At 42.5% G+C, this 124,972-nt stretch overlaps 5 protein-coding genes across 5 annotated transcripts; 2 read left to right on the top strand and 3 right to left on the bottom strand.

The window, feature by feature from the left end:
• Positions 1–3,987: 3,987 nt before the first annotated feature.
• LOC142750590 (extracellular calcium-sensing receptor-like) lies at positions 3,988–12,061 on the top strand. The gene is made up of 8 exons (XM_075859588.1): positions 3,988–4,139; positions 5,702–5,923; positions 6,713–7,004; positions 8,339–8,969; positions 9,044–9,138; positions 9,903–10,130; positions 10,949–11,072; positions 11,148–12,061. The coding sequence occupies exons 1-8, from the start codon at positions 3,988–3,990 to the stop codon at positions 12,059–12,061; spliced, it is 2,658 nt and encodes an 885-aa protein (XP_075715703.1).
• An 11,665-nt stretch (positions 12,062–23,726) lies between these two features.
• On the bottom strand, positions 23,727–47,354 carry LOC142750591 (extracellular calcium-sensing receptor-like). Its single transcript, XM_075859589.1, has 8 exons — positions 47,347–47,354; positions 29,370–29,585; positions 28,992–29,283; positions 28,023–28,500; positions 27,678–27,955; positions 26,144–26,371; positions 25,942–26,065; positions 23,727–24,640 (listed from the first exon to the last, which is right to left on the bottom strand). Exons 1-8 carry the CDS (start codon positions 47,352–47,354, stop codon positions 23,727–23,729), a joined length of 2,538 nt encoding a protein of 845 aa, XP_075715704.1.
• A 41-nt stretch (positions 47,355–47,395) lies between these two features.
• Positions 47,396–65,597, top strand: LOC142750592 (extracellular calcium-sensing receptor-like). Its single transcript, XM_075859590.1, has 9 exons — positions 47,396–47,652; positions 50,186–50,272; positions 51,944–52,165; positions 53,053–53,344; positions 53,496–54,273; positions 55,332–55,507; positions 55,598–55,721; positions 55,801–56,693; positions 65,562–65,597. Exons 1-9 carry the CDS (start codon positions 47,396–47,398, stop codon positions 65,595–65,597), a joined length of 2,865 nt encoding a protein of 954 aa, XP_075715705.1.
• A 254-nt stretch (positions 65,598–65,851) lies between these two features.
• Positions 65,852–84,111, bottom strand: LOC142750594 (vomeronasal type-2 receptor 1-like). Its single transcript, XM_075859591.1, has 7 exons — positions 83,373–84,111; positions 72,439–72,601; positions 71,214–71,505; positions 69,269–70,093; positions 67,962–68,189; positions 66,842–66,965; positions 65,852–66,762 (listed from the first exon to the last, which is right to left on the bottom strand). Exons 1-7 carry the CDS (start codon positions 84,109–84,111, stop codon positions 65,852–65,854), a joined length of 3,282 nt encoding a protein of 1,093 aa, XP_075715706.1.
• A 22,464-nt stretch (positions 84,112–106,575) lies between these two features.
• LOC142750595 (vomeronasal type-2 receptor 26-like) lies at positions 106,576–107,778 on the bottom strand. The gene is made up of 2 exons (XM_075859592.1): positions 107,628–107,778; positions 106,576–107,483 (listed from the first exon to the last, which is right to left on the bottom strand). Exons 1-2 carry the CDS (start codon positions 107,776–107,778, stop codon positions 106,576–106,578), a joined length of 1,059 nt encoding a protein of 352 aa, XP_075715707.1.
• Positions 107,779–124,972: the final 17,194 nt, after the last annotated feature.

Genomic DNA, 124,972 nt, shown 5'->3' on the forward strand with positions numbered 1-124,972 from the left:
AGACACATGATGTAGCAGACGCTTTGGCACAGATGATTCTTGGCACAGATGAGGCAAGGCGTGGCTGATGAAGCTTGGCGTGGTAGGTGACACTGGACGAGGCAGATTACACTGGACATGACAGATGACACTGGATGTGGCAGATGAAAAAGACACGACTCAAACACTAGACTTCGTCTCAGGAACTAACACAGTTACAGGATACAGGATACAGGAAGCAGGATACGGGAACACTGGGAATAGGATACAACTAAGGGACCATTTTCTTAACTAACGTGGGAAGACAACAACAAAGCTCAGGCAAGAAGTTGAAAGGCAGGAATTTGCTGGTACGTGCGCTGGCCCTTCAAGGGCAGGGACGAGCGGGTGCGCACACCAGAGAGCCCAGAGTATCAGAGTGCAGCCGCGTGTGCTGGTGTCTCCTGGGAGGGAGATGCCGGCAAGCCTTCAATGTCCCGCGGTCGCGGCTGCCGGTGATCACAGCGTGCCGGCGGTCAGTGACCGCGGGCACAACAATTATCAGAGCTGAGAAATTAATGAAAAAAAATTCTTTACAGCATAATGAAAACTGACAGTGGCGGACTGTAATAGGATTTGCATCCAGGAACTGACTAGAGGTTTGGTCCTGAATCTGGACACTTGGCCCTAGAGTCAATGAAGGGAAAAAAACAAAAACAGACCTTTGAGATTTTCATTTATGAGGAATTTTAGACTGGTGGCCAAAAATAAAAACATTGATCATGTTGTATTCTAGGCCCAAAGGGCGGACCCCCAATTGTGTTCTACTATTACAAGGATTGAAACCTGAAAACTTTATTTATAAAAAAAACATGCAACTGATTTTTCCTGTTTACAAGCAAAATTATCAAGTTCTCTAAATAAGAGACAACCCCTTTCGGAATGCAGCCGCTGCACGATCAGTTGATCGGCAAAGGTCAGGCCCCCGACAGCACAGGCAAACACCTTATTTTGCCAGGGGAAGCAACAGCCAGCCATACCTCTACAAAAATGTAGTATTACATTGTGCCCATTCCGAGGAAGTCTCAACTTCCATATGCCCTAAAGAAGCATTTAGACAAGGGTTGATTTTTATGAGACAATCCCTTTCTATTATAGTCACATTGTGATGTTCAGACAAGTGATTATCTGCACTGCTCAGGGGTGTGGCTATTAAGCAGGAAGTCCCACCCTTGCATTATCACTGGTCATCAAATGACTTACCTCAAACTGATCAACTCCACAGGGATCCTAAAAACATAGGGACATTCATAGTAGATACTTAGTTATACTTTTATCAAATGTCCATCAGGTGGCATCTGTCTCAGATATTTGGTCAAGAGCAGTGGTTCTCAAACTATTGTAGTGCATGGTACCCGAAAATCCTACAAAGGTTAGTAGGAACCCTAAATATTGCTTTTAGGTGTGTGGGATTCAGGTCATGCTGGGGGGCTTAAACTTGAGATGATGTAATGGAGACTGAGCTCTCGAAAATGCTGTTATAGCTCTTACATGGGAATCTGATATGAGGACGGGGGGTTACCTAAGTATTGTAGGAATTGGCTGCCTGGGACGCTGGATCTTTTTACGTGTCAAAATGTTGCTTTTGTCCACCATTACCCACTATCATCTTGGTGAACCCTGAGACCCCTTTATGGAATTTAGTGGCTCCTTGGAACCCAACTTAAGAAACACAACTAATATAAGGCAAAATAAACCCTCTGGCCAACTGTGACCACCTTTATAATATAAAACATTCTCCCTATAAAGATGTGAAAATATGTGAAAATATCACCTTTCCTTTATACCTTACTGATACACCCGCGTCCCCGTCCCCCCCATTTGTTTTCCCAGTGCAAAGTTTAGTCACCAATCTTTATTTTGATCCTGGATCTTTTTCTACATATTTATAAGATCACCTCAAACATCTTATCACAAGACTGAGCAAACCCAATATTTTTGTCAGTTTGTCCTAAGTGGAACATCCCATCTGTTATCTGTCTAGCTGGCATCCTTTTAACTCTCACTTGTTCTACCATGTCTATCCTAGGATGTGGTGACCAAAGTCAACAGTTCCTGGGGTGACTGAGAAGACTTGTCACATCTGAAGATTGAACCTTTTTTTTCTCCAGATGGAGGGAGCGCCCCCTTGTCTATTGAGGGAATTTTACATGGAACAGGTTTTCAGCTTTTTTTTTTGTACGGGCCATTTATATATATAGACAAGTTATCATGTTCCCCCTTAGACGTCTCTTCTCAAGACCTAACAAATGTAATTATTTTAATCCTACCTAATAACTAAGATTCTCCATGCCCCTTATTAGTTTGGTTGCTCTTCCTTTTTCCGTATTGTTTTTAACTCTTCGGCATCCTTTCTAAAAACTTGAGCTCAAAACTGAACTGAATAGTTCACATGAGGGCGCAGTAATGTTTATAAAGCGGTAATAGTATGTCCCTGTCCTGCAAGTTCATGTTTTTTTTTTAATACACGACAATATCCTACTGGCCTTAGAAGCAGCTGACTGACATTGAATACTATTATTTTGTCTATGATCTACAAATATACCCAAAACTTTAATGCACAGTTAAAAAAAATAACTGTAATGTTTGAATATTTCCGGAGGTCATTTATTACCTTTTGGGCAACATATTATGTAACAAAATAAATGTAAAAAAAAATTGTACTAAAAAAGTCATATATTAGTCATACATGAATAGGACAGAAAACAAAGTGCGGAATCCATGTGAATACTTTATACTAATGTAAACTTGTAAAAGTAAAAAAAAATTATAATAGAAATTAGAATTTTTTTTCTATTTTTTGCACAATTTACCCCTAATAAAACTGAAAAAGAAAATGATGTATTACTATAAAAATACTATGAAAAAACTTCCCATTATGAAGAGGAATAAAATAAGGCAACATTTATTTGGGTAGCCCAACAATGGCCACGTGCCCAAAATTTCTAAAAAGTATCTGTTTTTAATGGGTCTTCTACTTCAAACTCCGACCATAAGTTGATCATAGAGTGTCCCACTGCTTGTACACCCCACTGATCACCTGTAGTCTGTGGGGGAACCTGATAGCAGTTGCCCGATTCTCCCGCACTGCCTCCACAGGAGAAATTAAGCATTACACAGTTCCCATTGAAAGCAATTGGCTGTCCATATAATGTATGGATGCGCAGGGTCCTCCAGAGTGAGGGACGCTCATTGTAGTCGCTCTACTATCTGGCTAAGAGATGAGGGTCCTGAATAGGTGACCTCACCTCTATTAACTCAGAATCCGCTAACAGGTCAAAATGGGTTTTCTAAACCCGACAATCCCTGGTCGTTAAGAGGTAAAGATATGTCAATTTTTGGGAAATTGGGGGTACAGTGTTATTTCTTATGCGTGACATTCATTCTACTGAATTTCAGTAATTGTCCATTATGGCCACCAACGCTGCAAACAAATAAATATTATTTTTTATATTTTTCAAATAACTATCTTGGAGATATAAAGTAAGTGGTAGTTTTGCATAATGCCTACCTGGGAATTCTCCGTAAGGGAACTAATCATTGTTATAAATATCCATGCAATATTCTACCACCAGCTGGGACACACTACTCATACGTAATACGTCAGACAGACACATAATTGTGCATATAAAGGCTGAAATTGCGGAGACAATTAAGATTTTTAGTGAAGGTCGAGATGAGGTAAGGATGACATCAATATTAGAGCAGTGGAGGTTTGCAGTATGGCACAGGGGATAGGATTGCCTTTATATGATTCCATAAAGGATGATGAGACTGTAGTCATAAAGCTGAGAGGACAACTCATTAACTAAAAGATATAAGATTCAGATAATTAGATGTGATCTTCTTAAGACAATATTTAAGGAGGACATGTCTTCAGTATTTCCCCCTGTACATAACCTGTAGAGATCCTCAAACTGTGAGCTAGGCCTCCCTGGTGAGTCACGCCAATTCTTGAGATGGTGCGGCATGCCTCCAAAACATCTTGGATTCAATAGGACAACTCCACTGTACCGGCAGAAACAATCTATCACAGATAGCTTCATCCAGGCAGATATTCTTCTGTCCAAATTCTCCAGGAGGATCTTACAGCAGAATTGCCAGGAGCTTGGGGACGGTAGGTATTATGTGAACTAGGGGCATAGTAGCTGCTTGTGAGGGCTCTGAGGCTGGTACTGAAGGTACAGAGGCTTGTACTGCGGGCACTGATGCTGGTACTGAAGGTACAGAGGCTTGTACAGGGGGCACTGTTGCTGGTACTCGGTACGCCATGACTGGCACTGGGTAGTGCACTGTGGGACCTAAGAAACAACTTGCCATAGCATGATATTTACACCAGTAGTACATGACTCTCATCTGGCACGGAAACCCACAATGGTTTAGGCCCAGATGCCACCATGGTTTTTATGGTGAGACCCCATTTATAAAGCCAAACTCTAGACAACAGAAGAAAGATAAAGAAATGGATCCAGCGCTGTGTCCTCTGAAGTCTTTTAAAAGGAAACTATTTCCAAGTTTTATTAAAGAATTGAGAAAAAATTAAAACAATAGCATAGTAGGAAAATATTCTCAAATGGAATGAGGATTTATGGCAGTGTAAGCGGTGCCTACGCGTTTCTGACGCTTGCAGCGTCCTTAGTCATGGCGTTTAAGACAACACTGCAGGTTATTACTTCTTTACTTTATAGTTGTCGTAGATTATAGATTTTTTTTCTTGTTGCCAACGCAATACCAGACAAAGAGGAGTCCCACTTACCTGGCCATGTCCTGTTTAAGAGAATCGCATGATCACTCGGTTTGCTTTTCATGTGATTGGCCACAAAACTGGACATGACCAGTGGAAGAGAACCACACTACACCTAGGACGCCTACAGCCATAATTTGCCGTAGCAGCATGATATGAAAGGAGGTAGCCACCAGCATTGTCTAAAACAGGACTTCTCAAACTGTAAGGTGGGCCTAACTGGTTAGGCATGCAAAGTTGGTGGCTTAGTCCTTTCTATGGCTGCACCAGTCTCTGAATTAGGAACGTAATAGACGCTTATTTTGCTTTTTTTTTAATGATATAAAGGTACACGAGGTGAATGGAAGACAAGTTTTGCATTTTGGCATGGACTTTGAACATCTGTGAGGCCCAGGGAGGGAAAAGACAGTGCTCAGATACCAATGAGCGGAAGGGACCCATGGTCTCAGTACCTTCATATATAATAGAGCATAAATGAAAATTTGTTGATAAAAGTGTATAGAATATAGATCATAGGGACATCTTAATGTGTCACCTCTGGTTTTCCATAGGACTGTAGGTAAACCTGTAACATTATTTTAAGGGGGTTGCCTTACGCTTCGGACCTCCCGCTATGTGCCAGAACGTAGAGCTGCATCCATACATTAAAATAACTGCATTCATTTGGCGGCTTCCCTTGGCAATAATAGCTGATCGCCGAGCGTTAGAAAAGTGATCGGGCCTCTTCGTGAGTCTACCCCTTTAAGTCAGTGAGTTATCGTGGTGCACAAAAGTGAAATAGTTCAATGACAAACTCTAACATAACTCAGCTCTGCTACATCTGTAAATACCATCTAAATGTTACCTTGGTGCTCTGGGCTGCGTTGCTTGAAATCCCCATAGTACATAAAAGAACTTGGGTCGGTATCTTTTTATCTTTTACAATATCCTTTATCCTAGACTGATATTCCATGTCTACTGGTCTTTGTGGCATCTTATCATGTCCCACATAATGCCAGCCTCTCATTCAGACCAGCTCAGGTGTAGTCTGAGCCATTTAACCCTTATTGGTTCCCAGGAGAGTGGAAATGTGCTTATTGGGGTCATCCTTCCAATCCATTTTGACAAAGAATATCCAGATATTGACTTCACAATGAGTCCTCCACAAGGAGCCTGCATAATGTGAGTTTGCTTCTTCTTTCACTTATTTTATAGTTTTATAATATCCCTCTATGACTAGTAGAGTAGACTATAGGCTGGTGTAGATGTAAAATAATAGGAACCTGTTAGAAGATAGCATTGGTGGGGGTCCCAGTTCACTGGACACTCTTCCGAGGACCCTGCTTGTTTGGCTTTTGACTCGGAGATCTTACATTCTCAGAGATTGGGTGGGTGCTACTGCCATAAACATGAATGGGGCTACAATGTAAATTTAGTAGGTGCTAATTTCTTCTAGTAATTCGTGGAGGTCCCAGATCAATGCTATCTTCTAAAATGTCTACAATATGTCAAAGATATCAAAAACTGGAAGGATACGTGTAGCCAGAGAGGGGACGATGAAGGTTAGTACCTTTTGATCTATTCTCTAGCTAGCAAGACCAATTCTGATAAAGGGGTTGCCCATTAGAATTTGTATATCCCATTTTAATATGTTGATCCAGAAAAAGTCTCTTTCTGACCCATTTGGACTGATATTGGAAAAATCCCTTCCTGACCCAATAATCACAGTAGAATCTCGACCATCACCTCTTAGCTTGGAAGTTGGGTACCTTGTTCTGTTATGGACCCCGGTATTTTCATACATTGTGTTGTATTGTCCTATAGCTGTATATTAGTCTATAACATCCAGGCTCTGACCACAGCAGTAGTAAATAATCTCAATGATTCTGAACAAATTTTTTGCCTATGTGTTTTCTTCACAATTCCCGATACTTTATGACTGAGCCAGGAACCATATTTTATCCATTTCAGGTTTAGCTTTGAGGTGTTACAGCAGTTCCAGGCCTTGCGATTTGCAGTGGAGGAAATTAATCGAAGTCTGGATCTGTTGCCAAATATTACCTTGGGCTTCCGACTCTATGACTCATGTGCTGCGCTCCATCAGGAACTGGGTGGGACCCAAATGCTGCTAACAGGGCAGGAAAGAGGGATCCCCAATTATTCCTGTAAGGAAGGACCATCAGTGACTGCCATTATTGGACATTCATTATCGAGCTATTCAATTTTGATGGCTCACATGCTTGGCCTGTACAGATATCCACAGGTAAAGCCTGACTTAGCTTGACATGTGCAAGAGTTACCTAATAATCTACTTTTTGTGATTTAGTTGCTTGTAGTTTATAATTATTATGTCCTTGATGTGCTGGAAATCAGCTCTTTATGCACTGGCCTCCTGGTGACTCGTTGGTGGTGGGCTTGTGCTTATACAAATCAGCCAATCTGAATAAGCAGAGCTGCAGTGTAAATTGTGCGATATAGATAGAAAAGCTGCCTGGTGACCCAGATATAACATTTTCTCTGCCGTGGCAGCTGCCAGATGAACAAATGGGTGCCTACATCTTTCTCCGTTGGTTACAGCTGACTGCCAGGGGTTCAGTTTCTGGGTTCGCTACAATTAGCTAATCATCAGTGGGTTGTTCAAATCATTTTATAATCAAGCCTTCTTCAACTTTCCAATATACTTTGATGATTCTTTAATGACTACTGATATGTCTTATTATGGCGCTATACAAAGCATATGTATGTACAGTCATGTAGCCGCAGGCTGTGAGAGCTTTGTATATAATAGGAGAAGTTGCAAGCGTCACTATCAATTTTGTTCCCTGAAATCATATGATCAGTTGTGGGACAGAGCTCATGAATCTCTAGGTCTTAATGTGGTAAAGGTCACTTGTTGGAGCAGTTTCCCCAACATAACTGGGCCAGCTATGCCCATTCCATTTCAAGTGAAACTAGAGCTGAAAAAAAATATGAAATAATAATATCCCCCACAATTTTTTTTCTGACATAGGACTGCCGATGCCGTTGAAATTAGGCCCCCTCTTCCTCCCTTAAATCCAACCCTCGGTGATGGCTGAGGAGGGGGGACTGACTTTGAGGAAGAGAAATTGCAAAATGGTTAATATGTGCCACAATAGAAATGTTGAAAGGGTCGGACTGGCCGACTAGACTACCAGAGGCTCCTCCAGTGGGCCCAGACTCGGACACAAAAGGTCCAGCAGAAGACAACCGAATTTAGAGCTTACTTTGGAGCCAATTATACAATTTTTTATGGCTAAATTCCCAGATTAGACCTTATTGATAATATGTTCTGTATAAATGAAAAAAATTATGATACAATTCAAAGTATATGTGTACATGTTCTCTATAGATGGAGGCTCGACCCTTAGAATAATTTCCTCTGTTGGTCCTGAGGAACCCCAGTGTTTCACTGGCTTGCACATGGAAAGTCTAAGGGTTCCGCATATGGACAGATTGTATTAAGTTTTTCTACAGTGTAGAATTTTAGATATTATTAAAATGAATCATTAATATGTTAATTGACCTTGATTATGTAATGCCAGACCTTGAAGAACACCCTCTTGTATCTCATCATAGATCAGCCACTACTCAACCAGCTCTCTTCTAAGTGACAAGTCACAATTTCCTTCCTTCTTCAGGACTGTCCCTAGTGATGTGTTTCAGTCCAATGGTCTAGCACAACTGGTGTTGCATTTTGGATGGACTTGGGTTGGATTGATAGCTCTGAGTGAAGATTATGGTCAGCAGGGAATCCAAGTCATTAAGCAAGAACTCCTTAAGGCTGGAGCATGTGTGGCCTTTATGGAATACATCTTGACCAATCGTCAGGATAAGAATGCTCCATACCTCACGAAAGTAATTCAAGAGTCATCTGCCAAGGTGGTTGTAGTCTTCTCCACAGATGTCGAAATGGTTCCTCTTGTAGATGAGATGTTGAAGAAGAATGTCACTGGGAAAATATTTGTAGCCAGCGAAGGTTGGTCTACATCGATTTTATTATCAGATAACAAATATTCTTCAGTACTCTTTGGGTTTTCCTTTCACAGCTCGGTCATTCCCAATTTTCAACAATATCTCAACAATATACATCCACTTCAGGAACCAGGAGATACTTGGGTTTTTGACTGTAATGATCTCAATCAGGAGATTCAGACAGAGTTCTTCAAGAATTTAACTAACATATGTGCAGAGAAGGAAGATCTGAAGAGTATCTACAGTAGCTACAATGATGTATCGTGCTTAAGAGGAGCACATAATCTATATGCTGCCATTATGTTATAGCTGAGGCTTTGCACGACTTCCAGACGTGTCTCAAGAAAATAAGACCACAGTATAAGGAGGTCTGTGGAAATATTGAGAACTTACAGCCCTGGCAGGTAGGACTCTTGTGGGAATGTTCCTCAAGCGAATTAAACATTGGCAGATATTACATGCATTATATGAGCTGATAAATTACTTGGCATAGCAATGTGTTCTTTCCTTATTCCCAGTTGCAACCCACAGTAGGCTAGATTTTTCCAAATATCTGGTAACAGAACCACCACGAAAAGTCCAGAAAAGTAAAAAATGAACTAACCATCAGAGCCTCTGCACTTAGTATCTAGGTTGAATACTTAAAGGGGTTGACCAGGATTAGAAAAACATGGCAGCTGTCTGCCAAAAACAGCACCACACCTGTCTATGGGTTGTGTCTGGTATTGCTCCATTGAAGTGAATGAGGCTGAGCTGCAATACCACACACAACTTGTGGACAGGTATGGCACTATTTTTAGAATACAGCAGCCATGTTTTTCTAATCCTGGACAACCCTTTTAAAGGTGTAATGGTCCATAATGGTGTGACCAGAGGCATAGTTTGAAGCTCTTGACCCACATTGCAACTTCTTTGTTAAGGCCAACCCCAACTTTTGCTTGCCACTTATGAAATAGCTATTCTGCTCTGTGGCAAGGTAGCTTCTCAACCCCCTCAGGAGCCAGATCACATGGGCAACCCCAACTTATGCACCCCATAAAGATTTTCCGTTCTATGGGCTTTTCGCATTGTGATTTTTGGAGAGATGTTTTCATCTTCAATGCAAGGATGGTCTACGATTTTGGGCATCACTCATTTAAAAAAAAAAAATTGTTTGCCTCCTTGGCAGCTTTCTCACTATGTCCATACTGTAAGAGTAAGATTGACCAGCGGAAGTGAAATATTCTTTGATGAAAATGGTGACCCGCCTGCAGCTTATGATATTGTTTACTGGCATGTCGATGAAAATGGTAATATACAACAACTCAAGGTTGGGAGGTATGATACAACACTGCCCAAAGGAAACACCTTCAATATTGACACAGATATTTCAATGTGGACCTCCAACCATGGACAAGTAAGCTTTTTCCTTATACATACAACTTTATGTTTTCTCACATAGCTTGACATATCCATGTGCCCAAGAGAAAAAAAAAATATCAGAGACATCTTGAATACCTCCTTATTGACATGAGTTTTTTGGGAGACATTAGAGTTTTTGAAAGAAAGATCTGATGACATTTGAAGTCTATGGGAACAGGAAACGTGCTCTTGGGCTGGTTTTTCGGTCTTTTCTGATGAATTCCTTCCAATATGGACAATTGGCCAACCTTAGTGTGGATATTAATGAAATAATTATAATATATAATTATGTTGCTTATAGAGCACTAACATATTCCGCAACCCTGTACAGAGATTGACACTATTCGCATCAGTGCCTGCGCCCAATGGCGACACACACTAGAGTCAATTTTTATAGGAAGCCAATTAACCCATCAGTATGTTTTTGGAGGTAATTGGAGAAAACCAATGAAAAAATGGGGAGAACATACAAACTCCATGTAGGTGTTGGTTCGATTCGAGCCTAGGAAACCACGGCTGCAAAGCAACAGTGTTAACCACTGAGCCACCATGCTGCCCATACAGATGTAGCTGTCTTTACCTGGACTTTTACCGCATTAAATAAACAGTGGCTAGATCCCTTATCTTGACTTTTGTTGTGTGATATCACGCTGCTGCAAGTTATCAGTCATGTTAAATATTGCTACATCCGTATATAATCAACAGAAATAAATAACACATTGGTACAGTAGAAGAGAAATATGAAATATACTGTGTGTATATATTTTTATATATTTTTATTTAATTATTTATTTTCCATGCATGGTTGCTTAGGTGCCCTATTCTGTATGCAGTGAGAGTTGTCTTCCAGGCTTCAGGCAGGTGGTGAGAAGAGGACAACCCAACTGTTGTTTTGAATGTGTTCCCTGCCCTCAAGGAGAAATTTCCAACCAAACAGGTGAAACACATGACTAAAGTCCAGATCTTCTCACATAGCTTATCCATCACTTACATATCTTTTATTGTATTTTAGATTCACTTGCCTGTGTGAAGTGTCCATGGGATCAGTGGCCTAATCTCCAAAAAGACAGATGCTTAGAAAAAGATATAGAATTCCTCTCCTTTGAAGAACCTCTGGGATCTGCATTGGCTGCCACCAGCATCTTCTCGTCAAGCATTCCAACTTGTATTATTGCAATTTTCATTTATTTCAAGAAAACTCCTGTAGTAAGAGCCAATAACTACTCCTTGAGTTGTCTTCTTCTAGGATCTCTTTGTCTTTGTTTCCTTTGTTCTTTAGTCTTTATCGGATACCCCGTGCCTGAGAAGTGTTTATTACGCCAGGCTACCTTTGGATTGGCTTTTGCTCTTTGTGTGTCTTGTATTTTAGCCAAAACTATAATGGTTGTTTTTGCTTTCATGGCAACTAAGCCAGGAAGTGAACTTAAAAAGTTAGCTAGTCCCTGGGTGTCCTACATAATCATCATACTTTGTACCTTCATACAGTTGACCTTATGTGTTCTTTGGATGTCTCTTTCACCCCCATTTCAAGAGCAGAATATAAAAACAAAGCCCGGAGTCATCATCATTGAGTGCAACGAGGGTTCAACCACCGCCTTTTGGTGCATGTTGGGCTACCTTGGACTCCTGGCCACTATTAGTTTCATCGTTGCTTTCTTAACCAGGAGACTTCCGGACAGCTTTAATGAGGCCAAGTACATAACCTTCAGTATGTTGGCCTTCCTCAGTGTCTGGATATCCTTTATTCCAGCCTATCTGAGTGCCAGCGGGAAGTACTCAGTGGCCATGGAGATATTCGCTATCCAGTCATCCAGCTGGGCCTTGGTGGTCTGCATGTTTTTGCCTAAATGTTTCATAGTGTTATTCAGGCCAAAGATGAACTCCAGAGAATTTCTCATGGGGAAAAACAAAAAATGTCCTACATAATACCTAAAAATTTAATGTGTATCTGCATAAATTTCTCATCATTACCAGTAATAAAGAAAAACTGTAATTTTTATATTTTCCGGTCAATACATTTCAAGTTTTTCTATGTCAGTCATTTCAAACACATGTTCGGCCGATGGTTATTCCTCCTCACACCCCTATTAACATATTCTCCTCTTACCATTAAAATAACAATGCACACCGAGCTGAGCCGACCCTGCATGGGTATCTTAACAGGGAGAAGGGAATAAGCTACTGACAGATACCACTGGCAGCGGTTTATTTTCCAAGGGAACAAAGAATCGGGCACGTTGAAAATCAATATGTCCGAACCTTCATTCTATCTGCCGTCAGGAGACTTCAATACACATTAGATAGTTGGCCGTGTATGTGTATGGACACCTTGCGCCTTAAGGGGGTTTTACACTGGGCGATTACCTTGCAGACAAGCGTTCATATAATGCTCCTTGCCGATAATTGCCCAGTGTAAACAGGGGAACGATCATCAGATAAACGAGCAAATGCTCGATCATCTGCTGGTCGTATCGTTTTAAAAAAGTTAAATATTTTCGTTGTCGGCAGCACATCTCCCGATGTAAACAGGAAGACGCACTGCAGACATGATAATAATGTAGGGGAATGAGCGATCAGAGTAACGACCACTCGTCCCCATCCATAGCTCCGTGTGACAGGATCAATTGAGCGCCGATCAACAATGTCTTGTTGATTGGCGCTCGCTGCACCGGCCGGTGTTAAAGCGCCTCTACAATCAACTTACATTTCCTGTCTTCAGAGATCACTTCTTATCAGCCATCTGATTACCATCACAGGATTTCAATGAAACGTAACATCTTATTATGAAGCCAGAGAGAGATAACCCAAAATCACACCACTGACAATAGGTAATAGGGAAAGCTTATCTCCTCCCTCTCTTTGCACAGTGACCTGTTTAGGGGTCACAGAGCATGCCCACAAAAGTTTCCCCTAGAAGTTAATGAGTCATCTCTTGACACCAGTTTCCTGTGGTCCATGTGGCTGCTGTAAAGCAGATCACTAAACTGCTGTTAACAGAGTAGAGAGCAGTAGCTCAGGAAATCATGTACAGAAAATATATATATATATACAATTAGAAAATAAAAACAGATTAGAAGAAAAAAATATATTTCAGCATCTGGTTTTAATTAGTAAAAGAAAAAAAATCTAGGTAATATATGCCTTTTAAAGGGGTTGTCCGAAAGCACAACTAAAGTTAACCAAAATTTTATCTTGGCGAGATAGTCTATCCAGACCCCAAAAATTGCTGACTTCTTTCCGGGAATGTTGGGAAAACTTGAATAAAAAAGGGGAGAACCCCCTGCCTCCCGGAAGAGAGAGCAAATCTACGAAGCTCTGCGTACTGATCTTCACCATTCCTCTCCTATGCTGTGCGTAATCCTCTTCACTCCCAAGTGCGGCCTCACACAACGTCCTGACACTGGGCCAGAGGAAGGGTTTGCCCGATCCCAGCATCAGGACGTAGTGTGCGGCGGCACCTGAGAGTGAAGTGACTACGTGCTGCGGTAGCGAGGAGAGGTAAGTAACTGCAGGGTCTGGTTTGAGGTTTGAAAACAGTTTAGGGTACAGTCTGGGGTCTGAATTTATTTTGGGATTTGGTCTTGAGTCTGTACTTATTCTGTGGTCTGATCTGAAGTCTGTATTTAACCTAATAAGAACGAGGCCAATTTTGGCCTTCAGAATTTTTTTTTCTGTTTTTGCATTTCGGTGGTCATGACTTTTTTATTTTTTGGTCAACATAGCTGGACAAGAACTTGTTTTTTGTGGGACAAATTGTTCTTGCGTTTATTTTATATTTATTTTTCTGTGGGCAATGCAGAAAGAAGCAATTATACTACAGTTATTATTATTTATTTTTTAAGTGTTATACCGATTATCATAAATTATATTTGATAAATTTAATGTATAAGTTGTTATGGTCAGAGGAATACCAAATATGTCTAAATTATTTTATGTCTTATATTTAATAAACTGTATTTATTGTGAGAGACATGTTTTTTGTTTATTTGCTTTTTGCATTACTATTTTTATTTAATTTTTTTAATTTTTTGGGATCCAAAAGGGGATTTTTTATTTGAATTTTCTTTTTTTTATTATAATGATCGGACATTTATTTACAGTCTATACCAGTACATTAGTCAGTGTACTACTAATACCCAATCGGTTGTTATACCTAAGTATCCCTCAACAACAGGGAATATGGTTTGATGGCACTGGGTTCCTTCAATGGACCCTGAACTGTCTGCCTATACAAGATATGGACTTTGATCGTGTCGCAGAAATTCCCTTTGATGCATTCAGAGGGGGTCCTCCCTCAGTCTCCCTTTATATGTCACGATCAGCCTTGAACAAAGCATACAAAGGGTTAAACAAAAGAGTTCAGAATCCCCGGGCAGAGCATAAGGTAGCACTAGGGGATTCCAGACCTGGGGAAGTTCCTGATGCCACTGTCCATATATGTCAGGGGCTTTCGACTATGGAGTCCCCATCCAGAACATCTGAAGAGCTCTGGCCGTGGACTCCAGTCCTTGAGAAGCTCCTGACATCACCGTCTATATATGGAAAGTGATGTAAGGGGGTTTCACCTACAGAGTCCTGAGCATCGGAAGTACTCTGGCCGCGGACTCCGGGTCTTTAGGAGCCGCTGATGTCACTGTCAATATATGGACAGTAACAGCAGGGGTTTTGTTAGGAGTGGAATTCTTGGCAGCTGGCGCTCTGGTCGGGGATTCCTGTATTTTAACGCTCCTGACATCACTGTCCATATATGATATAGGGACTCCGGCATTGTAACTCCTGACATCACTGTCAATATATGGACAGTCATGTCAGGGGCATCCCCTGGCACAGCGCTTCAAGTTTAGCTCTGCTCAGGAAGTTCAGGTGACTTATCCCACTGTAAACAGTGGGCTATGTCGCTACCACCAAATGCAGGAAAATAATGCAATGTGAACGAGGCCTAAGGAGCATCCACAATATAAGTGCCAGCTGATGTACATTGATGCCACCAGTAGACCCACACTCAGTACAATAATATAGTGTAACTATGTAGGCCAAAGTACCCCCAATAGACCCCCTCTTGTCCACTCCCATGCAATAAAGACACTGCTCCTCTCTTACACCTAAGGTTATTGTGTGTGTATTTTGTGTGTGTGATTTCTTTAAGTTTATAATTTCTTCATTCTAGTTCTTTATTTACATAGTATGATTGATTCTATTACCGTATACATGCAGTAAGCTGGCACCATATCTATGCACTAGGTTTGATTCTGTTACCGTATCTATAGTATGTTTGATTCTGTTACCATATTTAATGCGTAACCTCGGTTCTGTGGCCATATCTATGCACTAGGCTTGGTTCTTGTACTAAATCTATGCAGCAAGCTTGGTTCTGGTGCTGTATATGTATATGTAGTAAGCTTTGTTCTGGTGCTGTATATATATGAACTAAACATTGTTCTGGTGCTGTATATATGTACTGAGCTTTGTTCTGGTACTGTATATATGTATTGAGCTTTGCTCTGGTGCTGTATAAGTACTGAGTTTGGTTCTGGAGCTGTATTTATGTACGGAGCTTAGTTCCGATGCCGTATACATGTACTGAGCTTTGTTTTGGTGCTGTATTTATGTACTGAGCTTTGTTCTGGTGCTGAAAATATGTACTGAGCTTAGTTCTGGTGCTGTATATATGTACTGAGCTTGGCTCCTCTCCTGTATATATGTATGAGCTTGGTTCTGGTGTTGTATATATGTACTGAGCTTGGCTCTGGAGTTGTATATATGTACTGAGCTTGGTTCTGGTGCAGTATATATGTTCCCCCCTCCCAGTACATGTCTATACAGCCCCTCCCCCAGTACTGTTCTATATAGCCCCCAGTACAGTGCTATACAGCCCCCCCCCCCAGTCCAGTGCTGTAAAGCTCCCCCCGGTACAGTGCTGTAGAGCTCCCCCCCATACAGTGCTATACAGGCCCTCAGTACAGTGCTACACAGCCCCCTCAGTACAGTGCCATACAGCCCCCCCCAGTACAGTGCTATACAGCCTTGTATATAGTGCCAAAATTTACCTTGTATATAGTGCTATATATTTCCTAAACAAAAATAAATTATACTCACCTGGGCCCCGTTCCCCTGAGGAATAGAGCAGATCCTCAATGCTGACAGGATCCTTGCATGGGCCCCCCTGTAGACAGTGCTATACAGCCCCCCTGTAGACAGTGCTATACAGCCCCCCCTGTAGACAATGCTATACAGCCCCCCCCTGTAGACAGTGCTATACAGCCACCCAGTACAGTCTTAAACAGCCCACCAATACAGTGCTGTACAGCCCCAAGAGTACAGTGCTATACAGCCCCCTCAGTACAGTGCTATACAGCCCCCATACAGTTATATACAGCCCCCAGTACAGTGCTTTACAGCCCCCCATACAGTGCTATGCTGCCCCCCATACAGTGCTATACGGCTTCCACATACAGTGCTATACAGCCCCCCCAGTACAGTGCTATACCAGTGCCCTTGTAGATAGTGCCACAACTTCCCTTGTACATAGTGCTATATGGCGCCCCTAAACAAAAATAAATTATACTCACCTGGGCCCCGTTCCCCTGAGGAATGGAGCAGCTCCTCAATGCTGACAGGATCCTTGCGTGGGCTGGCGTGATCTAATATCGTCATCATGCCGGCCTGCGCAGGGATCATGACCCTGCGCCTCATTGGCTGCAAACCGAATGTGGCCTGTAGCCTATGGCAGAGAATGGAGATACCACCCTGCTCTGTCATAGTGTTCAATAGGGTCTGCATCCGAAGGCATGGGGGGACCCGTAGCAGCCACTATGGCTGCTACAGCGGTAGTTACACCACTGGAGCTTGGTTCTGGCACTGTATATATGTTGTGAGCTTAGTTCTGGTACTATCTTTATGTACTGAGATTTTTTCTGGTGTTGTATTTATATACTGAGCTTTGTTCTGGTGCAGTACATATGTACTGAGCTTGGTTCTGGAGCTGTATATATGTACTGAGCTTTGTTTTGGTGTGGTATTTATGCACTGAGCTTGGTTCTGGAGTTGTATTTATGCACTGAGCTTTGTTCTGGTGATGTATATATGTAGTAAGCTTTGTTCTGGAGTTGTATTTATGTACTGTGCTTTGTTCTGGTGCTGTATATATGTACTGAGCTTTGTTCTGGTGCTGTATTTATGTACTGAGCTAGGCTCTGCTGCTGTATATATGTATGAGCTTGGTTCTGGAGTTGTATATATGTACTGAGCTTGGCTCTGGAGTTGTATATATGTACTGAGCTTGGTTCTGGTGCAGTATATATGTTCTCCCCTCCCAGTACATGTCTATACAGCCCCACAGTACAGTTCTATACAGCCCCCAGTACAGTGTCACGATCTGGGGGTATTGTGGACCCACTGGGCTGTACCACCTTGGCGGAATGGCAGCTGGCCAATAAGATGCAAGTCAAAGTCTATAGTTCGTATAGGTGTACCTGTGGTAACTTCAGACAGTAGCAGGATAGGCTCGGATGGGACCTTGGCAGCAGGCAATAATAATGGAAGCAAGAGCCAGATAGTTGGTGGGCTAATTAACAATCAATAGAAATATTTGCCTGCCGGCAAAAGGCCCTTTTTAACAACTACAAGCAAGATAAAATAACACATTTTTATTAGGCCATTATAGCAAAGACACACTATAAAGAAATTAAAAGTTATGTTCACTGCTGATAGTAACCAGCATAGTGCATTGTGTGCCAGTAGCAAGATTCAAAGTGTCAGCGGCTGCAGCACGCCGCACTCTGACCAAGGTCAAAGTCAGTATCAGAGATCAGCAGTATCAGAGATCAGCAGTAACAAGTTAAAATTTCAAAAGAGCCCCCCCCCCCCCCGACATGTTTCACTGCAGATGCAGCGTCTTCAGGGGTATCGGGGCTAATGATAACGCGCCGCAAAATTCTGAGAGTTATATGCAGGAAGGATTGCCTTCAGCTGTTACCTAATTAACATAGTGGCCAATAGAAACTGATATTGAAGGTCGAGCCTCCACAACAGTGATGGACAAGCGACGGGACAAATAGCACGCTCAGCATGCAAGAACCAATGAGACGTAGCGAAAGTGTCACATGCGCACTAGACCATAGCGGGGAGATAGAATCCCACAGTCACCAGCAGAGTAGCGCATGCGCAATTGTTCATTTTAGCGAGATAGAATGTGGAGCCTCTGCAGTAATAGCAGACAAAAGGACCAGTAATAGACTCGACATGCAGGGACCGTTAACACATAGCGGAGTCAGCGCATGCGCAAAAGGCCATCGCATGGAGATAGAATCTCAAGTCAAAAGCACAACAGCGCACGCACAATGGTTCACTTTGCTAGATAGAATCACATAGTTTGGGATTAAGACACCACTGGAGCACTTGCGTGAGGATAAATATATAAGTGCTGACGTACATGAAGGCTATGTTGTGGGCTAGTGTAACAGTCCGTTTTAATGTTGTATTATACCAGACACGATCAATAGATCGTATATCAAAGTAGCACCACATGTCATATTTATACTAAATTGCCACATTTATGTCAGTCACACACTGCAACAGAAACGATAACACGGCGCTGCATATAACTCTCAGAATTTTGCGGTGCGTTATCATTACCCCCGATACCCCTGAAGACGCTGCATCTGCAGTGAAACATGTCGGGGGGGGGCTCTTTTGAAATTTTAACTTGTTACTGCTGATCCCTGATACTGACTATGACTGTGGTCAGAGTGCGGCGTGCTGCAGCCGCTGACACTTTACATCTTGTTACTGGCACACATCGCACTATGCTGGTTACTATCAGCAGTGAACATAACTTTTAATTTCTATGTAGTGTGTCTTTGCTATAATAGCCTAATAAAAATGTGTTCTTTTATCTTGCTTATAGTTGTTAAAAAGGGCCTTTTGCCGGCAGGCAAATATTTCTTGGCAGCAGGCAGACACCAGGCGTGGTGTAACAAGACAGGCTTAATATACAGCACAACATGACTACAACTCTACACGGCACTGGAACAAGATAGCACAGGATACATGGTACAGGTAGCAGGAATGGGAACACTGGAATTGGAAAACTCTCAAGGGACCATTTGCAAAGACAGACACAGGTAGGTACAAACAATGCTCAGGCAATGAAGGAATAGGCAGGGCCCTTTGTATAGCCTAGGGTGATCTGGGGGATATCAGCTCAATCTCACACATGTGTGTGCTCTGGCTCATTGAGGCCAGAAATGAACTTGAGCGTGCACCCTAGTGGTCAATGCAGGACAGGACGGCCGCATGTGCTGGCATCTCTGGGAAGGACGACATCTGCAGGAAGATAGGAGTCTGCGGTCAGCGACCGCAGACGTTACAGTTCTGGTGCTGTATATATGTACCAGACTTAGTTCTGGTGCTGTATATATGTACTGAGCTTTGATCTGGTGCTGTATGTATGTACTGAGCTTTGTTCTGGTGCTGTATATATGAACTGAGCTTTGTTCTGGAGTTGTATATATGTACTGAGCTTTGTTCTGGGCTGTATATATGTACTGAGCTTTGTTCTGGTGCTGTATTTATGTGCTGAGCTTTGTTCTGGTGTTGAATTTATACGCTGAGCTTGGTTCTGGTGCAGTACATATGTACTGAGGTTTGTTCTGGTGTTGTATATATGTACTGAGCTTTGTTCTGGTGCTGTATATATGTACTCAGCTCTGTTCTTATGCTGTGTTTATGCACTAAGCTTGGTTCTGGTGCTGTATACATATATATATACACTGTGCTTGGTTCTAGAGTTGTATTTATGCACTGAGCTCGGTTCTGGTGCTGTATGTATGTATGAGCTTGGTTCTGGAGTTGTATTTATGTACTGAGCTTTGTTCTGGTGCTGTATATATGTACTGAGCTTTGTTCTGGTGCTGTATTTATGTACTGAGCTTAGTTCTGGAGTTGTATTCATGTACTGAGCTTTATTCTGATGCTGTATATATGTACTGAGCTTGGCTCTGCTGATGTATATATGTATGAGCTTTGTTCTGGTGCTGTATTTGTGTGTAACCTTCTTTCTCTTACCGTATCTAGGCAGTAAGCTCAGTTCTGGTACTGCCCTTGCAAGAGTCGGTAATGTGGTGTTGCTTTATGCCAGCAAAATGCATGAAATAAACAGCCAGAAAATGAAGTAGTTCACAGTGGAACAACTCTGGTGGTCTATGGTACAAAAGGGGTCATGCCAACTTAGAAGGGGTTAATAATACCAATCAACAGTCCCGTTTTTCATTCCAGGAAAGAGCAGGTTTAAAACGTTGCACTTTGGGATTCAAATGTTGGGAGGTTTGACTGTTTTACTGGTGGTGTAGAGTAGTAGTTGGGTTCTTAGCTGCTTCGTGGTCTAGGGTAGTGGGGAGGTTAATGCCTCCATTACTTGTGATCCAGGATGGTGGAAGGATTAATGGCTGCTTCCCTGGTGGTCTTGTGTAGTGAAGTTGTTGATGGCTGCTTCTTTGATTGTCTAGGATAGTGGGATGTAAAGGTGTTAATGTCCCTTTCCCTCATCTGGGGTAATGGAGGGGTAAATGGCTGCTTATTTAGTGCCCTAGGGCAATGGAAGGATTTATGTCTCGTTCCCTGGTTGTCTAGAGCAGTGGAGAGGTTAGTACTTGGTGTCGAGCAGTGGTTTAAACAATCTCAAGCTGCTCCTCTCTAAAATCATGTCCAGCTTCCCGTACACTTACTGCAGAGATCAATGAAGGACAGAAATATAGAAATGCTCTACCGATCACTGAGGGAACCTCGTGCTTTGGCGTCCACCAGTCCAGTTAAAGGGCTGCTCTTCATATGGGGCACCCCTAAACACAGAGTAATTACCCTAAACCCAGAGGAAAAGAGGAGGAGAGGATGTGGCAGTCTCCATTGTGGTACATTGGGAGACACCGAAGAAAAACCTTGCACTGAGAAGACTCATTGTAGTGAGATGTGTCCAATGCCATCAACTTCTACCATCAACAATATTGGGATTGGTCCAACTGAATCTTTATTATAATTTTTCTTCCATTGTTTATAGAAAACATAGTTGGCAGCACTATACAAATAGTTTATTCATTCCCATCAGTCCCCAGTTTGGTTTACAAATGAATTTTTATATCTGCGGCTCAGGCATACTCTAGGTTCAGTCTTATTAGAAGTCAGATAACCCAGTCATGTGTTTAGAGTGCAGTAGTCAACCCACAGGAACATGAGAAGATCACTCAATTCAAAGGTTATGGAACCCATGACCACATCTACACATCCACCGTGCCATCCTAAATCAACAGAGATTTATATATACCAGTGTAGGGACATGAACAGATACATATTACATGAAAGTACATACTGGATCTTATGCTTATTATTGAATTTTTATAAGATTGACCCAAAAAAACAAAAACAAAGTCTCCTGAATGTTTCCGTATCTCAGTCCTCAGTCTTCGTCCAGCCATTTGTTGGCTTGAATGGTGAAACTGATTGGCCAGCTGCACAACCATTCAACTGCAGCTCCCATGTCTCCATTATTTATTTATGTATTTCAGTTATGGATCCCCTTGAAATGCAAACCTAAAATCGGAGGGATTTGTCAATGTTCTGATCTTTGGATTGAGTAAAAACATGGATGAAGCTCAACATCAAGAAGGTCACCAAAGATGCTGCCTATTATGGTCAGTGGCACCGGATGAGCTACAGAATCTAAAATGTCTTTCCCATCTCATCAGAAGCTCAGGCTGCTGTACTATCCCTCCCTCATGATTTACACTGCAGCTATGATTAGAATGCAATTGCAAAGTGTTTTCTTTAAGTGAGCTAAAGGTTTCATATTTAGGGTATGTTCAAACGCCCTATTAATGGACGTAATTCAGGAATTTTACGCCTTGAATTACGCCTGAAAAAATGGCTCAAAAGCGTCAAAAGACGGCGTGTAAAAAGACGGCCGCCTCAAAGAAGTGCATGTCACTTCTTGGGACGTAATTGGAGCCGTTTTTCATTGACTCCATTGAAAAACAGCTCCAATTACGTCCGTAATGGACGCCGTGAAAAATGCGTGCACTTGTCAAAACGTCAGAAATTCAGGAGCTGTTTTCGCCTGAAAATTTGTATTTGGCGTTGCCGTGTGAACATACCCTTAGGATGAAGCCACTCTTAGCATCCATGGTTTGCCAATGTCTGGACTTTATGCAGCCTAAATCTACTTAAGCATGCAATTTGTTTGCAAATCTGCACATCTTTTTATTATAAAACTGCAAAAAAACGCACAGACAAAAACGACCATTGCAAGACCGCACTACTCAGCAATTACACCACATCATTGGGCTGTTCAGCCGCAGCATAGCCGAACATTGGACAAATTGCAGCCGCTGTGTGTGGCCTCACCCTAAGAAGGTGGCACCAGTAATCAAAAAAAGTATTCTCACAATATACTTTGATGGTATAAAGCTTAGATATCAATATCGGATTGGTGTGTGTCCTGAGACCCCCACTGATGACTAGGATGAAGGGGGCACAACCCAATTTTACCTCTTTGACAATGTCCAGCTAAGTCAATAAGGGGGTAGAAGATTGTGCTGAACTTTACCAGTGAACATGGGGGGGAAGATTGGATGAGACAGAGTTTGGTATGAACTCTTTTCTGGAGCTCGCTAGCTTTCACAAATTGAGAGCTCGGCAACTTGGAAGACTTGTGGGACTAGGATAATAATTTTTCCATGCTGTGGCTCAAAAAATTAGTTTTCAAACAACAAGTTAAATATACAGATGTAGTAGAGCAGAGCATTTCTACAGATGAGAGAAAAAAGTTTTTTTTCCCACCATGGTAGGTGAAGACATGTCTCTTGGATTGACCATCACTTACTGATCGTTTGTAGTCCAACCACTGGGATCCCCACATTTCCCAGAACACGGAGACCTTGACAACTTCATCTTGTTCCCTCGACTTAGAGCGGAGAAAATTCGAAGGGTCTACATTGTTGACTCTTCATTCTACAAATTACTGGTACCAGCATTGGACTCCGATGATCAACAAGTGTCAGTGTTGGTATATCCTAGTGACATGCCATCACTTACCTTGGTAGGAAAACCCCTTTATAACATTGTAATCTGTGGGACGATGAATACAAAATAATGGACGTCATAACTGACAGAATTTGTCTCAATGGTTGATAGATGGGCTGAGTGCCGGGCAGGCTGCATGCAATGTACTGTAATTCTGCTCATTTTAAAGGTCCGCTACTCAACAACATTCATCACAATGGTGGACCACAACTGATGTCATTTTTGTCAAATCGGAATCCCTTCAGAATTATTGGGATGAGTTTCGCAATCATCTTTTTTAGGTGAATAAAGAATTATTGTTCACATCCGTTCATTGCATTGTCCCATTGACTGTAAGTTCTTCTGTCCATCCTAGATGACCACAACGACATCAGATACATCTTGAGAAGATTTTGTGACACACAGAACCTTAGTGGGATCTATTGTGAAGTAAATTATAGAATATAGTAGATAGCTGTGAACATAGCCTTAGACCTTTAAACCCTATTTTTGACTCCTATATCCAAACATTGTTCCGCCTCTACGTCCGACCTTTGTTTTTTCCAATAGTCAGATGATCCCTTGAGTTCATGTCAGGTCTAAACAATATGATAAAACATTTGGGAAGAAACATACAGATGACAAGAGCCCAACTGGATGTCAAGATGGCAAAGATCTCCATAGCTACTGTGTACTTCCCACGAGCACTTAGAGATGCTGGGATGAAGGATATCCAGACACTAAGGAAGGCCAACATACTAAACGTAATGAACTTAGCTTCATTGAAACTATCTGGAAGACTCCGAGACAAGAAGGCCACAATGAAACTGATGGTGGCGAGGAAACCAAGATACCCCAGCATGGACCAGAAGGCAATCATAGAGTTCTCATTGCATTCAATTATAAGAACTCCAGGCTGTGTTTTTATATTGTATTCTGGAAAAGGAGGAGCCAAAGTCATCCAAAATACACATACGAGAAACTGGATGAAAGAGCAAAAGGAAACTATTATGTAGGACACTTGAGGTTTCGTCCATTTCCTCAGGCTGCTGCCGGGCTTGGTGGCCATAAAAGCAAAAACAACCATAATAGTTTTAGCCAACATACAAGAAATGCAAAAGGCAAAAGTCATACCAAAGACAGCCTGTCTAAGGATACAAGTTTCTGGCTTCGGATAACCAATAAACACTAGAGAGCACAGAAAACACAAAGAAAGAGACACCAGAAGAAGACAACTTAAGGCGTAGTTGTTGGCTCTCACTATGGGAGTGTTCTTCCTATGTATGAAGAGACCCAAAATAGAGGTGGGAATGATACCCGAGATTGCACTGATAGCGGCCAAGGTGGATCCCAACATATCTTCATAGGACAGGTATTCCGTGTTCTTTGGTACACATTTGTCTTTCCTGTGATTTGGCCACAAATTCCAAGGACATTTTAGACAATCAACCGAGTCTAAACAAAGAAAATACAGGCAGCAACGCAGGATCGGTACAGGATAAGTAATGTAATGTATGTACACAGTGACTACACCAGCAGTATAGTGAGTGCAGCTCTGAAGTATAATACATGCTATAACTCAGGATCAGTTCAGTATAAGTAATGTATGTACACAGTGACTCCACCAGCAGAATAGTGAGTGCAGGTCTGGAGTATAATACAGGATGTAACTCAGGATCAGTACAGGATAAGTAATGTAATGTATGTACACAGTGACTCCACCAGCAGAATAGTGAGTGCAGCTCTGGAGTATAATATAGGATGTAACTCAGGATCACTACAGGATAAGTAATGTAATGTATGTACACAGTGACTCCACCAGCAGAATAGTGAGTGCAGCTCTGGAGTATAATGCAGGATGTAACTCAGGATCAGTACAGGATAAGTAATGTAATGTATGTACACAGTGACTCCACCAACAAAATAATAAGTGCAGGTCTGGAATATAATACAAGATGTAATTCAGGATCAGTACAGGATAAGTATTGTAATATATGTACACAGTGACTCCACCAGCAGAATAGTGAGTGCAGCTCTGGAGTATAATACAGGATGTAACTCAGGATCAGTATAAGATAAGTAATGTAATGTATGTATACAGTAACTCCACCAGCAGAATAGTGAGTGCAGCTCTGGAGTATAATACAAGATGTAACTCAGGATCAGTACAGGATAAGTAATGTACTTACACAGTGACTACACCAGCAGAATAGTGAGTGCAGCTCTGGAGTATAATACAGGATGTAACTCAGGATCAGTTTAAGATAAGTAATGTAGTGTATGTACACAGTGACGCCACCAGCAGAATAGTGAGTGCAGCTCTGGAGTATAATACAGGATGTAACTGAGGATCAGTACAGGATAAGTTATATTTATATGCATACTGTAAAATTGTGCCCTTTAAAATGCATTCTAATTCAACAAGTGATCGGCTGACGACCCTAAATCAAAATGTATAGACTACCTACGGTTGTTTAAATCTGACCAGGTCCACATCTACACGTGTTTTTCATTGGCTTACTAGGTATATGGAGGTGCTTCAGTGAAGGGAATTATATTGTGCTCCACAAAGTTTCTAAAAGAGGGGCATACTGTAAACAGATACAGAACTGCATATTACACTAGCGCTAGCTAACACTGGGTGATCATTTCCATGTCTATGGCCACCCTGACTTTTCATGAACCATTATTTTGATACTGCCATCCAGAGTCCACAGCTTCCAGTAACAGATAATTTGAGGCTTTGGTTGACTTACTTGTTTGATTCGAGATTTCACCTTGGGGGCATGTGATGCACTGGAAGCAACAGGCAGGTTCTCCTTGATTGATAACTTTTCTGAAGCCCAGAGGACAACCCTGACTGCAGACAGACGGTGGAACCTTTATATAGAATGTAAATAAGCAGTGAAATACTGCCAACATGGAAGGTGTTGAGTCTACGTCCACTACATACTTTACCTGGTGGTTTCCTGAAGGCCAGACAACTTTATTGCTATCGATATTAAAGATGTTTCCATCAGTGGCTGCAGTATCGTAGCTTCCTACTCTGACATGCTTCATGACCCCATCACCTCCAATCTGCCAGTTAACAAGATCATACAACGCCGGGACATCTCCGTTTCCGTCAAAGAAGACCTCTATTCCATTGCTTAGTTCCACATGGACATTTTGTATGTAATGGGTCAGCTGTTGGAATAAAAACGTGGTTTGGACCATGAGGCTGCATGTGGCTCCCAGGTGGCTCTTCTTGTGGCCCCTTACTCCCCTATTCCATCTGTATAATACACAGAGTGTTACGTACACAGTTCAGCCGGGTAGCAGATGGTGAGCACAGATCTTTGTACTGTAACATACAATACCAAACCCTAGAAGATAACTTTCTGACGCTTGGACATTACCAGCACTACTTAGGAGATAGTCCCACTATAAATTTTTATGGCATACCAATATATGTCCTGCCACAAGTGTTTCGTGGAAGTCCTAATAATCGTCCCCCACCAATACAGAGAACAGGGGTCTTATGTCCATTTTTGAGACAAGAAGTGGAAATACATGTGCAGTCACCCTCCATTATAGGCTAGGGATGAACAGACACACCTGAGCGCACCTATTTTCAGATCTAGCATAGAATACAATGGAGTTTGACTAGGTATGAGCGGTCGCCTTTTGTCGCAAACTTGGGACACAGATTTTGAGGTGCGGCCCTTGGCCCTCTTTATGGCTAGGTTGACTACCACTGCTCTACTCAGACAAACATAAATAATGCATCTCATCTATTTATGACCAAATCTCTGTTTCTACAGCCCACTTGATTTGGTCATGTCAAGAGTGGGTATGAGCCACTGCTTTATTAACTCATCAGAGAGTTAATTAATATTCTTTATTCTTGACCTTGCATGATAGAGTCAAAGTCCATGAGTGAGAAGAGCCTGATCATTTTACATTGCAGTTTGTACAGGGTTAGACACAAGCAGACAAGTAGCTGAACCTTCCAAAAGGTGAGAAAAGCAGCTGCCTCTTGCAGTAGGAAAAAGCCTTGGAAAAGTGCCAAAAAGGTAAATAAATGTACAAAATATTTACATTATTACTGACAAAATGCCACACAGAGCACATTGAGTAAAATAAGTTTCAATTCAATGTGCCAATTGTTCTTTAAATGAATGTACACTGAAGGAGGATTGCCACCGATGGGCTGAAGCTTGCAAAACCTGCCCCTGAAGGGCAGAGAACCTATTTTGTTTCTGTTATGAGGCCTTCCCTCTAGCACAGCTAAAGATAAGGGGTATAGGGGGATGCGCGCTCGGCATTAAAGAGCTTGAAAGGGTGTTGTATACAGTCCTAAAAAACATCAAACATGAGTTTTTAGGGAAATCGGGGCACTTGCGATTTGCAACAAATTTATTGACTGAATTGACCCAATTCAATTGAATCGGACCCGAAACTAATTTTGGGACATTCGCTCATCTCTACTCATGATCTACAAGATTCCTACCTGCCATGGTTTGAAATTGAGGATATCTGCACAAGTCCCACCATAAAATGGCCCTTTCCCTGGCTGACACATCTGAAGTTCATGTAAAGACTTAGCTATCACATGAACTGAAGAATAAATATTGAAGGAACCTCTTAAATTGGAGGCATCAGTATAGGGATTGTCTACACCAAGAAGACTTTCATTTCCGGTACACAAGTTGGTAACTGTGTCATAGTCCGAGCGCTCTACAAACTTGCATCCAAATGTATTTTCCCAGAATATTTTGGTCAATAATCCTGCAGAATTATTTAGAGGGTCAACATTGCTGTCTGAGATAAGCCTTAAATCTAGGAATTGTTGAACTATGGAAGGCAAATCCAATGGAGCCTGAGAGTAGAGCAGAATATTTGTCATCCAACAGAAAGGTTGAGATAGACCAAGCTTCACTGGCCACAAAGACTTTACCGGTAACTTTTTGTTTGACCATCTCATTTAAAAGTGGAGCAAGGTAGATATCTGTAGAGAAAAGAACCACGGCCTTAGCAGTTGACTCTTTGATAACTTGAGCGATGTGTGGTGAAGACTTATCATCCTGATTGAGTAGGATAAATTCTGTGAAAGCCACGCAAGCTCCAGAGTTGAGGATTTCTTGCTTGATGACCTGAATTCCTTGCTGCCCGTATTCATTTCCAACACCCACCAAGCCCACCCAGGTCCATCCAAAATGCAAAACCAGTTGAGCGAGACCCTTTGACTGGAAGCGATCACTAGGCACAGTTCTGAAAAAAGACGGGAACTGGGCTCGGTTACTTAGAAGGGCGCTGGTGGAGAAATGACTGATCTGTAAAAGATATATAGAAAAATAATAATAAATTATTTGAATTATATCAACCAGTACATTGTAATGATGTAAAACATACAGAAGATCCATAAACAAGGCATGCTAATTATTGCTGATGGCTGTTGCCTACAGACCTAAGGCCTCATGAGCATGGCAGAGCTGTGTGCATGGAGCCTGTGTGGTGGCACATGAAGTCCCTATGGTACCATATAGACACTTGGTGAGACCCCGTATGGTGCTTACACCAATGGAACATGCCATAGTTTTGTTTCTTCTGGATTCTGTATGAAATCAGTGGCATACAGAGGTACAGAGTGGGCACATAGATTTCTATGGGTGCAGTGTTAAAGGGGTTTCCCCACTAAGAACATTTATCACCTATTTACAGGAGTTCCTTAGACTCTGCTGAACAGAGTAGCCATCCCCCGGACTGACGGTGGAAGCACTTTTGCCAGACAGCCTGTATTATTATACAGCAACGTTACACATACCTGGGGATATCTATATAATCCCAACACTTGGGCCATCAGAATGGAATAAGAAGACATTGAGTGACCAAGAACTCCGGCAAGTGTTGGATTTTCTTGACAACGATAATTGGGCACTGCATGGCTCTTGCCTGAGATCATCCATAAAGTTCCTTCTACCTCCCTGGGCAGGATAGAGCAGGAGTCCAACGCATGGTAGCCCAATGTAATATTGGGGAGAAGATCGTGACTTTCATTAATTTCTTCCAAAGCAAATCTTACGGCCTGAAAAAGTTGGAAGCATTCTACGAAAAACCTGTAGGAGAAAACCAGACCAAATAGAAACTATCATGGAATAAATAAGTACTTAAATATAACAATAAAAAGGTCAAAAAGACTCACATGGTGCAAGTGTCCGGGGACGGGGCTTCTGTGAAGGTTAGGTTTGGGGATACTCTATTTGTATGGAAGGGGATCACAGCTCCTATTAAAATATCCCCAGTCTGAAATATTCCAGAAAGACTGGAACTACGCAGATGACAGCTTGGACTGGAGGAATAGGAAACTGGTGAGGAGAGAATGAGGTACCAGAAGGTTCTGTAGAAGTGAATCCTCAACCTGTGGTTACAAAGAAAGAAACAGTTAAAAAATGGTCATGTGGGCCGCTATAAAGCTAACATATGTCAGGTGACAGTTACGGAAGTGCCTATGGAAGTTGTCACTAGGGCCATATAAAGATCTGTGGAGGCCCATATTGTGTATTGTGCCCCTTCTTTATTCTTGGATGGGAAAGAAACAACAACAAAATGCCAGTGAAATATAGTGCCCAGACAACAGTTAAATACAGTGTACAAACAATACCACTTTACTATGCCCAAATTACAGTGCTACACAGTGCCCAAACAATATCATCATACAGTGCTCAAATAACAGTGTCTTATAGTGCCCAAATAATATCACCATACAGTGCTCAAATAACAGTGCCTGTGGTGCCCAATTAATATAACCATACAGTGCTCAAACAACAGTGCCTTATAGTGCCCAAATAATATCACCATACAGTGCTCAAATAACAGAGCCCTATAGTGCCCGTGCCCAAATAATATAACCATACAGTGCTCAAATAACAGCCTTATATTCCCCAAATAATATAACCACACAGTGCTCAAACAACAGAGCCTTATAGTGCCCAAATAATATAACCATACAGTGCTCAAATAATAGTGCCCAAATAATAAAACATACAGTGCTCAAATAACAGTGCCTTATAGTGCAAAAATAATATCACCACACAGTGCTCAAATAACAGCCTTATATTTCCTAAATAATATAACCACACAGTGCTCAAATAACAGCCTTATATTGCCCAAATAATATCACCATACAGTGCTCATATAATAGAGCCTTATAGTGCCAAAATAATATAACCATACAGTGCTCAAATAACAAAGCCTTATAGTGCCCAAATAATATAACCCCACAGTGCTCAAAATAACAGTGCCATATAGTGCCCACATAATATCATCATACAGTGCTCAAGTAACAGTGCCTTATAGTGCCCACATAATATAACCACACAGTGTTCAACTAACAGTGCCTTATAGTGCCCAAACAATATCACCACGCAAAGCTCAAATAATAGTGCCTTATAGCGCCAAAACAATATCACCACAGTGCTCAAATAACAGAGCCTTATAGAGCCCAAACAATATCCCCATACAGTGCTCAAATAATAGTGCCTTTTAGTGTCCAAATCATATAGCCACACAGTGCTCAAATAACAGTGCCTTATAGTGCCCAAATAATATGACCATACAGTGCTCAAATAACAGTGTCTTATAATGGCCAAACAATATAACCATACAGTGCTCAAATAACAGTGTCTTATAATGCCCAAACAATATCACCACGCAGTGCTCAAATAACAGAGCCTTATAGCGCCAAAACAATATCACCACAGTGCTCAAATAACAGAGCCTTATAGAGCCCAAACAATATCCCCATACAGTGCTCAAATAATAGTGCCTTATAGTGTCCAAATCATATAACCACACAGTGCTCAAATAACAGTGCCTTATAGTGCCCAAATAATATGACCATACAGTGCTCAAATAACAGTGTCTTATAATGGCCAAACAATATAACCATACAGTGCTCAAATAACAGTGTCTTATAATGCCCAAACAATATAACCATACAGTGCTCAAATAACAGTGTTTTATAGTGCCCAAATAATATCACCACACAGTGCTCAAATAACAGTGCCTTATAGTGTACAAATAATATAACTGTCACGTTGGGTATGTGGACCCACTGGGCCAACAGGACACAGGTCACAGTCTATAGTTCATATAGTGTAGCTGTGGTAGCTCAGACAGTAGCAAGACAGGCTCGGCTGGGACTAGGCACCAGGCAGGCTCCAGGCGTGGTACACAGCACAGCACGACTTCAGTTCAACACGCCACTTGACCAGAATAGCACAGGATACAGGTTATAGGTAGCAGGAACAGGAAACCCTGGGAACTGGAAAACACTTAGGAGACCATTTGCATAGACATACTAGGATAACGACAACAACGCTCAGGCATTGCAGGAAGGGGCAAAGCCCTTCTTATAGCCCAGGGTGCTCTGGGAGAAATCATCTCAATCTCCCACCTGTGTGTGCTTTGGCTGGACTGAGCTCGCGAGCGTACCCTGGTGGTCACTGTGGAGCAGGACAGCCGCATGTGCAGACATCTCTGGAGAGAAGGACGTTGACTGGATGGAAGGAGTTTGTGGTCAGCGACCACGGACGTTACAATAACCATACAGTGCTCAAATAACAGTGCCTTATAGTGCCCAAATAATATCATCATACAGTACTCAAATAACAGTGTCTTATAGTGCCCAAGTAATATCATCATACATTGTGCAAATAAGAGTGCCTTATAGTGCCCAAATAATATAACCATACAGTGCTTAAATAACAGTGTATTTTAGTGCCCAAATAATATCACCATACAGTGCTCAAATAACAGTGCCTTATAGTGCCCAAATAATATCACCATACAGTGCTCAAATAACAGTGCCTGTGGTGCCCAATTAATATAACCATACAGTGCCCAAACAACAGTGCCTAATAGTGCCCAAATAATATCACCATACAGTGCTCAAATAACAGAGCCCTATAGTGCCCAAATAATATAACCATACAGTGCTCAAATAACAGCCTTATATTCCCCAAATAATATAACCACACAGTGCTCAAACAACAGAGCCTTATAGTGCCCAAATAATATAACCATACAGTGCTCAAATAATAGTGCCCAAATAATAAACCATACAGTGCTCAAATAACAGTGCCTTATAGTGCCAAAATAATATCACCACACAGTGCTCAAATAACAGAGCCTTATATTTCCTAAATAATATAACCACACAGTGCTCAAATAACAGCCTTATATTGCCCAAATAATATCACCATACAGTGCTCATATAATAGAGCCTTATAGTGCCAAAATAATATAACCATACAGTGCTCAAATAACAAAGCCTTATAGTGCCCAAATAATATAACCCCACAGTGCTCAAAATAACAGTGCCATATAGTGCCCACATAATATCATCATACAGTGCTCAATTAACAGTGCCTTATAGTGCCCACATAATATAACCACACAGTGTTCAACTAACAGTGCCTTATAGTACCCAAACAATATCACCACGCAGTGCTCAAATAACAGTGCCTTATAGCGCCAAAACAATATCACCACAGTGCTCAAATAACAGAGCCTTATAGAGCCCAAACAATATCCCCATACAGTGCTCAAATAATAGTGCCTTTTAGTGTCCAAATCATATAACCACACAGTGCTCAAATAACAGTGCCTTATAGTGCCCAAATAATATGACCATACAGTGCTCAAATAACAGTGTCTTATAATGGCCAAACAATATAACCATACAGTGCTCAAATAACAGTGTCTTATAATGCCCAAACAATAAAACCATACAGTGCTCAAATAACAGTGCTTTATAGTGCCCAAATAATATCACCATACAGTGTTTAATAACAGTGCCTTATAGTGCCCAAATAATACCTCCATACAGTGCTCAAATAACAGAGCCTTATAGTGTCCAAATAATATAACCATACAGTGCTCAAATAACAGTGCCTTATAGTTTCCGAATAATATAACCATACACTGCTCAAATAACAGTGCTTTATAGTGCCCAAATAATATAACCATACAGTGCTCAAATAACAGTGCCTTATAGTGCACAAATAATATAACTGTCACGTTGGGTACGTAGACCCACTGGGCCAACAGGACACAGGTCACAGTCTATAGTTCATGGTAGCTCAGACAGTAGCAAGACAGGCTCGGCTGGGACTAGGCACCAGGCAGGCTCCAGGCGTGGTACACAGCACAGCATGACTTCAGTTCAACACGGCACTTGACCAGAATAGCACGGGATACAGGTTACAGGTAGCAGGAACAGGAAACCCTGGGAACTGGAAAACACTTAGGAGACCATTTGCATAGACATACTAGGATAACGACAACAACGCTCAGGCATTGCAGGGAGGGTCAAAGCCCTTCTTATAGCCCAGGGTGCTCTGGGAGAAATCATCTCAATCTCCCACCTGTGTGTGCTTTGGCTGGACTGAGCTCGCGAACGTACCCTGGTGGTCACTGTGGAGCAGGACAGCCGCATGTGCAGACATCTCTGGAGAGAAGGACGTTGACTGGATGGAAGGAGTTTGTGGTCAGCGACCACGGATGTTACAATAACCATACAGTGCTCAAATAACAGTGCCTTATAGTGCCCAAATAATATCATCATACAGTACTCAAATAATAGTGTCTTATAGTGCCCAAGTAATATCATCATACATTGCGCAAATAAGAGTGCCTTATAGTGCCCAAATAATATAACCATACAGTGCTTAAATAACAGTGTCTTTTAGTGCCCAAATAATATCACCATACAGTGCTCAAATAACAGTGCCTTATAGTGCCCAAATAATATAACCATACAGTGCTTAAATAACAGTGCCTTATAGTGCCCAAATAATATCACCATACAGTGCTCAAATAACAGTGCCTGTGGTGCCCAATTAATATAACCATACAGTGCTCAAACAACAGTGCCTTATAGTGCCCAAATAATATCACCATACAGTGCTCAAATAACAGAGCCCTATAGTGCCCTAATAATATAACCATACAGTGCTCAAATAACAGCCTTATATTCCCCAAATAATATAACCACACAGTGCTCAAACAACAGAGCCTTATAGTGCCCAAATAATATAACCATACAGTGCTCAAATAATAGTGCCCAAATAATAAACCATACAGTGCTCAAATAACAGTGCCTTATAGTGCCAAAATAATATCACCACACAGTGCTCAAATAACAGCCTTATATTTCCTAAATAATATAACCACACAGTGCTCAAATAACAGCCTTATATTGCCCAAATAATATCACCATACAGTGCTCATACAATAGAGCCTTATAGTGCCAAAATAATATAACCATACAGTGCTCAAATAACAAAGCCTTATAGTGCCCAAATAATATAACCCCACAGTGCTCAAAATAACAGTGCCATATAGTGCCCACATAATATCATCATACAGTGCTCAAGTAACAGTGCCTTATAGTGCCCACATAATATAACCACACAGTGTTCAACTAACAGTGCCTTATAGTGCCCAAACAATATCACCACGCAGTGCTCAAATAACAGTGCCTTATAGCGCCAAAACAATATCACCACAGTGCTCAAATAACAGAGCCTTATAGAGCCCAAACAATATCCCCATACAGTGCTCAAATAACAGAGCCTTATAGAGCTCAAACAATATCCCCATACAGTGCTCAAATAATAGTGCCTTTTAGTGTCCAAATCATATAACCACACAGTGCTCAAATAACAGTGCCTTATAGTGCCCAAATAATATGACCATACAGTGCTTAAATAACAGTGTCTTTTAGTGCCCAAATAATATCACCATACAGTGCTCAAATAACAGTGCCTTATAGTGTCCGAATAATATAACCACACAGTGCTCAAATAACAGTGCCTTATAGTGTCCGAATAATATAACCATACAGTGCTCAAATAACAGTGCTTTATAGTGCCCAAATAATATCATCATACAGTGATCAAATAACAGAGCCTTATAGAGCCCAAACAATATACGTGACGCGTCAATGTGCAGGGGGAGAAGTATGGAGCGTGCTCATAGCTTACAGCTGACACCCGGCACTAACAGGCAGGAACAGCAATCCTGGCCGTTTAACACCTCAAGTGCTGCAGTGAATCGCGACCGCAGCATCTGAGGAGTTATAGAGAGGGCTTCCCCCTCTGACAGCTCATTGGCGCCCCCACAACGCCATCGTGGGGTGCCGATAGTTGTCATGGCAGCCCAGGGGCATAATGAAGGCTCCCAGGTCTGCCTTTACTCTGTGGCAGGGCTTAACAGTAGCCGGTAAAAATGACTATATTCTACAATACTTTAGTATTACAGTTTATTTTACCAGCAATCTAACGATTGCTGGTTCAAGTCCCCTAGGGGGACTAATAGATTGTGTAAAAAAAAGTTATAGAAAGTTTTTAGTAGTGAAAAATATATATATATATTTAAAGTTTAAAAAAAAAAACCTTTTCCCATTTTTCCTGTGAAGTAATGTAAAAAAACATTAAAATAAACAAAATTGGTATCGGTGCATCCGTAAAAGTCAAAAATATTACAATATAGCATTATTTAATGCGCACGATGAACGCTTTCAAAATATAATAATATAAAACTGCAGAATCGCAGGTTTTTTTTCAACTTAGCAGCGAAAAAATTTTTTTTATGAAAAGTGATCAAAAAGTCGTATGTACCAAAAAATGGTACCAATAAAAACCACAGCTTGTGCTGCAAACAATAAGCCCTCACCACTCAATCACCAAAAAAATAAAATAAAAGTCATGGCTCTCAGAGTATGGAACAAAAACCATACTTATATGTTTTTCAGGGTCGCCCCATATGTAGCCCACTATAAGGGTCACCCCCATATGTAGCCCACTATAAGGGTCACCCCCATATGTAGCCCACTATAAGGGTCACCCAATATGAAGCCCACTATAAGGGTTGCCCCATATGTAGCCCACTATAAGGGTTGCCCCATATGTAGCCCACTATAAGGGTCACCCCATATGATGGATAGATATATGAGCAAAATAGCAGCAGAATAGAACCCAGAAGAAAGATAAATTATATAATAAGTGGTCAAAATAAAGGGAAGTGGAATAGATTATACTGAAAGACTGTACATCATATGGGGGGCCGGGGGGCAACACGCAAAAGATGAAATTACAACAAGGAATCGCCTCTGGATATGATGAGAGGCCCTGACACAGAATACTGGCCTGCAGCTTCATCAGGAGTGGACCTCCTATTTATCTATCTATCTCATATCTATCTATCTATCTATCTATCTATCTATCTATCTATCTATCTCATATCTATCTATCTATCTATCTATCTATCTATCCATCTATCTATCTATCTATCTATCTATCTATCGCATATCTATCTATCTATCTATCTATCTATCTCATATCTATCTGTCTATCTATCTATCTGTCTGTCTGTCTGTCTGTCTATCTATCTCTCTCCCTCTCCCTCTCTCTCTCTCTCTCTCTCTCTCTCTATCTATCTATCTCATATCTATCTATCTCTCTCTCTATCTATCTATCTCTCTCCCTCTCTCTCTCTCTCTCTCTCTCTCTCGCTCTCTCTCTATCTATCTATCTCTCTCTCTATCTATCTATCTATCTCTCTCCCTCTCTCTCTCTCTCTCTCTCTCTCTCTCTCTCTCTCTATCTATCTATCTATCTATCTATCGATCTATCCTTCTATCTATCTATCTATCTATCTATCTATCTATCTATCTATCTATCTATCTATCTATCTATCTATTCTGCATTGCATATAACATATCATGATATATATTGTCCTATATTATATTATATTATGTTCTATTATAATACTATTCCAGTGTAATCCCCTCCCGGCCCCCACTGTGTGTGATCTGCTCTCACCTCATCTTGTCTGGTCTCCTGTTCTCTATATATGAAGGAATTACAGCTCTTTATATACCTCGTCTACTGTCCCTACAGAATGTGTTGATATTAACCCTATGGTGATTTTTTTCAGGAGTCAGACCAGATGCAGGGTGAGTGGAAAGGGAGTCTGGGAAGAGAAGAGTTACATAGAGCCGGTCACTGAGACATAATAATCCCTGTAATAAAGTAACTCAAGTCCATTGTATAACGTCACGTCGTGTCTTACTATGTTTTATCCATAGACCTTACACATGCAGGCAGTGGTGGGTTAATAAAAGGGAGTCCCTTATTGAAGACCCCAGTCTATTAGCCAGAGCAGCAAGTGGCTACAAAGAGCGTCTCTATCTCTGGTGGACCTGGCCTGTCCATAAATTACACAGGACGGTCTAGTCATTTCAATAGGCAGCATGTAATACTTTATTTCCCCTATTGGTGGCGCTGCAGGAAACCTAAACATGTTATAAAAGATTAATATGCAGATCACAGCTGATCACTGGGGGTCCCAGCATCAGGACTTTCTGAGATCAGCTATTTTCAGGTGGCTAATAAGAGCGGACAGCCCCTTTAAGGAACATTTTCTTCCTCTGTCAAGTTAAGAAACCTCTTCAGCCATTTCTGTTCCTGGGGAAGCTGGGTGACAATCAATGTGTCTACCATCAGAGCTTTCCCAGACCCCTGAATAGAAGAGAGTGGCGTAAATACAAGAGAGGGGGTCCCATAGCAAAGATAAAACTGGGCCCCCTATTATGTGGTCTTGTTTTGCCACCCAGAACAGAAGGGTCTAGTGTTTATTTCCCTTTCCGCACACTTTCCATGACTCTTGGACCCACTCTCCACCATCTTGCTTTCTAACAATGCAGTTTCTCTGTAGAGGGGAATCTTGCACAGGTTCTTGCCCCCCAATAACAAATGGCAATGAACTGATTTAGGTTGGGCCCCCTCTTTTCAAGAGCCCATAGCATCTGCATGCTCTGTCCCTATGGTCGGTACGCCATTGATGTAAAAAACATCTGAGCAATGCAGAGAGCTACATATGTGGTAAATTTATACGGATAAATGAGTGACGATATTGTTCTTAACTAACAGTACCCCAAAAATACTACCAGGTGCTGCCTAAAAGTCCTTAAATAACATTTCCATACACTGACCATATAATAGGGCCATGTGTTCTGCAAATAACAGTGCCTTACAGTCCCCAAATAATGTTACCATTCAGTGTAATATAGCCATGCAGTGCCCAAATAACAGTGTCATACAGTACTCAAATAATGTTACCATACAGTGTAATACAGCCATGCAGTGCCCAAATAACAGTGTCATACAGTACTCAAATAATGTTACCATACAGTGTAATACAGCCATGTAGTGCCCAAATAACACTGTCATAAAGTGGCCAAATAATGTTACCATACTGTGTAATATAGCCATGCAGTGCCCAAATAACAGTTCCATACAGTACTTAAATAATGTTACCATACTGTGTAATATAGCCATGCAGTGGCCATAAACCACTTGGGTCTTCATATGGGGCAGAAAGGTCCCTCAGTCATCAAGGCCCATGTGCGACTGCAACCCCTATTGTTACGCCCCTGGTGATAGGATAGAGTGGTACTGTGCAAAATGGGCAAAACCATCCAGTACCTCCCAAAACCCGTTTTCTTGGGTGATGGATGATAGGACACACTTATCCTTTATACTTCTATTATTGTAAACGTCGAGTCACAATATATTTTCATATATTTTCAGAGAAGACATAAAAGTGATGATACCAGTGTGTACTTCATCCAGTGGCATAACTATATACTAAGGATAGGCCATCAATGATTATTGTCTGGACAACCCCTTTAAAGCCTACCGTGTGTTAGGCTTAGATACAGGGCCCCAGCTAATACTGTATAAGATCACTGTCTGCTGAACCTTGTATCTAAGCCTACCTTAGGCTTAGATACAGGGTCCAACAAACAGTATCACACCTGCACATGGGCCCTGTATCTAAGCCTACCATATGTGTTAGGCTGTGTTCACATCACCATTGCCCTTCCGTTGAGGGATGCTGTCGAAGGTTTCTGTCAGGTAACCCCCTCAACGGAACGGCAAACTGAAACCTCAACTTCCGTTTCCCTCGCCATTGATCTCCATAGTGACGGAAACGTTGCAAAAGGTTTCCGTTTGTCACCGTTGTGACAGGATTCTGTTGTTTTTGACGCAACCAATAGCGCAGTCGAAACCTCCAATGGAAGGGCAGCGGTAATGTGAACAGGCAGTTACTAATGTTTTTTTTTTGTGTTTGTGTTTTTTTACAGGTTTTACAGTGCAAATGCACTGTACTCTGCTGACTTCCCCAACGGGCTCCCCTGAATCTCTGATGACCCCCTTGGGTCTCTATATCATCTCACCTCTACTATAATGTAACACTTTAACATCAGTTGGGTGCCCAATCCCCTCCCAGACTTTTAACTACGCACTGGTGATCCGTACACCTGTAATCACAACTGCTTAACCCCCAGTTATGGCGCCTCCGAAATCACAAACCAAATCAGTCGGTAAGCTGGACCAATTTCGCAGAGCGGATTGCTTTGCATCTGCGTCTTCTAACTCAGAGATTGTTGACCCGACTCTGATTTGAACCAACCTATCTCTGCCCTGTCAGACTCTAATCCGGACACATTGAATGTACTGGCAGCCATCCATACATGTCAAACCACCCTGACCACGCGCATCAAGGAAATTAAAGTAGATCATTCTCTTTTACGCCAGGACGCACAGCACACTGGAAAAAGAGTGATGGAGGTGGAAAACAGAGTCACTACCCTGAAAGACCATGCCCCACCATTCACTAGACGTCTTGGAGATGTTGAACAGGGCCTCACCAGACTACATCAACATCTGGACGATCAAGAGAACAGACTGAGGCGCTGTAATCTTTGTTTTATAGGTTTGCCAGAGGGTCGGAGCGCTCCTCCCCTGAATCATTCTAAGAAAATTTGCTGTACCACCTACGGCAGAGAGAAATTCTCAGTTAGGCCTGATTTACACGAGCGTGTGCGTTTTGCGCGCGCAAAAAACGCTGCGTTTTGCGCGCGCAAAAGGCATTTGACAGCTGCGTGTGTCATCCGTGTATGATGCGCGGCTGCGTGATTTTCGCGCAGCCGCCATCATAGAGATGAGGCTAGTCGACGCCCGTCACTGTCCAAGGTGCTGAAAGAGCTAACTGATCGGCAGTAACTCTTTCAGCACCCTCGACAGTGAATGCCGATCACAATATACAGCAACCTGTGAATAAAAAAAGACGTTCAAACTTATCAGGAACTGCCTGCTTCCTCCAGTCCGGTCTCCCGGCCGTTGCCTTGGTGACGCGTCCCTCTCTTGTCATCCGGCCCCACCTCCCAGGATGACGCGGCAGTCCATGAGACCGCTGCAGCCTGTGATTGGCTGCAGCCTGTGCTTGGCCTGTGATTGGCTGCAGCTGTCACTTGGCCTGAATTGTCATCCCGGGAGGTCGGACTGGAGGAAGGAGCCGGGACTTATCGGTAAGTCCGAACTTCTGTTTTTTTTTACACGTATATGTATATGGCGATCGAAAGTCACTGTCCATGGTGCTGAAACAGTTTAAGTCTTTCAGCACCGTGGGCAGTGACTGTCTCCTGACGTCGCGTACCCGAACATTTTTTGGCGGGTTCGGTCAAAACGAGTTCGGCCGAACCCGGTGAAGTTCGGTGCGCTCATCTCTAATTTGACACTCCGTTTGGATGTTTGTAAACAGAAAAGCACGTGGTGCTTTTCTGTTTACATTCATCCTTTTGACAGCTCTTGCGTGATTTTCGCGCATGCAACGCAGTAGCGTCCGTGTGGCATGCGTTGTTTTCACGCACCCATTGACTTCAATGGGTGCGTGTTGCGTGAAAAACGCACGATTATAGAACATGTCGTGAGTTTTACGCAACGCACTCACGCTGCGCAAATTTCACGCATCGTCTAAACTGCCCCATAGAGTAATATAGGTGCGTACGACACGCGTGAAAAGCACGCGCGTCGCACGCGCGTATATTACGCTCGTGTAAATGAGGCCTTATTTTGTGCGGTGGAAAGGACGCACTATATTTTATCCAAACCTCCACCTCCAGGGGCTCCGCCGCTCATGTTTATTGCCAAACTCCTTAAAAAGGTTATCAGGGACCAAAAATTGCTTTGCGTTCATATTTTTATGTACAAAGTAGTCACTTACTAATATACTTCAATTAAAAATTCGGTACTAAAAAGTGCCGTTCAAACCCGGTGAACTGTTCCCGGAAGTCCTGGAGATTTTCTAATATTGATAATGTGCTGACATGGCCCCACGTGACTGAGGGGATGCTCTGCTCAGGGATTCCACTACTGCTGCCAACGTCACTGTCCATATATGGACAGCGACTTTAGGGGTTTCCTATCGCTTACGTCCCCGAGCAGAGCATCAGCTGATGCTCTGCTTGGGGACTCCAGCAATAGGAAACCCCTGAAGTCACTGACCAAATGTCGGGAGCAGTGCTGGAGTCCCGAGCAAAGCGCTAGCTGATGCTTGGCTCGGGGTCTCCAGCAATAGCAGAGTGACAGCCCCTTGCGGTCATGCCATTGATAACACACCAGGAAGCAAGCCCTCAGTCATGTGGGGCTGTTCACCGGATTTTAATGCCACCATTTAGTACCAAATTTTTAATTAAAGTATATTAGTAAGTGACTTCAGAGGTTCCGGAAACGCTCTCATGAGACCCTCCAAGAGAGAAAGTTCTCTTGACTGGCGCCTAAGTTTCAAAGACCCTGCTGACTCCCTCCACTTCTGCTTCTGAAAAGCCTATGCACGTTGACTGGGTCAGAATACCGGACCAGGAGAGGCAGCACAGACACGCTGCTAACTTGAGTATGTACTGTGCGAGAAAAGGGTGACTGTGTGCGTCAGTGTCCTCAGAAGCCTGGGAAACTCCAGCACTTAGAAGGCCACCTCCTCATATTTCCCCCGGAACGATTGTCTGGTTGTCCTCCAAAAATATCAGTTTAAAGCAGGAGCGTAACTAAGAAAGACTGGGCCCCCATAGCAAACTCTTGACCAGCCCCCCTCCCCCGCCTGGGTGCCACAAGCAGCCCCCCTTATAGATAGTGCCCCCTGTAAAATGTGCCAAACAGCCCCCCTGTAGACAGTGCTATATAGCCCCACCTATAGAAAGTGTCACACCCCATTTGTAGGTAGCGCCCCCCACCACCCCCTGTAGATATCACCATAAATACCCCCCTGTATAAAGCGCTATACAGATCCCACTATATATAGTGGCACACAGCCCCCCCCCTCCCTTGTATATGGTGCCACACAGTACCCCTTAGTACATAGTGCAGCACAGACCCCCCTTAGTAGATAGTGCCACACACAGACCCCTGTAAATTGCGCCACACTCAGCACCCTGTAGATAGAGCCACAGCCTTCCCCTTGTAAATAGTGGCATACAGTTCACTAAGTGTATAGTGCCACACAGCTCCCCCTTGTGCATAGTGCCACACTTCTCCCCCTTGTGTATAGTGCCACACAGCTCCCCCTTGTGCATAGTGCCACACAGCCCCCCCCCCCTTGTATATAGTGCCACAAGGCAACGGCGCATCCGAGAAAGTTGTATCAGCCAGGGAGATGTCAATCAAACATGGAAAGGTGGGTTTGGAGGCAGGACTATGTGTCCTACACACCAGGGATGGACCTGGGATATCCTTCCACAGTCAGTATTGCAGGTAAGTGATAAGTAACGCCTATCTGCTAAAGTGATGCACAGCGGGGTTACGTGTAAACCTCCGCTGGTGCACTCATAAGACAGCTGACAGCTTGTCTAATTGTGGGATGAAATTAGCTACGTGCAGACCAATACTGTACTGTCTAGCTAAAGGCCTTATTATTACACCTTGGAATGTTAAAATTACTAAGCACCCGGCGCGCCGCTGCAGCATACAATCAGTCCCAGTGTAGTACAATCCAGCTCCAATAGTACCTACCACACTGCTGCTCCGCTACCTAGGAGCACCGCTGTGGTAGATCATTTGGCTGGAGTCCATTCACACTGTGCTGCCTGCAAACCACATGACAGTACATACCTCAATTGTGGCACATTGTCTGTGAAGGTGACATATTATTGTTACACTGTTAAATTGGCCTCAGGGTTTGTATGTTTGGGGCTCACTCACACATACCCTATTGCACCATTGGTTTTTTAATCACAATTTTGTTCATTTTATTTACTAATAAAAGTTACATTTTAGCTAGATCACATACTTTCTTCTTTCCCTTCCCTCCAACTACATATATATTTACTCAGGTGGTGTACCCCAATGTGGTCTATCCTTCACATACTCAATGTGTGATAGGTGGTCGCTCATATATTACTCAGCTCATTTTAGTGCAACTCCTGGCGTATAGGTGTGTACGGCGTAAAACTACAGCTCCCAGCATGGCCCGAACAATGGTAAAGATATGCTGGAAAATGCGTGTCACAAAAAAAATTAATACCACCCATCATCTCGATGCAGATCATACAGTGACTACAATACTGATTAGAGGCAGAATAAACATTTACATTAAGTGACTCACCGGTGACGTCTCAGATTCTAGTTATTTTCTTCTCCCTCCGGTCCAGACATCTATGATGGATTTCTCCCGGCCATGACCCATGTCTGCAGTTTTCTACTCAGATGTCTTCAATTCTCACTTTTAAAACATTTCTGCACCAATAAACGAAGTTAAAATTCTCAACACCTCTAAATATAATAAAGCGCCATACACTGCACCTCTAACTATAATAGCGCCATACACTGTGTCCCCGATTATAATAGTACCATACATTGTGTCCTACACACACACTGTGCCCCCTGTAGATAGTGCCCCCACAGCACCCTGTAGACAGTGACCCCCATAGAATCTCTGTAGATAGTGCCCTACATAGAAGCCCCTGTAGATAATGTCCCACATACAGCCCTCTGTAGATAGTGCCCACATATGGACTCCAGAGCTGCAAGGCAATAGTGCTAACCACTGAGACACGGTGCTGCCCTACATAAAGCTTCCCATATAGATAGTGCTCCACGTATAGCCCACCTCTGTAGATAGTGTCTCACATATAGCTCCCCCTGTATATAGTGTCCCACATATAGCGCACCCCTGTAGACAGTGCCCTACATATAGCCCCACTGTAGCTAGTGCCCCACAGATAGCCCACCCCTATAGAAAGTGCCCTAAAAATAGCTCCCCTATAAATTGGGCTGTACATATAGCCCACCCCTGTATATAGTGTCTCACATATAGCTCCCCCTGTATATAGTGCCCCACATATAGACCCCCTGTAAATAGTGCCCCACATCCCCACATATAGACCCCCTGTATATAGTGTCCCCCATCCCCACATACAGACCCCTCCCATGTAGATAGTGGCCCACATCTCCACATATAGACCCCCCCTGTAGATAGTGGCCCACATATAGACCCCCTGTATATAGTGGCCCACATCCCCACATATAGACCCCCGCTGTATATAGTGGCCCACATCCCCACATATAGACCCCCCCCTGTATATAGTAGCCCACATCCCCACATATAGACCCCCTGTAGATAGTGGCCCACATATAGACCCCATTGTATATAGCGGCCCACATATAGACCCACATCCCCACATATAGACAACCCCCCCTGTAGATAGAGCCCCCCCCTTTAGATAATGCCATTCACAGTTTTATTAGAAAAAAAAATCTTTACATACATGATCCCGTTCCCGCGCCGTCCGGTGGCAATGCAAACCTGTTCTCTTCTGAGCAGGTCTGCTGGAGCTGAACGACGCGTCGATTGGCAGGGCAGAATGATCAGCGCCTTTCAAGCACAGAAGCGGTGCGATGACGCCATCATGCCGCTAGCGTAGTTGAAAGGCGCTTATTGGCGGGGCAAGTCATTTTTCCCCGCCAATCAGCGTCATTGTAAGGCGCTGAATGGTCGGGCATGCCTGGCCATTCAGCACTAATGCATGTATTTGTACTTGCATGCTATATACGCAGGTACAATTACTGCAAGACGGGGTGGTTGTCGCTAGCACCGAGGCCCAATCCGGTGATAGCGATGACGCCAGGCATGAGAGTGCCCGTGCCGCCCGGCCCATATATGTTAGAGGCTCGGCGGCGCGGGCCCTGTAGTAGTGGCGCTACCGCTGTAGCAGTCATAACGGCTGCTATCGGCGCCAACGGGCATATGGGGGGCATGTCGGCTGGCGGCACAGGCCCCCTCAAGCCTTGGGCCCCGTAGCAGTCGCTATGGCTGCTACCGCGGCAGTTACGCCACTGGTTTAAAGGTTTCTTCCTACAAATTTGCTCCTAGATTTTTCTGTACTTTTGAAATGGTGCAACAGATCAATCCTGTGTCCTACAAACTACGCCTGCCTGCTACCCTCAAAATCCCCAACTCCTTCCACATATCTCTCCTAAGACCTGTAGTTCTCAACAGGTAGAAATCCCCTTAACTCTGCTACCGCTCCCAGCAGTTCTTCAGATGTCTTCGAGGTCAAGGAGATTCTGGACTACAATAAAGAAGGAAGGAGGACCTTTTATCTAGTGGATTAGAAGGGTTTTGGTCCTGAGGAGAGGTCTTGGGAGCCTGAAGAAATGTTGATGCCCCAGCTGTCATCAAGAAGTTGCTTCTACGGTCTGGACCTAAGAAGTGGGGGCGTAAGGGGGGAGTACTGTGATGCCCACAGTCGCTGACCCCTGGCATTCCCCTCTTACCGGTAGCCGCCACCACAACACTGTGAATCTCTACCGGCGTCTCCCTTCACAAGGACACCGGCGCGCTCTACTCTCTGCCTCCTCCTTTCCCGCACAGCTCCCATAGGGCACGCCCACGCTGGTGCATGTTCTTAAAGTAAAAATGTCCCCAGCCTATCCCTGAACACCCTGGACTATTTACGGAACCCTGCCCACCAGTCCTGTGCCTGAGCAATGTTATTGCTAACCCAGTGTTAGTTTGCGAAGGTTCCGTAACCTGTTCCTGAAACCTGTTTCCGTGACTTCAGTATCTGCGTCTGGTGTCCGTGTCAACTCCAGTGTCCGTGTCAAGTCCAGTGTTCATGACGACTTCAGTATCTGTGACCAGTATCCGTGACAAGTCCATTATCTGTGTCCATTGTCTGTGTCAAGTCCAGTGTGTGTGTCGACTTCTGTATCCAAGTCCAGTGTTGTGACAACTTCTGTATCCGAACCTAGTGTCCGTAACGAGTCCAATGTCCAATACCAGTTCTGTTTACGATAATCCAGCTCAAGCTAGTTTCCAGCTATCAGGCACCAGCCTGCCATCCAGGTACCATTGACCAGTGACTGTCGTATATTTGTTTGGCCAGCTGCTATTCCACAACCCTGGGGAATGTTATGCTGCCTATAGTTTGTGCTGCAGTTATTGCAACTAATTTTGGTTAAAGGGATCCAAGACTTCCTGGCTTCGTGCATGATAGTATGGTGGGTGGAGGGGACTTGTTTTTTCTGTTTTTTTTTCCACAATACATATCATACTTCTATTTATTTTTAGATCTCAGGTACATTATGCTACTCATCTTTTGGTCTGTCCTGTATGGCGGGCCTAGAATTGTACTTTTTCCCTTTAATATGCCATCTAACCTAGTATCTTTTTTAAAGAGAACCTGTCACCTGCTCAAAAAACTGCAGCTGTCACTTGATAAGGGGTAACCACCCACTTGACAGTCAGAGGCCGCATATCAGACACCTGAACTAACGGCCCCAATATATTAGGAACAGTGGAGGCTAGAAGAAAAAAAGAAAAAGCATCAGAATTTGTGAGGCGCCTGCAATCTAACTGAGATGTCAACTGCAGTTTTTTTGGGCATGTGACGGGTCCTCGTTAACATGGATTGTGAGAGGTCTTAACAACCGAATTAAGAGAGCCCTTGTGTTTCGATATCCTCAAAAGCATGACTGTGACAACTTATGCCTTCAGGAGACCCACATGACGGGAGACAAACTCTGTCTTGTAAATAGACCTTGGATTGGTTGATCATATTATTCCACATTCACTAATTTGGCCAGGGGTGTTACAGTATTAATCAAATATTACAGATGCCTGGAGAACAAGAAACTCTCATACCCGGCAATATTCTTGCTTCACCCCTCAATTTGAGGCCATATCCTGTATTGACTTAATTCTAGTACACAGATCCCTTCTGACAGATGTAGACTCTGCAGAGTAACTTTCCAGGTCTATCTCCGATCACTCACCTGGCCATTTTTGTCTTAAACTCTCATATATACCCCCGAAAAATTACAAATGATTAAACCCCTTTTGGCTGAAAATTCTCCCCCATCTGATTATTTCCAGACTAAAAGGCATCAGTTTTTTCTTGACAATGACGGCAGTGCTTCTTCCTTAGTTGTGTGGGACTCCTTCAAGACATATGCACGTGGGGCACTATCTGTGGCAATTAATGATTTGAAGAGAGGTTTGGCACATAACGAACTTCAGCTGGCTAATGCCGCTCTTGCAGCTGAACTCCAATATATCAATAATCCGACCGGGGATCATAAGTCGGAATGTTTTTGAAAGGTTTCTTTATATCGCACCTCCTAATATGGCAGAAACAATCATACTATGAACATGGTGAAAAATGTGGTCAGCTTTTGGCTTGTATAGCTAAGTGTGATAGAGAACCCCCTGTGATATCACTACTTGCGGCTTCAGATGGCACCTAGTCCTCTGCCCCACAGGTAATTCTGTCGGCCTTTTGCTCATATTATGAAACATTATACTTCTCACACATCTCTGCCTCCCCCACAGAAATCACTGAATATCTAGAGCTGGTGACTGTTCCCTCACCATCGACTGCCCATAGGGATTATTTGGATGGCCCCATTATGGTGCAGGAGATTCTGGGGTCCATGGCCTCCTTTTAGATGTCTAAATCATCCGGTAGTGATGGCCTGCCTATTGAGTTTTACAGGGCTCAGGCTGATTTTTTGGCTGCTCATCTCCTAGATGTTTATCAGGTGGCATTGGACTCTGGAGAACTACCACGTTCAATGAGGGAGTCTACGATAGTTGTAAAAACACCCCCATTATGTGATTCCTACCCACCCATTTACTCCTCAAGACTGACATAAATATCCTGGCAAAGCTTTTGGCGAGACGATTAAACACGGTTATACTGTCTTTGATACACCCGGATCAGACAATTTTTATGCCTGGCAAAGCTACAGCCAATAATCTTCGCCGGTTATTTACTAATTTGCAGACCACTCATGAGGATGTCGGCGCTAGGGTCAAACTTTCCCTGGATGCTGCTAAGGCATTTGACTCAATAGAATGGGATTTCCTATTCTTAACCCTTGCGAAATTTGGATTTGGAGCCGTATTTATAAAATGGGTTAAATTATTATATTCTACCCCATACTCACGAGTGAGCGTAAATGGCTGGACTTCGAACCCCTTTCCTTTGTATAGAAGTTCCCTGACAGTGTTGCCATCTTTCCCTTTTATTATTTTCGCCGGCAGTGGAACCTCTTGCCGAACTACTCAGACGAGAATCCCGTAATATAAGTTTTAACCTTCCCCTACAAGAAAAGGTCAGCATGTATGCAGATGATACCCTGTTATATCTCGCTGACCCTGGGGTTTCCCTGCTTTCTATAATGACGCATTTTGGTTTGAGGCATTAAATATCACCCCCTTAATCGCTTTCTTATGCACTAAGACTGAGAGATGGAACCAATTGGTCCTATGTACAGCTGCAAGAGTGAGTTTAGTTAAAATGACCCTTTTGCCTAAAATCCTGTACATTCTCCAGCAGTCTCCTATATACCTCTCAGCTTGTTTATTACAGCATATTGAAAGTATTCTCACTTTTTTTGTATGGAATAATGGTAGATCCCGGGTGGCAAGCCGGTGCTTATACACCCCATGGAATGAAGGTTGTGTGTCTCTCCCCAGTGTTAAATGGTACTATACTGCTAGTTGTAACGTCTGCGGCCGCGGACCGTCGCTCTTACTCACCTCTCGAGGGCCGAGACCGCAGACTTCCATGTTCGGGCCGGTGCCTCCCTCCCAGGAGACGCCACCGCTCGCATCTGCCCAGCTCTGCCCAGCTCTGCACTGGTCTATAGGCTCGTTCCTGGCCTTAAAGGGCCAGCGTGCACATATGTAGTTAATTAACTAGTTATCCTCAGATCACGCTGGACTATAAAAAGGGCCCTGCCCTTTCACTCCTTGACTGAGCGTTGTGTATTTCCATATTAGTCTTAGCAAATGGTCCCTTAGTGTTATCCTGTTCCCAGTGTTCCCGTGCCCTGCTACCTGTATCTTGTATCCCGTGCTGTGTTTGTTCCTGAGCCTTATCTAGAGTTGGAGTCTTGTTGTGCCACCTGTCACGCCTGCTGTCATACACCACGTCTGGTATCATCTGCCACATCTGATATCATCCACCACATGTGGCGTCATCTGCCTTCAAGTTCTATCTGTAACTAAGCCTCTGCTACTGTCTGGACTATTAGAGGTACCCTTGTGCTTGGACTTTGTATATACTTGGTACACTGTTGTTTGGCCAGCTGCTACTCCGCTACGGTGGTGCGGCCTAGTGGTTCCACATACCCACGGATAGTGACACTAGTCAGTTGTCTCATCAGGCGCAGTGGGGCACGTCTGAACGTGTGTGAGTCCAGACTCTACTTATTTCCCCATTTAGTCTCTGTTATACTCACCCTTTATACCTTTTGTTACTGGTGTGGAAAGTGTCCCAATGCTTGTTTTACTCTACAGGCTTCACTAGGCACACACCCTTATGGCACTGTAGAGCTCTCTCAGAACTATTTCAGCTCTCCCTTGACATCTCCTGGCACAGGAATGGTATTTGTTATATCTCTCACCTGTATTCCAACTCTGGTATTAAGCCAATCCTGGAGATACAGGAAGAATTTACCCTCCCTCCTCCCAATTGTTCTCCTATTTAAGAATGAAACACGCTCTTGAGACTCAGTTGGGCTCCGGGGAGATAATGTATCAAAGCTTTCCACTCCCTAACTTTATGCTTTCCCCTCCTACTAAATACTTAATCTCTAATTTTTATAGTTTATTGACCTGCAAATTTAGAGAATCTATGCTCTCTCCACTGAAGATGAAAAGGGAGCGAGATGTGGGTCCATTGACTGAGGATGAGTGAGATAGAGCACTCTTCTCTCCTAAATCCATATCATCCAACTATAATGAATGTCTCTCACAATTCTATTGTATAAACTGCATAGGGCATACTATGCCTCCTCCAGCATCGATTCCGTCCTGACTACCCTGATGAATGTCCTAAATGTAGGCTTACTTCGGGCACATTTTATCATCTGAAGTGATCCTGCACTAAGGTACCTGGGTTTTGGGATCAGGTTATCAAATTTCTGAATGATGAGATGGGGACTCCTGTCCGACTGTGCCCCAAGGCTTGTATTTTCATTCCTGATCCTGCGGAATCTGACTCACGTAATATCCATCCGTATTATGCCAAGAAGTTGTTAGCTAAAACTTGGTTGTCTTGTCGTGCCCCTACATTTGCAGAATGTTTGTCTATTGTTGGTGGTATGTTACCTCACAAGAAATAGTTATACCAACATAGAAACTGTCCTCTCAGATTTACTAAAATATGGGACAGATGGCTGCAATCTCCTGCCACTGTCTGTTCCTCCCAATGTAGACTCTTTGACATGCCCCGTAGCCCTTAATTGTTCTATGCCACGGACGTGGTTCTTATTTGGCTCATATCTAGTTTGCCCCTTTTTTTTTCATACCATGTACACTTTTTACTTTCTAAAAGTCCTGATCTTCCGCTGAATGCTACCTGTAGATCATATTTATGTTGTAACATTATACACGTGTACCTGTGGAAACTGTTTAAGTTCCTAGTTAACTCTTTATGCTATGCTTTAGGCCAAGGTCGGCTCTGTGCACTGGTTCATAGAAATTTGGGGATTGTTTACCTTCCAGTTGCCCTATTTGCTTTATACTGCTTTGTATGTTATTATTTTGTATCACATCTCTTCGCTCAATAACTCTTTCAATGGTCCAATTCATTGAATTTATAACTCCACTGACGCATTTCTTTACTGTATTGCTTTGATCTTTTCTACTTACAGTTGACAATAAACAATAAAAAAAATTGTGAATTAAAAAAAAAAAAACAATGGGAGCAACACAGCAGCAGGCAGTACCCAACAAGTATACATTACATGTACAGTTATTCTTCTATTATAGTATAGTAATGCTTCTGCCATGAAACATAGTCTTGCCCATGGTGCCATCTGTCTAAAAAAATGATCAACTAAAATAAAAATTACTAAAATTAATTTATATTAATCATTCTGAGCGTCTCCAGTGTCACCTATAATCCAGATAATTACACTTCCAGCTTTCATTTCCCTGCAGAAAGATAAACCATTGAATAATTAGGGAATTGTAACCTCTGATGACATCATCTTCTCTATAAAAATGTAGACTTAACAGGAAGCAAAAGGAACATACCTAGACAGAAGATGAGACAAGATGAGGTAAATCTTCCAAGAAGACTATTAGAGGGTACTAGTGGGGCAGGGTTGGGGTCGTTCATGATTCTGCTGTAGGCCTATCAAATCATCTGATGCATAAGAAGACATTAGTATGAGAAATGTCACATGGTAGGTGAGGGGCAACGTTACGAGGGGTTAGGAGCTTCAAATCTTCAGAAATATTCTGTGCTGCTGGATTAATGTTCATGGTCAACCACATGGACTTTTCTGTTTGCTGTTATTACAATGTAACCACCATTATATGATTGGACCCTCTTTCTCATTGTCTTCTCTAACTCAGGCTGATCACCCAATTCTACTGGTGTCTTTGGCATCTGCTTCTGTCTTACCTGATCCCAGTCTCCTATGGAAGTGACATGGGATGTGGACTGGACATTTCCAACCTCTCCGGAGTCATCAGATCAGGAGATATTCTAATTGGGGTCCTTCTACCTTTCCATCTCGATAAACTATTCCAGAAATTCACATTTACAGAGACCCCTCCACAAGACGTGTGCTCTATGTAAGACCTTATTCTTAAGTACAATATTTTCCTACCTTGTGTTAGGGTCATCAGGTTACTTCAAATTGTTTCCATGACTTCTGGGATAATCTTCATTTGTCTTGTTGGTGGTGGTCCTTCTCCTTTTTCTTCTCCTTATCCAATGAGCTGGATTTTCTCACTTACAGTGTACGTTATAGATTAAGGATCCAATTAGCTTGTTTTCTTACCATCCACGGTCTCCTCAAACTCTTCACCAACAGAAAACTTTAAAGGCAAAAATACTGTCCAACATTTTAGGAGGCACCTTCCACCCAACTGCTTCTTGAGTAATTGGTCTTATAGCGGGAATGTATTCATAATGAAAACACAGATGCAACAGAGCTCAGATAACTTAAAAGTTCTACCTGTAATTCCATCTGAAGGCCCAGATAAAATATTGTGATGTCCCGACACGTGCCAAATGACATACTCAGCTCTGCTGCATATTTTGGCTAACACAATGACCACCATAGACCAACTTTTTTGTTGATCGTTTTTCTCGGCATTTGTATAAACACAAGCTAAACATTAAGTATCTAGGTTGTGTTAAGTTATACGGAGCTTCAATAAAATTCTAGATAGATGGATTTAATCCCCCATAAGGCAAGTATTGGTAAGACCTGGAAGTTTTATTATGGAAGAAGAGTCTCTTTTCCATGGATTGTAGAGGATAAAATATTTAATTAGTGGAGAAGATTTGGGATAATGACAAACCAACATCTTGAAAATGATATCTCGTTTCTACTGGTGGCCAACCCTAGTGCAGAGACCTCCAATATCTTTATAATATGAAATGTAGGCTAGACAACAGTTGAAGTATCTAATTTTTCTAGATTTTGACCATCTTAAGACTTCTTTTTATTCAGGTTTCTTCTTGAAATATATCAGCAGTTCCAGGCCATGCTGTTTGCCTTAGAAGAGATCAATGGACATCCACATCTCCTACCGAACATCACTTTGGGTTTTGTTGCCTTTGATTCCTGTGCTGCTTTACGAAAAGAACTTGAGGGAACCTTATGGATGTTAACAGGGCACAACAAGCCAATACCAAACTACTTCTGCCACGAAAAACCATCTCTGGCCGCAGTCCTTGGTCATGCCATGTCATCATCTTCAATTCTTATGGCTCATATATTGGGATTGTACAGATATCCACAGGTAGGGTTCTGGGGCTACAGAGAAGTCCATCATATACTGTAATTTGTAGATGAATTTTATGGTCCATATAATAACAATGTGTTGTCGACAAATACAAAGTTATGTCGAAATATTGTGTCATTATTTGCATATGTGTTTTTTTTTTTTTTAGATAAGTCATTTTTCTACTAGCTCTCTGCTGAGTGACCGGGTGCAGTTTCCTTCCTTCTTCCGAACCGTTCCCAGTGACACATTTCAATCAAAAGGGTTGGCTCACCTAATATTGCATTTTAATTGGAAATGGGTTGGGCTGGTTGCCTTGGGAAGTGATTATGGTTATCAAGGTGTCCAACTGGTTAAGAAGGAGATCCTCAAAGCTGGAGCTTGTGTGGCCTTTACTGAGTACATTGTGGCTAATAGCATGGATAGAAACGTACCCCATGTGACTAGAGTGATTAAGGCATCAACGGCGAAAGTTGTGCTTGTTTTTTCCAACGACCTCTATGTTGCACTACTGGTAGATGAGATGATAAAGCAAAAAGTTGCTGGGAGGATTTTTGTGGCCAGTGAAGCTTGGTCGACCTCGCCTATTTTAGGAGGAGAAAAATACTCTATGTTTCTCTCGGGAACCTTTGGCTTTGCCTTCCACAGCTCAACCATTCCAGGATTTAAAGAATATTTGAACAATATTCATCCTAATTTTACCGTAAATTCGGAGAAAACCTTGAGTAAAATATTTTGGGAAAAAACTTTTGGATGCAGATTCATAAATTTGATGAATGTTTCACAATCATTGGTTAATGCAACCAAGATGTGTACAGGATCTGAAGACCTCACTAATGTTGACAATGCCTTCACTGATGTGTCCAGTTTAAGAGGTTCCTGGAGTATTTATACTTCTGTTCAGGTCATAGCAAAATCTCTTCATGATATGAGAACCTGTCTGGAAGGTAGAGGACCCTTCCAAAATGGGAGTTGTGCAGATATACACCACATCAAACCTTGGCAGGTAAGAATGGAAGAAAGTTCATAAAGTTGCTACTACGTCAACTACACACTGTGTATACCTGAGCTTGGGGCTATATTTGTTACCTAACCTACTGTAAGTCCACCATTACGTCCAACTATTTAAACTTATAAACCCCAGTTGACCCGGCATAGACCAATTTGCCATAAAGTGGAAAAAATCCTTCCTGATCACTACTGGCCATGGGACAGAACTCTAGACCAACATTCTACAGTAAAAGCAGTAACCCTGCATATTTCGTCTATCAAGGAAGATATTCAAATCTTTCTTACATCTATCCACACTTTCAGTTATGATACCACATCATACGGAAGCAGGATCTAAAACTTTACTGTTTGGACATGAAATTGCCCTTCCTTTAACTGCAAGCAGTGACCCCTTGTTCTACTGTTTTATGATAGGGCCGAGTTTTGTACATATTTATAAAAATATATTATATCCCCCCTCAGCCTTCTCTTTTTTAGGGTTAATATATTCAGCTTTGACAACCAATATTCTTCACTTCTTTATATTTTGGTTGCACTTCTTTGAACTTTCTTTTTTATATCTATTTTATAAACTCATGCCAAAAACAAGATTGCATACTCAAGATGTGGCCACAATAGTGCTAAAAGGGTAACAGAAAATGTTCTATTCTAGAAGCCATGCCCTTCTTAATACTAGATAATAGCTTGTCGACTTTAGATGCAGCAGACTGGCATTGAGTGCTATCATTTAGTTCATAATCAATAATTACACTCAAATCCTTTTCCGTTGTAGACACATCTAATTGTGATCCATTTATGGCATGAATAGCGTGCATATTTGCCCAAAAATGTATACCACTTGTCAACATTGAACCTCCTCTGCCATTTTAATGCCAATTTCTTCAGGTCTTTCTTCAAGCTTTTCGCCAGAGAACCCTTAATATTTTTATGTTTTTTCTTTAGTTGAAACACTACATACAAAATGTAAATGTAAAACTTAATGATGGGAGAGAAGCCTTCTTTGATGAGAATGGGGATCTCCCGGCAGTATACGACATTGTCAACTGGCAACTAGAAGATAATGGGACCATGAAGAAAGTCAAGGTTGGAAGCTACGATACAGCAGCCACTGATGGAAATATCTTCACCATTAACATTAGTGCTATCATGTGGCCTTTTGGCATTGGACAGGTATATTATGGAAAACCTACAAAAAGAGCATCACCTATATTTTAAGTTGAATGTAGAATGTTCAACTTTTCCATTTTCGACATTTTAAAGGTTCCAACATCTGTCTGCAGTGAGAGCTGTCCTCCTGGTTTCAGAAGGGTGGGGAGACAAGGAGAGCCTATCTGTTGTTTTCAGTGTGTTTCATGTCCTCATGGAGAAATGTCTAATAAAACTGGTAAGTAAGAACTTCAAAGCAATATGTTAAAATGACAAATTCCATGCATTCTCAAACTTATTTTCTATTTCCTTCCCAGATTCAGATGATTGCTACAAATGTCCATGGAACTTGTGGCCTAATAGTAAAAAAAAACAATGCATCCCAAAGACCATTGAGTTTCTTTCTTCAGAAGGTCCATTGGGCTCCTCCTTGACTGCTGCAGCTGTTTCCTCTTCAGTCATCACACTTTTCATTTTGTGTCTTTTTTTTCGATATAGACGTACCCCTATTATTAGGGCAAACAACTACTCTTTAAGTTGTCTCCTTATTTTTTCTATATTTCTCTGCTTCTTGTGCTCTTTAAATTTCATTGGTTACCCTGAAACTGTGAAATGTCTACTGAGACAGGTGATATTTGGTATGGTCTTTGCAATTTGCATCTCTACTATATTGGCCAAAACCTTCATGGTTGTGTCTGCATTTATGGCTACGAAGCCTGATAGTAAACTCAAGAGGTGGACAAGTCCTGGGGTGTCCTACATGATAATCTCTTTGTGCTCACTTGTACAACTGTTGCTCTGTGTTTTTTGGTTGTCTCTCTCGCCTCCGTTTCCAGAGTACAACATAAAATCCCAACCTGAAGTCATTATAGCCGAGTGTAATGAAAGCTCTTCCACTACCTTCTGGTGCATGTTGGGATATCTTGGTTTGCTCTCCTCAATAAGCTTTATTGTAGCCTTTTTGGCAAGGAGACTCCCTGACAGCTTTAACGAAGCCAAATTTATCACTTTTACCATGTTGGCCTTCCTCAGTGTCTGGGTGTCCTTCATCCCAGCCACTCTCAGTGCAAAGGGACAATATGTTATAGCCATGGAGGTCTTTGCAATCTTATCTTCCAGTTGGGCTCTTGTGATCTGTATGTTCCTCCCTAAATGTTTCATCATACTGTTCCGACCCAGTATGAACTCAAAGGAATATCTAATGGGCAAAGCCAAGGCAGGAACAAAGTGATTATAGGTTTTACATTATATTTTCATTTACAATACTTCCATAAAGTGAATGTCCACCCCTGGATGCTATAATTTTTTTTTATCTAAATGGGTCCAAAATTATGATAAATCTTTATTACACTCAGAGATTCATTTTTCTGGTTCTGATCTCCAAATACCCTGCTAAGCTATAAGTCCAGTTGCACTTGCATGCGACCGAGTGACACTCGGGACGTTTTTCACGGAATCCGAGTGGCAGCCAATAGTTTTCACTGACCCATTCACTTTAGCAGGTGAATCGGGTCCATGAAAACGGACCCGACTCTCCGAACCACATGTCCTATCTTTCCACGGATCACGGACGGGACTTGGGCGGACATACACGGCTGTGTGCATTAGGCCTGAATTAAATAATAAAATTTTGGTTGCCTATAGCCCCCTCTAGGGGGAGCTTAGGAGCTTACTGTGTACTGTCATACATTGACAAAATTGTATCATCTATGTACCTCTATGTAGGAGAATTGGAAAACGAAAAGCAAAGCTGCTACTGCTATCAAAAAACACATCAGGAAATTATTTATCACAAAATTTTGGACCAGTGTGGACATTCACTTCAAGTCCAAAATTAATTCATGTGCTTTCAACACAGCAAGATCAACTCTAATGTTGACCATAGGAAACATTTCTCTCCTAGCTTAGACTCCTGCCATTTGCCACTCATCAGACCCCTGTACTCATCATTTGAGCATATACACCACCTTTTTGTTACATCCATTGGGAAAACTTCAGGGGTAGAGTTACCATATGTGCAACCTCTGCAGCTGCACAGGGGCCCAGCACATTAGCGGGTCCACTGCCACCTTAAAAGCAGCTTCCTACAGTCTATTAAGGGACTGAGCAAATGACAATAGCTCACAATGACCTTGGATGTTAGATAGAGCTAAGAGGGGGTGCTCTATGATGAGATATTGGAGGGTAAGGCGCCCATATAATATTCTTGCAGGGGGCCCGTTGCTGTCTGTGTTCGCCCTGGAACACTTTACTCTATACATGGATTAATTCACACCAGGTTATCCGGTATATGGACTGTATATAGGTTGATGGACAATGGAGCTCAGATGTTCTCAAAGGATATTTCATCAATACTATCCATTGTATACTGTACATTACGTAAATAAAGAGGATATAAGAGTCTATGAATGTATGCGGCCGAGTGATTTCTAACCGTTTTTTATACATGGACAATAAAATACATGCAATATTTATGACTTGTTGGGTTGTATCTATAACATGCTCCATACAACACATCACATAATAACTTTTCTGAGGCTCAACCACTTCTCGATATCCGCGGTGTATATATATTTCTTATATGTATATATATATATATATATATATATATATATATATATATACATATACACAGTACGTGGCTGCCGGGAAGTACTTCCGAACATGCCAGAGTCAGGCCCTAATAGCGTGGCAGTCAGCGTTACGATGACGGACATAATGCACTGCAATACAGATGTGTATTATATGAGTGAACAAGTGATTGCATAGCCAAGCCACTAATTGGAATTTTTAAAAAAATGAGAATAATTTAAATAAAAAACATAAAAAATGAAAAAAAAAAGAATAAACCACACAAATAATTTTTTTTAAAATTACAAATTCTTTATTTTGAGCAAAAGTAGTAAAGCGTAAAAAACATTTTGGTATCGCCATAATTGTACTGAGCCGTAGAATACAGTTCACATATTGTTTATACCACACGGTGAATGCTGTAAAAATCTCCAACCTTTAAATATCCCTGAGCTAAAACTCGAAGGGGCACCACGGGCCCCTTCATCATAGCTGGATTGTAGGGAGTGCCAAAGCCCCAGGGGTTCCACTGTCTGGACCCACCACCGTCCTCCTGACTATTATTATTTGGGCACTACGTTTTATAGTAGCTGATATGCTATGTTCACACAGGGCGTAAAGGTACACAGCGTATCCGCCCTGGCAGCTGCAGATAGTTCCGACCGAAAAAAAAGTAACAAATTGTGATGCCGTTTTTCGGCCGGAATTTTCCCTGCAGAAACCTGCACGTTAAAATTTAAAAAAAACACATACTTACCCTCTGATGTCCTGCAGACCGGCCTCCTGGGATGATGTGTCATCCCATGTGACAGCTGTAGCCTGTGATTGGCTGCAGAGGTCACATGGGATGAAATGTCATGTTATTCCATTTTTTTGTGGGAGACAAGGTGACCAAAAAACATTGACTCTTGCGTTTTAATTATTTTTTTTACGGCGTTCACTGTCCGGGTTAAATAATGTTATATGGAAATAGTTCGAACTTTTATGGACGTGGCGATACCAGTTATGTTAATATTTTTTTTGTAGGCTTGCTTTTAGTGGAAAATGGGAAAAGTGTTTTTTGTGATCTTTTAATATTTATTCTTTTTTTATATATTCCCAAAAACTTTAATTAACTTTTTTCATTAGTCTCCCTAGGGGAATTGATCCAGTGATCATTGATCACTTGCATGATACACTGCAATACTAATGTACTGCAGTATATTGCAATTCTGACCTGCACCTTGATGGAGGAGAATATGTGCCCTTACAGATCCTTCTTTATAGAGTTGTCCCTGTAAAGACATTCATTGCATATCATTAGGAAATGAGATCAATGTCTGAACGGTGGGAGTCCTAGTTCTATTACCCCCACTAATCTCTAGACCAAAGGGGCAGCCCTGCTAGGAAGGCACCATGCTGCTTTATACCCTGTTGTTGTGCTTGGCTGGCCAATTATAGTCAACAGCTGACCATGCGCCTCTAGAAAAGCTAAGTAGAACCAACAGGGAACACAGCGGCATGACACCTTCTAGTGCTCCTGTCACTTTGTTCTAGTTATCGGCAGGGCTCACACCACTTGGACCACCACTGATCGGATATTTGGATACCTCTAAACGGATATCTTCCACCTCTGCACCAGGAAATGTTCTAAGATCTCAAAGCGGATCTGTCGCCTCAATATGCTGCCCTAGGTAAGAGATTTTTTATATTGACTATTCTAAAACAACAGAGATCAGAGGGACCTGTAGGGAAGCATATAGAACTGTTGGACTGGAGTATATTGGGTTCACCCTCCATCTACTACACAAGTCTTATCAGCCTTATGGGCTAATAGTTATCTGTGATCTAACTCCAAAAATAGATGGACTGTAGTATCAACTGGTCTGCTCCAAAGTCAGTAGGGTTGTCCTCACCTGGACCTCATGGACTCTGTTGTGGCTGGGCCTGTTCTAAGCGTCAGAACCAACATCCTCTGGTGATACAAAGTCTGATAGATAACATAATATCTGGTGGAGGAATACTGAAACTTCCAGTAGATAGAGGTCAACTTTGTGACTCAACAGTGATAGATTAACTCTTTTTTGGAATTGGAACGCTTCTGGGACTAGTGTAGAAATACCTCTTAGAGGGTTCTTGGCTTCTAATTGTGTCCTGATGTACACCACCAATACGAATTAGGTACAAAGAAAAAAGGGAAAAGGGAAATTTTGAGGAAAAGAAGGGCAAGAAGCATTAGGATCAAAGGGTCTCTAGATAAAATAGATAGACCGGCTTAGGATGGCATATTATACCTAACAGGGATAGGGTGAGCGGTCCTTGACTGAAGAATACCCTATTATACTGTATTATCAAATCCCATTTAACGTGTGCCACCAAATTGATAGTTAAATGGGAATAGAGAGGGAAAGGTGCATAGATCGAATTGCTGCAGTAAGGTGTTTAAGGTGGCAAAACTGGATTAAAGGGGTTGTCCGAGATAAAATGACTATGTGTTAATGCTTGTAATTAATTAATATAAATACATTTGTAATATACTTACATTTTCCAAAGTGGCCCCGTTTACAGATCCTGCCGTGGGGAACTTGACGGGTAACGTCACTCTCCGGCCGCTGTGTTGATCTTCGATTATTTTCCGGGTATACGACACGTCCCTTGTGACGTGCCGTGTATGGGCTGTTCTGCTGTACAGCCCGCAACGCGCATGTGCGGTCCCTGCTGTTCTCGCGATCCCTGCGCATGCGCGTTACAGGCGGTACAACAGACGAGCCCATACACGGCACTTCACAAATGACGTGTCGTATACCCGGAAAAGAATCGGCATGATGAGTCTGTTGATCAATTTCCCGTGGGGAGATGCCTATGAGTGCATATTATTTTTTATTTTTAACAGTAGCAGTATTTATTGTAAAGATCTGGCAACATGGATCACTAGAAAGTGAAGGCAGTCTGGGGAACACAACTCTTCCTTCCAATAATTGCAGAGAGTGTGCGGCCCAATATCAGATTGGGTTTAATGAATCGTAGTCATTGCTGTTTAAGAAAACTTCAGTTGAAATCACAGAATTGATACTTTATTCCTGTGTTCCTTTATTTTGAATCAAAAGTATCTCTCATGCTAGCGACACTAGCTATTCAATGCACCGTATGTGTATCATATGTTGCTAACCAGTCCAAACCGCGGCTCGATTAGTGCATATGTAGCCACTGAAAGTATCAGAAGATCTCTATGCTGTGTGTGGTTATTGTTGACATCCACACACTCAGTAGCGCGAGCGCTCCGAGATCCCGGCTCACTGTGCACTGCGTACCGAGAGTGCAGAGCTCCGTCCTCGTTCTGGTGCCCGGCCGTGATCTCCAGCATCTGATACACGCTGATCTAGGCGAGGTAATAGCATTAAACGTCAATTTAACCTTTCCCTCAATTGTGCTAACCCTGAACTAGAGCCGGATTCTGGGACTAGTGTCCTTCGTACCACTGGTCATCTGTGGCCTATGGGCCATGTCTGCACATCAATTTGCCTGAAGTTCCTACTAGATAGTCTTTTATTTATCAATACTTCAAGTTATTTTGGTGCTATACAGTGGATATAAAAAGTCTACACACCCCATGTTACAAAATCAGTACTAGATGAATAATTTCAGAACTTTTTCCACTTTTAATGTGACTCCTAATCTGTACAATTCCATTGAAAAACTAAATTTTTTAGGGTGGAAAAATGAAAATAAAAAACTAAAATAATGTGGTTGCATAAATCTGCACACCCTTAAACTAATACTCTGTTGAATTATCCTTTGGCTTTATGACAGCATTCAGTCTTTTTGTGTAGAAGTCTATCAGCATGGCACATCTTGACTTGGCAATTGTTGCCCACTCTTCCTTGCAAAAGCGCTCCAAATCTATCAGATTGCGAGGGCATCTCCTGTGTACGACCCTCTTCAGGTCACCCCACAGATTTTCAATGGGATTCAGGTCTGGGCTCTTTTTTTGTTGTTAACAAATTGTATTTAAGATGGAGTATTGTTTGACATATCTATGGCCTGATGAAGACATCAATTTGCTGTCGTAGCTCATAGCCTGTTTCAATAAATCAATTCAATTAATTTGACAATACATTGGGCCTTATTACATGTATAGCAGCGCCATATTGTGGTACAACTTTTCTCTTCTTTTCTTCCAAAATTCATCATCCGCACTCAGGGTAGTCATTCACTCTCCGTGAGTTCTTTACTTGTGACTCAAAAGTTGTGATCTATTTAATTAAATGCCCTTGTGGGACGGCCTACGTGGGGGAGACTACCCAAATTGTCATCAATCACATCGGCCAATATAAGTCCATCATTTGCTGCAAAAATCTACTATTCAATACTACCCATCCCCCATCCCTTCCATACACAAAAACACAATATTTCACAACATAAGCTTTAGGTCCTTGAACACGTAGCCCAACCACGGAGGGGGGACAATATAATCAAAATACTTAAAAGGGGGAGGCATACTGGATCCATAAAACTCCAATACCTTGCGATATACATGGCTTCTTGTGATCTATCCCACATTTGATCTCGTTAATGTGTTAGCGTGCACGAGAGTAGTTATGTACATCAACTTGTATATGTCTACCCCCCCCCCCCCACGCCCATTTTATCCCATTTTACTGCCTACACGTTTTTCTTTGGGCTTTCCCCACATACCCTACCATATCCCCAGAGTTATCTCTGTTGCTTGCATCACCATAGTGACTAGTACATGCTTGCTCGTCACGATGACATGTACATCGTTATCCCTGCTCGAGCCGTGCATGCGCCAGTCACATCCCCCAGTTACGCGACGATGTCACCTAAGCCTGTACACGATGACATCTTGGACGTCGGAACCTCCGTTCCAACTGCGCATGCGCGAGGCTGATTTCATCAGCAAGCAAGGACGTCACCTATGTCCGCCCAAAGCCTTCCCCATTCCCTCACATAATACCCACAGATCATAGCCTTTGGTCACTCCTCCCTGCTAGGGTTTGGCACCATTTCCTTTGGCCATCACCTCTTCCTACCTCTATTTAAATATAGTAGGGGGCGCACTATAGCTGGCGCCCACCACTGGTAAAGATACCTCATCCCTTGCGCTATATTTCCAGAAGTCCACATTTTTACCCAGCTGCAATAGATGAATACCCTAGGGTTGATTATGACTTTGTATATTTTACAGCAATTTTGCTGTTCTTATAACTTATATGAGTAGCGTTTGTTCCTGTCCGCTACACCGATAGGACTTCCCTCGCTTTCTTTTCCTTTTTAATTACAACAGATTGGCTAGCTACTTGCTTACCTGAATTCTAACGTTGTATTCCACTATACCCCAAGTACCATGAGGAGTAATTTGTAACCGTAATTGCAGATAGTATAGGGCACATTATATCCTATGGGCCAATGCACACGACTGTGGATTCCACAGTTCGTGCAGTGCCCGGAGCCCAGGCTGCAAAAAAAATTGGGCATGTCATTTTACGAACCGCAATTGCTAATTGAAGTCGATGCACATCTCGTGTGTGCCCGGTCCACGATTGTTGACGGCCCGCGGATGACACTCCGTGGCCCGTCTGTGCCATAATCATGGACCGTGCACAAAGCTGAGGTCGTGTGCATGAAGCCTTATATTTGCCTGGGACCAAGGTAGATATATGTTGATATATAATGACAGATTAGGATTAGACATCTATGCGTTACTATTGTATCATTGTATGTAGATGTCCATATTTTGTATCATTCAATATTTTCCTGCATTTGTTGCAGTGTTTGAAATGGTTGCCCTGCTCTGAATAAAAGAATAATGCATTACAATCCATGGAAAGTCTATCTTCTAACTTTTTGTCTACATAATTACAGACTACAACCAGAGGTGTAGCTAGGGGTTTCGCACAGGGAGGGGGGCAAAACATATCTGAGTGGGCCCCCCAACCATGTGGGCCTTCCCTAATGCATGTTTAAAACTGAAGAGGTGCATTCTAATTATATACCAGCAATCATCCCTATATATAACCCCCATCATCTCTGTATATAACCCCCATCATCCCTGAATATACCAGCCATCATCCCTGTATATAACCCCATCATCTCTGTATATAACCCTCAACATCCCTGAATATACGAGCAATCATCCCTGTATATAACCCCAATCATCCCTGTATATAGCAGCCATCATCCCTGTATATAACCCCTATCATCTCTGTATATACCAGCCTGGCTAGTATCTTCAGGTAAGATGGGGGTTATAAACAGGGATGATGACTGGTATATACAGGGATGGTATAACTTGCCCCGCAGGTACAATTAGCGCAGGAGGGGGTGGCGGACGCTGGTTTCAGTTGTGCCGCCCCCCCCAGACAGGCAGCTGGCCGCCCTGTGTGGCATGGCCATGGCGGGAGCTGCAAGAGTGGTGGGCCCCACCATGTCAGTGGGCCCGTGACCACCGCCCCCCCCCCTCTAGCTTCGCTACTAGCTACAACATTTCTGTCCCTGGGAAGCTCCTCTGTCTTCCCACCTTCAGATCTGCCTGGACGTCACATCTTTTCCCCCCATTATTCCTATGGAGCAGAGACTAGCTTGGGAAAATCTTTTTTCTACCTTTAGATAGTGAAGCATTATCTGCAATGGCGTAGCTATAGGTTGTGCCGAGGTAGCAGTCACACCTGGGCCCTGGTGCCTAAGCGGTTCCAAAGCACCCCTCTGATATATAAGAATAGACTAGTCTTATAAATGGCATGACTTGAGTTGTTGTTTTTTTTACAATTTTAGTAGCAAGGAATGTTGGGTAGTGCAGTTCAGTGATGACATAAGTGAAGGAGGAAGTAGCTAACTTCTCCTACTTAATAAAAATAAATAGCAGAAATGGGAGATTTTTCACTTCCATATCCTGACTAATCTATACTTAAAAAACTTAGTAGGGCTTCAAAGGCTGGGAGTTTAACTTTTCAGACGTAACTGTCCTTCATCGAACTTATGAGTCAGTGGGATTAGGACCAATAGTTGTCTCTAGAGCTGGTGATCAGTGACCTGGTAACAGAGACCAAATGATTGTCCGTCTGGGATATTTCCTACAGATTAGGGCCTTCCCATTTCTTTATAACCTACATGATTTGAGCTTTTTTTTTTTTTTACAATTTTAATAGCAAGGAATGTTCGGAAGTGCAGTTCAGTGATGACATAATTGAAGGAGGAAGTAGCTAACTTCTCCTCCTACTTAAAAAACAAATATAGCAGAACTGGGACATTTTTCACTTCCATGTCCTGATTGATCCATACTTAATAAACGTAGTCGGATTCAAAGGTTGGGAGTTATACTTTTTAAACGTAACTCTCCACCATCAAACGTAACTGTCCACCATCAGACGTAACTGTCTACCATCAACCTTATGAGTCAGCGGGATCAGGACCAATAGTTGCCTCTAGAGCGGGTAATCAGTGACCTGGTAACAGAGACCACATGTTCATTTGTGACCATTTTAATAGCGAGGGATTATGGGAAGTGCAGACCAGTGATGACATAAGTGAAGGAAGAAGTAGCTAACTTCTCCTCCTACTTTATAAACATATATAAAGCAAAAATGGGACATTTTTCACTTCTATATGCTGATTGATCCATACTCAATAAATTCAGTACACTTGTGAGGGTCCATTTAAATACTGCAGTCTATTGGCCACCATATCCAGTGAAAAGACATAAGACGGGTTATACATAGTTGTTTATTATTCAAAGGTTGTAGCCCATCATTTATGTGATATGACCTTCCACAACAGTCCCTCGTCCCTTCTACCTCCACATTACGTTCTGTTCCTCAGCTTTCCAAGAAGATGTTCCCTGGAGTTCATATCAGGTCTAAACAATATAATGAAACACTTAGGGAGAAACATACAGATAACCAGAGCCCAAGCTGAGAATATTATTGCAAAGACCTCCATAGCCACTGTGTATTTGCCTCTTGCGCTAATAGAGGCTGGGATAAATGAGATCCATACGCTGAGGAACGCCAACATGCTGAACGTGATGAACTTGGTCTCGTTGAAGCTGTCAGGGAGTCTTCTGGCCAAGAAGGCAACAAGGAAACTAATGAAGGCCAAGAGACTTAGATAACCAACCATGCACCAGAAGGCAGTGCTAGAGCCTTCATTACACTCAGCAATGACAGTCCCGGGGTGCGTTTGTATGTCATTTTCTGGAAATGGAGGTGAAATGGACATCCATGAGACACACAAGATGAACTGCAAGAGGGAGCATCCGAAAATAATCCCATAGGACACTCGTGGTGTAGCCCACTTTCTTAAGCTGCTTCCTGGTTTTGTGGCCATGAAAGCAAAAACCACCATAATAGTTTTGGCTAAGACACACGAAATACATAAGGCAAATACCATGCCAAATGCAGCCTGGCGCAGGAAACACTTACTCGATTGAGGGTATCCAATGAATGTTAATGAGGAGAGAAAACAGAAGGAAAGGCAAACCAGTAGAAGACAACTTAAAGAGTAGTTGTTGGCTTTGATGATTGGTGTGTCCTTCTGTTTAAGGTAGATGCCAAAGATGAAAAGTGGTATTGTGAATGAGGAGACTCCAGAACCTGCGAGTGTAGCCCCCAGAGGCTCCTCAAAAGAGAGAAACTCTATGGTCTTTGGAAAACAACTGTTCCTCTGCAAATTCGGCCACTTGTCCCAAGGACATCTGAAGCAGTCTAATGAGTCTACATAGAAGAAACACATGATTAACATGAGATGAAAGCATTTTTATTGAGATTCTCAGATACAGAATGATTGTCCTACCAGTTTGGTTAGAGATCTCCCCCTGTGGACATGGAATACACTGATAACAGCAGACTGGTTGTCCTATTAAGGTGGCCTTCCGAAAACCTGGAGCACAGCTCTTACTGCAGGCTGAGGTAGGAACCTATATAAAAAATCTAGTTGAGTCATCTTATGTGTTTTTAATAGTTAATTATTGCAACTGGAGATAGTCGGAAATACACCTCCTATCTAATTAGTGGCTCAGGCTGCTGCTTTGTCCCTCCGCCATGCTTTGCACTGCAGCTTAGCCTGGTCAGATTGGTTGCAATGTATAAGCAAAAGCTCAGCAGGAAGTCAGTACATGGAGATCAACTTTCCATTACAACATAGTGAGAATTATTATAGACTTCAAGCAACTAAACCACCAGTGAGAAAAGGAAGATTATCAAGTAACTGCTCCAGAAAGAGGGAAATGAGCATCAATAACAGGGCAATTTGGAGATCTGCCTTAAATCTGTCAACAATTCCCTTTTTACTTTATGACCTGTCATTCAGACAGGTCATAAAAGTAAGTTAGGTAGAAGTCCTAGCTCTGGGACACCTAGCGTTGCCGGGACTAAGGTGCCTCGAAATCCAATCGTCCAGTAGAGTACATGAGGAGCATGTACCGTCTCTCTCCATAGAGATAAATCGGGCATGCTTATTTGGCTACTTCCGATTATCCTTCTTATCTCTTACGGTGCCTGCTTGTCCTGCACTCTGGCGGATGATGGGGCCCCTTGTTCTTGGAAGCAAAGGCGGTCACGAAGGCTTGACCTACAACTAAGTGGACCAACAATGACGGGTCATAATAGTAAAAAGGGGTTATCTTTGACAACACCTATAAGTGCCTTGTAGATATATCAATGTTTCCTAAGGTTCCAATCAGCCCCATGCTGTAGATTTGACAGATTGTTCAGTCATGTAGTAGAATTGTTTATTGAGGTGTTCCTTGTTACTCTGATATCCAGGTGACAACCATTATGGCCACCATTACAACCTCTAAAAGGGTTGACATTCAGTGTAAATACCAATCTAAGAAATGTTCAAATAGAATTTACAACAACTTCCCCGTTATAAAGTAAGAATTCTCAATTTTCTCTGTAGACTTCATACATACCTGTTCTTGCCTAAATATCCACTGTATTGCACTGCTGTTGAGGGTCAGGACATCTCGACTGTTGGCTGCAGAATTGTATTTTCCAACATTGACTTGTTTCATGACCCCGTTAACACCCTGCTGCCAGTTAACAATGTCATACACAGCTGGGGGATCTCCATTGTTATCAAAGAAAACCTCTCTTCCATCCTTCAGCCTTACTCTAACATTCTGGACGTAATGCGTTAGCTGCAGTGATAAGAATTGAACAAAAAAACGTCACGCCACGAAATCAATTATGAGAAATATTATATTATTCCTAACCTTATAAACTAAATGTTGACCCTTTTCAGGGTGATCACAGTGTTTAGGTACAGATGTAGCAGAACTGAGTTTCCCTGCGCCATGTACAACTTCTAACAAGTGCTCTTCTACCAGTGTAATGTTGTGCGCACACACATTATGGCTCATGGTCTAGGGTTAAATCTGATTTCCATGGTGGTCTAGCGTTGTTTTGGGGAAATTATCATATTTCTGGTGATATTTGGTGGCTTAGAGGTGAAAACTTTTTATGCTCGATTTACTGGGGTGGAGGAACCATCAATGGTGCTCAAGGATAAAGAAAGGGTATTCGTAACTTCTGTGGCAGTCAAGTGTAGTGAAGGGTTAGCCGCAACATCCCTAATGTTTTTGGGTGTATAAAGGTCTAATAGAAACGCCCCTGGTTGTCTATAATGGTAAAGGGACTAACTGTTCCATACCTGGTGTTCAGTGATTTACACTCCTCCAGGCTCTAAGTTCAAAGTAGTTATTTTCAGGCCGATCACTTTACGCTTCCAATTCCTGTCCTGCGATTGTCCTAGAGATCAGTGCCGGACAGGGGGTTGAGAAGACTGCATGGTGGTTATTTAAGAGGCACAAAGTTGTTTCTATAATTGGATAGAGTGCCAGATCTGATAGATCCAGTGCCACTGGGCCACCTTGTCCACCAAACCCCCAGCGTATGCCCGCTTGCACCCTCGTATGCGTGTCACTGGTTTTGCATGTAGGAACAGGACAAGAATGTGAACACATCTAGTCATAGAATAATCAAAATGCAGAAAGTATGTACTGAAACCCAAAAGGGTAAACAAATCTAGGTTAGCTCTGCTACATTTGTAGGGGATATCAACAACAATGTATTTTAGACCCAACAAGAAGCATCATTGAGACCTCAAAATGTCTAATTTTAAAAATATAAGCCAAGGTTTTGAAAACTAGTTCTAAATATATAGACATTAAACATCGGCACATTTTAGGTTTGCTTTTCTATTGCATCAAAGTTGTACCTGCCAAGGAGTGAAATTGTGTGGGTTCGCACAGCTCCGGTTGTGGAAGGGGCCTTTCTTCTCTTGACATGACTGGAGGTTGTGTAAGGCTTCGGCTATAACCAGAGCAGACGTGTAAATGTTATATGAAGTTCTCAGGTTGGAGACATCAGTGTAGGCATTCTCAACACCTGTCAAAGTCTCATTCCCTGAACATACCCTTGAAGAACTATTCGAAGAGGAATTATCATGGTCAAAAAATTTGCATCCAAAAGTCTTTTCCCAAAATATTCGAGTTACCGTTTTACCTGGTGTGCGAAATGGATGTGTGTTTTTGAGATAGTCCTTAAATCCTGGGATTGTGGAGCTGTAGAAAGCAAACCCTAAGGTCCCAGAGAGTATAGGAGCATACTTATCCACCAGAAGTATGGAGGAGATGGACCAAGCTTCACTTGCTACAATGACCTTTCCAGTGACCTTCAGTTTGATCATCTCATCTAAAATGGGGATGAAGAAGACATCAATGGAAAAAACAATTATAGCCTTTGCAGTGGACTGCTTTATGATTCGAGTGATGTAGGGAGCATTTCTGTCTGCTCGGTTGAGAAGAATTAATTCCGTAAAAGCCACACATGCTCCAGCTTTTAGAATTTCTTGTGTAATGACCTGAATACCTTGCTGCCCATAGTCATTTCCCATTGCCACCAACCCCACCCATGTCCATCCAAAATTTAAGACCAGTTGAGCCAGTCCCTGTGACTGAAAGGTATCACTGGGTACAGTCCTGAAGAAGGAAGGGAACTGCGTCCGATCACTCAGTAGAGCACTTGTAGCATAGTGACTTATCTGTGAGGATATACAGTAGAGGAAAAAAAGTAGGAAATAAAATTTGATGAAAATACAGTAAGCTTAAAGAAACACTCCAGGCCAAACTTATGTGTTATGCCTAGTGTTGGGCTTGAGGGGGCGGTGCAGGATTCTCTCTCTAGTACTTCAAAAATGACATACTTTCTTCTACTAGGCCACAGCTGAAGTCCGTCCTGGTAACGACAAATGGCTTGAGCCACTTGACAGCATAGTAAATGCTCTGACTACCAACCACTGCAGTTGGCATTTGTAGTATTTCCTATACTGCCAGCCAAGTGGCTCCTACCAGAGTTGATGGGTTGACATCTTCTCATGTCCAACACTGGCTTTATCTGTGGCTGACTATAGGACATTGCTAGCGACCAGGTAAGTAAATCTTTGGTGAGATGTAGAGCTCCATGGGACTGGTCAAAGCAGAATTTTAACTTTTTGCCTGGAGTTTCACTTTGTTTTTGGATTTGGTCCCTGTTCAATACCATGTGACAGCTAAAATCTATATGCAACACTGAGTAACATATATTTTGCTTTTTGGTTACAGCATGAGCACCAAATTCTGCCTTAAAGATTCTGCTTGTCTGCAGAGTTTTCGGGACCTCATATTTTACTGCTGCCCCATGCTGGTTCAGTGTCTGTTCAGGTCCTGTATTGGTGTATTCTGGGAGATGTTGTGATTAAAATAGACACTTTTAAGGTGGTCATATACCTTAGATGGCTGTCAGCCGAATGGTCGTTCCTCCGACCCCTTCATACTCATTAACGCTGAACGTGCATTTTTTTTGATGGGGAGAGAGGAATAAGCTAATGCCAGACACCTCTGGCGGCAGCTTATCTCCCGGAATAACAAAGGATCCACCTTTGGAGGAAAGTCGGGTTACCCGCATCCACATTAATGGTTGGCAAAATCAGTGGGTTCGACTAAGGGTCATCTAATCTGTATGGGCACCTTTACTCAACATCATAAACCAATTTCATGTTCAGCTATTGACGGGATTGAAGGGATAGATTTTGAAATTCTATCAATACAATAATACCTACCCCCAACCCATTAAAGTTACACTACAAGCTCTAAAAATGATATATGCACTACTCCCATCATTACCTGTGGATATCTATAAAGACCCAGGACATGAGCCATAAGAATGGAGTAGGTGGACATTGAGTGTCCAAGTATTGCAGCCATTGGTGGTCTACCTGACCATAAATAATTTGGTATGGCTTGTTCGCGACCGGTGACCATTCCAAGAGTTCCCTCCAGTTCCTTGTTCAATACAGAACAGGAGTCATAGGCCACAAAGCCCAGGGTGACATTTGGAAGAACTTCTGGATTTCTATTGATTTCCTCCACCGCAAACCTCAAAGCTTGGAACTGCTGGTACGTTTCAAATAAAAACCTAAGATGGGAAAACAAGAAAATATGTGAAGAAACTACGTCTAGTACATTCAATCATATCAAATACTAAGCATAACAAGTAAGAATTCGTAGGAAATCTGATCCATTGGGCATACAAAATTTTTTTTTTCGACAAACACGTATTTTACATTGGATATGCCATAAATATCCAATAATTGGGGGTGATGTAGCTGCTATGACCTCCACCTGTTGAGTACTACGTAGAATTTTTGCTGGAACACACAATGGAACAGAAAATGGAGGGAATTTATCAACTGATTTACGCCACTTTATTGGTATTTGTGCTAAATTTGCAACTTTTTCTGCCTCTCACCATTTGTCAAGAAAAATGGGCGTTGTTAAATAAGAATGGGAGGGTCCACCAATGGACCGGGAATATTTATTATTAAAGGCCTGTTCACCTCACCGTTCGCTTTCCGTTCCAGGGTTCCGTCGGAGGTTTCCGTCGGGTGAACCCCGCAAGGGAAAGTGAAAGTGAAACCACAGCTTCCGTTTCAGTTACCATTGATCTCAATGGTGACGGAAACATCGCTAATGGTTTCCGTTTGTCACCATTCCGGCAGGTTTCTGGTTTTCCGACGCAATCAATAGCGTAGTCGACTGTAAACTATGTCCCCGTTCCTCCTCACTTCATGACCGCAGTAAGAAGAAGATTTAATGGAGCAGGGGTCGAATATGGGAATTGCTGCTAATTCCATCATATTTGACAGGGAAAAATAGATCTGCGTGCTGCAGAATGATGAATGCCACGACAGAACACGACAGACCCCGTTATAAGTCAATGAGGTCCGTCCGGTGACGGTGGCATGCATCATACGATGGATCCATCAGAGCATTTTGGCTTCTATTATGAACAGAAGCCACAATGCAAACGTGAACAGAGCCTTAGACCTAATCAAGACATGATATTTACCAGGTACAGATGCCCTGGGTGGGAGGCTCCGTAAATGTGATAGTTGGTGGAACGTGGTCTGTATGGAAGGGGATTATTGCTCCTATTAAGAGCTCTCCAGTCTCGAATATCATTGAAAGATTTGATGACTTCAACTTGCAGCCGACATCATTTCCATGAGAGACTGGAATGAGGTAGATGATGAGATGGCAGAGGGATCTGTAAAGATGTGTTATGGTCCTATGGTGGAAAAAAAACACAACAAAAACGAAGATGAAAGAAAAAAATAAGGATTTTCTTAATTTAACTATGAAATTGGTAGATCCCCCAGTCTTGGCCCTCAGGGAATACAGATGATTCGGAGCTCGGTATGGGACAAGTAAAGCTCCATTTACTTTAAAGGATTAAAATTAAAACGAATTTTTGTAAAAAAAAAAAATGATGTCGATCTCCCTCGCTTAATCGGATTGTTGGTATTAAACGGGTTGTCCAGGATTAGAAAAACATGGCTGCTTTCTTCCAAAAACAGCGCCACAGCTCCCCATGGGTTGTTTCTGGCTTTGTACTCAGCTCCATTGGTAGTGGTGCTGTTTTTAGAAGAAAGCATCCATGTTTTTCTAATCATGGACAAAGTCTACAATGACATCTACCGTATTTTTCGGACTATAAGACGCACCCAGGTGTTAGACAACAGAAAATAGGAAAACATTTTACAAAGAAAAAACTATTGGTTAAAAAAAATAATTTGTTCAGTTTCACCACATTCTGAGAGACATAACTTATATTTTTCCATCGTTTGAGCGGCGTGAGGACTTATTTTTTGCGGGACGAGCTGTCGTTTTTATTAGCACCATTTTTTGGCACATACGATTTTTTTATCACTTTTTATTTCATTCTTTTTAGCGCTATGGTGACCAAAAAACAACGATTCTGGGGTTTTACGTTTTCTTTTTTACACCGTTCACTTTGTTAGTCAAAGAAAGCTATATTGTAATCGTTTTGGACTTTTACGGACTCAGCGATACCAATTTTTTATTATTATTTTATTTTCACATTGTGCTTGGCGAAAATTGGAAAAGGTTTTTTTTTTTTTAACTTTTCCAATTTTTTTACACTCCAGCAAAAGTATCTACGCAGTTTCCGTAACTCCCATAGCAGTGAATAGCAGTTACAGAAGCAGCGTGGCATGCGAGCTACTCTGTTTCCCTAAATACTATTCAGTTCTATGGGAGTTACGGAAACTGCGTAGCTCAGCGAGTTACGCTGTTTCCGTAACTCGACCATGTAACCAGAAAGTGGCCGGGAGACAGCGGAGTGAAGATAGAACGGGACTTAGGGGGCCCCATTCTAGAGGTAGATGCGGGTCCCAGAGGTGGGACCCGCATCTATCTGACATTTATGGGAAAACCACTATAAATGCCGCGGTCGCTATTGACCACGGCATTTAACTAGTTAAACGGCCAGGAACAGCACCATCACTGTTCCTGGCCGTTAGAGCAGCGTGTCAGAAGCTGACACCTGCAGTGTATGGAGCGGGCTCAGCGCGTGAGCCCGCTCCATACATCATCCTCTCCCCGCTCCATGATGTGCTGGCACATCACGAGTCGAGTAGGGGTTAAGTAAGGAGCGGTCAGGGGGCCTGTCGTGCCGGGTCCCTTGACTACCGACTATAAGACGCAGGGACTTTTTAGCAAGATTCATTCTTGCTAAAAACTGAGTCTTATTGTCCGAAAAATACGGTATAAACATCAATCCTTAGGTTTAACTACAGTTATCTCGAAAGCGGACGTCTCGCAACATGCCTTTTTTTACTTTTATGACCTATCCGTTAGATGATCATAGGTCGGGGTCCTACCTCTGAAACCCTGACCATTACTAAGAATAAGGGTCCTCAAATCCCTATTCCCTTTTGGCCAAGTATGTCTAGCCACTCACTGTAGAAATTAATGGGAATGTGGGAAACAACCTGGCAAACCCATTTGTTTGTACGAAAAGTGTCGGAACACACTAACATCATTGACAATACTCAAGCCACAATTGGGACTTTGGGCCATCTATTTTTGGTAATTGGGGTTTCCAGGGGTTTGGATCCCTTCCTATCACCATCTGACTGGTCATAATAGTATAAAATGAGTTGTTGTGGGACAACCACTTTCAGTATCCCACTCTTCAATGCCCTGGCCTTGACGCTCGCAGGTCCAAGAAGATATGTGCAGTTGTTTGGTAGGTTTTTCTGCACAGTTCTTTAGCTTGTTTATGATATGATGGGAAAGATGTAGACCTAGACCTTGAATCTTAACTCTGCTGTATGAAAAATATTTCTGGGTCTATTAAGTGACGTCAGACTTGAGGAGTATAATGCAATGAACAAAGTTAGTCAGCACCTTCATACTAAATTGGGTATATTTTGTGGACCTAGACCCCAGAGAAAGGTCAGTCTCCTGGTGTACAGTGGCGGCACCACATTCAACTATATACAGATCCTCAGGATATAAAAAACCTAGAGCTATGGTTTTCCCACCCTGCTATTCTCTCTATCCAATATAGTTAATATGTCATTTAAACCGCAAGGTGAACACCGTAAATTGTTGTTTTTTTTCCCTTGCCCCCCAAAAAGTTATAATAAAAGTTAATTAATAAGTCCCTTGCACCCCAAAACAGTACCAATCAAAACTATGCCTCGTCCCACAAAAAAAAAGCCCTCATATCACTACATTGAGGGAAAAAAAAAATAATTACGGCTCTTGGAAAGAGACGATGCAAAAAGCAAATAATTTTAGTTCAAAAGTTTTTATTGTGCAAAAGTCGTAAAACATAAAGAACCTATGCATGTGTGGTATCGTGGTAATCGTACCGACCCATAGAATAAAGGTAACATGTTATTTACGCTGCACAGTGAACGGTGTGAATTTAATATGCATAGAACAATGGCGGAATTTAAGGGGTTTTTTATATCCCCCCAGAAAAGTAAATAATTTTTTTTTATATACCCCAAAACGGTGCCATTGATAAATAAAACTCAAGTCCTCAAACACCCATGTCCGTGTGAAAATTAAAAAGTTATAGCTCTTTGAATGTGATGATGGAAAAACTAAAAAAATTCCTTGGACATTAGGGCCCAGTATGCGAGCAGGGGGAAGGGGTTAATTGACTGTGTAGATCTCGGAAGACAAGAAACAAAATGTTTGCGTGGGGAAGGGGAGCAACAATGATACCTCAGCACTGTGCCCATAGTCAGCCTGGTTGTATGAAAGACTGAAGTTGTTCAACAAAAGAGCAGAAGAAGCCAAAGGAGAGAGGGAAACGTGGATATTGGGTTTTACCAACCCGCGCTAAACCTCCAGCATATTTCCGGTACATTGATGACCTGCTGATCATCTGCACAGGCTCTGAACATGAACTAATATCTTTCCATAAAAACTTCAACAAGTTCCATCCAACCATCAAACTCACTCAACTACTCAAAATCTCAGATACATTTCCTGGACATGACCATATACGAGACAATACCATACAAACCACAATATACTATAAACCTACAGTCCGTCCAGCATATCTGAGATGGAATAGCTTCCATCCAAGACACATAAAGAAATCCATCATCTACAGCCGGGCTCTGTGGTACATATGGATCTGTTCAGACAGTGAAGACAGAAACCACCACCTGCTATCACTGAGGAATACAATCCTACAACTGGGACACCATCCATGGATTATAGATGATCAGATCTACAGAGCCACAAGAATCCCAAGGGGCAATCTTCTGGAGTACAATGAAAAGGAAGACAACAGCAGGGCGCCCCTAGTGGTCATATACAACCCCCACATGAACTTCTTGAGGAAAATTGCTGCTGATCTCCAAAATATATTTAACAAAGACAATAAACTGAAGGAAATATTCCCGGATTTACCTCTCCTTGCATACAAACAGCCACCAAACCTCAGGAATCTCCTGGTCAGAAGTCCCTCTCACCACCATCAGAGACTGGCAAATTTCCTTGTAACAGTAGAAAATGCAAGACCTGTACCAACATCTTATCATCAAACACCATCCACATCCCAGACACGCAGCAGGACTATAAAGTCACCGGCACGTTCTCCTGTACATCCTCCAATGTAGTGAACATGATCCGGTGTACAAGGTGCAGAGATAAAGGAATCTACATTGGAGAAACAAAGCTACAAACCAGAATGAATCTTCACAGACATACAATAAAACAGGAGCTTGATACACCCGTGGGAAAACACTTCTCTGGACCAGACCACAGTACGGCAGATTTAACGGTCCTGATACTGAAGGGTCATTTTAAAAACAGAAAGAAAAATTGGGGAATTCAGGCCGATAACATTCCAGTCATTGACACAAGGCCTCAATCTAACACCTGGATTTATGAGCCACTACATGGACACACATCACGTCCCCCATCAGACTGACTCCAGATTCCTGTATCTCCTAAGTCATCACCCCTATAACCTCAGCTTTATGGGCCCAGCTTATCTTAATGATGTATCACCTCATGTACTAATTGTCTTTGTGTAACATCTTAAATTTTGTGCTTTTATCTAAGTCACTGATTTGTAAACTTGCCTGAAGAAGGAGCCTGTGTTCTCTGAAAGCTTCATATTTCATTTTTCTCGTTAGCCAATAAAGGCTTCATGCCGACTATACTTTTATCTTTTTTGACACAAAAGTATTTGACATTGCATACTCTGAATGTGTAAATTAAGATCTATTGGGCTAGAAAGTATAGTTTGTAATTGGATTGAGAATTGGCTCAAGGACCGTATCCAGAGAGTCGTGGTCAATGATTCCTACTCTGAATGGTCCCCGGTAATAAGTGGTGTACCCCAGGGTTCAGTGCTGGGACCACTATTATTCAACTTATTTATTAATTATATAGAGGATGGGATTAATAGCATAGTTTCTATTTTTGCAGAGGACACCAAGCTATGTAATATAGTTCAGTCTATGGAAGATGTTCATAGATTACAAGCCGATTGGACACATTGGGTGTTTGGGCGTCCACTTGGCAAATGAGTTTTAATGTCGATAAATATAAAGTATATAAATATAAAGTTAAGTATCTGGTTACTAAAAATCTGCATGCATCATATATCCTAAAGGGAGTTAAACTGGAAGAATTACTTGTTGAGAAGGATCTGGGTGTACTTGTAGATCATAGACTAAATAACAACATAATGTCAGTCAGCTGCTTATAAGGCCAACAGGATATTGTCGTGTATTAAAAGAATATTGAGAATAACCTGATATTTATTTTATCTTTTACTTTTTTATGTTTACATTCTCCCCTTTATTTAGGATGATTTGGGGGACTCAGCGCATTATTAATAGATAAATTAAGACATTATCTTTTACAGGATTCATGCACCTTTTACCATGTACAGGTTATCTGACTTTATCTCATATAGTCCTCCTTTAACATATGGCTGTATAATCAGATAAGGAAATAGTTAAAATAACATTCGGATAAGGACATCTACTATGAAAGTCTTCAATATTGTTAACCCGGTAAATTCCAGAGAGTATATTGGCCCAGTATAACAATATTGAGTTTCTGTATAAACTAATAATGATCACCCCTTCAACAGTGTGGTAGTACTGATATCTATATAGCCTGATAACAAGGCCAGATTGTCTATTAGGCTGTAAAGACCCATGCCAATGGGTGGCCCTGTGGCCATTTATGATAATACCGACTATCTCTATACCCTTATAATGGTAACACCATGCTATATAATCATACTGATCATCTATATACCCTGATAATGGTCACACCATACTATATAATAATACTGATCATCTATATAGCCCTGATAATGGTCACTACATACTATATAATAATATTGATCATCTATATAACCTGATAATGGTCACTACATACTATACCATTATACTAATCATCTATATACCCTGATAATGGTCACTACATACTATATAATATTATTGATCATCTATATAACCTGATAATGGTCACTACATACTATACCATTATACTAATCATCTATATACCCTGATAATGGTCACTACATATTATATAATAATACTGATCATCTATATACCCTGATAATGGTTACACCACACTGTATAATAATCATGACTAGCTGCATACATGGATTCTGATCACATTGCGTTTCAAATAATACTTCATATTGAATCCTACCTCATCCTGTTTTTTGTGACGCTGCCTTTTTCTTAGCACTGACATCTTTTTATATAGACACATATCCCAAAGGTCTTTCCCTACTGAGTAATTATGTAACCTCCACAGGGTCCTGACAATATTATCTACTCACTCAGTATATTGTATTCATACCATACACTATTTAACACAGCCTAACAACATGCATTACTACTCATGGCTGCTCTTACATCCCTATTACCTAGAAGCCCCCCACTCACACAGTTGTGCTAGAAAATATGTGAACCACTCAGAATATTAATTCATGTGTTGATCAAAGTTGTCTAAATTTAAACCTTTTTGTGGGAAAATAATGCGAACTGCTACGATTACTTTTTTAGCGTGGCCCATTTTAGGTTTCTACTGAAGTCTGGGTGAATCACAAGGGGTCTGGGTGTAACAGATGTAGCACAGACCCGAAAATGAAACCGTATTATGACCATTTTAAATGGGCCGTAGAGAGGTTGTTGGTTAACAACTATAGATTTTTACACTCATGACCACCAATCAGACAGGTGTTAGTCGAACCTCTTTGTCGAGAACAAAGAGCTCTAAATATCTGTTCTCGTCCTGAGAGAAAGTTGAGCATGACAAACATATGAGCGTTCTTTATAACCTTGGGGACACAGAGATTCAACCCCCATCAATCTTACCCTTTAAGGGGATTATTTGAGTCAGGTGTCTCTTAATTAATCGGGTTACAAACTGGTGGCAGTTAAGGCGGCCATATCATGATGACCAAAGTTTGGTCTTCATCACATAGGTTTGCGGATGAATGCCAATCCTTAATTCAAAGAAGTTTCCGAGGCATGATTATGCAATAAAATCTAACACAGATCATATAATGGTCCGGAAGATCATAAAGAACTCAGATTTATGTGTAAGCATCATGAGGGATCTCTGGCAATGGCTAACATCAGTGTTCTCATGGTCATGGATGTGAATGTCCCACCTGCCAATCTTCTGTTGCCCAAATCATAATATTAGAGTTGATGGTTTGATTTGCCGTTGTGTTATGACTTCCACCTTAACATGACGTACGGTGCCCTCTGCGGTTAGCTGACAGTATACTATGTCATACATCGCTAGTGGATCTCTGTTCTTATAAAAGTAAAGTTCTCGCCTGCTGTTCAGTGCGATCCTCCAATTCTTTATTAAATTCAGAAGATTTTGAGTTACAAAGACAATTTATATTAGATTACAGATTAAACATTGGTGAATATTTTTGAGATTATTTTATATTTTTTGCTTATGTGTGACAGACCATTTTTTAGCTTAATGTGGTGAATGGCAAACCAATACGCCAGGTTATGACATAGTTAAGGATATAGAAGAGCCGAGCTTGTCATTGAAATACATAAATGGCTGATAGGTATAATTCCCACCTTTGGGATCCTCACCTATCGGGAGAACAGGGGTCCAGTGACCTTCGTTTGTAAATTTGTGGGTGCTGTAGCCTTCATAGAGTACATTAGAGAGATGAACCCTCGATAGTGTCGCGTTCTTTATTGAAGTCTATGGGAGTTACGAAAAGAGACAAGCAAGCTGTCTATTGAAGTCTATGGAGGCTGCGGTGACCACAAATCGCCAAACTTGGGGTAATCAGACCATGTTTTCCAAATAAGCTGAGACATCACCAGAATACCAGATTTAACTTTAAGAAGAGCAACCACTGAATATTTAGTTAATGATACCAATATAATCAAGAATTAGGTGAAATAATATCTACCACGGTCTAGTACCTGATATCTTCGCACATACTTTCAGAGGACCTTATATTTCCTTTATTGCAGTTGCTTAGATCATCCAGTCCTCTGGCTACAACATTGACCGCAGTATACACAATGTAGGATGGACTAATCAATGTAGGTGTTGAGGACATATTCTATAGAAATATTTGCCTGCCGGCAAAAGGCCCTTTTTAAAAACTATAAGCAAGGTAAAATAACAAATTTTTATTAGGCTATTAGAGCAAAAGACACACTACATAGAAATTAAAAGTTATGTTCACTGCTGATAGTAACCAGCATAGTGCGATGTGTGCCAGTAACAAGATGTAAAGTGTCAGCGGCTGCAGCACGCCGCACTCTGACCACAGTCATAGTCAGTATCAGGGATCAGCAGTAACAAGTTAAAATTTCAAAGAAGCCCCCCCCCCCGACATGTTTCACTGCAGATGCAGCGTCTTCAGGGGTATCGGGGCTGATGACAACGCGCCGCGGAATTCTCAGAGTTATATGCAGGAAGGATTGCCTTCAGCTGTCACTTCATTAATATAGTGGCCAATAGAAACTGACATGGAGGGTCGAGCCTCCACAACAGTGATGGACAAGCGACGGGACAAATAGCGAACTCGTCATCCAAGGACTAATAGGACGTAGCGTAGTGGCGCATGCGCAGTAGACCACCGCGGGGAGACAGAGTCTCACAGTCAATAGCACAGCAGCGCGTGTGCAATGGCTCACTTTGGAGAGATAGAAGTACTGAAGGAGAAGGAACGAACTCCAAGGGCTGTGTTGCAGGCAAGTGTGACAGTCCATTTTAGTGTGGCTTTATATCTAGATGAAAACTGTATATCGAGATCGCATTACATGTCATATTTATGCTAAAATTGCCACGTTTATGTCAAATGACACACTGCAAAGTAAAATGAGAGCGCGGCGCTGTTGTCAAAAAAATTGAGTGCACTTGTCAGTAAACAAAGAATCATACAGTAGGGCAGTAGGAATGATGGAAAGAGGCAAATCAATACCAATAGCTACGTCTGTAGCAATATTACAGCAATATCAAAGATCTCCAAAAAGGCAGAACACATCTATCGTGGCCAACCACCAATGAGTGATGATACTCGATCAATGTCGTGTTTAAAATAATAATAGCAGAGCTATAATGGGTACAGAGACCTAATTGTCCAAGGGTCAAAGAAACGCCGCAAAAGTAAACCCCTCATTTAAACCACCTGGACTGAGGGTGCCCAGTCGATGGATCCAGTGGGCCTCCTCCTGCAGCAACCTGCGATCTAAATTGCCAGCTTTGGGGCCCAATTTGATCTGGGTAATACCCCAGAATTGTAGAGAGAGCGAATATCACCCCCATGCATAGACCGAATATGTCTGGACAATGGTGTGTCCTCCTTCTGGTTGATTGTGCTCAAGTGTTTGAAAACTCTTCTCCTCAATTCTTGGACTGTTTTTCCTACGTAGAACTTAGGACATGGACATTTGGCAACATAGACTACACCCTTACTTTGGCAGTTGATAAACTGTCTTATTTGGTATCAGCATTGTGAGAAACTAGACATGGACCGCACAATCCACAGTATATACGTTGATCTGAGCCGCTAGGCATAATTTAGAAACATGAACATGAGGTTCTTTGTAAACATTTTGATCAAACTGTATAAGCCCACTTGCCACTTCACGGCGACCTCTTTAAAGTGGGTCCCTACTCTAGCGGTTGCAGCACCGCATGGCGGCTACCACCACCGCAGCACCGCTCCTGCAGAGGGAGCAACCCAGCGGCCCAAAAGCACCCATGCCTTCAGACCGTGCCAAGCCTCCTTGGCTCTGGGCCACGTCCCCCCACAAGTGCAGCACTACAGCAACAGACACCACCATACAGCACCACAACATGTGAACAGATGGAATGAGCTCACCTTGCCATGCGCCCCCAGTGGCCAACTGAGAGCACAAGCAAGAGCAGGAACACTTATGAGGTCATTCTGGAATTAAAATCAGCTGGGTATTTTTTCAAATGCGTGGAGTGCTGGTACCAAGTAAAACAAAGGAAATGAGGAGGATAGACTATACAATATCAGCATTGTGAGAAACTAGAAATGGACCGCACAATCCACAGTATATACGTTGATCTGAGCCGCTAGGCATAATTTAGAAACATGAACATGAGGTGGGCTTATACAGTTTGATCAAAATGTTTACAAAGAACCTCATGTTCATGTTTCTAAATTATGCCTAGCGGCTCAGATCAACGTATATACTGTGGATTGTGCGGTCCATGTCTAGTTTCTCACAATGCTGATATTGTATAGTCTATCCTCCTCATTTCCTTTGTTTTACTTGGTACCAGCACTCCACGCATTTGAAAAAATACCCAGCTGATTTTAATTCCAGAATGACCTCATAAGTGTTCCTGCTCTTGCTTGTGCTCTCAGTTGGCCACTGGGGGCGCATGGCAAGGTGAGCTCATTCCATCTGTTCACATGTTGTGGTGCTGTATGGTGGTGTCTGTTGCTGTAGTGCTGCACTTGTGGGGGGACGTGGCCCAGAGCCAAGGAGGCTTGGCACGGTCTGAAGGCATGGGTGCTTTTGGGCCGCTGGGTTGCTCCCTCTGCAGGAGCGGTGCTGCGGTGGTGGTAGCCGCCATGCGGTGCTGCAACCGCTAGAGTAGGGACCCACTTTAAAGAGGTCGCCGTGAAGTGGCAAGTGGGCTTATACAGTTTGATCAAAATGTTTACAAAGAACCTCATGTTCATGTTTCTAAATTATGCCTAGCGGCTCAGATCAACGTATATACTGTGGATTGTGCGGTCCATGTCTAGTTTCTCACAATGCTGTCTTATTTGGTATGATCTACCATCAAGTGGGTTAGAAAATTGTTTGACTGTAGGCATCAGGTGACAAAACGAACAGCGGCCACAGGGATGGAAACCTACAATTGACGACTTAAGCCAGCATTTAGATGCCACCATCCGTCCAGAGTGATGGCTATGTACCAAATAGTCGCGCAGGTTCTTACCTCTGCGATAGGTAATGCTGGGGGTATGGGAAACTACGTCTCGAAGGTCAGGATCAGCCAAGAGGATTGGCCAATATCGCTGCAGGATCTCCCGTACTTGGCGAGAGCCCGCATCGAAAGTGCCAATACATTTGATGTTGGTCGGTACCGTAGATTTAAAGGTAGTTTGAAGTTGTCGGGTATCAGCTGATTTCCGTTCATATAAGAGTTCCTTCCTATCTGTCGCTCTTGCCCTATCATACGCTTTGTGCAGCCACTTCTTAGGGTATTCCCGTGCACGGAACTTGGAAAAAAGTCCATCGCATTCCAGTTCAAAGGTCCGCTCATCGGAGCAGTTCCTTTTGGCTCGAAGGTATTGCCCAATGGAAATGCCCTTCTTGAGGGCCATAGGATGGTGGTTTTTCCAGTGTAATAGACTGTTAGTTGATGTTAGTTTCCGTGAGATGTCTGTATGTACACCACCAGCAGGATGCAGAGAGATTTTAAGGTCCAGGAACATAATCTCCTTTTTGTGAATAACATGAGTGAACTTCATATCCACCTTGTTATTATTAAGTGTGACCATGAATTTGTCAAATAGAGTCAAGTCACCATCCCAGAGGAGGAGAATATCATCGATGAATCTCCCCCAGAATAGGATGTGACAGGTGTAAGGGGACAATTCCTCGGTGAATACTACAGTATCCTCCCACCACCCCAAGAATAAATTTGCATAGGTCGGTGCACAGATTGTGCCCATTGCTGTGCCCTTTATTTGTTGATAGAATTTATGATCAAATAGAAAGTAATTATGTGTCAATAGAAAACGAAGTAATGACAATAGAAATTTATTATATGTGTGAAATTGAATACCCTTGGTGATAAGGAAATGTGCAACTGCAGTGAGACCAAATTCATGCTGAATATTAGTATACAATGATTCAACATCGATACTAGCGATAAATGTGGATGAAGTGACGTGAATCTCCTGGATCCATTATAAACCTGCATTTCGTCACTTCTAACCGAATTAGAGGGGATCACTCGTGATGTCATTGACTCAGGTTCCACCGAGAATTCGGTGACCCTAAAAAAAAGAAAGTGTTGAGAGGTCCACCTGTGCCACCGATAGTGCCCGTGGGACACCTGGTGGTACTGGGATTTTGGCTGGAGGCAATTCTGGTCAATCGAGGGGTCGATGGTACATTGGGGATAATGGACGCTGATGCTGCAGAGAAAGCTGATGATAAGGAATTGGAAGTGATAGTAGGAATAGAATTCGTCTGGCATTTCGTATTAGATCTAGTATGTACGGTGCTCCTTTTTGAGGAGTCAAACCTATTATTTTTTATTTTACGTTTAGTACCCAGTCTCCCAGTTTTTAGGGCCACCGAATTCTCAGTGGAACCTGAGTCAATGACATCACGAGTGATCCCCTCTAATTCGGTTAGAAGTGACGAAATGCAGGTTTATAATGTATCGTCTGTCAATCTAAGTAGCTCCCAGCTGACACTATTACGTAGGGGGTCTATCTTTCACTCCTACCCCTTTATTTGAGGAGTTTGTCTGGACGAAGGATGTAAATCTGTTCTACAGAAAGGTTGCCTTACATAAATATTTTTAAAATAATATGTTCGGGATAGATGACCTTGCTAGAACTGAAGCCACACAATAAGAGACCTTGAGGCCCTCCTGTATGAGAGTGAAGTCGGGCCCATCGATGCTATTGGTCCCTTCTCTTCATTGCGCCCTAAATCTAAACTTACTCCACCATTCTCGCAGTATGCTCATATTGACGTTTTCGTCAAGATGGTATGTGCGGATCTGAAAAAAATCAAACTAGAGAGAACTAGGGCACTCGCCAATCTAGACGAAACAGAGAGACTGGCACTAGATGAACTTTGTCACAATGACCAAATTACCATCAAGCCCTCTGATAAAGGGGGCAACATTGTCGTCATGAACTCTGATGACTATGTTGCTATGGCCCATAGACTATTGGATGATGCCACGACATATGTTACTATCGAAAAAAATCCCACTGATCGATTCTTAAAGGATCTGTGCCAACTGCTCAATGAAGCGAGAACACAGAATCTGATTGCCAGTGATTAATTTAAACAGATGTACAACCCTTGCCCTACCCTGGCGACATTCTATGCTCTGCCAAAAATTCACAAGGCTTCTCGCCCAATTCCAGGCAGGCCTATTGTGTCAGGTAATGACAGCCTTACCCAGGGTATAAGTACATCCCCTTTTGTCACTTCATTGCCGTCATTTCTTAAAGACACCAAGGACACGATCAACAGGATCCATGAGATTCACGTCACTTCATCCACATTTATCGCTAGTATCGATGTTGAATCATTGTATACTAATATTCAGCATGAATTTGGTCTCACTGCAGTTGCACATTTAATTATCACTAAGGGTATTCAATTTCACGCATATAATAAATTTATATTGTCATTACTTCGTTTTCTATTGACAAATAATTACTTTCTATTTGATCATAAATTCTATCAACAAATAAAGAGCACAGCAATGGGCACAATCTGTGCACCGACCTATGCAAATTTATTCTTGGGGTGGTGGGAGGATACTGTAGTATTCACCGAGGAATTGTCCCCTTACACCTGTCACATCCTATTCTGGGGGAGATTCATCGATGATATTCTCCTCCTCTGGGATGGTGACTTGACTCTATTTGACAAATTCATGGTCACACTTAATAATAACAAGGTGGATATGAAGTTCACTCATGTTATTCACAAAAAGGAGATTATGTTCCTGGACCTTAAAATCTCTCTGGATCCTGCTGGTGGTGTACATACAGACATCTCACGGAAACTAACATCAACTAACAGTCTATTACACTGGAAAAACCACCATCCTATGGCCCTCAAGAAGGGCATTTCCATTGAGCAATACCTTCGAGCCAAAAGGAACTGCTCCGATGAGCGGACCTTTGAACTGCAATGTGATGGACTTTTTTCCAAGTTCCGTGCACGGGAATACCCTAAGAAGTGGCTGCACAAAGCGTATGCTAGGGCAAGAGCGACAGATAGGAAGGAACTCTTATATGAACGGAAATCAGCTGATACCCGACAACTTCAAACTACCTTTAAATCTACGGTACCGACCAACATCAGATGTATTGGCACTTTCGATGCGGGCTCTCGCCAAGTACGGGAGATCCTGAAGCGACATTGGCCAATCCTCTTGGCTGATCCTGACCTTCGAGACGTAGTTTCCCATACCCCCAGCATTACCTATCGCAGAGGTAAGAACCTGCGCGACTATTTGGTACATAGCCATCACTCTGGACAGATGGTGGCATCTAAATGCTGGCTTAAGTCGTCAATTGTAGGGTTCCATCCCTGTAGCCGCTGTTCGTTTTGTCACCTGATGCCTACAGTCAAACAATTTTCTAACCCACTTGATGGTAGATCATACCAAATAAGACAGTTTATCAACTGCCAAAGTAAGGGTGTAGTCTATGTTGCCAAATGTCCATGTCCTAAGTTCTACGTAGGAAAAACAGTCCAAGAATTGAGGAGAAGAGTTTCCAAACACTTGAGCACAATCAACCAGAAGGAGGACACACCATTGTCCAGACATATTCGGTCTATGCATGGGGGTGATATTCGCTCTCTCTACAATTCTGGGGTATTACCCAGATCAAATTGGGCCTCAAAGCTGGCAATTTAGATCGCAGGTTGCTGCAGGAGGAGGCCCGCTGGATCCATCGACTGGGCACCCTCAGTCCAGGTGGTTTAAATGAGGGGTTTACTTTTGCGGCGTTTCTTTGACCCTTGGACAATTAGGTCTCTGTACCCATTATAGCTCTGCTATTATTATTTTAAACACGACATTGATCGAGTATCATCACTCATTGGTGGTTGGCCACGATAGATGTGTTCTGCCTTTTTGGAGATCTTTGATATTGCTGTAATATTGCTACAGACGTAGCTATTGGTATTGATTTGCCTCTTTCCATCATTCCTACTTCCCTACTGTATGATTCTTTGTTTACTGACAAGTGCACTCAATTTTTTTGACAACAGCGCCGCGCTCTCATTTTACTTTGCAGTGTGTCATTTGACATAAACGTGGCAATTTTAGCATAAATATGACATGTAATGCGATCTCGATATACAGTTTACAATTTGCATCTAGATATAAAGCCACACTAAAATGGACTGTCACACTTGCCTGCAACACAGCCCTTGGAGTTCGTTCCTTCTCCTTCAGTACTTCTATCTCTCCAAAGTGAGCCATTGCGCACGCGCTGCTGTGCTATTGACTGTGAGACTCTGTCTCCCCGCGGTGGTCTACTGCGCATGCGCCACTACGCTACGTCCTATTGGTCCTTGGATGTCGAGTTCGCTATTTGTCCCGTCGCTTGTCCATCACTGTTGTGGAGGCTCGACCCTCCATGTCAGTTTCTATTGGCCACTATATTAATGAAGTGACAGCTGAAGGCAATCCTTCCTGCATATAACTCTGAGAATTCCGCGGCGCGTTGTCATCAGCCCCGATACCCCTGAAGACGCTGCATCTGCAGTGAAACATGTCGGGGGGGCTTCTTTGAAATTTTAACTTGTTACTGCTGATCTCTGATACTGACTATGACTGTGGTCAGAGTGCGGCGTGCTGCAGCCGCTGACACTTTACATCTTGCTACTGGCACACATCGCACTATGCTGGTTACTATCAGCAGTGAACATAACTTTTAATTTCTATGTAGTGTGTCTTTTGCTCTAATAGCCTAATAAAAAAAATTTATTTTACCTTGCTTATAGTTTTTAAAAAGGGCCTTTTGCCGGCAGGCAATTATTTCTATTGATCGTTAATTAGCCCACCAACTATTTGTTTCTTGTTTCTATTGTTGAGGACAAATTCTAAACTTTCAGACCCTGTACACTCTTCCTTTGTTAGTCGATGCATCTGTCACATTCTTCCTGTCCAAAAATTTGCAGTTAAATGCTTTTTCCCAAAAGATGTAAGTTTAATCTCCTCCTAGATCCATGGAGGGATGCATTTTTAGTGAGGAAGTCTCTAAACTTTGGAATTATCCCACTGTAAAGAGCTAAACCGATTGTCCCAGACAGAAACTTTGAGTACTGGCCTGCGGAGTAAAGGCTGGATGTTGACCAAGCTTCGCTAGCAATAAATATCCTATTCATTATTCCTGAAGTAACTATAGCTCTGACCGTAGACTCTGATGGTCCTGACAATACGCGGTGAATTGCGATCTGGTGTACTCATCAGAGGCATAACATGAAGCTCCTGGGCCCCAATGAAAAATCTATAACAGTGCCCCCACATACCATATATCATTTAGTATACCATACCTTATATCATTATCATTTATAATTCTAGTATCTTCTTATGTGGCCGAGGGGCTTTTGGGCAGCCTCAGGCTCAGGGGTCCAAGTGTGGCTGCTACCTCTGAACCCCCTATAGCTAAGCCCCTGCTACTCATACTCCGGCCTTTATCAGTTCTTCTTTGACAAGTTGTATGGCCTGCTGACCATAGTCATTTTCCATGTGCAGAAGACCAACCCATGTCCAGCCAAAGTGAAGGAACCAGCTGGGCCATCCCCTGAGATTGAAACAGATCACTAGGGACAGTTCTGAAGAAGGAGGGAAACTTGGTCCAGTCACTTAAAAGTTGACTGGTGGAGAAGTGACTTACCTGAAGCAATACATTAGACTATTAAATATGTTGACTACAATATTGCATTCAGTAGTCACTATGAATGCCGCCTTGCTGTATAATGTGGCTAATGTCTACCATCTTCTCATACTTGTTTATGTGTTTAATGCAAAACAATTCTACCAAAAATGTAGAAATGCTCAAAGAATTACTATTAATAGTAATGTGGGGGCCTAAAGGGTAACCAAACTTTTAATAACTTTTGACATGTCATAATGACATGTCAGAAGTTTTGCTCGGTGGGGGTCCGAGCACTGAAACCCCCATCCATCGCTAAAACGATGCGGCAGAACAGGCTCATAGACTTTCTATTAAGCCTGTACACCACTCACCCGATTGCCTCTGACGCTTCGTTTTAGCGATCAGTGGGGGTCTCAGTGCTCATACCCCAAACAATCAAAACTTCTGACATGTCTATATGACATGTCATAAGTTACCCTTTAATAAAGACTAGGTGGCGCTCATCATGGACCTAAACCCATATGGGTCCAATATCTCATTGCATAAGAGAATATATACGCATACAGCAAATGGTCATGCTTCATTTTATGTCATACTGTATATTAGATATCATGTAGTAATAATAAAAATAATAATATTTGGATACTAGACACTCTACTATAGCCATATTATAGTCTTCAGGAGTAAGTAATATACTAAAGAGTTATGTTGTTGGGTAGGTTATTTAGTCTACAATACTGTACCTTTTAGGTCTTTCCAATGCAATTGGCCACCACTACTTAACATCTATATGAACATTTTTAACATAGCTGTTAGTTTGAATGAAAGATTGGGTTGAATAGCAACTTAGCAACCAATAAATACTTTTGTTCTATAGTGTCGGCAATAAGAACCACATTCGTTTGATTGGGACAATTGATGACCTCCCAACGTTACGCTCTGGTATATTGCTTCTTGCGAATGGAAGTGGTTATCATTGGCTTTGAAAGACTTGAACTCAAAATCTCCCTACTTTCTGTAGACCAAGTTTTAAGGTCAACAACTACCTAACCTAACATTGACTGTCTATATATCCTGTTCTGGGTTACACAATTCAAAAATATATTCTTTTTATTGAAGTGAAGGATGTCGGGCCTGACTTTCGTAATGGTCATTTGTCAACGATTGTTGTGTTGTTGTCAAACTAAAGGAAGATGTTAACAATCTGTTGTAGCATTTAGAACAGTATTGTAAAGCCAATATAGAACCCAGAACCCAATAGAGAACCAGGATATGAGCCATGGCGATTGAATGTTTGGAAATAGAAGTACTGATAACTGAACCAAGGGGCATGTTATGAAGACATCTATCATTTTGGATGTCTTTACTCTGTCCTGTCGGTGTTTGTAAAATTTTAATTAAATCTTTCGGAAGAACTGCACAAGAGTCATACACATGAAATCCCAAGGTTATGTTAGGAAGAATATTGGGGTGTTTGATGATCTCTCTCATTTTTGTGGTGGCCATCAAAGACGGAGAAGATTTTTATTCTTACATTACATGGTATATTTGGTGGTGGTGAATAAAATTAGCTGGTCTGGTTAAGAATCCGTGATGATAATTTGTGGCTCAACTAAGTGACTTCCTCTGTGAAAACAATGAAGTCATTTGGTAGACTGGGGAAATGTCTTTACATATTATTGACAACTTGTTCATAACTGAGCCACATTAATAAATTATGAAATTTAGTCACCTAGAAGAAAGTTGAAGCATCTTCAAGAACTTTAAACCACTTAGCTTTGGCTGAGGAAACCACTAGAATAAGCGGTGAAGCATCTTCACGAATAATGAACACACCCCGTTGACTTTGTCTCACCACTCCTAGATAAGTGTCCTTTAATGATATGACTAAAGCTAAGAATAATAAGAACTACGGAAACAGATCTTCATTTACATGGTGAATTTAGTTTTTAGGTGGGACTCAGTAAGGGAGATTCGTTCATGGAAGTTGTCCATGTGAAAAGGTAGAAGTAATCCCATCATGATATCTCCTGGCTGTGTTATCCCCTTGAGTTCTTTCCCAAGGAAATTGCATTTCTTGCCGTTATAATTAAAAGATCCAACAAGTTGGAGGGGGACGAGAGACCAGAACACCATATTTAAAGTGATCACCTTCTTTTGATGGTCTAGTATCTGTAAATGCAATGTAAGCTATTTAGGAATTCATTGTAATGATATTATGGAAGCAAGTTCTTTTGTAATGAAGCTCGTTCCTCTTGACTCAGGAGCTTCGGCTGCCACTATTCAAAAATAAAAATAAAAATTATATGTATATCCAGTGTAGCTTGCAATGTCAATAGAGATGAGTGAATCGATTCTACACTAATCGAATTCGTACCAAATTTCCAAAAAGTTTTGGATTCTGTTGAATCCATGAGCTAGGTTGGACTTCTCCATAATGCCGTGTATGTAGCCTTCCTAAACCGGTTGCATGCAGTCCTAGAAGACATCAAAGAGTCATACACAAGCTTTCAGGGCAATCCGGACAATTGAGATTCGTGGCAAGTTAATTCCAACCGGATGGAATCGGACCCGAAACTAATTTCAAGAAATTTGCTCATGCCTAAATTTTAACATATAATTGGTCTGTATCAAAAGAGACAAAAAAAAGGAATGATATCTGGAAATAGAAAAATATTTTTTATATTTATAGAAGACGGAGGAGTAAATTCACAAAAATCAAACTTTTTAGGGAATGATAGTTTTTTACCGCTCAGACGGTTGTAGATGTAGAGTCTGAAGTGTCCATCAAGGGTTTGACCTTCCCCCAGCTAGCATGCAAAAAAAACGTCTGAGCGGTAAAAAACTATCATTTTGTCTCTGTTTTTGGATTTCACCTCTTTTTTACCTGCTCTGGTTGTTCATCTCCTTGTTGAGATATTTCAGTGAGTAGAGAGCCGAGTTGCATATTTGGTTTTTAGGGAATGAGACTGAATTAGCTCTTAGGGATTCGAGAGAGATTTTGGCTCTCTTTGATGAATTTTTTTATAACATTTGTGTTTTTAAATCGGTCCCATTTTTATCTGTCCAACAAATTTCCAAATGGGGATTTATACATAACTGAAGTTCAGTTTTCTAAACTAGACAACCCCTTTAAGGTCAATATCATGATAAATCTATAGCCGACTTATTTAAAGAGGCTCTGTCACCAGATTATAAGTGCCCTATCTCCTACATAATCTGATCAGCTAACCAAAAACCAAACACATTACGAGCTTGAAACCATAAATGATAACCATATAATTTAAAATTGTATAAATACTTTATTAAATTCTCATGTTAAAAATTAAATGTTTACATATCATGAAAATAAACATTTACTACAGAATATATCAAAGAACAATGATATCAACAATTGGCAACGCTTATTATATTGGACTAAGAAAATCATGTATGATAATGTCTATATAACATGTGACATAGTGATAGTATAGGTTTATGCCAGAATGCTAGCAAGTTTTTAGGAGTTACTCAACGCTGAACAACCAACCATGTGTTTTACTTTCTAAAAAAGCAGAGTCCCTGAATATATAAAGAAAGGAACACTCAGGGATGAATATATCACTATTACAATGGTATGTCCTCGTGCATTATACATAGTCTGCTGATTAAATGTTTTTTATATAAGTATAACAGCATCCATATGAAACAACTTACTTATCCTTAGATGATATTAGTTTTAAGCGTGTGCTGCATAATCTGATCAGCGCTGTAATGTAGAAAAACAATCAATTTTGAGCAAGTTATGAGCAATTTTAGATTTATGCTAATTAGTTTCTTAATAGACAACTGGGCGTTTTTTACATTTTTATTAACTGGGCGTTGTAAAGAGAAGTGTATGACGCTGACCAATCGGTGAATAATCAGCGTCATACACTTCTCTCCATTCATGTCCATCTCGCGAAATCACGCTGTGCTGTCACATACTCCCACATTAACTTTACTGAAGTGTCTTGATAGTGAATAGCCATCACCTCCAGCCAGGACGCGATGTCTATTCACAATCCCGACACTTCGCTAACGTTTGTGTGGGACTTACAGCACAGCACATCGAGATCACGCTGTGCTGTCATTTACAGCGTGATCTCGCGAGATCACGCTTGCTGTCATTAAGTCCCACACAACCGTTACCGAAGTGTCGGGATTGTGAATAGACATCGCGTCCTGGCTGGAGGCGATGTCTATTCACTCTCAGGACACTTCAGAAATGTTAATGTGTGAGTACGTGACAGCACGTAGTGAACAACGCAGGATCACTATGTGCTGAGTACATGAATGGAGAGAAGTGTATGACGCTGATTGGTCAGCATCATACACTCCTCTTTACAAAGTGCAGAGTATGTCCAAAACCTTACAGAGGTCGCCTAGTCGTGGCAGGTGGGCAAACACTTTTTGATCAAAATGTGCACTAAGAACCTCCCTATTATAAGTAGATTTAGCAGTAATGCATATTTATTTATATTTAGTGGTTTAGGTTACATTGGTGTTCGCAGTGTGCTTTCGCCATTCTTTGTCTGCTTGAGAGTGAATAGACACTGCCCCCAGCCAGGACGCGATGTCTATTCACACTCCCAATACTTTGGTAAAGTTTCTGTGAAAGACAGTACAGCGTGATCTTGCGAGATCACGCTGTGCTGTGTGAGTAAGTTGCACAGAAACGTTACCGAAGTGTCGGGAGTGTGAATAGACATCGCGTCCTTGCTGGAGGTGATGTCTATTCACTCGCAAGACACTTCAGTAAAGTTAATGTGGGAGTATGTGACAGCACAGCGTGATCTCGCAAGATCACGTTGTGCTGAGTACAAACAGACATGAATGGAGAGAAGTGTATGACGCTGATTGGTCAGCTCAAAATTGATCATTTTTCAAAATAAAAACCACTGCTGTTATCTACATTACAGCGCCGATCAGATTATGTAGGAGATAGGCCACTTCTAATCTGGTGACAGAGCCTCTTTAAAACATTTCCTCATATTTTCAATTCATTGTGTAGCCCACTTTCCAGTGACTTTGAAGGACCTGTCCATACCACTTTCCCAGGAATACTTCTGATAATGAAACATTGTACGGCATCTTGTGCCCATTAGGGCATTTATTACTTTCAATGGATGATGGAGCTCTTCTAGAGTGGAGAGTTGCTGTAGAGAGCTAGGGTTGGATGCAAGAGTTTAATAGAGCAAATTAAAAGGGGTTAATAATAGCAGACAACTTTTTTAAATAAAAAAATTTAAATAAAAAAATTTGAAAAATGGATTGAAAAACTAGATAGAACTCTAGTAACAAGACATGTATTGAAGGGATAGTAAGATTGCTAAATAGGCTTTATATACAAGTATGAACAATCTTATATAAGGTCCAATATTTAAACGCGGTTCAAAACTCCATACATATATATCAAACTAATAATTGGGCAAAATGGAGTTACAGTAACCAAAATTACAAATTCTTAAACATAAAAAACACTTTTTATTGGATATATAAATGATCAGTATACATAGTCTACTAGATGAGAAATTACATTTTTGTACTTATACAGCAAATTGTAAAGTGCATAATATGCTGACTACATAGTCTACAACTGACCATAAGAGACAGGGCATATACAAAAGTATACATGCATATCTGTCTCGCCCAAAACAAAGACAAAAAGGACACCGTCATGAACCATAGGAGATGTTCTATTGTAAATGTACGAAGTCCCTGCTGGGGATAATGGTATAGATAGTGATAGCTCACCTAGGTATAGAGTTGAAGAACGTGTAACCGGCCGCATCGCCTCGACACGCGTTTCTCTTAGTATTCCATGAATCCTGAGGATGGTACATTGCTTCAGGCTTGTCACCGAAAGTGGTAGGTAGACTGGCAGTGGGCAGCTGGATGGAAGCTGATAGTGGATCGCTGGACACAGGCTGATAGCGGATGACTGGACACAGGAACCTTTGCAGGATTCAATAGGTTGTTCCGAAGTTGCTCATGCACCAGGTAGATTGTGGAGGTGGCTTAGAGCTCCTGACTCCATCGATTGAAGCCGGGGGAATCCGTCCCGCTGACTCATCCTAACAACCCACCGGTAGGAGCATCTCACTCCCTGAACCGCCCTATACAATTAGAGGCCTCTCTGGCCTCTTTTGGCCTAAGAAAAAATTGTGGCCTAGCGTCACGAGTGAAGCCGCAGCCTCGATTATAACCGCACATCATCTAACCTCTCCCAACGCACTCACCAAAGTTTCCGTTCCTCGGACCCCGTCAACCTTCCTTGGGTGGTGTGGAGGGTGGGACATAGCTCTTCATCAACGCCAACACATCGACCGCAGTGTTTCCCCTGGTGGCCCTGTAATGTCACAAGTGGAGCAGCATCCGGCTCAGCTTCTCATTTTGGCACCCCCTATACAGCCACTACACAGCCACTATATAGCCACAGCTCTGCAGAGTCAGCAGTTCCTCTGGGCATCAGTCCAGCCTGTCAAGTTCCTTTGCTGCCCACACGAATGTAAAGGGACATTTAGGAATTTAAAGGGACATTTACGAATTTAAAGGCACATTTACGAATTTAAAGGGACGTCAGCAGATTCCCTGTTTCTTCAATTGCACAAGTGAAAAGGGTGTCTACAACTCTCCTCTTCATCACCAGGGTATAGCCCTAATTTTTTCAGGTCCACAGCTACAACTGGGACTACCTTACGCTTCATTGACTCTATATATTTTACCACAACCAGACCACTATCTTGACCAATATATAAGCATTGTTTGACCTGATGAGGCAACTCTAGAGAGAACTTTCCGTGTGAACCTGATGTTCTATATCATGGTGAAAATATTCCCTAAAGCAGCGGCCTCTGGACCGCGTCCTACTACCCAAACAACCCAAGCTGACGTAGACAAATTTCTTCAAAAACATGTAGGAATACATTCCCAAGCTAAAATGTCCTCTCCAACATCCGAAATTCCTTCCTGGGGAGATTCCGGTCCTGATCAACAGAGTGAGGATGAAACAGCTAAGGAAGAAAGAGACTTGCCAGTCTCGCGCTCCTTTATTAAGCGGATCCTGTCAAAAGCTCTTGAATCCATAGCGAACAACCTGACGGAGATTAAGCAGGAACTGTCACACGTGGGGCACAGGGTGGAAGCCCTTGAGAAATCACACTCCACTTTGGCTGATGCGTCCTCAGACATAACTACTTGTCTTCAACAACAGGAAGACCACATTAACAAACTGTACACTGTTCTTGAGGACCATGAAAATCGCAACAGGCGAAATAATTTGCGTATAAAAGGCCTACCGGGGGAGGTCGAGAATGCAGCACTCCCCACGACATTGACCAAAATCTTCTTTAATCTCCTTGCTCCTGCCGACCATGCGTCCCTAACTATTGAAAGGGCTCACAGGTCATTGAGGCCCAAACCAAAACCCACTGACCCTCCGCGAGACGTCATTTGTAGAATTCTGAACTTTCGTATAAAGGACTGCATCATCCAAGCTAGTAGATCTTCCGACGTTTTGATGTATGAAAATAACCAAATATACATTTTCCAAGACCTCGCATCCTCAACCTTGAACAAAAGGAAACTACTAAAACCCTTCACAATGGCCTTACAGCAAAGACAATTTCAATATCGTTGGCTCTTTCCTTTTGGTATTTCCGTCTCAGCTAATGGTAGATGACTGACTGCCAGAACCTCGATGGACATACGGGAACTTTGCAAAGAGCTGGATATCTCGCTGGATGAATACCCAGACTTAGAAGCAACACACACCGCTTCCTGCATACAACCGGTCCCTAAACCGCCTCAATGGGAATCTGTCATGACCCCAAAAACTCAAAGAGCGAGACGTCGTCTGCGCAAGGCCCCTTCGGTGGGTCACACGCAGGACGCAGCCTCAGCCTGAGTAGCTCACCTGGGGTAACTCTTGGCGACTTCACCCTGAGATCCAAAACCACTGTATCCTTTTGGACATCTGTCATTTGTTTTGTTTTTGCTGTCCACAAGTCTTCATAGATCACCAAGAACTGTTTATGATTCCACCTGCATTTCACTTGTTTTATAGGAATGAACCTGGTCGCTTGATGATGCCTGAGTTGAACTTCCTTTTATTACAGGACTTACCAGATCATCTCTGATATAGTTACCGTCAGTGAGATTGCAGTGTATACCGGAGCTTTGTGGACAACCTACTTAGATGTTTGGTTCACTTAACATGTTACACTTATACTCAACAGTGATGTTGCAATTATCGCTAATTGGCAACCCTTGTATTATGTTTTAGGCTATGTTATACCTTTAGATTATTTGTCGCAAGTGGTATATAGACTAATGTATTCCCATTCAGCCTGATTAGTTTATTCCTCTGAGTGAGGGATTCAAGTCAGTTATAGGTTTATGTATCCAACAGTTAACGCTGGGACATGAGGTAATGTCCTTTCCTGACCACCAGTGTTTGATACTAGTCTAATAGTTGGTAATTGGTTTGCAAAACAGTTTTTTTTTTGTTTTACCTAAGCACATTGTAACATGACCTTGTTGTTGTCACAAATTTTTCTATGTTCTCTCTACTTGCCCTCTTCTATGTTCTCCTAACACACACTACCTATGATCCGCAACGTCCTTTTGATGGTTCTAACCATCTTTGCGCTGACTAGAAATTGTTTACTTGGCGCTGTTTGCTTTTGCAATCCCCACCCCAGTCTTCTCTACACCACCACTTCCCACACTTAAATGAGATACAGACGGGTACATCGAACCCATCTTTTAATGCCCTTAGATGACCGCATACCATATTGGTCTCTAGTCACATACAATGTTAGAGGCCTTAATTCTCCGGTCAAGAGGTCCAAAGTACTGGACTTCCTAAAAAAAAGCGAAAGCTGATATTATCCTATTACAAGAAACACACTTCCTAGCCCACAAATCGCCAAGGTTTGCTAACGCGTTCTATAATCAATGGTTTTACTCATACTCCACAAATAAGAACTCTAGAGGGGTTGCTATAGCTATTTCCAAACATGTGCCATTCACAATACAAGACTCACTTACAGACAATGAGGCACAATATGTTTTTATCAAGGGAATGCTCGCTGGGTCCATGGTCACTATCGGGAACTTATATGCACCAAATTCAGGCCAGGCCTCTTGGATACCCTCGGCTGTAGATACCGCCATATCGTTTGTAGAAGGCACTTTAATCCTAGGTGGGGATATAAACGTGTCTTTAGATCCGCGTCTAAATACATCCACAACTAAATCTACATTGACGAATAGAGCTCTATCTCGCATTAAAAACTCTCTCCATACCTACTCCCTTGTAGATGCCTGGCGTCACCTACACCCATCAGACACTCATTTCTCCTCCCCAGACAACTCATACCATAGACTTGATTATTTCTTCCTTCCCCTATCCACAGTTTCTAACATTATCGAGTCCCGCATCCTTACATCTATACATTCTGATCAATCCCCACTGTTGTTGAGAACTACATTGGCTGCGAGACCCCTACACTTTAAAATATGGAAACTTAATGAAAGTCTCCTAACTTCTAAGGACTTCAAGGACCGCAACTCTAAAGCCCTCACAACTTATTTTCAGACTAACACTATAGCCGACAGCTCTAGCCCTATGATCTGGGAAGCATTAGGGGAGAACTAATCTCAATTGGCTCTTACCTTAACAAATCTAGGAAGCTTCAAATATCTGACTTGTACAAGGAAATACATGAGCTTGAACAATCCCACAAGAGACAAGACACTCCCGAGGGTCTTGATATTCTAATTGCTAAAAGACAAAAACTCAAAGACATACTGAACTCGCAATCTGCCAAGTTTTATATGAGCTGGAAGAATCAGATTTTTGTACATGGGGATAAGGTCTCTAAACTAATGATCTCCCTGATAAAAAAGAGGAAGTCCATGTCCTACATCCATTCACTTAAACTCCCCAGGGGCTCCAAAACTTGCGACACCACGGCTATATCAGAAGAATTCTTGAAATATTACACATCTCTATATCAACTTCGGTCGCAAGAATCTCTTGCAGCAAGGGAAACATGGCAGCAAACTATTGACTCCTTCCTGCAACTGCCCCAACTATCCCCAACAGAACAACTAACTCTAATTAAGCCATTTTCTGAGCAGGAACTCCAGTCTGTCCTGTCGAAGTGCCCCGCTGGAAAGAGCCCGGGTCCGGACGGTTTTTCCATTCAATATTATAAAGTCTTTAAACAAGAGCTACTTCCCCACCTGCTTGCCCTATGCAACAATATTCTGAAAGGATCCTTTATCCCTAACCAAACCCTAGAGGCACAGATAACGCTTATACACAAAGAGGGCAAAGACCCAGACATTTGCAGCAATTATAGACCCATTTCACTCCTTAATGTAGACCTAAAATTTTTTGCAAAATTACTGTCTCTCCGCCTCAACCCTCTTTTTCCAAAGTTGATAGCGGCTGAGCAGGTGGGTTTCGTACGTGGTAGAGAGGGCAGGGATAACTCCGTACGTATTCTACTCTTGATGCAACTTGCTAAAGAGAGATGCCTCCCTTTGGCCCTATTAGGCACAGACGCGGAAAAAGTCTTCGACAGGATAGAATGGATTTCTCATAGAGCCCCAGATCGATGTCGATTGACAGTCATTTTGTATGTCTTCCATTTTCTTACTATTGCACCAACAGTTGTCTCCTTCTCACCCAGCGTCTTACTTATGGTTTTGTAGCCCATTCCAGCCTTGTGCAGGTCTATGATCTTGTCCCTGACATCCTTAGAAAGCTCTTTGGTCTTGCCCATGTTGTAGAGGTTAGAGTCAGACTGATTAATTGAGTCTGTGGACAGGAGTCTTTTATACAGGTGACCATGTAAGAGCTGTCTATAATGCAGGCACCAAGTTGATTTGGAGCGTGTAACTGATCTGGAGGAGGCTGAACTCCTAATGGTTGGTAGGGGATCAAATACTTATTTCTCTGTGCACAATGCAAATAAATATATATAATTTTGACAATGTGATTTTCTATTTTTTTTTATATAATCTCTCTCTCACTGGTAAAATTAACCTAGCCTAAAAATTCTAGACTGTTCATGTCTTTGACAGTGGGCAAACTTACAAAATCAGCAAGGGATCAAATACTTATTTCCTTCACTGTATGTAACGGAACTAGACAGGGATGCCCCCTCTTGCCACTTTTATTTGACCTAGTCATGGGAACGCTTATACAGGACATACGGCAATGTCCCAGCATCACAGGCATTACGGTTAGAAACACACATCATAAAATAGCTGCTTTCGCGGATGATCTGCTCATTATCATGTCTGAACCATCGCTAGGACTCCCAGCCATAGCAAACATATTTAAAAATTTTGGCTCATTATCTGATTTTAAAATTAACGTGGATAAATCAGAAATCCTAGGGATAAATATCCAGAATTCAGTAAAGGATAATTTAGAGCTACATTATCCCTTTAAATGGGCCCCCAGATACATTACATTTCTACTTTACCCCTTATTATACGCCTCTCTTACAAATGGTAAAATACACAATTACTTCTTGGTTCGCTCCATTTATCTCCTGGATTGGAAGGAAGAAACTGGTCAAAGGGCTAATTCTGCCTAAATTCACTTATATTTTTCAAATGTTACCCATTCCCATTCCCCTTTCTTTCTTCGCAAAACTCAAATCTTTACTATTCCACTATATCTGGAACGACAGACATCCCAAAATTAGCTCCACTACTCTCTCCCTCCCCAGGTCCATGGGGGGAATAGGCGCCCTTGACTTTAAACTATACTACCAATCAGCCTCTCTAACTAGAACAATAGACTGGTTCCGTAACACGAGTAATAAACTTTGGACCTCTATTGAGGAGGAACTTGCACCTCTTCCTTTGAGAACTGTTTTGCTCACCTACCCTACCAGTCTAACTAAACTCTCCTTTAGGAATGCTCTCACAAAGGTGACGGTTAACACTTGGTCTATATACGGGTCTACTCTGGCCCCTTCCCCTTCGCCCCTAACCAGGGTGACAGATCTCATTGATCTATGCTGTGAAGGACTGAGCGGGCACTCTACTAACCCCATGATCAAGGTAACCGATTCGGTTGACTCTCTCTTGCAGGACGGAGCCCTTCCCTCCTATCAAGAATGGACCAATGATACAAATCGCACGACATTGCACCCCGTTCACTATGCCTCTTTAAAGAATGCCGTTACCACATATCTTACCAGTGGATCTCTACAGCGACTTATAACCGCTTTTGAGACCCTATTAGCAAAAACCAGATACCCTGCAAAAATTATCTCACACTTATATAGACTTCTTATTTCCATAAATGTACCCTTGAGGAGGTCCTTTTTATCCCTATGGGAAAAGGATCTGGACATAACCCTATCCCCAGAAGATGTTAAGAAGGTTTATAAACACTCGCACGGCCCTTCTCATTGTATTAGGGTACAAGAGAACTCGTACAAGCTTATATCTAAGTGGTACACTACTCCCGATAAAACGCACATATGGTATCCTTCTATTCCGAGTACTTGTTGGAGGTGTGACCTGGACACCGGGTCCTATATCCATGTATGGTGGTCATGCCCTTTGTTGCGCAACTACTGGGAGTCTGTACTTCCACTCATGGCTGACATATGCGCCATATCCCAAACAATATCTGCCCCTACGATCTTTCTAAACCTGCCGATCAAAGGCATAACCCCTGATGCAAACCGACAGATGATGTTTTTGTTGGCGGGGGCTAAATTATTAATCCCACCCAAATGGAGGTCCTCCAATGTCCCTACAGTACCTCAGTGGTTGAGGAAAATTTACCAAATCTTTAATGTCGAAGAAATAGCCGCCATTGCCCATAGGTCTACCTTCCGCTTCAAGAGAACTTGGCAACCTTGGCTAACCTATGGCGATACATTTCAATTTCGAGATCTTATTGCGGACTCCGAGTAGTTGTCCTTACTGTAACATGGGATGTTATTCCATTCTTCTTCCTTATATTTAAAATTGCTATGAACGAACAGAATTTCTAGATTTACATACATGTCTGATATCCATTATATTGTCTAATTTTCTTTCTCCCTCCCCCTCCTCTCCTTCACTCCTTTCCCCTTTCTACCTCACTCTATGTACCCGATTAATATCTTGCATATAGGACATTCTTTGTTTACAACATAACAATGTTAATTGTGCAAAAAAAAATTGTTTTATGCACTTTTTTGTTGCAATGATATTATGATTTATTTGTTTTATTTAAATTGCTTTATAAAAAATTATTTCAATAAAAAGAAATTTAAAAGAAAAGATTGTGGAGGTGCCTTAAAGGGATTATCCAGTGGCCGAAGAAAAAAAAATAATAATCCACAAAACACTTCTTAAAACCTCTAGTTATTGTTATGTATCATTTCCAGGCATTCAATTTACTTTTCGGGCTACTTACCATACGGCGATATCGCCGCACACATGGTTGTCTTCTTATGCTTCTTGGGTGGGATTTCATTTTTCAGCGTGTGCTGAAAAACTACAAATCCCAGGCTCCCCCGGATGCTCTGGAGCATGCGCATGGAGGGGAGGTGAGTCAGCGCATGTGCTCTGACGCTGCCTGGCCCGAGAGCGACAGGAATAGGAAGAGGGCTGCCTTAGAAATGGAGTGGAGTAGTGATTGATGACACACCGACAAGAAACGGAAGGGGGAGCAAACCCTCTGTCACATGGGGCCGTGTCGGTGCGTCATCACTTGACAGAAAACTACAGGGATTGCGGCACCATGTCACAGGGTCCTCAATTCATGATTCAGAATAGAAGTCAAAATGACACTATATTACTAAGTGAGATGTATTTTCCTGATAATATTATTGGTTAACAATTTTTATTCCACGGATAATCCCTTTAAGTAGTCCAGGAACTAACAGGGATTGGTAGTGGCCGCAGGCAGAGGAACACATCAGACGCCGGTAACCTGAACGAGGAGCAGGACCAGGTCGCCGGCGGGGAAGGCAGGAGAAGATGTACCATATGGCAATACGTTCTATCCCTTATAAATGGGAGGCCCTTCCCTGATTTTGCTAAGGGGCCCTTTGAACTCTTGTTATGCTCTTGATCTTTGGGAGGTTTTCTCAGTATTAACTTTTATGGTACATCAATTAGCTGGGGTCTAGGGAGTTGTAGGAGATGTGTGTAGAGGGATCCAATTCTTGGCAGCCCAGGAAGTTATACTCCCAGGTATGTGGGCATTTATCAGACCTGTACTAAACTAATCTTTGATGGACAAGCTCACTCACTCACACATGTTCAGACAGGTCTCCACCAAGAATGGGGAAAGCAACATCTGGGAGGGGAGCACGGAATTTACACAAAATATATATTTGGCAGTGCTCTTTGTCTATGTCACAGATGAAAAAACATGGAATATTGAGAGTACAGAGGAGCAAATCTAACTAGCAATCTCAAACTCCATAAGAATTCTCCCTGATTTTCATTTTTATATAACCTAGTGGGGATGCCGGCCATGGCCGACGCCTGGTTGGAACTTTGATTCCGCAGAAGAATGGCAGGCGGACACGCAGTACAAATGCATCAACTTAAACTTTTACTAAGTCCTTAGGCAATGCAAGGTAGACGGCTTCAAATGTATACACAGCTCAACAAGCTTACGGTTACAGTCTCTAACACAGGGAGCACAAACTTGAAAGTTTCAGACATCTATATAATGCATGTGGTGGTTGGCAGATTGGTGGTGGTCATTGACTTAGGCACAATTTGCTTGTTTGTTCCACAATAGGCACAATTTTAAGTTACTATCGCTTGCAAACAACCACTTACAATAGTTTCCTTTGTTGTCTTCCACTTTCAACGTTCTCTCAAAGTCTCTGGCAGTGGCTCAATGCGCACTGACGGCCTGCGTACGGGTAGGATGGTTCTCCCACACTGCACAATACCTCCTGATGGATGCAGACGACTATTATCTCGATCACACAACATGTGACCATATGTTAATACACAAATTAGGTACTGACTGTAGAATGGGCAGAGCTGTGACAACCTTTACGGTTTTTTTAGTAGGAAGAAAAAACTGTTTTTGTATGACTAGTAGGTGTATTCATTTATAGGACCATGAGGAAGCTCATGGCTTCTGGTGGACCAGTGGTTCATTAAATCACTTGACAATTACTCGCGATGGCCACCCAAAGCCAATCATTAGTAGCTTACTCCTTAAGACTCCCACTCAGGATCGCGCCATTCATCCTCAGTCTGTCTCTCAGGCCACGCGGCGCTCCTTACACTTCAGTGGCCTCAGACCCTGTTCACGGCACAATGTCTCTGGCTCACTCTTGGCCTGCTGCTCTCCGCTGTGTCACTACTTGCAACCCAATTACTGACGGGTACCTCATTCTCTCACCGCTGTCATACACCGAATAGCGTCTGCCGCCAAGGGCCCTTAAGTTTGTAAACTCCAGTTTCCCCCCCCCCCCCCATTAAAATGCAAGCACGGCGTACCCATGCCTCCACATTTAACAAACTGCAGAGTCCACCATTATGCGAATTGATACCTTAGTAATAGGGTCCGGGCCGTACTACCCTGTCAACAAGGGAGTACCACCACAGTCTGTCAACTACAGTATAACTCTGATTGATAACCTGCACATCATGGTCATGTGACCACAGGTCCTATTTACATAAGACACCACAGCACAAAATTACTTACTCATGTATTTGAGCCACTAGGCAGCAGCAACACACTAAAATTACATAAAACGGCTTCTAAGACTAAAAGATAATAAAAGTACGGTCGGTGCCCTTGGCACACCTCTTAGTTACACCCCCTGGCTAAAATGTCATGTAAAGCTTTGCAAGGTAGTGATGTCACTTCTCGTCTCCTTTTCATAGAGATCTAGCAATGTTTGGTTGTGTCCCTGTATTAATGATCAGTGGTCATTTGAATTTTTATATTTACTTAATTGGAGTACCCCCTACAATGGCCTGTATATATATTGTTCTGTTATAGGGAAGAAAGCTCCTATGTATTTTGAGCAGATCAGAGAGCTGGTGACACTGGTCAATTCTTGTGCTGTCCAGATTCACTGATGTCCTGTGAAGGGTCGTTCTGACATCTTCTGTCCTACAATATTATTATAGCTGTGTTCTCCCCAGCTCTCAGCTAAATTGAAATGACTGGAAATTCAAAGGGAACGGGTTTATATTAGCTCCCAAAAACGCATGTGGACTGTTATGTCGGTGTTATGTGGGTGTTACGTGGGTGTTGAAGCTTCTTCCCCTTTCATACTAATCAACACAGGCACAGGAGCCAGATTGTATATTTTACTGTATGTTTTTTTTTTTGTCTGCTGATTTGTGACCGGGTGACTAGAAAAATCCCAAGGGGCTGTTTGTAATTGCAACTTCCTGTCTGTAGATACATCAGAATAGCAGCTCTGAAGCACAAACTGCTTTTTTAACAAATTAAATACTGTGTAGACCAGAGTTTCCCAACCTTTTCAGGCTCGAGGCACCCCCTGGAAAAAATAAATTTCCTCAGGGCCCCCTTACCAAAAATTGTCTACAAAACGACCAAACAAACCGGCTAAAAACAAGCACTACACTCTTAGGGTATGTTCACACGGCGAAATCTTCTACATGTTTGGCTTTATTTATCAATCTCCTGGGCTCCAATAAAAAATCTGTAGAAACCGAACCCCCCCCCCCCCCCCATGGACGATAGCCATTTATAATATTGGTGTTTTCCAATGCGGCAAAACGGCCTTTTAGACCCTCGGGCACCAGGGCCTGGATGCAAATCCTTTACACCCCCGTAGCTGTGAAAAACTGTAACTTTCACATCTCTCTCATTGCCTAGAGGAGGATTTTCTGATTTTACAGAATATTTGGCAAGTGGTATTTTCCCAATTATCTATCTATTGGCTAAAGTAGCTTCAAAGGTTGAGAGAGCTCCAAGCACTTACCAATCCTTGCTCCACAGATGTCTACACGAGCAAGTAGTCGCTGCCACTCTATAGCGGGGCTGGCCTACTCACCGCTGTGTTTGACTTGACTTGTAGGACTATTCTATTTGTGACCCTCTGTACCTCAACTGGATTGATGACTTTCTTGATTTCCCAAACTTGGATAGTTTGCCTTTCTTTATAAGTTAGCGCCCCCTTGTATTTCGATTTGGCTACCATATTTCTCCATTCTGATCCTGGCTAATTTTTGCTAAATTTTTGCTGTATGCTTTGGCGCGCCACATAACTAATTTAACCTGACCAGGCCTGACAAATACCAGACTTCTGTTGCTACCCCAACACGCACCTAAATCCACGGACCAGCCAAACACCAAGAAGATAACCAAAGTAATGGGGAAAAGGAGGTCCTATAAGTGAAAAGTTTGAGCCTGTTAGTTTCTGTGGGTATGATGGAAACACTAATACAGTAAAATACATACAGTACACTAAAACCCTCACAATGCTATGACCTAGAATAATGATGTTTTTCAAATCGACATTTCATCAAACACTTTATTTACATTTTTGTAATGTTTATTTTTACACGCGTCTTGGTGTTCAGTTCTGGTCGTAACAGTATAATGAAGCATTTTGGGAGAAACATGCAAATGACTAGGGACCAACTTGAACATAAGATGGCAAAAACTTCCATAGCCACTGTGTATTTTCCCCGTGAACTAAGAGAAGCTGGTACATAGGACATCCAGACACTAACAAAAGCCAACATGCTGAACGTTATATAGGTGGCCTCGTTGAAAGTATCAGGTAGTCTCCTAGCTACAAAAGCAACGAAGAAACTCGTGAAAGCCAAGAGACCAAGATATCCGAACATTAACCAGAAAGCCAGTAAAGATCCCTCGTTGCATTCAACAATAATCAGACCAGGTAGGTCGTGAACATTGTACTGTGGATATGGCGGTGCTAAGGCTAGCCATGACATGCTCAATACACATTGTATGAAGAAACAGATAAAAATGAGGATGTAAGAAAAACTGGTCTTGGTGAACCTATGAAGTCTACTGCAAGGTCGAGTGGCCAAAAAAGCAAAAACCACCATAATAGTTTTGGCCAAAATACAAGAGATACATAGAGAGAATACAATTCCAAATGTAATCTGACGTAAGAGACATTTTTGGAAGTTGGGGTAACCAATGAAAAATAATGCTGAATTGAAGCAGAAGAACAAACATACCAAGAGAAGACAACTTAAAGAAAAGTTGTTGGCTTTGACTATGGGGGTGGATTTATATTGGATGAAGAGCTTTAAGATTGCAATTGGAACCAAGGAAGAAGCGATGCTGAAAGTCATCAAGGTTGAACCAAGCACGTCTTCATAGGACAGGAACTCTATGGTCCTGTCAAGACATCTTGACCTCTCGACATTTGGCCACTGATTCCATGGACATCGGTAGCAGTTGGCTGAATCTAAAATGTGACACAAAATGCACAATTTGATAAATAGATTTGTACCCACCTAGCGTCACCCTTCTCGTATTTAAGCTTACATGGTTTTTCACTACACTTATGACTATAGAGTGCTATGTAAGACATTGGTACTACGATACTTGCCTGTGTGATTGGAGATCTCGCCTTGAGGACAAGGAATGCAATGAAAACAGCAGGTTGGTTCTCTTTCGATGATTGCCTTTCGATATCCCGGAGGACAGCTCCGACTACAGACAGAAGTAGGGGCCTGGTGGAAAGTCAACACTAGTTGCATATTTTTTTCTCAGCCACTGATAATATTCAACCATTCTACACCACAAAATCTGTACATAGTCCCATCACAAATCTACTGACTAACATGGAAACTATAGATAATCATCTACATCACAAACCATGGACACTACATTATAAGAATGCCACCAGTCCTACCTGTTGGTCTCCACCAGGCCAATATAGGGCGCTTGAATTGATGGTAAATACTCTAGAAGTGGTTGTGTCATAACTGCCAACTTTGACCCTTATGGTTCCTTCTGGTCCCTTCTGCCAGTTCACAATGTCATAGGCTGCAGGTGGGTCTCCATTGTCATCGAAATAAAGCTCTCTCCCAGTGCTAAGTGTCAGTTTTACTCTCTTCATGTACTTCAGAAGCTAAAAAGAAGAAACATCAATAAAGATAAGACTGTCCGCTTAGGACAATTCCTCTTTGTTAGAAGGATCTGACAACAATATTCTGACCACAGGGTCTCGGGCTGCTGGGACCCCCAGTGATCAGCTCTAATCTAAGAAGGAACGGGGGTGCAAGTGTTCAGTTTCCTTGTAGGGCTCGCACAGAGGAACAGAAGCATTACACAGTTCTCATTAAAAATAATGGGCTGTCCGTAGTTTCAGACTGGTGTTCCTCAGTCCGACCAAAAGGTATTCCTTGTTGATATCCTGCACACACAGGACATACCATCAGTAAAGTCTAATAGGGTATTTGTGAATAGGAAACAGACACTAGTGACAAGTGATTGGCTCAAAAATTATCTCCAAGTAGGGTTGTCTTCTGCTGGTACTTTAGGCATATTAATTTGTCAATACCTAGAGGATCTTCTGGTACTCTGGTGGACCTGCCTGACCCTGGTTGTGGGTCCTCCATAGTGACAGAAGCTCCTTGTAGCTGTTCTATTATCCAATATATGAGGACCTTAAACGGGTCTATTATCTCAGAATTCCCCCTCTATTATCTCAGAATTCCTTAAAATGGGTATTTTAAAATGGTTTTCCTAAGACAAACAATCCCTTTATAGTTTTAGTTGTGAAACCTCTTGCTTAAGTTCTACCCAGTAGCAAAATATTATCTACCGTAGAATATTTGCGGTGGTATGCAAGAAGAAAAGTTTAAAATTAAGGAATATTTATAAAATATTTGGTTTGGAGGGTTTGGGTTTAAAGTGATTGATAAAACCGTTTCAACTTGGGGGCAAATGAAATAGGACAGAAGAACAGAGGACTCAAGAGAAGTCATAAATGGAGGGGGGGGTTAATGAGAAAAAAGGAAAGCAGTAGCATAGAGGAGCAATGGAGAGGTCAACTTGGGTGGTATCAGTGATGACTTCCAACCAGGGGCATAGCTACTTGGGGTGCAGAGGTATCAGCCGCATCTGGGTTCTGGTGCCCAAGGGGGGGGCGCAAAAGTCCCTCTGCCACGCAGGAAAACACCATTATCAAAATTAGCATATACTAGGTAGGGGGCACCATTACAGTTTTTTATTGGGGCCCTGGAACTTCTAGTTACCCCTCTGCATCAAAATATAGTGGAGGCATAAGTGATTTGAAGACAGCATAACTTTTTATGAATTTTATTCCTGTGAAGATTGGAAGACACTGGCAGAGTGGACAGTAGATGGGGAGTGGTGAGAGGGATAACTGAGTTGGAAGAGTCATAATTCTTAATGTTTGTGATTATCTAGTTAGTAAAAGCAATTTAAGTAGTTTAGTAGTTTCTTGGGATATACTGTATCTTTAAAATGTAATTTAGGCGTGAACGTCAAAACTTTGAATTGTATTGGAGAAGAATGAGGATCAAGAGTAACATAAAAGCCAGAGGTGTGGCTAGAAGGGGTGCAGAAGTAGCAGGTACATCTGGGCCCTGGTGCCTGAATGGGACCAGAAGTCCCTCTGCCCCATGAGAAGACACTAGTATTCTATATGGTCTTGGGGTCCAGGAGCTTCAGGTTACACCGCTGATCAAGGCTATGGACTTGAGGCAGCCAGTGTTAGACTAGGGTACCTTGGGCCCTCACTCTTGGGCCCTCTTTTACATCTCCTTACATTAGACAAACACATTGATGGACCTTAGTGCAAGTGATCTGTCCTCAAATCTAGATTATAATGGAGCCTTTTCAAATCCTCTTTGGCTGGAAAGGCTCCATTATTGCCTTGTACAGGATCCTCTGGCACTCTGGTGGGCCAGTATGACACTGGGCCAAAGGAAATGATCTAATATCTGCTTATTTGCACACCAATCTGTAATAGAAGTAGGTTGTTTAACTATTTAGAGGATTGATGGATGTTGAAATGTTTTCTTCACCACTTTTCATTTTTCACTTTTCACTTTACCTGCCAGGGTTCGAAATTCCATAACTTGGCACTGTTACCATTGGAAAATGGATCAGTTCTTGTATTGCAGTTGCTCAGATCTTCTAAAGCTTTGGCCACAGCATGGACTGCATTGTAAATATTATACGTGACTCTTAAACTGGATACATCATTGTAACTGTTAAGGACACGTTCCAGACTTTCTTCTCCGGTGCATTGTTTATCTCGAGTTTCTATAGAATTGCTAATATTGGAATCATTGACAAATGTACAGCTAAAAGTTTGTTCCCAAAGCAGTTTCACCCAATCCTCTTCAAGAGAAGTAGAAGGATTGACCCTATTAAGAAAAGCCTGAAATCCAAAGATAATCCCACTGTAGAGGGCAAAACCTATAGTGCCTGGTAGAAGTTCTGTAAATTTCCCCATGGTACTTAAGGTAGATGTAGACCAAGCCTCACTGGCAATAAATATCTTGTTTGTGATATTTTGTCTCAACATCTCATCCAAAACAGGAACAAAGTCTATGTCATAGGAGAAGACAACCACAACATTGGCTGTTGACATCTTCATCGCCTTCACTATGTATGGAGCATTGCGATCAGGTTGACTCCTATGGATTGTCGCTGTGAATGCCACACATGCTCCAGCCTTAACAATTTCTTTATGGACAAGTTGAATTCCATGTTGTCCATAGTCGTTGTCTACGGCCAACAAGCCAACCCAAGTCCAATTAAAATATTGAACTAGTTGGGCCAGTCCTTGAGATTGAAAGGTATCACTGGGGATTGTCCTGAAGAAGGAAGGGAACTTTGACCGGTCACTCAGGAGTGGGCTGGTAGAGAAATGGCTTATCTGTTGGAACAATGGAATATAAACTTGAGGTTATCTAAATTTTGAGGAAAGAGGAAGCCAATAAAGCAAGTAAAACAGCTTCAAGGCATGTACACTATATGACCAAAAGTATGTGGACACCCTTTCTTATTATTGAATTGAGGTGTTTCAGCCACAACCATTGCAAACATGTGCATAAAATCAAGCACAGAGCCATGTAATCTCCATAGAGAAACATTGGTAGTAGTATGGGTCGTACTGCAGAGATAATAGGATGCCACCATTGCCACAAGTCAGTTTCTTAAATCTTTGATCTATTACTGTGAAGGGGAAGCATATAGAAGTAGTAACAGCTCAGCCATGAAGCGGTAGACTGTGCATACCCACAGAGCGGGGCTGCCGAGTGCTGAAGCGTGTGGCGAGTAAAAACCTATCCTCGGTTGTAGCACTCACTACAGAGACCCAGACTACCCCTGGAAGTGACATCAGTACTAGATCTGTGCATCCGGAGCGTCATGAAATGGATTTCCATGGTCACTGCACACGAGCTTAAGATCACCATGCACAATACCAAGCGTTGCCTGGAGTGGTGCAAAAAAAATAGACACTGGAGCAGCATGTTCTCTGGAGCAATGAATCAAGTCTCACTATCAGGCAGTCTGATGGAGGAATCTGGGTTTGGTGAATGCCGGAAGACGGCTGCCTACCGGAATGCATAGTGACTACTATAACATTTGGTGGAGGATAGGTGATGGTCTCCGGCTTTTTTTTTTAGGTTTTGGGTCCTTATTTCCAGTGAAGGGTAATTTTAAGGCTATTATATGCTTTGTGGTAAGAGTTTAGGGTTTGGCTCTTTCTTGTTCCAGCATTACTGTGCCCCAGTGCACACAGCGAGCTCCATGAAGAAATAGCGTAAGGAGTTTGGTGTGGATGATCTCGAGTAAATACACAGAGCCCTGACCTCAACCCCATCCAACACCTTTCAGATGAATTGGAACTCCCATTACAAGCCAGACCTTATCCCCTCCCACATCAGCGCCTGACTTCAAAAATACTCTTCAACTTCATATTAATACCTATGGTTTTGGAATAGGATGTCCAACAAGCTCATATAAGTGTGATGGTCAGGTGTCCACATACTTTTGGCCATATAGTGTAGTTGTGCCCTGGTGTCTTGGTATTAACAATACATGTCCTAAACTAAGATGTCTTTTTAAGCCCCAGCACTAGATTTATCTCTTTTTTTGGATGGACATAGTGCACCATCTTGAATACTTTCTTACAACCCCAGGTATCTCTTACCTGCACATATCTATAGAGACCAAGTATATGAGCCACTGCCATTGAGTGCGTGGAAATCGAGTGACCGATCACTGAGCAGAGAGGAATATTATTTAAACACCTGTAATTTGGGATGACCCCACCACATCCTGTCAACACTTTTAAAGTTCCTTCCAGGTCTTGATGGAACATAGTGCAAGAATCATACGCCTGAAAACCTATGGAAACGTTGGGTAGAATATCAACATTTTTATTGATCTCCCCGACAGCGAATATCAGGGCCTGGAGATGTTGATAATTTTCAAAGTGGAACCTTGAGGATAAAGAGGGATAATGATGTCCATTAGATATGAGATTTCATAAACACTTCCCAGTATCTAAAAAAAACCTACTCCACCCACACAACACTTTTTATTAATCATGGTTACTATGAATGGATTCTGGCCGATGCTCCAACAGGTACAACTCTTTGTCTCACCGCCACCGCTGGGCCATCCATAGCGGCAAGCAATATCTTCTAAGGACAGGCACTTGTCAACAACTGGTGCTTAGCCGATGTCTGCACAACAAGGTTCCTTGGTTCCTGTCCATTTGGGAAGTGAGTCCACACTTCTGTCCACAGGCCTAACCGTGACAGCTACAACTAGGGTTGCAAAAAGGACACTTGTCCATCAAGTTCAACCTTTCTCAAGCCTAGCTATTTCACCGCTATAAAAATGATAACAATGCTATTGGTCATGAGGTAAACGTCTAGACATCGGGGTGGAGAATTCCAATTACACTAAATTAGGGAACAATATTAAAAGGACACTACAGATGAGCATCATACCTATCCAGGACTGACTCTATAGCCCAAAGATTAGATCAATAATCAGGTCCAACCTACTAAACTCAAGTTTATTAGAACACGTAGTAATATATGCCATAAAAAAACAGGCTTTGTAAAGGTGTATTCCCATCGTAAGCAGTATTATATACCATATGAAGAGGTATTCCCATCTTAAAACAAAAACATAAACAAAAAATTAGCACTTTATTGCAGAAGGAAGTGAGTTATGGGGTTACCACATGTCATAAAATAAATTTTTTATCTTTTTAGGGTATTTTACGCTTATTTTTCCATATGCCATAAATACCTGATCTGACCTAAGAATTACCTCTCAGGTCCAGTGACCTGATTGCGGCCTCTGCATTGTCCATAGATTTCAATGAAGTGTTCCTCTCCATTGAAGTCTATGGATGTTACCACCAAGAGTCAAGTAAGCATACATGCTGTATCGGGGAATAGTCCTTTAATCTCAGTCCACAAGCCAACCCTGTTTCAAATAACATAATACTAATAGTAGAACACATCATTTACATTGTACAGGTGGTCCTGGGTGGTCTCTCAGTAAAAGAAACATGTTGATAAACCGTATCCAAGTGAATAGGTAGCACTGTTCCAATCATAACATCTCCAGGTTGGGATATCCCATCAAGTTCTGGTGCTTCCAGTCTACATCGTTCACTCATTGGCCATATCACTGGAATCAGATGGAACAGGGTGAGGGCGCACTGTATTACTGCATATACACTGTTCATTTTAGGGATTATCCTGTAAAAATAACAGAGTTTAGTGGAATCACACATGGCAACCACTTTACATGGTAAATAAGGATGGGATGAGACCAAGTCTAGAAGTGTAAGGATGGGGGCGTGGCCTAGCGGTGAATGTGAGAGGACGTGTGTGACCGGAGCTCCCGCTGTACTCATCCTTTAAGGTCCATATATCCCGTAAAATTCGGGGAAAATAGTTTCCCCAGGGTCTTACCAGAGTCTGGAGGTGGAGGAGCACGAGTACCCGGCCATAATGACGCGCTCCAAGAAGCAGAAGTCGCCGCCAGCGAGTCCCGGTTCCCGCGCTCAAGATGGCGCCGAAGAGAAGGAAGGCCGCAATAGAGGCCTCCGGCAGGAAGTTGTGGAGAAGCTGGAGAGGTTCGCCCGCACGCCGAGAGCAGGGGGGGCGGCTGCACAGCAGCGAAGGTCGGCTGGAGATCAGGCAGCTGGAGGCTCATCATATGGATCCAGGTACTCTCCTTTGGCGGGGGACATGAGAGGTGAGGAGGAGGAGGAGGAGGAGATGAGTGGCGCCATGCAGGATCAGCCAGGTGCTGGAGGGAAAAGTGGAGTAAGGAAGGAGGAACCCTCCCTAAAGGACATTTTGGCAGCGGTGAAGCAGAATTCTATGGTCCTTAATACCTTAGCAAGCCAGATGGGTGGATTGAAGGAGGACATTTTGCTGCTCAGGAATGATTTGCAGAAAGTTGCGGAACGCACTACGGCCGTGGAAGGGAGAGTCTCAGACATGGAGGATGCGATTCCTCACATAAAGCAGGATGTACAGGCACACTCGCAGGCAGTGGCGACATTGCTGGCTAAGACAGACGATATGGAAAATCGGCTGAGACGGAATAATGTGCGCCTTGTGGGGGTTCCGGAAAGAGTGGAGGGAACGAATCCGGATGACTTCTTTGAAAAGTGGCTGATAGACACATTTGGTAGAGAGGAATTGACCCCTTTATTTGCGGTGGAGAGAGCGCACAGGGTGCCGACCAGACCTGGCCCTCCCGGAAGGCCGCCGAGACCGGTGCTGATAAAGATTCTACATTATAAAGATAGAGACAAGATCCTGAGGAAAGCTAGAGAGCGTCAAGACATCTCCTTTAATGGGGTGAAAGTGTCCTTCTTCCCGGACTTCTCTATGGAAGTGCAACGGAAAAGATCACAGTTTATGGATATAAAGAGACGTCTAAGGGCATTACAAGTGCAATATTCCATGATGTATCCTGCCCGTTTGAGAGTGGTGGCGCTGGGCACGACTTCTTTTTTTGAGACACCGAGAGAAGCGGTTAGATGGTTGGATAGCCATGAAAGTCAGCTGAGACCGGCAGAGGGACGGAGTTGATCCGGAACAGACCGGCTGACAAAAGGAGGCTGGGGATGCGGGACTGAACCAGGTGTCGTAGGAAAAATTGCAAGATGTGGCATATGATTGGACTTGGAGTTGGTGGGCATGGTTGCGGGGACCGCGGAAGACCGGAAGAGGAGGAATGTGTTTATGGACATTGAGGGGTACAGATATGCTGAAGGGATGGTAGTTTATTTGCAAGAAAATGGCAGCGGGAGGGATGGTCAGTTAAGCGGGAAAAGCACATAACGAGTTATGGTATTGTTGAATGTACGGTGGGCGGAGTTGACCTGCCGATGCTTGTTATGGGTAATGGCAGACATGTTCTGTTGCCCCAACCCTTGGAAAGGGGTAGGTTTACGGGGGAAGTTGCAGGGGGGGGAGGGGAGGGAGGGGGAGAAGACCCAGCCGGTCGGATATGTAAAATTACGAGAAAAGGATAGGATGTGTTGGGATATGTTGAGGGATGATGGGATCACTTAATTGTTTGTCCTGGAATGTACGGGGCCTGCGGGAAGCCAGAAAACGACAGGCGGTATTTGATTTTATTAGGAAACAGGAGTCGAGGGTGATAGGACTACAGGAGACACATATGACTAGGGATTCAGTTTCCAGGATGCATAGGGCCTGGGTAGGCCATAGTTTTCATTCTTACCATACTACATATTCAAGGGGGGTGAGTCTTCTCATACATAGGGCTGTGCCATTTGTATGTCACGACTCCTTCCAAGATGGGGAGGGGCGGTATGTGGGGGTACATTGCACAATGTATCATTGGAATTGTGTGTTAGTAGTGTTGTATGTTCCCCCTCCGTTTTCTAGCGGATGTATCAAGAAAGTGGTGGAGGAACTGGCTAGGTACCCGGAGGTGCCGTTAATAGTGATGGGGGATTTTAACGCAGTATTGAATACCAATATGGACAAATTCGGCATGACAGGGGGAGGGGTAACAGCTTTTGGTCATCTGGTTGCTGAAATGGGTTGGCGGGACATATGGAGGGATAAACATCCAAACAGCTTTCAGTATTCTTGTGCGTCTTCCACATATCAGTCTTTATCCAGGATAGACTTAATCTTGTGCTCACCGGCAGCGATACCATTTGTAGCACAGATAGAATATTTGCAAAGAGCGTTGTCGGATCATTCTCCTTTGTTAATGAAGGTAGAGACGGAGGGGAGGAAAGGGCGGGGGCAAGGGTGCTGGAAACTCAATGCCTTTTGGCTAAAGCTGATAGACAATAAACAAATTTTAGACCTCATAAAGGAATACTTTCAGTTCAACTCGGGAACGGTACCGCAAGAGATACTGTGGGACGCAATGAAGGCGTGGCTGAGAGGGGTGTTCATCCAGCACATTTCAGCAGTAAAAACACGGTCTAGACAACTAGGAGAAGCGCTGTTGGAAAGGGTAGCGGAGACAGAGAGGCTGCATATAATAGATAACACACCAGACACATTGAAGCATTGGGTGGAGGCGCAGCGGTTGTTAAAGCAACATCAGTTGGAAAGGGCAGATAACAAAAGGATGTTTTTAAAACGCCAATATTATGAGGAGGGGGAAACCACTGGACGGTTACTGGCAAGGATGGCGCAGGCTCAGAGGGAGAATAATTACATACACACCATTAAAGGGGAGGGGGGGAAGTTGGAGACTGATACAGGACAGATTTTGAAAGTGTTTCAGCAGTTCTACTCGGATGTGTATGCCTCTAGGGCAGAGCACACGCCTCAGCAGCTGGAAGAGTATATAGGGGAGATAGAATTTCCTAGGTTGGGAGGGGAGGAGAGAGGGACATTGGAGGAGCCAATATCTCTGGAGGAACTACAAGCGGCTATAGGGATACTAGCCAGTGAAAAGGCGCCGGGGCCGGATGGTCTCCCGGTGGAAGTTTTTAAGGAATATGGGGAGGAGCTTGCGCCGCAGTTATTGGCCACTCTTTTAGATAGCTTCGATAGGGGGCGGCTTCCAGAAACAATGTATGAAGCGACTATAGTAGTTCTGCCTAAAGAGGGGAAGGATCCTCAGCTCCCGGGCTCTTATAGACCAGTCTCACTGCTGACGGCGGATATTAAAATCATGGCGAAAGTATTGGCGCTTCGACTAGCTAAAGTAGTAGCTGGGGTGGTACACGGAGATCAGGCCGGCTTTATGCCATCCAAATCGACGGCGGTGAATCTGAGACGGCTGTTCTTGAATTTACAAGTTCGGCCGGATAATTGTGGGGGGAGAGCCATAATGTCCTTAGATGCGGCTAAAGCATTCGATTGCGTGGAATGGAATTATTTGTGGTCAGTTCTGGGAAAAATGGGATTTGGTCCTAATTATATAAAATGGGTAAAGTTGTTGTATGTGGCCCCGACAGCAAGGATAAGGGTGAATGGGGTGCTATCGGATCGGTTTGCGCTGGAGCGGGGAACGCGTCAGGGATGTCCATTATCTCCATTGTTGTTCGCGTTGGCGGTGGAACCCTTGGCGTGTGCAGTGAGACAACATGAACATATTCAGGGGTTGAGGTATGGGGGGGTGGAGGAAAAAATTGCACTATACGCAGATGATATGCTGTTATTCATGGCAGATACCGAGCGCACACTACCGTTAGTGATGGCCCTCATTAAAAGGTTTGGGAAATATTCAGGATTACTCATTAATTGGTCAAAATCGGCCCTAATGCTCATGGATCCGGGGGTTATCCAGAATGGGGAAGAGGAGGTGGAGATACCTGTGGTTACGGAGTTTAAGTATTTGGGGGTGAGGGTGACGGCGAAAGTGCAGGATTATATGTCCCTTAATGTAATGCCACTGTTAACAACGATAAAAGCCAAAGTAGAGGCGTGGAATAAGTTACCGCTATCGGCTCTGGGTAGGACAAATTTGATTAAAATGATCCTTATGCCCCAGGTGCTGTATGTCCTACATAACTCACCGGTATGGATCCCCAAATATTGGTTCAGGAGATTGCATAACCTTTTTAGGGACCTAGTATGGAAGAAGGGAGTACCTAGGATTAAACTGGAGAAATTACAGCTGCCAAAGGAGGAGGGGGGCCTGGCTGTGCCCAATGCTTGGGTGTATTATTTAGCTGCCCAATGTCAGCATTTCTGGGGGTGGGAGCAGGAAGAGACATGGGGGTCCAGTGCGCGCATCCTATCATATCTGGGGGGGGGGGGAGAACCCGTTGGCAGGACTGGAAGCGCACAGCTATAAACGGATGGCGAGTACCAGACCCACTCTGCTTCTCATACACAAGGTGTGGTGGCAGTGCAAGCAATTGCTGGGGATAGGAGAGTGCACTAAATATACACCGCTCTGGAGGAATGCTTATTTGGGGGAATTGGGTAAATTGGAAGGGATGCAGGGGTGGGAGCAGCAAGGCAGAATACGATTGAGTCAGTTGTACGAGGGAGACATACTCAAATCTTTTCAACAACTGAGGGAGGAGTTTCAACTGGACTCCCGCATGTTCTATCAGTACCTGCAGATTCGGCACGCTGTGCAGACACAAGAGGTCAGTGTGGACCTGACGATGCATGCAGCGGGAGTGTTGGAGCATATTGCAAAAGCAGTAACATCAAAAGGATTAATTTCATTGGTTTATCGCAGGTTATTGGTGGAACATCTGGGAGATCCTATGGCACCAGTGAAAGCTATATGGGAGAGGGATGTGGGTCCTATTACAACAGACCACTGGGGGCCGGTATTGGCAGCAACATGTACTTTGTCCATTAACGTAGCACAACGGAGATCGCAGTTGTTTCTGATTCATAGGGTGTATAGGACCCCGTGGGTGCTGAAACAAATGGGATTAAGAGAAGATGCCAAGTGCCCTAGGTGCCCGGAAGAAAAAGCAGACATTCTTCATATGTTCTGGACATGCGGGAGGCTGGGGAGTCTGTGGACGGAAATATTGGAACTAGTGGGGAGAGTGTTTGAGGTACAGATCCCATGGGATCCTGTGGTAATGCTGCTAGGGTATGTTGGAGATTTGGTGGGAGATAGGATGTCAGGGCTGGCAATTGCTAAAATACTGTATCAAGTTCGGAAAGGAATAGCAAAGCACTGGCTGGATGCGGAGCCACCATCAAAACAAGAAATCATAGGGGCACTTAACTCACAGGTTCTGATGGAATATAGGATATACTCGAAGAGGGGGTCCAGGGGCAAGTTTGACAAACAATGGGCTAGGTGGATTGATCAATCTGGGTATGCTTCTGTAGAGCTAATGACACTAAGGCAACAAGTGCAGGTATAGGGCCACTGACGGGGGGGGTGCATAAGGGGAGAGGATCGGAAAAGTTGTATTGAATAGACCGGCTGGGGGGATACAGGGGGGAGTTGGGGGGAAGGGAATGTTTGGTTTAATGCAAAGAATTGGGTCTGTTGAAATTTACTTGTATACTGTTTGAGAACGTACAATGACCTGTAATAATGTGGAGTTTTTTTAATAAAATTGAACTGATTAAAAAAAAAAAAAAAAAAAAAAAAAAAGAAGTGTAAGGATGGGATGGAGAAACGGTAATGGTGGAGAATACATATTACAATGTGGGAATTCGTTACTTTGTTTTATACATTCATTTTCTTAAATAATGAGAATGGTTCCCATCAAAGCTATAGATAAACTTTACTTGTAATACCATACCTAACCTCTTGGTGTGCACTTTAAACTGATACATAGCTGCAATATCCTTATAATATTGGTGGTAATAGTGATGTAATTTAATTTTTGGCCTCTAAAAGCAATAATACTATTACTCTCCTGTACGTGCTCTAGGGCTTCACTTGACATAATCGGCACAGTTTTAAAGGGCCAGTTCTCTTTCCAGCTTTGTAAGTGTTTTGGGTTACCATCTCTCTTTCCTGCGTTCCTAGTGATGACATTTTGCCATGCTCCATGTCCCTAGCTTCAACGCTTCAACTATGTCTGCTCTGTATTCGTGGTGTCTCCTCTTGGTCTCGGCTGACTATGCCTGTCCAGACACCTGATTTTTTTTTTTTGCTTCCTCCGGCTACAACCTATCATATTATTGGAGGAATCTGAAGATTTGCTGCTATTCCATCCTCGGTGTTGTCTTCCATGTAATGATTCCTTGCTACAACCTTCATCATTGTTTTCTTCTGCATTATATCCCTAGTCTGTGTCTGCCTATTTTTCAGTCCAGCAGCGATCAATGATTGTTGACCATTACAGGGGTCATAACAAGGAAATTTAACTGGAATTGGTCATGCCATAATGATGGGGTCAAGACATACAAGTGTGACGAGTGCTTGCTATAACCTTCATGTCTTTTTTTTGCATTATATGCCCAGTCTGTGTCTTCTTATTCTTCATCCCACCAACGACCAAAAATTGTTGACCATTACAGGGGTCGTGACATGGAGATCTAACTGGGATTGCTCATACCATAATGATGGAGTCAAGAAATACTCTACAAGGACATAAAGTGTCAGAAATTACATTTTGGAACAACCTGAAACAAGGATTAAATAGCTAAACCTTCCCATCTTACCATTAGGCTTATTGCGATTACATGATCTCTGGCCTACTTATTGGGATGACTCAATCTATCCATGGGGTCATAATGTTAAGTGTTACTCTAAGTCAATGTAATAAAATGGCCCGTTGGTAAGGCCACTACCAAATCTCTGTTCTTCATGTTCGAAGTACAGGCCAGATTATGATGTTGTGGAAAGCATTGCCTGGTAAATACAGAATGTTTCTGTATATAATTCACCTCCTGCCACGTTTCTGGTGGCCCTTCGAATGGCTAATCCTTACTACTATTTTAGGGAATCCTTGATATTTTGACCTGTGATCCAGTGACCATTCTTCATCTGGTACTATGTTGTTGGTGATTCTTTGCCTGATAAACCGATTTGATCTAAGCACCTGTATTACACTGCCCAAGAGTTGCGGACCCTTGTTTTCCCAACTACAATTCCGTCCTTCGATTCTGACTTCACATCGACCATCATTGAAAACCAAGCTTCACGACATTATCTTTCCCATCGCCACCAGCAAAGACTTGTTCCTGTGAGTGTTCCCTGACTTGGTCCAGAAAGTCCCCTCACATTGGGGTCTTCAGAGTACCAAGACCTACTGTAAATCAAAGTTGAAGGAAAATGTGATCCTATTGGTGAATTGTGCGAGGTGTTTGGGCTCTTTCTGAATATCTCAAGGGACCTCACAGTACAATCATATTGAAACCATTATATTACAGGATATAAATATGGTGATGAAAGACCAAACGTTAATTGATTCTAAAAAAGGATGTTCTCAAGATCTTCGTGGTTGGATCCTACTTACTGGTTGTCAGTGATCTCCCAGGCACCTCTTACATGTGTCATGCCCATGGCCGCGGGCCGTCAGGTTCACTCACCTCCTGACGCCCGCAGCCATAGAACTGTGAGCGCTAGTCCCCATCTCCTCCTCAGGAGACGCCAGCGCTCACTTCCGCTTCTCCCGGCCTGGTCCCATAGGGTGCGCGTGCACGTTCGCGCCCGCTCTTAAAGGGCCAGAGCACGCACCTGAAATTAGTACTAAATTAGCCCATGAGCACCCTGGACTATAAGGGCCCAGTCCCTACCTGCTATGCCTGAGCGTTGTTGTCGTACCCAAAGTTTGTCTAAGCAAATGGTCTCCTAGTGTTTTCCAGTTCCCAGTGTTCCCCGTTCCTGTACCCGTATCCCGTGCTATCCTGGTCAAGTAACGTGCTGTATACCACGCCTGTCCTGCTACACCACGCCTGACATCTGCCTGCTGCCAAGTCCCAGCCGTACCTGTCTTGTCACTGTCCGAGCTGCCACAGGTACACTATACGAACTATAGACTGTGACCTGCATCCTGTTGGCCAGCTGCCATACCGTCAAGGCGGTACGGTCCAGCGGGTCCACGTACCCAACGTGACCACATGTGTGATTGACCAGATCATGGTAAGAGAATAATACACAGCAAAGAATAGAAAGAATGGGACTTTCCTCTGTTGTAATATCATCACCGGTAGTAGATTAAGAAAAGAACAAAGCGACTCACCTTCATTAAAAGTACATGAAATGGTTAATCCTCAGCGCGTTTCAGAGCATTGACGTTCTCTTCCTCATTAACTCATTTGATACATTAGCAATGTGGTTTTGTAGGTCTGATAAATATCAGCAATTCCAGTATCGGTATCATATAATGAACATATCAGTAGCCGGCCATCACCGAACCTGGATACTACAACAATACAGTGCAGGATATTGATGTATCGATAGACAATTGTAGGATCATATCAGCAGTGATGGTGGATAAAGTATCTTGCAGGACCCAAATATAGGGTAGGAAGGTCATTAATGGAGCCATATGTGTTAAGTTTGAATATAATTCATAGTGTAGAGTATAATGGAGCAGAATGAGTTGCGGGGAAATCTCTAAAGAGATATAGCAGAGTCGATTGCCACTTTATAGGTTATAGGACGTAGCTAGCTCTGCTACATCTATATACGTGCAGGTGGTTGGGCTGGATTCTCCATCAGTATATAAATCGCAATTAAATGTATAGTACAAAAAGAGAGATGACTGTAGACAGTATATTGCTGATGGTGCAGGATACGGCTGTATGGTGGACCAGTATACGAGTGAGTGTCCAGGATTAATGGCAGCCAGTGAGATATTTACCTATCAGTGTCTATGATACGAGAGGATATTGACTCTGATATTAGTGCAGTACATGAAGTATACATGGATGAGGCTGGGGCCGACAGCAGTGGTTTTAGTCCAGGACTATTCTGTGAATCTTATACTTCCTATGTCATTGGTCTCCTCATTTATAATGACAGCTAGTACTCATTAATAATATAATATCCTGACCCCCCCCCCCCCCCCATCATTTGCACAACAGAACATTTTACACACACAATCCACTTAAATTGAAGCCTCTTGGTAGAACAGACCTTGGGCAGTTGTCTCTAGAGGGGACTAATTAGAGGAAAGACGGAGCAGATGTGAAATCTCCGAGGTACATATCCACAGAGAGCGGAGAATCGAGTCATTTTCTATTATAGTCACAGTCAGATTGCTTATGAGGAATACTATGTTCTACCATTAATATAGTGACGTAGTGGTCTTCAGTAAGTCAAGTAATGCTCTACTGCAGGTCAAGGAGTATTCCTAAGTAGGTTAAGTAGAGCTGTTCTGCAGGTCAAGTAGTGGTCTTGAGTAGGTCAAGTAGTGGTCTTGAGTAGGTCAAGTAGTACTCTTCTGTATGTCAAGTAATGGTCTTCTGCAAGTCAAGTAGTGGTCTTGAGTAGGTCAAGTAGTGCTCTTCTGTAGGTCAAGTAATGGTCTTCAGTAGATCAAGTAGTGTTCTTGAGTAGGTCAAGTAGTACTCTTCTGTAGGTCAAGTAATGGTCTTCAGTAGCTCAAGTAGTGTTCTTGAGTAGGTCAAGTAGTGCTCTTCTGCAGGTCAAGTAGTGGTCTTGAGTAGGTCAAGTAGTACTCTTCTGTAGGTCAAGTAATGGTCTTCAGTAGCTCAAGTAGTGTTCTTGAGTAGGTCAAGTAGTGCTCTTCTGCAGGTCAAGTAGTGCTCTTCTGCAGGTCAAGTAGTGTTCTTGAGTAGGTCAAGTAGTGCTCTTCTGCAGGTCAAGTAGTGGTCTTGAGTAGGTCAGGTAGTGCTCTTCTGTAGGTCAAGCAGTGGTCTTCTGTAGGTGAAGCAGTTCTCTTCTGCAGGTCAAGCAGTTCTCTTCTGCAGGTCAAGTAATGGCCTTCAGTAGCTCAAGTCGTGGTCATTAGTAGGTCAAGTACTTTTCTTCTGTAGTTAAAGCATTGGTCTTCTGTAGGTCAAGTAATGGTCTTCAGTAGCTCAAGTAACGGTCTTTAGTAGCTCAAGAAGTGCTCTTCTGTAGGACAAGTAATGGTCTTTAGTAGCTCAAGTAGTGGTCTTTAGTATGTCAAGTAGGGAAACCGCGGGAAGAAAGAACATACTTTTTTTTCCGCAAGCGCCCAAAAGCCGCCCAGGAAAACCAACGCCTCTGCCCCCCCCAATGAAATGGATTTTGGCACCGATTCCAATGTGGTTTCAACATCAAAATCAGCGGCAAAAAACTCTGTGATAACTACCCCCTAAGGGAGGGGTGGAAGCTGCTAGTACCAACAGAAAGATCACAGCCCGTTACTGTCATCTCTACCCAGAACTTCTAGTGACCCCAGGGGGTCGGATACAGGAACTTGTCTCTACATGTTATCACCAGTCTTACCAATGAGAGGGAAGGATTTTTTTTCCCCTACTACAGAAATAAACAGCTGCTCATCTAATCATCCCTGCGCCGGATCAGGAAATTTTTTGGTTTCGTGACTGGGTATTTACCGGCACCTGGATCCATTTTTTTTTTCTAGTGAATATATGTGACATGTATGAACTCTGCACATCTTGTACTATTATCGTTAGAAGGCTTAGGGGATGTGGACACTGAGTTTTTCAGTGGTTTTTGACGTGGAAACCGCGTCGGAAACAGCGCCAAAAAAGGGCCCAAAACGCTTTGCGTTGATATCAATTGGAGGCGGTGTTTTTTTTCACGTGAGCGGGAAAAAAGGACCTTCATGCCCTTTCTTCAGGCGTTTGCGTCTCTGACCTCCCAGTGACATCAATGGGAGGCAGAGAAAGCGGTTTTTGCAGCATTTTTTGTCCACAGCACTCAATGGCCAGGGCCAAAAAACGCTGTGAAAAACGCCACGAAGAGAGTGCAGGCAGGTCAATATCTGCCTCAAAATTCCTGAAGAAATTTTGTGGCAAATTTTTCCACCTGCAAAAAAACTCCATGTGAACAGGGCCTTAGTGCGCCTCTGCTTGGGTCAGA

This window comes from Rhinoderma darwinii, chromosome 3 (genome assembly GCF_050947455.1).
Source record: "Rhinoderma darwinii isolate aRhiDar2 chromosome 3, aRhiDar2.hap1, whole genome shotgun sequence".
Taxonomy (NCBI): domain Eukaryota; kingdom Metazoa; phylum Chordata; class Amphibia; order Anura; family Rhinodermatidae; genus Rhinoderma; species Rhinoderma darwinii.

What these genes read in the sequence shown, in the direction of transcription:
- LOC142750590 (XM_075859588.1), top strand. Translation starts at nt 3,988, where the DNA reads ATGCCTCCAAAACATCTTGGATTCAATAGGACAACTCCACTGTACCGG. An exon ending in GCCTGTACAGATATCCACAG is followed by an intron (nt 7,005 to 8,338) that starts GTAAAGCCTGAC and finishes ATCTCATCATAG; the next exon opens with ATCAGCCACTACTCAACCAG. An exon ending in AGAACTTACAGCCCTGGCAG is followed by an intron (nt 9,139 to 9,902) that starts GTAGGACTCTTG and finishes CCTCCTTGGCAG; the next exon opens with CTTTCTCACTATGTCCATAC.
- LOC142750592 (XM_075859590.1), top strand. Translation starts at nt 47,396, where the DNA reads ATGATTAAACCCCTTTTGGCTGAAAATTCTCCCCCATCTGATTATTTC. An exon ending in GATTGTACAGATATCCACAG is followed by an intron (nt 53,345 to 53,495) that starts GTAGGGTTCTGG and finishes TTTTTTTTTTAG; the next exon opens with ATAAGTCATTTTTCTACTAG. An exon ending in AGAAATGTCTAATAAAACTG is followed by an intron (nt 55,722 to 55,800) that starts GTAAGTAAGAAC and finishes TTTCCTTCCCAG; the next exon opens with ATTCAGATGATTGCTACAAA.
- LOC142750594 (XM_075859591.1), bottom strand. Translation starts at nt 84,111, where the DNA reads ATGGGCACAATCTGTGCACCGACCTATGCAAATTTATTCTTGGGGTGG. An exon ending in CAGCATTACCTATCGCAGAG is followed by an intron (nt 72,602 to 83,372) that starts GTAAGAACCTGC and finishes ACCTCATTCCAG; the next exon opens with TCTCTCATGGAAATGATGTC. An exon ending in ACCCAGGGCATCTGTACCTG is followed by an intron (nt 71,506 to 72,438) that starts GTAAATATCATG and finishes TTCCCATCTTAG; the next exon opens with GTTTTTATTTGAAACGTACC.
- LOC142750591 (XM_075859589.1), bottom strand. An exon ending in CATTGGATTTGCCTTCCATA is followed by an intron (nt 27,956 to 28,022) that starts GTTCAACAATTC and finishes ATAATTCTGCAG; the next exon opens with GATTATTGACCAAAATATTC. An exon ending in GGCCTTCAGGAAACCACCAG is followed by an intron (nt 26,066 to 26,143) that starts GTAAAGTATGTA and finishes TTCTATATAAAG; the next exon opens with GTTCCACCGTCTGTCTGCAG.
- LOC142750595 (XM_075859592.1), bottom strand. Translation starts at nt 107,778, where the DNA reads ATGCAACTAGTGTTGACTTTCCACCAGGCCCCTACTTCTGTCTGTAGT. An exon ending in CGAGATCTCCAATCACACAG is followed by an intron (nt 107,484 to 107,627) that starts GCAAGTATCGTA and finishes GTCACATTTTAG; the next exon opens with ATTCAGCCAACTGCTACCGA.